The sequence below is a fragment of the Pyrus communis genome, chromosome 4 (assembly GCF_041283825.1).
Source record: "Pyrus communis isolate YQ-2024b chromosome 4, ASM4128382v1, whole genome shotgun sequence".
NCBI classification, from domain to species: domain Eukaryota; kingdom Viridiplantae; phylum Streptophyta; class Magnoliopsida; order Rosales; family Rosaceae; genus Pyrus; species Pyrus communis.
Genome location: NC_142568.1, coordinates 5,596,986 through 5,713,834, shown reverse-complemented (window position 1 = coordinate 5,713,834; position 116,849 = coordinate 5,596,986). Strand labels below are relative to the sequence as shown.

At 37.0% G+C, this 116,849-nt stretch overlaps 6 protein-coding genes, 4 long non-coding RNA genes and 4 pseudogenes across 11 annotated transcripts; 11 read left to right on the top strand and 3 right to left on the bottom strand.

The window, feature by feature from the left end:
• Nucleotides 1–15,824: 15,824 nt before the first annotated feature.
• LOC137722890 (thaumatin-like protein pseudogene) lies at nt 15,825–16,883 on the top strand (annotated as a pseudogene). Its single transcript, XR_015961520.1, has one exon. The product of XR_015961520.1 is annotated as a thaumatin-like protein pseudogene (transcript).
• Nucleotides 16,884–17,347: 464 nt separating this feature from the next.
• LOC137723807 (thaumatin-like protein) lies at nt 17,348–30,414 on the top strand (annotated as a pseudogene).
• A 12,930-nt stretch (nt 30,415–43,344) lies between these two features.
• LOC148697359 (uncharacterized) lies at nt 43,345–44,141 on the top strand. The gene is made up of 3 exons (XR_015961519.1): nt 43,345–43,686; nt 43,926–43,970; nt 44,068–44,141. It is a non-coding gene; the product is annotated as an uncharacterized LOC148697359 (long non-coding RNA).
• An 18-nt stretch (nt 44,142–44,159) lies between these two features.
• On the top strand, nt 44,160–47,269 carry LOC148697358 (uncharacterized). Its single transcript, XM_088692407.1, has 6 exons — nt 44,160–44,287; nt 45,158–45,221; nt 45,437–45,573; nt 45,737–45,860; nt 46,004–46,076; nt 47,120–47,269. The coding sequence occupies exons 1-5, from the start codon at nt 44,239–44,241 to the stop codon at nt 46,011–46,013; spliced, it is 384 nt and encodes a 127-aa protein (XP_088548533.1). The 5' UTR covers nt 44,160–44,238; the 3' UTR covers nt 46,014–46,076; nt 47,120–47,269.
• Nucleotides 47,270–51,301: 4,032 nt separating this feature from the next.
• LOC148697357 (uncharacterized) lies at nt 51,302–54,390 on the top strand. Its single transcript, XR_015961518.1, has 4 exons — nt 51,302–53,342; nt 53,527–53,641; nt 53,915–54,011; nt 54,162–54,390. It is a non-coding gene; the product is annotated as an uncharacterized LOC148697357 (long non-coding RNA).
• A 627-nt stretch (nt 54,391–55,017) lies between these two features.
• On the top strand, nt 55,018–68,012 carry LOC148697353 (replication protein A 70 kDa DNA-binding subunit B-like). Its single transcript, XM_088692406.1, has 12 exons — nt 55,018–55,776; nt 59,112–59,167; nt 64,568–64,715; nt 65,110–65,383; nt 65,480–65,579; nt 65,677–65,801; nt 65,874–65,955; nt 66,040–66,172; nt 66,526–66,683; nt 66,804–67,256; nt 67,366–67,518; nt 67,597–68,012. Exons 3-12 carry the CDS (start codon nt 64,572–64,574, stop codon nt 67,625–67,627), a joined length of 1,653 nt encoding a protein of 550 aa, XP_088548532.1. The 5' UTR covers nt 55,018–55,776; nt 59,112–59,167; nt 64,568–64,571; the 3' UTR covers nt 67,628–68,012.
• LOC148697356 (uncharacterized) lies at nt 60,321–63,797 on the top strand. Its single transcript, XM_088693216.1, has 4 exons — nt 60,321–61,446; nt 61,557–61,722; nt 62,098–63,026; nt 63,325–63,797. The coding sequence occupies exons 1-4, from the start codon at nt 60,321–60,323 to the stop codon at nt 63,795–63,797; spliced, it is 2,694 nt and encodes an 897-aa protein (XP_088549342.1).
• On the top strand, nt 63,837–64,572 carry LOC148697355 (uncharacterized). The gene is made up of 2 exons (XM_088693215.1): nt 63,837–64,428; nt 64,568–64,572. Exons 1-2 carry the CDS (start codon nt 63,837–63,839, stop codon nt 64,570–64,572), a joined length of 597 nt encoding a protein of 198 aa, XP_088549341.1.
• LOC148697354 (uncharacterized) lies at nt 67,225–67,680 on the bottom strand. Its single transcript, XR_015961517.1, has 2 exons — nt 67,572–67,680; nt 67,225–67,454 (listed from the first exon to the last, which is right to left on the bottom strand). It is a non-coding gene; the product is annotated as an uncharacterized LOC148697354 (long non-coding RNA).
• A 4,090-nt stretch (nt 68,013–72,102) lies between the features above and the next one.
• On the top strand, nt 72,103–72,681 carry LOC148697352 (thaumatin-like protein pseudogene; annotated as a pseudogene).
• Nucleotides 72,682–82,433: 9,752 nt separating this feature from the next.
• On the top strand, nt 82,434–97,449 carry LOC137721922 (thaumatin-like protein pseudogene; annotated as a pseudogene).
• A 169-nt stretch (nt 97,450–97,618) lies between these two features.
• LOC148697351 (uncharacterized) lies at nt 97,619–98,624 on the bottom strand. Its single transcript, XR_015961516.1, has 2 exons — nt 98,271–98,624; nt 97,619–97,761 (listed from the first exon to the last, which is right to left on the bottom strand). It is a non-coding gene; the product is annotated as an uncharacterized LOC148697351 (long non-coding RNA).
• Nucleotides 98,625–105,333: 6,709 nt separating this feature from the next.
• LOC148697350 (uncharacterized) lies at nt 105,334–106,751 on the top strand. Its single transcript, XM_088693214.1, has 2 exons — nt 105,334–105,608; nt 106,202–106,751. The coding sequence occupies exons 1-2, from the start codon at nt 105,334–105,336 to the stop codon at nt 106,749–106,751; spliced, it is 825 nt and encodes a 274-aa protein (XP_088549340.1).
• Nucleotides 106,752–112,370: 5,619 nt separating this feature from the next.
• Nucleotides 112,371–113,806, bottom strand: LOC137728110 (uncharacterized). The gene is made up of 2 exons (XM_088691982.1): nt 112,717–113,806; nt 112,371–112,408 (listed from the first exon to the last, which is right to left on the bottom strand). The coding sequence occupies exons 1-2, from the start codon at nt 113,804–113,806 to the stop codon at nt 112,371–112,373; spliced, it is 1,128 nt and encodes a 375-aa protein (XP_088548108.1).
• Nucleotides 113,807–116,849: the final 3,043 nt, after the last annotated feature.

Below are 116,849 nucleotides of genomic sequence, written 5' to 3'. Positions count from 1 at the left end.
ATACCAAACCAGCCTGAAGAAGACGGAGGAGAAATAAAGGGGAGTAGTTGTGCCTCTCACATGACTTGTGTTCGGGGCTATTGAGGTCATTTTAACATATTTTCACAAGTTTGTTTCTTTTCTTTAGTACAAGCGCCTAAATTTTTTACTTTTCTTTAGCGTATATGCATCTACAACTTAATTTATGGCACAAAACGTCAACTTATTTCTCATTTAAAGAGCTCGTATGAAATTATGTCTTCGTTACATGCTAAAATGCAAACTTTCACTTGTGTATCATTACATATTTGGAATATCCAGAAGAAACTTAATAAAATGGAAGTAAGGTTTTAAAATGACCGAAATAACCCTAAACACAAGTCATGTGTGAGGCACATGACTTATATTAGATGGAAAACTTAACAGAGTTAGAGAGAGATGACAAATTAATGATTTCAAAATGTTGGTATGACAAATTACTTAAAATTTTAGTTTATATGACAAATTAAAAAATTCGTACAAGTTCATATGACATTTCAAAAAATTTCCCTAATTAAAATTATCTACACCTGCTCAAACCGTAATTTTGGTAAGAACTAACGAGGGGTATGTGTAGGCCTGGCAAACGGATCGTGTCTGTCGTGTTCGTGTCGTTTTTGTGTAATACCTGTTATCTTAGCGGGTCGTGTCGTGTCACACCCGTTATCTTAACGGGTCCTTAACAGGTCGGGTCACTTTACCCAACAGGTAAAGTGACCCGACCCGTTATGACCCGTTAAGAAAAATGTTTTTTTTCTTAAATTTGCACATACCACACATTGCCACATAAATATTACTTCAAAACATTAAAACACATTTGTCGTTTAAGTACTACATCTACACTTGAAAATAAGAGCCTAATAAACAAACATCCATACACTACAAATCTATTACAAAATATTAAATGTGCAAGGATATGCAAAATGAAAAAGTTTTTGTTTTCAAGGTTGTGAAGCCTTTCTCAAAAGTTTATACCTTGCCAATGGAACTCAGAGCTTGCATGTTATTCCTTTTACAAAATCCTCAATTTTCATCGATCATCATGACATAAGATTTTGTGGTATCAATAGTGTAAATATTTTAAATTGAAGATCGAATTCATCTCTGAATGTTTGGTTTTTGCGATTTTTGGCGTATGCAATCTTGAAGCATATACAAACAAGTTTGACGGTTGGATCATTGAAATTATTTTCGTAGAATGCGTATCCCATCAAAACGATAGATTCACGAACACTTGGAGTTTATTTATACTTTAATTAAGTATAACATAAGATTTTGTGGTATCTATTAGGGTAAATATTTTAAATTGAAGATCGAATTCATTCATTGTATTCATATAGGGTCAAGGACTGTAGCTGTAAAAAATCATCAAAATCGGAGTTAAAATAACTGTTAAATCGTGATTTTTCGTTGATAACAGTCGAAAAGTTTTGTCCCATTACTTGATCTCTGAATGTTTGTTTTTTGAAAGTTTTGGCGTATGCGATCTCAAAGTATATACAAACATGTTTGACGGTTGGATCGTTGAAACTAGTTTCATAGAATGCGTATCCTATTAAAACAATAGATTCACTAACACTTAAGAATTTATTCATACTTTCATTAAGATAACATAAGATTTTGTGGTATTCACTTGTGTAAATATTTTAAATTGAAGATCGAGTTTAGTCATTGTATTTGTATAGGGTCAAGGAGTGTAGCTGTAAAAAAATCATCAAAATCGGAGTTAAAATAACCGTTAAATCGTGATTTTTCATTGATAATCGTCGAAAGGTTTTGTCCCTTTACTTGATCTCTGAATGTTTCTTTTTGCGATTTTTAGTGTATACGATCTTGAAGCATATACAAACAACTTTGATGGTTGGATCGTTGAAATTAATTTTGTAGAATGCATATCCCATCAAAATGATAGATTCACTAACACTTAAGAGTTTATTTTTATTTTCATTAAGTATAACATAAGATTTTATAGTATCCACTAGTATAAATATTTTAAATTGAAGATCGAATTCATTCATTGTATTCACATAGGGTCAAGGAGTGCGGCTGTAAAAAATCATCAAAATCGGAGTTAAAATATCCGTTAAATTATGATTTTTCAATGATAACCGTCGAAAACTTTTGTCCCTTTACTTGATATCTGAATATTTGTTTTTTTCAATTTTTGGTTTATGTGATCTCAAAATATATACAAACATATTTGACGGTTGGATCGTTGAAATTAGTTTCGTAGAATGCGTATCTCATTAAAATGATAAATTCACTAACACTTAAAAGTTTATTCATACGTTCATTAAGTATAATATAAGATTTTGTGGTATCCACTAGTTTAAATATTTTAAATTGAAGATCGAGTTCATTCATGATATTCATATAGGGTCAAGGAGTGTAGCTATAAAAAATCATTAAAATCGGAGTTAAAATAACCGTTAAATCGTGATTTTTCGTTGATAACCATCGAAAAGTTTTGTCTCGTTACTTGATCTCTGATGTTTGTTTTTTGAAATTTTTGGCGTATGCGATCTCGAAGTATATACAAACATGTTTGACAGTTAGATCGTTGAAACTAGTTTCGTAGAATGCGTATCCTATCAAAACAATATATTCACTAACACTTAGAGTTTATTTATACTTTATTAAACATAATATAAGATTTTGTGGTGTCCACTTGTGTAAATATTTTAAATTGAAGATCGAATTCATTCATTGTATTCATATAGGGTCAAGGAGTGTAGTTGTAAAAAAATCATCAAAATCGGAGTTAAAATAACCGTTTAATCGTGATTTTTCGTTGATAACCGTCGAAAAGTTTTGGCATGTTACTTCATCTCTGAATGTTTGTTTTTTGAAAATTTTGACGTATGCGATCTCGAAGCATATACAAACATGTTTGACGGTTGGATCGTTGAAACTAGTTTCATAGAATGCGTATCCTATCAAAACAATAGATTTACTAACACTTAGATTTTATTTATACTTTCATTAAGTATAACATAAAATTTTGTGGTATCCAGTAGTGTAAATATTTTAAATTGAAGATCGAGTTCATTTATTATATTCATATAGGGTCAAGGAGTGTAGTTGTAAAAAATCATCAAAATCGGAGTTAAAATAACCGTTAAATCGTGATTTTTAGTTTATAACTGTGGAAAAGTTTTGTCCCGTTACTTGATCTCTGAATGTTTGTTTTTTGTGATTTTTTGCTGATGTAATCTCGAAGCATATACAAACAAGTTTAACGGTTATGATCGTTGGAATTAGTTTCAGAGAATTTGTATCCCATCAAAATGATAGATTGACTAACACTTAGAGTTTATTTATACTTTCATTAAGTATAATATAAGATTTTGTGGTATCCACTAGTGTAAAAATTTTAAATTGAAGATCAAATTCATTCATTGTATTCATATAGGGTCAAGGAGTGTAGTTGTAAAAAATCATCAAAATCGGAGTTAAAATAACAGTTAAATCGTGATTTTTCGTTTATAACCACCGAAAAGCTTTGTCCTGTTACTTGATCTCTGAATGTTTGTTTTTTGTTATTTTTTGCTGATGTGATCTCGAAGCATATACAAACAAGTTTGATGGTTGGGATCGTTGAAATTAGTTTCGGATAATTCGTATCCCATCAAAACGATAGATTGACTAACACTTAGAGTTTATTTATACTTTCATTAAGTATAACATAAGATTTTGTGGTATTCACTTGTGTAAATATTTTAAATTGAAGATCGAATTTGTTCATTGTATTCATATAGGGTCAAGGAGTGTAGCTGTAAAAAATCATCAAAGTCGGAGTTAAAATAGCCGTTAAATCGTGATTTTTCGTTTATAACCGTCGAAAAGCTTTGTCCCGTTACTTGATCTCTGAATGTTTGTTTTTTGTGATTTTTTGCTGATGTGATCTCAAAGCATAGACAAACAAGTTTGACGTTTGGGATCATTGAAATTAGTTTCGGAGAATTCGTATCCCATAAAAACAATAGATTGACTAACAGTTAGAGTTTATTTATACTTTCATCAAGTATAACATAAGATTTTGTGGTATCTACTTGTGTAAATATTTTAAATTGAAGATCAAATTCATTCATTGTATTCATATAGGGTCAATGAGTGTAGCTGTAAAAAATCATCAAAATCGAAGTTAAAATAACCGTTAAATCGTGATTTTTCATTTCTAACCGTCGAAAAGTTTTGTCCCGTTACTTGATATCTGAATATTTGTTTTTTGCAATTTCTTGCGGATGTGATCTCGAAGCATATACAAACAAGTTTGACGGTTGGGATCGTTGAAATTAGTTTCGGAGAATTCGTATCCCATCAAGTTCAATGGTGTGTGTGTATATATATATATTTATTAAGTAGATTTAAATCTATTTATTTTGTACATATAATTGATTGGTATACGGAGTAATACATCACGTGAATCATTATAAAAATAGTGAGATATGTCATATATGTGATAAAAAGTTAATAACTTAAAAAAAAAAAAAAATCTCACCACTTCTATTAATTTTCATTTTTCCCTCTCTTTTTTGTTTCCTTTTCAACTTTTTTTATAATTTTCACTTTTCCCTCTGACAGCCTACGGTGCCTACCCATCTTTCCCTAATTCCCTCTCTTTTTTGTTTCCTTTTCAACTTTTCTTATCACTTTCATTTTCCTTCCCTTTTTCTTCAAAAAGAGCGGCACTGCAGGGAATGGAATGAAATTATCAATTATGAAATCAAATCAATGAATGCATATTAATTAATAATTATTATAGTTTTTATAAAATTTAATTCAAAATTTAATATATATATATATATATAGATATAATTATTATAGATAGTTAATAATTTGGGGGTATAATTATTATTGTAAATTTAATATATATATATATATTATAGTTTTTAGGGGTATAAAATTGTTAAATTAATATATATAATTATTACAGTATTTTTTTAGGGTTATAAAATTATAAAAATAATATTCTGCTTATTGTGTATTGTGTTACCCACGTGTATACCCGAATCAACCCGTTATCTTAACAGGTACTTATCGGGTCGTTTCAGGAATTGCCAGGCCTAGGTATGTGTACACCCACACAAACCCTATCTTCCTCTTCCATTTTAATTTTGAATTATGTGAAAAAACAAAAAAAGGAAATATCTCCACCCACACAAACCTTAATCTTTGCTAAAAATCAAAAACACTACCAATCATCTTCTTCTACCATAGAATTCTACCATTTGATTAGGCTATATGCCAAATTTCTACCGACAAACTTTTTCCTATGGCATTGATATATCACTTTGGACCAAATTAGGCTTTGACTTGGTAGTATTATAAGGCCTAGCAATAATGGTAGAGTAGACCAAATCTGTATCCACGTGAAGTGAAATAATATTGTGTGGCTAGTCTGATGCTTAGAGTTAATTTCTGCTCGTTGAGACTTTTCTGTGGCTATCCATCGTGGTACGGTGGTAGGGAAAAAGATTCTCGTCAAATTCTTTTTTTATGGATCCTTAATATCTATTAATCGTGTCCGTATATCGTGTGGTCAGTTTTCATTAGGTACTATTTATATTTGAATTTTAAATTTTAAATTTTAAATAATTTCTAACCGTATGATGTACGATAAATGAACACGATTACAGGATTCCTAAGAAAAGAATCCGGGGAAGATCCTTTTTCCGGTGGTAGTAACCATCACCAATGTTGTCTGCCTAGGTGAAAGGAGATCCACTCTAGATCTTTGTGGCCTGAGCTCGCCAATCGAGAGAACCGTATCACTCAATGTTGTATGCGTAGTAATGTATAACTAAACCCCATTACTCCAAGTCTAGAACTAATTAAGAAGAGGGTGACAGGATTTTCGGCGATGGCTGAAAGTTAAGAAACCCCAATTCTAATCATTTCCATCTTCAACAACTAGGAAAAGCTGACTCCCAAACACCTTCATATAAAAATATTGTAATTCAAACTAATAATTTGAACTTAGAACCCTATAATTAATAATTTAATTAAATTCTCTGTAATATGTAAAGAATAGGCGTATGTATTCCAAATGTTTACAAACTGGGTAGGTTTGTCTACATTTTACGCTTTGATTTTGGAAAAATCTGTTTCTAGTCATTCCTCATTACTGTAGTAGCATTTTCATCTAAGCAACTATTGCACAATTAAGTACTCGTGTTTCACTGATTTAGTTTACCAAAATAAAGGAAATATTTTTCGCACTGCTCTCAAGTGATGGTGATGGTCATAATTCTACCGTTATATGAATATAAATTTCGAAATTTATGTAATAAATAGATATAAGTCTAAATATTAAAACTCATCCAATAATTGTGAAATAGTGAGCAAAAATTCACCTTTTTTTTGGTACACATTTTTATAAATTTTTATACGTAACTTCTTCTTTGATTTATTCAATAAAAAGTAGTACTGAAAAGATGTAGTATAGAAAGAGAAAATCGGAGATATTTATCATTTATTGGAAAAGTCTCACACTTTTTCTTGTGGAAACTTGAAGCAGTGGGCCTGGGCGGAAATGTTGAGCTAATAAACTGACGTCATTTGATGACGAACATAAGTACTACTAATGCACTCCATATAACTTCATGAGCCACCTTAGAATTCAAAACACAACCATACAAAAAACCAATCTACAAATTTTGGTATCGCTTATCTCCCACAATGAGTCTCCTTAAAAGCCTCTTAGTTTTCTCCATCCTAAGTGTCATTCTCTTCTTTGCATCAACCAATGCAGCTCGATTTGACATCCAAAACAACTGTGCCTACACTGTATAGGCAGCTGCTGTGCCTGGAGGTGGCCGCCAGCTCGGCAAAGGCCAATCCTGGGCCTTAGATGTGTGTGCCGGTACCAAAGGGGGGCTCGCATTTGGGGCCGATAAGATGCGACTTCGGTAGAGCAGGATGTGGCAAATGCCAAACAGGTGATTGTGGGGTGTCCTCCAATGCCAAGGCTATGGTCAACCACCAAACACCCTAGCTGAATATGCCCTTAATCAATTTAACAACTTGGATTTCTTTGACATCTCTCTTGTTGATGGGTTTAATGTACCTATGGACTTTAGTCCCACGTCTGGTGGGTGCACTAGGGGGATTAGGTGTACAGCTGATATTAATGGGCAGTGTCCTATGAAATTATTAGTTTAACCATCTAATTAAAACAGAACATGAATAAGAAATATGGGGTAGAAATGTAATTTCACACAACCAAATTTTGCTGTTTTTTTTTTCAAAGCTTTTATCAACATGTAATCGTAACATATCTCTATTAAAAAAAAGAAAGAAAAAAAAAAGAAAAATAACTTCCCACTCTCACATTCTCTATCACTCTCTTCCTCTCTCCTTCTATTTCAAAAAAAAAAAAAAAAAAAAAAAAAAAATTCTCACACACTTTGTGTGTGCCCATATGCTAGTGATTATTAAAGAAAGAGTGAGTTACTATAATAATTTAGAAAAATGAAATTTTCGAACGTATGCGTGGAAATTCAATACCTTACCAATTAGGATACCAAACCACTTGCAATTGTAAATTTCCACAAACATAAATCCCATTTCACAAAACATAAAAGTTCAAATTAAATTCCATTTGAACTTGGATTCCCATTTTCAAACCATACTTAGGCACAACAAATTAGGAATTTCTCAAAGCAAAATTACCATTTGCAGAAGAAACTCAGAAAATTCTCAAAGCAAAATTGAAACATAGAGGTACAAACTCATATCCTTGTTGATTTCTTACTTTCAAATTACTATTAGGCCAAGGGCCATTTTAAATCCTCTATGCGTAGAGTCTTAATTAATTAGATTTTTTTAAAAATTGCACAAATGACACCTATATTTCTTTAACTTATATCATTTACCATCCTGGCTAATAAATTAACAATAACCACCCAAACTAAATATTTTAACAGTATTTCTACCTACTAGCTCCTGTATGGATATGTGGCATCATTTAACTAGAGGGGAACTCAAGTTCAGTCAATGTACTTGTCACCTAGAAAAATTTCTTGAGGAGTGGATGGACCACTTTTGAGATAATTAGGCTCGATTTTTACAAGGAAGATGGAATTCAACCCCAGACGCATTTTAGCAACCAGTCATGAGTAGTGTGAGTTATTTTGCTATAGTTTCAGAAATAGTATGAATTATTTTGGTTAGTTTTAGAAAGAATGTAGGTTATTTTACTTAAGTTTCAGAAATAGTGCGGTTATTTTGCTGTTTTTCCAAAAATAGTGTGGGTTATTTTGCTATAGTTCAGAAATAATGTGGATTATTTTGGTTAAGTTTAAAAAATAGTGCGGTTATTTGGCTATAATTCCAAAATTAGTGTGGTTAATTTGCTGTAGTTCCAGACATAGTGTGAGTTATTTTGGGTATGTAATACTTAAAAGACAAATGTTGTTTTTATATTTTGAAGTAAAATTTATGTGACAATGTGATACATATACAAATTTAGTATTATGTTTTCAATTTTTTGGGGGTAAAAGTATGTTTTTCATTTTCATTATTTATTGATTTAAAATGTATTTTCCTTAACGGGTAACGGGTCGGATCATATTACCTGATAAAATTAATGGATCGATTTCAGGTTGAATCTTATTACCCGTTTACTTTAACGGGTGTTACATGACACGACCCGTTAAGATATCAGGTAGGTCACGAAAACAATACGAACACGGAAACTACGACACGAGTGCCAGGTCTATGTATCGCACAACCATATAAGTAGTGTATGCTTGTCATGAACCAAAAGTTCATTGACCAAATCATCGCAGAATTATTCTTGGCCATTCTCTATTCACAATGAGGCGTATGATTATCTTTGATATATTTTGAGACCTTAACATAACACATTGTGCACGTCTTTGCAAGGATTGCACACATTTAATTGCCCCTCAGATCATCTAAGTCCAAATTGACCTTGGATCTCCATTTTCTTCTCGAGAATTTAAAAGCGTATTTGTACTAATTGAGGAATATTTGATTCCGATGTATCTATAAGATGGTCATAATACTATTTGTTTTCTATTACAATCGCAATTTTCCAAAATTGTAGGCTATTTCATGCCACTTGAGGTTACTTTTGAGCATACTACTTCTTCTCATGGCTTACCACAAACTTTAAGCATTTTATTTATTGCTAATTTCTTCTTGGGAGATGCATCTAATCACGTGCATCGTCATGATCAACTCAGTTAAGGTATATTTTCCAACCAATAAGTAACTGTGTACATAAAGATGATTTTCATTAGTTAAAATTGAGATTCAAGTCAATTTGTTTTAAGATGTGCTCATAGTTACCCTAGTTTTGCGGATTGTCACTTTGGTGAGACAATTTCTGACATTAAGGGGAGGAATGATAGTTTTCAAAGAACGTGGAGAATTAGCATTTAAACATTCGCATTTGTCTCCTCCAAACTATAAATGAGTGACTATATAATTATTAATCTATTGGATGCCTAAAGCATGACGGATATATAGGTTCTAAACTTTGAACTCCCCCATAAGTTGAGATTAATAAAATTCAAGTCAATTGAAAATAAATCTATATAGGAGGGTATGATCCAATTCTCTAAGTAATTCATCTTAAGATTTTTTGTTCTAGATGTGACAGTGGAAGACTTGAAAAGGCTTGTAGCAATGAAATAATTATAAATTAAGCATGTGCATGCGCATGATATTGTTGGGTAATAAATTATTGATAATTGATAATTTTTATTATAGTGGCTACTTATATCATCAATGACTATTCAGTCACATTTTCCCAATAATGTCAACAAAGTGAAGGGGTTGGCCAAAAGTAAAAAGAGGCAACTCCATTTTGCACCATTGAAAAACGTGAAATTGATATAATTTAAATCCCAAAGGTTATTCTGAGGTGTGTGTAATGAAATGATATAAAATCACTAATATGGCATAAGAACCACATCAAGTGGTCTGGTGGTAACGGCGCAGACTGTAGCTCTCCAATAAGCAAAAAAAATATGGTAGGTCTTGGGCTTGATGCTCCGAGCTAGAGAGTCTACTTGACTATAGTCACAGGCAGGGTGAAATTCCCCATAGCCTATCTGGGCTCGGAAGGGGTGGATATCCATGGTTTGCCACTAGTTGTCCCCATTTTTTAAATATACATACATACATACATACATACATACAGATATATATGTATGGCATAAGACTTTGTAATATATTCTCATTGTAGATGCAACCACATTTCTATAAATTTAGCGTTACTTTAGATGTGAGAATATGGCATGTGGAGATTGTATACTAGCAGTTTGAGATTTTATATTTCGAAGTAATTCTTAGGGTATGAAAATGCCATGAAATTCTTTATCAAAGTTTTCAAATGAATATCCTCAACACCAAAGAATACAAAAAGCTATTGTCAACTCCAAACTCCCACACTTCCCCGGATGAAGTTCTACTCAAGTTCAATTTCTTGAAAACTGAAATCACATTACTTCAAACTTGACAATTATGACAAGTCGAATGAAGGCTTACTGTCATAAGGGGGAATCACTTATCTAGAGGAGTTATTAATCAGGGTGAGTTTTTAACAATATGCTATGATGAACATATAAGCGCATTGTGCTTTTTTCCCTTCAACCAAGTTTTTATCCCACTAGGTTTTTCTTGGTAAGGTTTTAGCAAGGCAACATTATGCGCGTCCAACACCTAATCAATATCTTCTAAAAATTGTGCATTGTTTTCCTCCTTCACTTTGGTGTTGTCCCACTGACTTTTTCAAGTAAGGTTTTATCGAGCTCAATAGGTGGACATCCAAGGAGAAGTATTGTAAACATCATTTACTATGTGGCTATCCATTTCTAAACCAATATCTAATATGTTAATAGTTTAGTTCCTCATTTATGTAATAGTGAAAACCCTACGCCTATATATAGGGATTCTAATAAATGAAATAAGACACTCACACTTCTCCTCCAAATCCCTATATTCTATCTTTCTATGTATTTTAAATTCGAACCTAAAATAAGTTTTGATTTTTATTTTGGTTTTTTATTTTGATTTTGTGTGCCTTTTATTGTAATATCTCTTCTATATCTCTCCCACCATCCTTCATCAACTCTTCTTCTTTCCTTTATTTCTTCCATGCATTTTCATCTCTGCCACTAACACAAAAAGGAAAACCCAAACAGGGCCGCCTTAAACTATATAATGTTTATACCATATGGGGAGAACCCAGAAATTCTGTGAAACTACAAGGACGACTAATATCCTACGCCCTAAGTAGGAAGGCGCATGTTAGTGGCACACTTTGCTCTCTTGTGCGGTAATTGGAGCAAACACTATGCAGTGTGTTGAAAACTCACTTGTCATAATAATTGATGGAAGAAATTCTCACTTTAAACGCAACGGGGTTTGCTCGATGGCCTAAATTTATGGTCCCTCCAACATGTAATCAACGCCAGTTGCTAGAGAAATATGAGGTGGTTGATCCCTCTAATAATGGAGAAAAGTCTAAGCGCAGCCTCCATCAAGTTTAACCATGCATGCATGCACTATACGAGTCTAGGACTATTGAAGTTTGAAGCCTATAAATTTATTATGTAGTTAAATTATTTTGTATGTATTATTAGATATGTTAGGCGTGTTTTAATATTATTATATAGAATTTTTATCACAAATGATCTTTGAAATTGACCTACTCCATCAATATGGTCTTTGAAATTGAAAATCAATTAATGTAGTTCCTGAAATTAGACGTTTCAAATCAATATGATCCTTTCACCACAATTCCGTCATAAACTTTGTTATGTGCTGATGTGGCACATCAAGTGGTTTGGTGGTAACGGCGCGAACTGTAGCCACAGGCAGGGTGAAATTCCCTATAGCCTATCTAGACTTGAAAGGGGTGGATATCCGTGGTTTGCTACTAGTTGTCCCCATTTTTTAAATATACATACATACATACATACAAATATATATATGTATGGCATAAGACTTTGTAATATATTCTCATTGTAGATGCAACCACATTTCTATAAATTTAGCGTTACTTTAGATTTGAGAATATGGCATATGGAGATTGTATACTAACAGTTTGAGATTTTATATTTCGAAGTAATTCTTAGGGTATGAAAATGCCATGAAATTCTTTATCAAAGTTTTCAAATGAATATCCTAAACACCAAAGAATACAAAAAGCTATTGTCAACTCGAAACTCCCACACTTCCCAGGATGAAGTTCTACTCAAGTTCAATTTCTTGAAAACTGAAGTCACATTACTTCAAACTTGACAATTATGATAAGTCGAATGAAGGCTTACTGTCATAAGGGGGAATCACTTATCTAGCGGGGTTATTAATCAGGGTGAGTTTTTAACAATATGCTACGATGGACATATGAGCGCATTGTGCTCTTTTCCCTTCAACCAAGTTTTTCTCCCACTAGTTTTTTCTTGTTAAGGTTTTAGCAAGGCAACATTATGCGCGTCCAACACCTAATCAATATCTTCTAAAAATTGTGCATTGTTTTCCTCCTTCACTTTGGTTTTGTCCCACTGGCTTTTTCAAGTAAGGTTTTATTGAGCTCAATTGGTTGACATCCAAGGAGCAGTATTGTAAATATCATTTACTATGTGGCTATCCATTTCTAGACCAATATCTAATATGTTAATAGTTTAGTTCCTGATTGATGTAATAGTGAAAACCCTACGCCTATATATAGGGATTCTAATAAATGAAATAAGACACTCACACTTCTCCTCCAAATCCTTATATTCTATCTTTCTATGTATTTTAAATTCGAACCTAAAATAAGTTTTGATTTTTATTTTGATTTTGTGTGCCTTTTATTGTAATATTTCTTCTATATCTCTCCCACCGCCCTTCATCAACTCTTCTTCGTCCTTTATTTCTTCCATGCATTTTCACCTCTGCCACTAACACAAAAAGGAAAACCCAAACAGGGCCGCCTTAAACTATATAACGTTTATACCATATGGGGAGAACCCAAAAATTCTGTGAAACTACAAGGACGACTAATATCCTATGCCCTAAGTAGGAAGGCGCATGTAAGTGGCACACTTTGCTCTCTTGTGCGATAATTGGAGCAAACACTATGCAGTGTGTTGAAAACTCACTTGTCATAATAATTGATGGAAGAAATTCTCACTTTAAACGCAATGAGGTTCGCTCGATGGCCTAAATTTATGGTCCCTCCAACATGTAATCAACGCCAGTTGCTAGAGAAATATGAGGTGGTCGATCCCTCTAATAATGGAGAAAAGTCTAAGCGCAGCCTCCATCAAGTTTAACCATGCATGCATGCACTATACGAGTCTAGGACTATTGAAGTTTGAAGCCTATAAATTTATTATGTAGTTAAATTATTTTGTATGTATTATTAGATATGTTAGGCATGTTTTAATGTTATTATGTAGAATTTTTATCACAAATGGTCTTTGAAATTGACCTACTCCATCAATATGGTATTTGAAATTGAAAATCAATCAATGTAGTCTCTGAAATTAGACGTCGCAAATCAATATTATCCTTCCACCCCAATTCCGTCATAAACTTTGTTATGTGCTGATGTGGCACGTAACTGGGTCACAAAAATCTAATTAAATATTGATATGTAGATTTAAAATATTTAGATAATAAAAAAATTATTTATATAATTAAAAACTTCAAAAACTAGAAAGAAAAAAAATGACTGTTCATCATCTTTTTCCTTCCCATCCGAGTAATCACCCGAGCATACCCGTCGCTTACGCCTCTACGAGCATGGCCTTCGAGGTCGACCAAGCTCTAACTTCCGCCACTCCGTGTCCTATCTGTTGCCTTTTCGCGTCGGGCACGGGTTTGACCTGCACAAGTTGGAGCCCAAGTACCCTCTGATCATCGGCGGCATCGACATAGCTCATGACAGAGGTTGGGCTGCGCATTCCGACAGTACTTCCTCCATTAATCTACTTTTTCTTCCGTAATTTCACACTTTCGAATTTGTTTTATTATATTTTCGATTTAATGTTTGAATTTTGGGGATGTGTTGCTTCATTGTGTGGGTGGAGGCGATATTGGGGGCTTTAAGGCTTCTGGATATCAGGTAGGTGATTAAAACCGTCCTTCATCAACTCTTCTTCATCCTTTATTTCGTCCATGTATTTTCACCTCTGCCACTAACACAAAAAGGAAAACCCAACCCAAACAGGGCCGCCTTAAACTATATAACGTTTATACCATATGGGGAGAACCCAGAAATTCTGTGAAACTACAAGGACGACTAATATCCTACGCCCTAAGTAGGAAGGCGCATGTTCGTGGCACACTTTGCTCTCTTGTGCGATAATTGGAGCAAACACTATGCAGTGTGTTGAAAACTCACTTGTCATAATAATTGATGGAAGAAATTCTCACTTTAAACGCAACGGGGTTCGCTCGATGGCCTAAATTTATGGTCCCTCCAACATGTAATCAACGCCAGTTGCTAGAGAAATATGAGGTGGTCGATCCCTCTAATAATGGAGAAAAGTCTAAGCGCAGCCTCCATCAATTATAACCATGCATGCATGCACTATACGAGTATAGGACTATTGAAGTTCGAAGCCTATAAATTTATTATGTAGTTAAATTATTTTGTATGTATTATTAGATATGTTAGGCATGTTTTAATATTATTACATAGAATTTTATTACAAATGATCTTTGAAATTGACCTACTCCATCAATATGGTCCTTGAAATTGAAAATCAATCAATGTAGTCCCTGAAATTAGATGTCGCAAATCAATATGATCCTTCCACCACATTTCCGCCATAAACTTTGTTATGTGCTGATGTGGCATATAATTGGGTCCTACAAATCTAATTAAATATTGATATGTGGATTTAAAATATTTAGACAATAAAAAAATTATTTATATAATTAAAAACTTCAAAAAATAGAAAGAAACAAAAGATGACTGTTCATCATCTTTTTCCTTCCCATCCGAGTAATCACCCGAGCATACCCGTCGCTTACGCCTCTACAAGCATGGCCTTCGAGGTCGACCAAGCTCTAACTTCGGCCACTCCGTGTCCTATCTCTTGCCTTTCCGGGTCGAGCACGGGTGTGACCTGCACAGTTGGAGCCCAATTACCCTCTGATCATCGGCGGCATCGACATAGCTCATGACAGAGGTGGGGTGCCCATTCCGACAGTACTTCCTCCATCAATCTGCTTTTTCTTCCGTAATTTCACACTTTGTAATTTGTTTTATTATATTTATTTGAATTTTGGGGATGTGTTGCTTCATTGTGTGGGTGGAGGCGATATTGGGGGCTTTGAGGCTTCTGGATATCAGGCAGGTGTTTCCCGATTTAGAGCCAAAGCTGAAGGGTGCAGCTTCCTTGGGTGGGATAAGTAGATGACTCGTCATCTTTTTTTTTTTTAATTATCCAAAAATTAAAATTGTTTTTAATTATTTTAAGTACTTCTAATCCACGTGGCAATATTAATTAGACTTGTGGGATCCAGTCATGTGCCACATTAGCACATAACTGATTTTTTTTTATGGAATTGTGATGGAAGGACCACATTAATTTGCGATACTGAATTTCAGGGACTACACTGATCAAATTTTAATTCCAAGGACCATCTTGATAAGTTGGGTCAATTTTAGGGATCATTTGTGATAAAAACCTTATTATATTTGGAAAAGTCTCTCACTTTTTTCTTGTGGAAACTTAAAGCAGTGGGCCTGGGCGGAAATGCTGACCTAATAAACCGACGTCACATAAGTACTACTAATGCACTATATAACTTCATGAGCCACCTTAGAATTCAAAACACAACCATACAAAAAACCAATCTACAAATTTTGGTATCGCTTAGCTCCCACAATGAGCCTCCTAAAAAGCCTCTTAATTTTCTCCATCCTATGTGCCATTCTCTTCTTTGCATCAACCAATGCAGCTCGATTTGACATCCAAAACAACTGTGCCTACACTGTATGGGCAGCTGCTGTGCCAGGCGGTGGCCGCCAGCTTGGCAAAGGCCAATCCTGGGCGTTAGATGTGAGTGCCGGACAGGATGCAACTTCGATGGAGCAGGACGTGGCAAATGCCAAACAGGTGATTGTGGGGGTGTCCTCCAATGCCAAGGCTACGGTCAACCACCAAACACCCTAGCTGAATATGCCCTTAATCAATTTAACAACTTGGATTTCTTTGACATCTCTCTTGTTGATGGGTTTAATGTACCTATGGACTTTAGTCCCACGTCTGGTGGGTGCACTAGAGGGATTAGGTGCACGGCTGATATTAATGGGCAGTGTCCTAACCAACTGAAGGCTCCAGGAGGGTGCAACAACCCTTGCACTGTGTTTAAGACTGATCAATATTGTTGCAATTCTGGAAATTGTGGCCCTACAGACTTCTCTAAATTTTTTAAGAGTCGGTGCCCGGATGCTTATAGTTATCCTAAGGATGACCAAACCAGTACATTTACATGTCCTGGTGGAACTAACTACAAGGTTGTCTTCTGCCCATGATTGAAGCATGTATGTGCTTCCTTGCTACAAGGCATATATATCTGCTAGTGTTTACAATACGACATACGACACAATAAGGTCGTGGCACATCAGTTGACCAAGTTGTCAGTTTATTTCAGTTTTTATTTTCTCCTTGTTTGATCAGCTACCAGATATCATATGGGCTGTTTTGTATTGTATTGCTTGATCATCGATAAAGAGCTATGGTTTTGCTTTTAAAAAAAGCACGTCTTTGGCAGCACATGTAACGGTGTGCATTATGTAACAAAGTACTTGTAACAAGTTAATAACTAATCATCCAAGCAACTATAGCTTCACAATTTCCCTAATTAAGAAAGCTATATTTTTACATGCTTTCCTTTTATGTAGTTAAGCGGAAAAGTAGACGTTTAAGGACTAATCATCCAAGCAACACTAGCTGCACAATTTCCCTAGTTAAGAAAGTCCAAAGGAGGATACTTAGCAAGTCATTTAACCTACAAATAAAGATCTGTTGAGATATTGTTGACCCTAAAAACTACCAAGCCTACGTGGTGCGCAGTCTGAGTAACTAATGAGCTAACTATGTCATTCGGTTGATACGGGGTGTGCCAACTCGTCGGCTGAGGAGTAAAATTTTTTGATAATGCGTTGTGCGCGCTGCTGACTTCTTGATCTTGCAACTGCGGCCGAGGAAGGAACACGCCTCGGCCTTCGGGTTCTAGAGCCTAAAGATAAGGCTGCTAGTTCTGCGAAGTTCAATATCAAATTCAGCTTTCAATGTGCCGAATGCAGTAACCTGTAGCACCTCACTTCGCCTAGATTGTTATTGAGATGACCTCTGCCAATAAGGATTCGAAAATCCTTCTCGACGGAGACTTGGATAGAGAACCAGTTGTACTCGACGCAGTGCTGTTTATCCAAACTGAAGGTGTTCCGGGAACTGCTGATTCTACGACAACAGTGCTGTTTATCCAAGCTGAAGATGTCACCGGTTGCCTTTTATTGTAATATTTCTTCTATATCTCTCCCACCGTCCTTCATCAACTCTTTTTCGTCCTTTATTTCTTCCATGCATTTTCACCTTTGCCACTAACACAAAAAGGAAAACCCAAACAGGGCCGCCTTAAACTATATAACGTTTATACCATATGGGGAGAACCCAGAAATTCTGTGAAACTACAAGGACGACTAATATCCTACGCCCTAAGTAGGAAGGCGCATGTGAGTGGCACGCTTTGCTCTCTTGTGCGATAATTGGAGCAAACACTATGCAGTGTGTTGAAAACTCACTTGTCATAATAATTGATGGAAGAAATTCTCACTTTTAACGCAACGGGGTTCGCTCGATGGCCTAGATTTATGGTCCCTCCAACATGTAATCAACGCCAGTTGCTAGAGAAATATGAGGTGGTCGATCCCTCTAATAATGGAGAAAAGTCTAAGTGCAGCCTCCATCAATTAGAACCATGCATGCATGCACTATACGAGTCTAGGACTATTGAAGTTTGAAGCCTATAAATTTATTATGTAGTTAAATTATTATGTATGTATTATTAGATATGTTAGGTATGTTTTGATATTATTATATAGAATTTTTATCACAAATGGTCTTTGAAATTGACCTACTCCATCAATATGGTTCTTGAAATTGAAAATCGATCAATATAGTCCCTGAAACTAGATATCGCAAATCAATATGATCATTCCATCACAATTCCGTCATAAACTCTGTTATGTGTTGATGTGCCACAAATCTAATTAAATATTGATATGTGGATTTAAAATATTTAAATAATAAGAAAATTATTTATATAATTAAAAACTTCAAAAAAAAGAAATAAAAATAGAGGACTGTTAATTATCTTCTTCCTTCCCTTCCGAGTAATCACCCGAGCAGACCCGTCGCTTACGCCTCTACAAGCATGGCCTTCGAGGTCGAGGAAGCTCTAACTTCCGCCACTCCGTGTCCTATCTCTTGCCTTTCCGGGTCGGGCATCGACATAACTCGTGACCGAGGTGGGGTGCCCATTCCGACAGTACTTCCTCCATCAATCTGCTTTTTCTTCCGTAATTTCACACTTTCTAATTTGTTTTATTATATTTTCGATTTAATTTTTGAATTTTGGGGATGTGTTGCTTCATTGTGTGGGTGGAGGCGATATTGGGGGCTTTGAGGCTTCTGGATATCAGGCAGGTGTTTACCGATTTAGAGCCAAAGCGGAAGGGTGCAGCTTCTTTGGGTGGGATAAGATGATGACACCTCATCTTTTTTTTTTTTTTTTTTCTTTCTTTTTTGTTTTTTAAATTATCCAAAAATTAAAATTGTTTTTAATTATTTTAAGTATTGTAATCCACATGGCAATATTAATTAGACTTGTCGGACTCAGTCATGTACCACATTAGCACATAATTGATATTTTTTTTTTTTAATGGAATTGTGACGGAAGGGCAACATATATTTGCGATACCAAATTTTAGGGACTACACTGATCAATTTTTAAGGACCATCTTGATGAGTTGGGTTAATTTTAGGGATCATTTGTGGTAAAAACCTTATTCTATATGCGTATGCAAATAACTTACTATAATTTAATTAACTTTTGAATCAAACAATATTTATTTAATTATGTGTAGGTAAATTATTTTGTATGTATTTGTTGACCCTAAAAACTACCAAGCCTACGTGGCGCGTAGGCCGAGTAATTAATAAGCTAACTACGTTATTTGGTTGATGCTGGGCGTGCCAACTCGTCGGCCGAGCTTGGCTGAGGAGTAAAATGTGTTGATGTTGCGTTGAGCGCGCTACTGACTTTCTTGATCTTGCAACTGCGGTCGAGGAAGGAATACGTCTCGTCCTTCGGGTTCTGGAGCCTGAAGACAAGGTTGCTAGTTTTGCGAAGTTCACGGATTGTCGGCGTTAGGTTCGGTCACGGTGATTATATTTGTAAGAGTATAAGCACGTCGAGTCGATACTTAGCTATACGGACACAAGTACTCAAAAGAGATGTATGTCTTGATAGTGAATTTGGTTCGGCCATCAGAATGCCGAGCTCTAAAACTCACTTATGAGTATCCAATCATAAAACAACTTGGCATTCAATGTGCCGGGCCTAGTAATCTGCAACACCTCACTTCGTTGAGAAGGCTAATGAGATGACTTCTGCTAATAAGGATTAGAAAATCCTTCTCAACTGAGACTTGGATAGGTAATCAGTCGGCTTCGACGCAGTGCTGTTTATCCAAACTGAAGGTGCTCCGTGGACGGCTGATTTTACGGCAGCAGTGCTGTTTATCCAAACTAAAGGTGTCACTGGTTGTCTTCACAATGCTATTTATCCAAACTGAAGATGTGTTGGCGAAAAAGAAAATAAAAATCTCAAGGTGTTTGAGAAGCTTCGAGTGGAGCGATGGTTTGCACAGGGCAGTATGTGTGTTGAATTAGAGAGCTTAGAATGATGCACCCCCATCTTATTTATAGCAGCCAACCTTGTCATGGCCGAACCAGAACTATACTTGGGTTAGGATTCCTCATCCTAATCTAAACAGATCTTGGCCAATTTTTCCTCCATTAGGACTTTGAACCAACCTCATTATTCGGCCATATTCACTTCTCAAACCTTAGCATCCTTATTCCATTGAGACTCCTTATATTACTAGGATTTGACTCATTCGCTCCTACCCAGATTCATCCTTCTTGTAATAAGACTCGGCCGACCTGACTGGGCGGCTTATGACCACTAGACGACCTATAGTATTTTTGGAAGAGCTTTGGACCAAACATAAACCTAAGCTCGGCATAATAATATTATTTTGGGCCCAAACATTGCCCCTTCACTTTTGAGGTTTTCCGCCTAAAATTCTTTAGCTGAGTTTCAACCTTGAAGAAGTGAAATCAAACCCTCGACGTATCTCTGGAAGACAACGAAAAGTCCCGAATATCTCATCCATTCAGGTGCATTTATGAAGCACGATTGCAAGATGGAAATTTTGTCAAACACCCTACCACATGGCATCCTCTAAGTATGTTTTCCTTGCTTGACACTGAAACGCCCACGCCATCATTATAACCTTGATCCGTGAATTTTCGGTCTCTTTGAGACGTGCAGATACTCAAACGTCTCTTCCTAATTAAACTTACCGTCAAACGCCGTTATGCAATCTTGATTTGCTAGTTTCTCGATCCCTTCACCTGGATTCTTTGAATATTCATCATGAATACTAAATCCCGATTGGTCTTATCCTTTATTTGAAACTTTAAATTGTTAGATCTTCCCCCAAAACGCCTACATATACTCACATCTCTTCATTCAAACCTTTACGCTTTTAGAAATCTCAAATCCCTTTGTCATCAAATCTCTTCGCCATTTCCTCTCGAAACCCAGAAAACCAATCTTCAATACCTAGAAAACCTTCTCCAATGGCTGCCAATGCTTTCATCAACAAGTTGGTCGAGGAGTGCAACAAATGTCAAAACATCATCGACCGAAACATTATCAAAACCATCCGGTTTGAAGATGAACCAAACGCCTTCCACTAAAACTTAGGCCCATTGTTTAAGGACAATGTTCCAGTAGCAATCATTGAAATGCTTAAGAAGCACTGCCTAAAACCCTTATTCCAAGGGTACGACTAGTTGAAATGGGAATCGGCCAGACTCCAAGGTGTTTGGCCCTCGACCACTGCAGTCTGGGCTGCTTGGGTCACTAGGATGGAGAAATGTTTTAGCGACGAGTGAAAGGCTCTCGGCATTTTTAATGCTATCAAACTCTCGACTATTGAGATAAGCTTGGATCGAGAGCTTGTGATGGCTGCATTAAGCGTTTGGTGCTAGGCCAGCAACACGATGGTTCTCCCTCTAGGCCCCTTTAGCCCAACAGTTCTAGACATGACTGCCATACTCGAGACCTCTCCAACTAACCTTACAGTCGATATTTCTCTCATCGGGTACAAGTTTGACTTGGACCTGAAAACGGTTTTTGAGGAACACACCGTCGAAGTTCTGATGAAGGGAGATCAAAGGCCGTCAAAAGAGGAAGTGCAGAAATTGCACAAAAACTTTTTAATTATAACACTTTAATCACCCACTTCGTCGGCTTAAAAGGGGAAGAACTCAAGAAAGGGGAACACGAAGCCTTCTTGTTCTATTGGTACAACAAGTACTTCTTTTGTGCCAAGTCATATAAGTGCTTGGCCGAAAACATGCCTGTCACCGATGCCTTGGCTAATGGTCACACATTGGCCCTAAGGTCGGCTGTCTTTGCCTACCTTACCTGGTGTTTGGCCAAAGCGACTTTGGGGAAAATTGACCCCCATCAAAACGGCCGACTCTGGGTCTTCCAGCTCTAGTTATAAGTCTACTTCTCATCTGCAACCTGAAATCCCAAACTTTAGTTCCATCGCGGCTATGGGTCTGAAGTTAGCTTCGCACCCTATTCTTACTCACACGACCGAAGAAATTTTCAAATATTTCTTCAACCTAGAAGATTTGTCCGACGACGAATTCCAGATCTGCTGTCACCGGACATACCTGTCTTCCATCATCTTCCTGCAGTCGTCATGGGAATCGGCTGAGGATGCCGATCATCGGGAGTCCTGGGGGTTATTCGTCATGATTACGACCTGCTTTACAGCTGCGAAGCTTGGCGAAGTAGTTGGGAGGTCTACCACTCCAATTTCCTGGCTCGCCAATTAGGCTATCTCCAAGGGTGCCCTCTGTCATTCCTTTCATCTCGTTCCTTTTTAAGCCGAGAACGCATTTCTGGCTCATCATAAAAGGAATACGAGATAGTCAAAAAGGAATATGCCGAACGGCAGGCCAAATTCCACCTTCGGCCAAGAAACCTAGGATCCCGATGTGCCAACACCTACGCTGAGTGGTAGGAGGCTTACACCAAAGACTTCTTTCACACTAATCTTGAAAAAACTTTTTGACGGTCGCCCAAAGAAGGTCCTTGCTCCAAATCCAAAGAAACGGCCTAAGGTATATACCCTCTATTTCCCTCGTTCATTTATTCTCCTTCGAGTTTTAACTTAACCTAGGTTTAATGTTTCTAGGTAGCCGTATTATCAAGAAGGCCAAGGTGGTGGCGATGGCCGCGGTTAAGAAGAAACTTGCCCCTCCTCCAAAAAGGGTAGCAACTGTTGTGCCGATTCCGTCGAGTAAACATCCTTGCTCGAAAGTCGAAACGGCCGGAGACGCTCTTCTGCCCAAAAAACAAGTCAAGAACTTGGCTAAGAAAGGAGAGTGGGTGATTCACGTTATCTCCAGTCAAATTACGGGGGCAACTGCTCCTAGCGTTTCTCCCCCTCCTCCTGTCGTCAAGGCTTCGTTCGCGATATAGCTAGACCCGACAATTAAGCTGGCCGTTAATCCAGTTGCTAAATGGCTTGCGATTTTAGCATCGGCAGCTGCTTATGCTGAAATCGGCCCGGTAACTACCACCACGAAGAAAACGACTCCCTCGACCAAGAAGAACTCCATCCCTGACCCAAAGACAGCTACGACGATCATTCTGGAGGAAAAGGTATAATCATGTTGTTGGCAACTTTTTCTTTGACTAGATTCCGAATACTAACAACTCTCATTTCAGGATGAAGACAATGAAGAAATCCCACTAACGATTTGCCCTTGACCAACTAAACCCCCCCCATTAATAACCCTTCAGCTGTGCTTGAGGCGGATAACCAGGTCGATCCTTCTGCAGCCGATCGTGGTAAAAGGCCTCTTGTCGAGCCTAACCATCACCAATGTTGTCTGCCTAGGTGGAAGACGATCCACTCCAGACCTTTGTGGCCGGAGCACACCAATCTAGAGATTCACACCACTCAATGTTGTATGCCTAGTAATGTATAACTAAACCCCATTACTCCAGGTCTAGAACTAATTAAGAAGAGGGTGACTGGATTCTCAACGATGGCTGAAAGTTAAGAAACCACCAATTCTAATAAATACAATCTTTAACAACTAGGTAAAGCTGATCCCAAACACCTTTATATAAAAATATTGTAATTCAAACTAATACTTTGAACTTACAACCCTATAATTAATAATAAGTTAAGAAACCACAAATTCTAATTAGTACAATCTTCAACAACTAGGTAAAGCTGATTCCCAAACACCTTCATATAAAAATATTGTAATTCAAATTAGTACTTTGAACTTACAACCCTATAATTAATAATTTTAATTAAATTCTCTGTAATATGTAAAGAATAGGCGTATATATTCCAACTGATTACAAACTGGGTAAGTTTGGCTACATTTTACGATTTGATTTTGGAAAAATCTGTTTCTAGTCATTCCTCATTACTGTAGAAGCATTTTCATCTAAGCAACTATTGCACAATTAAGAACTCGTGTTTCACTGATTTAGTTTACCAAAACAAAAGAAATATTTTTCGCACTGCCCTTAAGTGATGGTCATGGTCACAATTTTACCGTTATATGAATATAAATTTCAAAATTTATGTAATAAATAGATATAAGTCTAAATATTAAAACTCATCCAATAATAATAAGCACGATGGAAACAATTACCACCACTTGTGAAATAGTGAGCAAAAATTCACCTTTTTTTTTTTTTTTAATACACATTTTTATAAATTTTTATACATAACTTCTACTTTAATTTATTCAATAAAAAGTAATACTGAAAAGATATAGTATAGAAAGAGAAAATTTGAGATATTTATCATTTATTGGAAAAGTCTCACATTTTTCTTGTGGACTACTAATGCACATATGTACTACTAATGCACTCTATATAAAAGTAATACTGACGTCACATATGTACTACTAATGACTCTATATAACTTCATGAGCCACCTTAGAATTCAAAACACAACCATACAAAAAACCAATCTACAAATTTTGGTATCGCTTAGCACCCACAATAAGCCTCCTTAAAAGCCTCTTAGTTTTCTTGATCCTATGTGCCATTCTCTTCTTTGCATCAACCAATGCAGCTCGATTTGACATCCAAAAAAATTGTGCCTACACTGTATGGGCAGCTGTTGTGCCAGGCGGTGGCCGCCAACTCGACAAAGGCCGATCCTAGGCCTTAGATGTGAGTGCTGGTACCAAAGGGGCTCACATTTAGTGTCGGACATGATGCAACTTCGATGGAGCAGGACATGGCAAATGCCAAACTGGTGATTGTGGGGGTCTCCTCCAATGCCAAGGCTACAGTTAGCCACCAAACACCATTCCCCCACACTTAGATTTTGCTAGTCCTCGAGCAAAACGAAATAAATAAAACAAACAAAACACATTCTAAACCTTCCAACATTTACCTCAGGGATTTCCAATGCAACATGAATTGTTAAAAATCACTACTCCCATAGATTTTAGCCATCTCTACCGTTTAGCATATACTTAACCATAGTCACCACTCACTAGCTCGCATTTAATCAATTAAAACATGATTTTGAATGTAGTAACATGCCTTAGAGAATTCCCTCAATTCCTCACTAGATATACTCTCTATTTTCACATAGATTTTCTGATTACACTCCCTACACTAGGTATACGAGAGAAGATTGATGTAAACATGTAGACTAATACTCACATATGTATAATCAAAGAAGACACTTTCTGGAATTATAAACATGTATATGTATATGATCTCATGAACGGAATGCCACTACTTAGACGCGAGAACCAGGGATACCATATGCTCAAACGAATTTTAAACTCCATATATTGAAACACATAACAATCAAGATCGAAGTCAAAGGGTTGTAACGGGGCTAAGGTATTGGCTAACAAAGAAAGGTAAGGATAAACAAAAGTTCTTAAAGCAATAGTAAGTAAAGTAATGAAATAAACACTTAGAATTCACTTTTGAATGCAGAAATCAACTTTGAACACCAAGGGACGATTCACATAAAACTTAGGGTCAAATTCAAACTTTTGGACCCTTTCTTCAACAATCAACACTTGTGTGTTCATTCTCATGTATTTTCAACTCTTTTTTTCTTTTCTTTTTTTTCAACTTCCTTTTGTCTTTTTCACGTTTTTTTTCTTCTTCTTTTTTTTTTTTTTTTTTTTTTTCTTTCGTGCCCTATTCTTTTCTTTGGCACATAAATCATCCATCCCCCTAGATTCCCATGAAAATCCTTCCCCCACACTTGTTTTTCTGCAAATTGTAGAACAAAAGGAATTCCCTCTAAGTCATGCTTTACTACACTTTAAGAATAAGGGTATGGATAGTCCTATTCTAGGCTAGGTAAGGATAATGTGGTTAACAAAGAAAATAGGCTAACTAAGGCTCAACGGGGTTAAACCTTAAAATACATATGCAAAGGGTAAGGCTTTTTGGCTATGGTTTTAACTAAAACAAGTTCATCTTGTTTTATGTTATGCACTCAATTTTATGCTTTGAATGAAATGGGCATGAGTTGTAGTATTTGGAACTATAGTGATAAAACGCATTCTAAGTAGCAACCAAGCAAAGAAATAATGAGATCATGCAACGACTTTAGAAAATAAAAACATCAAGATTAATAACTCTCCAAACAAAGTTTAGGCTCAAGTCTCTCAGGGTTGTAGCGTTAATTTGAGTTCCTTCCTTCAAGCATGTTACAAAAACTGATTTTTTTTCCTTTGTGATTATATGTGAATTTGTAAATGTCAACTACAACTAAGCATAAACCAAAGAGCATATCGAACTTCCATCCATGTTTGTAACTTTCTTTAATAGTCATGCAATTAAAAACCAAATCCTCATCATTGTGTTGGAAGGTATCCTAAGACACAAACAAACATAAAAACAAAAACGACTCTAAAAACAACTCTTTTTGGGTTTTTAAAACACTCTTTTTCGATTTTTTTTTTTCAAATTTTTGGATTTTCTGTTTAAGACACATACAAACACACACACTAAAAACACTAAAAGCAGTGAGAAACAACTTTAGAAGTGATAGGTGATAAAATCCCACGAAAATCATGCAAAAACACTTTATTTACCCCCCACACTTAAACCAAACATTGTCCTCAATGTTTTAAGCATAGACTCACAAATAAACAACCAAATAACACAACTAACAAACACGACAATCATGGCAAAGTAAAAGCAATAAAGAGTAGGGTTTGGGAACGCAAATCTGGTTATGGAGTGTTGAAGATTCCTAGGTCTTCTTTATTTGCATGCATGGGTTGCCTCCCAAAAAGCGCTTGCTTTAACGTCTTCCAGCCAGACAATACCTCTCTTTAAACTTCATTGGAGTCCACGGCATGGAATTGATCTTTGAATGGAAAGTGATACTTGAAATGATCCAGTAATGGTTTAAATTCTAGAGTGGGTGCCTGAATCATTAACAACATATTAGTATAAAACAAAATTGAAATTCGGGGAGGTGGCTTAGCTGTGTGCTCCGACATGAACTCAAGAATAAACACCCCTTCGAAAGTTGTAGGACTAGAAAATTCAGCTAGATTTGGTGATTTGAGAGTTATGACTTGTCCCGTGTCATAAAATCCAATTTCTTTGCGAATTGTTGTCTCAAGTATATCCTCTTTGATGAATTCTAGACATTCCCCAGCCACATCTTGCTCTTGATTCTTTGGAAAGGATTCAAAGATGCCTTTCTCACCCTCTTCTTCCTTGGTGTGCATGATCCTGCAAGGAATAGGGACATTTGGTGGAACGGGGTTAGAAATAATTAAATTTGGAACAACCTTACCTGAATTGGATGGCGTAGGAGCAATAGGTGCCTGCGGCAAAGGTGTTTCCGCCCTTTCCGTGGGTTGAGTGTGTTCCTCTCCCTCAAATTGCAATCTTTCATCTTCCTTGTAATTTGATTTTGATGGTTTAGGGTCTGTTCCAACCTCCTTGCTACTTCTCAAGATGATTCCTTGGCAGTTTCAAATCCTCCATTCGGATTTGCAATGGTTGAAATAGGGAGTTTGCCTTGGTCTTGAAATTATCCTACGAACTCCGTTATCTGCCCAATTTTCTTTTCCAAGTGGTCCAACCTTTTGTCTTGATTTTGTATTGCTTTGTTTTGATTTTCTTGCCCCTGAGACAAATTGGTGAGTAACTTAATAAGCGTATCATTATACAAAGACGTACCTGAATTTGTTTGGGCAGGTTGCGGTGGCTGCATAGGTGTTGTATAGAACTCCTCATATGGCTGCCAATATTCTCTTTGTTGATCCTCCTTGACTTGATTTTGTGAGCCCTGCACCAAAGAAATTAATTCATTAAGAATTTGATTATAATCTATTGACGAACCTGAGTTTGGTTGGGCATATTGTATATGAGGTTGTGCTGGCTGCATAGGCGTTGAATAAAACTCCTCATATGGCTGCCAATATCCTTTGTGTTCAACTTATTGAAATTCCCACCACATAGAATTTGAATGATCACTCCAATCTCTTTGTGCACATTGATTTGCTTGATATTCTTGCCTATAAGAAGCACCAAATGTAGGGACACTTTGCATTGTGGATCCTTTGGCATACTGTGATAACTGACAAGTAAGATTCGCTATTTGAGCTTGAAGATTAGCAATTGCCATGTCTTGCTTCTCTAGTACCTGAAATCAAAGAAATAAAACTAAATCAAATATCAAAAGAAAAATAAACAAACAAACAGAGGGATTAGCAATTTTACTAATCCCCGGCAACAGCTCCAAAATTTGATGTGAAAATTAACTTGACACACTCAAATTAAAACCCTGTGATTGTAGTATATGAAAGTAGGGATCGTTTTAGGCCGGGGATTAGAAGGGATGCTAATCAACACAATTAAGACTCAAAAACACTAAACTAGACTCTATAGACTCTAAACTAACTTAAAACACTCAAAACAGCAACAAACACTAAAAAAGACTCAATTTTAGACCTAACAAGTGTTTTGGACGAAAATAAACCTTAACTTGACTCAAAAAACTAAAAGAAAACAGATTTTGACTCAAATAACAAGACTAAATGAAAGGGGGATTGTTTTTGACGAATTTAAAACTTAAAACAAAAATTTTGTAGAAAACACTTTGTAAAAAATGAAATTAGGTGAATTAAATGGGTGAAAGGCTAGTTAGAGGGTTTATCTCCACACATGACACACATGCATACAAATTGATTTCCAGTTATTATTCCTTTAAACCATGAATGACAACACCCCAAGTTAGTTGCATCGCACAACTAACCATTAGATTTTCCTTATTTCATTGAATTAGATGGAATACACATCTAAACCAAATTATCTTTCTCAAGTTCCCTATATGAAACGCATGATAGAGATACATGTCAAAAGTCATTAAGTTCTATGAAAATCATAAGCATTGACAAGGCATTCATTACTATGAAACGCATGAGACTCATACCAAGGATTTACTTAACACGATTGTGACTAGCAACCTCCACTACTTGTGAATATAAGTGAATAACTCTTACGTGAAACCCCCTTATACTTTAGCATCAAATTCATGCATGCAAATTAAGTGTCGACCCCCAACCCACATACATAAACAAGTTTTAATAACTTAGATAAGCAAATCACATTCATGCCTTAAGAAACAATAACTGGACGTAATCAATTCATATAAAACATATAATCATGGCTTCAAATTCACCTCTAACTAAAAAGAAATTAGTTCCACATGTTCGCAAAACAAAGATAATTAAACTTAAACATCAAAAACAAAGATAGAATACACCTAGAAACACTCTAGGTGGCTCCTCCTTCCTTCCTTGCTGCCAACAATGGGGATTTATGTGAATTTAGGCTCTTGAGGTGTGGTGGATGGTGTGGTGTGAATTTGTGGTAAAGGGTGGTGGTTTTTGAGTGTTGTGGCATCATGTATTTATAGGGTGAAGGGAAGACACAAATTTGGGCTGAAAATGAGAGGAATTAGGACTCCAAATCATCAAAGAACAAGGATACTTTCAATCAGATTCCAAGGAGGACAAGGAATGATCCTTGTGGCAGATTCTAGAACTTCTAGAAGGGTTACATGTGGCATAAACTTAATGCACGAAAATAGGGCTTCTAGAAATTGATATTTAGGTGATTTAATGTGAAAATGAGTCCTCTTTGAAGTTGGAATTAAGGTAGGAAAAGATTAGGATAGGATAAGATAAGATAAGGTTGGATAAGGTTTGGATAAGATAAGAAAATTTGGATAAGGTTCCTTATTTCTTGCTATTTCCTTATCTTCTTTGCATTTGGACTTCTTTCTCCAGATTTGTAGCCTTTCCTAGCCCTTCTTGACTTCAATTTCATCGATCCTCTTTGCTCCATGGTTAAGCTATCCAATCCATGCCCAAAACTGCTCCATTTAACCTCAAAATGCACTTTCTTGCTCCGTTTGCCATTAGGACCTAAAAACATACGAAAATAGCTTAAAAGACTAAAATAGATAGTAATTAAGTAACTAAATGCAAGGAAACAACATAACTAAGTAGCATAAATATGCTCCTATCACAAGACATGGCAAATGCCAAACTGGTGATTGTGGGGGTCTCCTCCAATGCCAAGGCTACAGTCAACCACCAAACACCCTAGCTAAATATGCCCTTAATCAATTTAACAACTTGGATTTCTTTGACATCTCTCTTGTTGATGGGTTTAATGTACCTATGGACTTGAGTCCCACGTCTGGTGGGTGCACTAGGGGGATTAGGTGCACGGCTGATATTAATGGGCAGTGCCCTAACCAACTAAGGGCTCCAGAAGGGTGCAACAACCCTTGCACTGTGTTCAAGACTGATCAATATTGTTGCAATTCTGGAAATTATGGCCCTACAAACTTCTCCAAGTTTTTAAGAGTCGGTGCCCGGATGCTTATAGTTATCCTAAGGATGACCAAACCAGTACATTTACATGTCCTGGTGGAACTAACTACAAGGTTGTCTTCTGCCCATGATTGAAACATGTATGTACCTCCTTGCTACAAGGCATATATATTTGCTAGTGTTTACAATAAGACTTACGATGCAATAAGGTCATGGCACATCAGTTGACCAAGTTTTCAATTTATTTGAGTTCTTATTTTCTTCTTGTTTGATCAGCTACCGGATATCATCTAGGCTGTTTTGTAATATATTACTTGATCATCGATAAAAAGTTAGTTTTTGCTTTAAAAAAATCACGTCTTTGGCAGCATATGTAATGGTGTACATTATGTAACAAAGTACTTGTAACAAGTTAATAACTAATCATCCAAGCAACTATAGCTTCACAATTTCCCTAATTAAGAAAGCTATATTTTTACATACTTTCCTTATGTGTTAAGCGGAAAAGTGAACGTTTAAGGACTAATCATCCATGCAACACTAGCTACACAATTTCCCTAGTTAAGAAAGTCCAAAGGAGGATACTCAGCAAGTCATTTAACCTACAAAAAAGATCTGTTGAGATATATATAAACATTATCACAGTTACCACTTGGATATCACATCATTTTTCATTTAGATTCTTCAACTAGAATTTGTTTTATCATCTAAGCCTGATGAATCAACATCATTTCCTCTTTAGGCTTTTATATGTTGATTCAAGTATATGTTCATCGTTCATCTTACAGTTTAAATTATACTGCATTCTAAAACAAAGCATGCACAATGAATCAGTGATTTAGGTATCTTACCTTTTTTGTTATATGTTTGAATATCAACTATCCTAGTTAATTAATAGGGAGCTTTAATAAAAAAAAATTTTGGACCAACTTTTTCTTAACAAAAAACCATCATAAACTTTTATTTAATCAAAAGGGCTTGATATTTAATCACTAAAAAAAAAAAAAAAAAAAAAAAAAAACTAATCATAAAATAGCTCTACGAACATTAAAAACATGGGCCGAAGTGAAGCCCAATATGCAATAAAATTGTTTTTTTTTCTTCATAATTACCCCTAATAGAGCCTAAACCAATCCCTTAGCCAATTCATAAATATTGAGATGTACCATATATATCTCACCACCATTAAGGCGAAGCACCAGCCGCTTTCATCAAACAGTAACTTTGAAGTAGTACAATTTCTTTAACTGCAATTAAGGCAGAGCATTCAAGTCATACAACCGTTTTCATAACCACCATTAAGGCACAGAGCATGCAAGTCGTGCAATTTTTTTTTTTTTTTTTAAAATTATGATTATTAAAGAAAGGGTGTGAGTTACTATAATAATTTAGAAAAATGAAATTTTCGAACGTATGCGTGGAAATTCAACACCTTATCAATTAGGATATTAGACCACTTGCAATTGTACAATTCCACAATCACAAATCCCATTTCACAAAACTTAAAAGGTCAAATTAAATTCCATTTGAATTTGGATTCTCATTTTCAAACCATACATTGGCACAACAAATGAGGAATTTCTCAAAGCAAAATTGCCATTTGCAGAAGAAACACAAAAAATTCTCAAAGCAAAACTGAAACATAGAGGTACGAATCTCATATCCTTATTGATTTCTTACTTTCAAATTACTATTAGGCCAAGGGCCATTTTAAATCCTCTATGCGTAGGGTCTTATTTAATTAGATTTTTTTAAAAATTGCACAAATGACACCTATATGTCTTTAACTTACCATCCTCGCTAATAAAGTAACAATAACCACCCAAACTAAATATTTTAGCAATATTTCTACATACTAGCTCCTGTATAGATATGTGGCATCATTTAACTAGAGGGGAACTCAAGCTCAGTAAATGTACCCGTCACCTAGAAAAATTTCTTGAGGATTGGATGGACCACTTTCGAGATAATTGGGCCCGATTTCACAAGCAAGATGGAATTCAACCCCTCACGCATTTTAGTGACCGATCATAAGTAATGTGATTTATTTTGCTGTAGTTTCAGAAATATTATGAATTATTTTGGTTTAGTTTTAGAAATAATGTGGGTTATTTTGCTTAAGTTTCAGAAATAGTGCGGTTATTTTGTTGTTTTTCCAAAAATAGTGTGGGTTATTTTATTGTAGTTCCAGAAATAATGTGGATTATTTTGGTTAAGTTTAAAAAATAGTGTGGTTATTTTTCTGTAGTTCCAGACATAGTCTGAGTTATTTTGTTTAAGTTCCAGAAATAATGTGGATTATTTTGGTTAAGTTTCAGAAATAGTGTTGTTATTTTGCTGTAATTCCAGAATTTATGTGGATTATTTTGGTTATGTTTCAGAAATAGTGTGGTTATTTTGTAATAGTTTTAGAAATAGTGTGGGTTATTTTGTTGTAGTTCCAGAAATAATGTGGATTATTTTGGTTAAGTTTCAAAGATAGTGTGAGTTAGCTTCAGAAATAGTATGTCGTTATTTTGTTGTAGTTCCAGAAATCGTGTGTGATATTTTAGTTCAATTTCAGAAATAGTGTGGGTTATTCTCTGTAGTTCTAGAAATAATGTGTTGATTTTGATTCAGTTTCACAAATAATGTGAAATTTTTGTTGTAGATTCATAAATAGTGTTTATTTTTCACTTCAAATATAATATAAATTATTTTGGTTCAATTCAGAAATAGTGTGAATTATTTTGTTACTGTCATGCTTGTTAAGCCCTTTTCTGATTTGGAATTAGTTGATAAAGATCCAAAGGGGATTTTTTTTTCCTTCCTCCTCCCCCAATTTTCCTACTTCATTTTATCTCTTTTTTCTATGGTCAAAAGTCAAAACTGAGAAGCCCCACCTTCCTTCTTCTCCGCCTCCACCACCACCACAAAACCCATCATTTTCTCATCACCAAATCAAGCAAAATCATCAACTTGTAGCAGTAGTAATCTTCCTTCTCCAATACCAAATCTATGTCTCTCCTCACTCAATCACTCACACACTTCCTCTTAAAGCTCTACAAAAGTATGAATGATAAATAAAGCCCCCAGATCAGGGAAAGAAGTAATTAAAGGTACAAAATTACTCATGCCACTCAACCCAAGTGACCCAAAAAAAAAAAATCATAAGTCAAATTCCCAGAAAGAATTGAAATTTACAAGAAAAAATTTCTGAAGTGTACCATTGATAGCAAGTAAGGAAATTTTTTAGAAGCATACCATCTCTTTAACTTTGCATGCGTGTGTACGAGTGTAGGCGCGCTGAGTATGGAAGGATTTGAGGTTATGGAGGTAGAGAATAGCAGAGAGATCTTAAAAGAAAGAGAAATGCTAAATGGGGTTGGGCGCACCAAGTGTTGAAGGATTTAAGGGTAAAATTGGAAATTCAGTGTTTGGGCCATTTTAATTGGACTGAGTTAATATTGGGCTTTGTCCTAACCATTAAATAAAGTTATTACATAGTTTTTGTTTAACATTCAAAGTTTTCAAACCCTTATCATTAGTTTTCCCTAATTAATATTGCATTGCAAGTGTGTCCTTTTAATTAGTTGTTGCTAGAATCAGCAAGTTTAAGCTGTAATATAGTGGTTTGCAAGTTCTAAGTCCTGATAAGACCTCAATCGACCTTGACTCTAATTGCAAGGAAAGCTTAGACCTGGCATTTGTGTCATGTTTTTAATGTTCATGTCGTTTTTGTAACATACCCGATATGTTAATGGTTCGTGCCGTGTAACACCCGTTGAAGTAAACGGATAATTTGACCCGACTCGAAATTGACCCGTTAATATTATTAGGTAATATGACCCGACCCGTTATCCGTTAAGGAAATCAATAAATAATATAATTGAAAAACATAATTTGACCCCCAAAAATTTAAAAACATAATAATTTGTCACATAAATATTACTTTAAAACATAAAAACAACATTTGTCTTTTAAGTATTACATACCCCAAAATAAGAGTCTAATAAAAAAACATTAGTACATTACTACAAAATATCAAATGTTTAAAGATATGCAAAATCAAAGGAGTTGGGTTTCAAGGTTGAGGAAACCTTACGTGTTTTTGACAATAAAACCCTTCAACTTTCACTAATCACTAAGGAATATTGGTTTATTTTGAACTCGCTTAAAAATACTATTCATGAGGGTTTGTATGGCTTTAAAAATTCAAAAGACGATGTACCCATCCTCAAAGTGTAGAGGATGATGCGATCACGAGCGTTTGCATATTTTTTCACATTTTTCGCACTTGTAAATTAATTATTATATTCTTTTTAATGTGTCCAGTATTTTTAAATTGCTTGTTATTTTTAGTTTTGATGTTTTATAATTTTTTAATCTCACTCTTTGCCTATAGTATACTATAAAAATAAATCAAAATTAAATTTTTTATATTTATATAGAATAATAATACAATAATGTTGCAGTCCTATAAGATTAGGATTGTGATTGTGTAAATCCTACTATAATTGGGATATCTTTAGAAGATTCTCTAGAGTTAGATATTAGGGAACTTTCATGAAAAGGGCTTGAACTAAGTTTATTTTAATAAAAAAACCATGCTATAACTTTATTAATTAAAAAGACTTAAATTTTAATGAAAACCCTTAAATTTTAATAAAAAGGACAAAAGAAATTAAATTTTAATGAAAATGACATAATTATAATATTAAAAAAAAATTTGACGTGAGGACCCATGCAAATCCCCACACAAACTGTTTATGAAACTTTCTCCACTATTTATGAAACTTAAGACACTATTTATGAACTTACTACACTGTTTATGAAAACTTACGATACTGTTTATGAAACTTTCTACATTGTTTGTAAAATTTAACGACACTGTTTATAAAAATATGCACATATATTTATCCTTTTGTCGCAAATATAAGCGTGATGATGTATTTGTACTGTGTACACAAATTTCTGCTCTTCACCTGTCCATGTCCAATGCATAAAAAATCATAGCCAAGAATTGAGGCATTGAAATGAAAAACAAACAAAAATTTGTCTGCCATATAAGAAAAAACAGAGGCAATTTGCTGATAGTTGGTTAGGAGTAGTTGGGCCCACCACCAATGCAAAATTTCAAATTTTCACCATTAATAATATCAAATCTGCCACCAGAAGATGAAGAAGACGGAGGAGAAAGAAAGGGGACTTATGGTGCAACAGCCGTGCCGGAGACAAACGCCCAGCGGAGGGAGCAAAATTGCAATTAGAATCTCACAGCGACTCGGCATCTTTGTTTCTCAGATTTTTTTTTTTCCTAGAGAGAGAGAGAGAGAGAGTTGAGCTGTTGAAATAGAATGAGAGAGATGAGGTTTTTGGGTGGGGGGGGGGGGGGGGGGGGGGGTGGGGTGGGGTGGAGGATGGTTTTGGGGATGTGAAGTTGTTTGATGGGAGTTTTGGGGCATTTTGGGTGGAGGGTGAGGGACGTGCGCTCAGCCGTCAGCACGATTTGGATTTTTTTTTATGTTTTTTTATTTTTTTTTATTTTTTTTTGTCCTTATCATTAAATAAATTTAGTATATGATTTTTCATTAAAATATAAAGATTTTAAACTCTTTTCATTAGTTTTCTTTAGATATTATCCTATTAAAGTTGTAATCCTATTAGGGTAAGGAATTTACCTTCCATACTACTATAAATAAAGGCCCAATGGAGCGAGATAGTACACCTCACAATTGCACTTATCTCCTTCTTTCTCTTTACTGTGTTGCACCCCCTTTCTCTCTATCCTTATTATAGTTTAGTAAATTAGGCCTACAATACGTTATCAGCACGCTCTTGCCAAAAGTTAAGGAACTGAATGATCGTGGAGGAGGCTCTTCTACACAATTAAAGGCTCAATTATTTTCTGTCAATCAAGGTGTTTTAAAATAAATTAAGATATTTGAATCAACCTTGAAGTATGAAAACATTCTCCATGATATATGAATCCCCTATATTTATATTTTCCTTTCAATTATATATATTGCATATGTGTTCATATATTTGTCAATATATATATATATATATATATATGTATGTATGTATGTATGCAAGATTCTAAAAGACGATAGGCGCTAGCCGGGTGGTGGGCTAGGCCTTAGTACTTAGGCGGCTAGGCGGGCACCTAGGTGGACTAGGCGGATTTAAGTAAACCTATTGTTTATACTTAAAATATATATAATTTCATCATAAACTACAAAATAGAATGACATATATATTATGAAATATTGGAACATAATGAAAACATGAGGATGTGTTCACTTAACTATTCAGCAATTCTCTTACAATTTGTTGAAAAAAATAAAATACAAAATGAAAGTTATCTATTTTCTGTCTAAGTGAATCGCAACCTAAGCGAGTGCTTAGGCGGGTGCCTCATCAGGTCTAGGCACCATTTTTTAATTTTCAAACGCCTAGGCATTAATCGGGGCGGTGACCAGCCGTCTAGTGCCTAGGTGGGGATTTTTAGAACAGTGTATGTATGTGTGTGTGTGTGTGTGTGTATTATATATTTGTTCATGCAATACACAATTATGCTATGTGGAATTTGTGAGTCAAAGCACTGAAACTAATTTAAAAGCAATTAGGGTTTTTAACACTAGAATTTAGAAAAAAAAAGAAGAATAAGGGAAATTTGGGATTTTTTGCATTTATATTCAGCTCGCAACCAGCTTGGTGTTGGGCTGTTGTCTGTTACAACCCAAAAATTATTATTGGGTTATTTCCTTGCCTCATCCCGCAACCCAACTTTATTTGGGTTTGTTATTCATTCAACCCGAGCCCAATTTGGGCCTTATTTTTCTTGTGTGGCCTATAGCCAACATTAAATCATATATGGGCCTAGACAAATTTTATTTGTGTTTCTACGATCGACCCCAAATGGTCTCGATCTATTGAATTAATTAAAAGTGACCAGCAGTCTATTAATCTGACTAGACTTCCAAAATTATTAGCTTGAAGCCCACTTTTGGACATTAACGATTCAATATTTTATTTCTTTTCTTTGAACGCTGACTTCTTTTCGTAGTCCCGAAGCACTCACACTTGAGTTCCTAAAGCAACCTACACTTAGTTGTATATTGTATTATGTGTTCTTACAGGTGCCTCCTTTTTATGAATTGGAAGTTCATAACTAAACTCGAACTTGTAGTTTCGAATTTAGTGCCTTTGGAACCCAAAGTTTTCATAAAACAATACACCCATGAAAACTCAAATTTTTCTTGTAAACCAACCCAAATGTTCTAACTTTGATGCTTATGGATATCTTATTTTCGTAGCACCAATCACAATCTTGTTCCTTCCAATAAGTGAATTGTCGAACCAAAACAAATTCGATTTCACTGATTTGGATGTTTCTTGATCGAAACCGTACAAGACATGAATCTCCACTTGACTATCAAGAAGCTAAGAAACAATTGAAGCCAACAATGGCATGGAAAAGTTAAATAAGCCTCCACCATAATCTTCATTCGAAGACTTATGCTTGAAGCATTACAAATAGAAATACCTCCCAAATGAGGATTCCATGGCTCTTTGGATTTCCTAAAGCACACCATGATTACGTCCATGAATGAGTACGATTCTAAAGTTTATAAATCTGATTGAATTTTGACTGAAGAATACTTTTCTCGTCTTTCCATGATTCTAACTCGCTCCTGAAGTAGTAGTGTAGAAAGCAAAAGTTTACCAAATTCTCAAATCTGATTACTACCACACTTGTGAGAGAAAGGTACCCCCAGTAATACGGCTGAGAAATACCAAACGGTATAGATCTCGTTTCGGCTAGTCCAACGAATGGTGGTGCCCTGCTTCGACAAGGATAAAATGGAAGCAATGTTCTCCTTTGATAGAGGTGCACCGAAAGGTATTCCTCTACTTCGTCAAAGGCCTATTGAATAGACCCTTCCAGCTTCGACTGGAGCCTACTGAACCTAAGTTTGGGTCTGTCTCTCTCACAATTCAATTTCAAGTTTGTTTTTACAACATATGGTAGAATTAGGGCCTGCCAAGTTGTGACATCATACCCGAAGCGTAATCCTTGGCATCTAAGACCTAAAACTTCAAAAATAAGGGACATTATTCCCTAAGATAGAAGTATCATTGGTTATACACCTACTCGTGCCCCTGCCAATGTCTTTGAAGAGTACCATTCTCATAGTCAACTTGTGAGACTAATTTTGCTCCACCAAAAACCATTGGAAGAACATAATTTTGACATGAATAGCCATGTTGGCCAAATCCCCTTAGTAAACCATTTACTTTGTGAACATTTTTCTATGTTCTTGGATTCTAGTTTGGTGTTTGTTTTAGTTATGGATAATCTTATCGATATTGTCTTCGAATATGATTTAATTGAATCATGTTTCTTAATACATGTGACCAAATTCAATTAAAGATGTGATGGTACGAATGTGAGAAAGTTAGTTGTCTGGATGAATGCAATACTACAGACACTAACTTTATACCTAAATCACGTCTCTAGCAACGATTTCAGGTTTATCCAACCTGATTAAGAGCATTGGCATGCTCATCGTTGTATGAATGAGACTACATTACCATGTAAGATACTTTATATTCTCCTCATTCCGGAAGAACGTCGTTGAGTTTTAAGGATATTCGAGATGACAATGACCATGAATGAAACTACTGAAGAAAATAGAGTGAAATATCTTTGCACCACCTCAAAAATTGAGCCTAAAGCTTCATATTAGGGTCAATGGGCTACTTCTTGATTGGGATACACCACGTGTGGCCAGCCTAGATCCGGGTGATTCGAGCAGTTTACTTGCTATAACACGACCTTTTGGGACACTTAGGTCGAACAACGATGCCACGACGCATCTCTTTGCCTGAAGTAATGATGTTGTGCTTATAAGCACACTTTGCCAAAGCTGCTCGTTGGGGAAATTGATTTTCTACATCATCTCTAGCAAACATACCAAAGGACCCTTTTTTCACAGTGGATTCAAGGGAATATATGTGGACTAAACTAACCAAAATGAAGACCATATAAATACTTATGGTTTTGGTTAATGACTCGACAAACTGGTCACATGTTTATCCACACATATCACGAGTAAACCCCTTGGCCAATTTTAAGGGTTCACCACCCTAATTATCCCATAAAATCAGAAAGACTAGATAATGCCGAAGAGTTTATATCGAAGGTTTTTGATAAGTATTGCATTTCTTTTGGGTTTATAATTGAACATCAAATTCTCATGTTCACCCTAGCCTCGCAAAGTGATCATAAAGCACAATTTAAACGATCACCCATACCTTGGTAAACGCACCAAGCTTTTGATTTCTACCTCAGGCTATGCAATCTTGTATGCAATTATGTTGGTCCATCTTGAGGCCCATTGCCACCCAATCCTATTAAATGTTGCAGTTGGTTATTGGGTACGAACTCGACGTTTCGTACTTACACATTTGGGTATGCATTCCATGTGCTAAGTTGCTCCGCCGCGACGTACCAATATGGGTCATCCAAGAGGGATGTGAATCTTTTTCGATTACAATTCTCCACACTAACTCTCTTAGAGTCCATGCATGCGGTCTCTTTACTGCTTATTTTTACGGATTGTCACTACGATGAAATAGTCTTCCCTCCATTATAGGGAGATATGAACGTCAACATTCCTGTAGAACAATGCGAATTTGTGGGGACGGTGCCCACTATGTCTCATCTCGATCCCCATACCACACAAGTGTGATAAGCAAGTGTGAGTATTCTAGCTTTCAGGATGTTGCTCCAAACGCATTCCTCTGATCTAGCTAAAGTGACGAGATCATATACTAGCTGAAAATATGCCTGCAAGGATAGACATACTTAATGAACATCGAGTCAACATCCCCGAAGGGTGTGCTGCCCTTATTCGGTTTGGCTGCCCTTGTTGGATGACCTGGTACCCTAACAGATAGCCAATCAATTTGTTTTGACCTGAAGCACGACAAATCACTCAGTTCATAGGATTCACTTCCTTAGAAGAAGAAGGTCATGTCACAATATGAATCCATACTCAATCATTATCTCAGATCATTTCCATCTTATGAGATTGATCCAGATTACTTTCGAGACTTGAAGTTCTTGGTCTAGTATACTAGTTTGGATGAGATAATGGAATTGGAATGAGATTATCATCGATGATGTTTTCACTTATTTGGTAGCCACCGACATAAATGAAAAACGACGATTTTGAACTGTGTTCAGTTTATTAGTGACAACATAAATCAAATCCAGGTTAAATTCTTTACCAAAGTGTGTTTGGACTTGTAATTCCTACACTGCCTAAGGTAACCCTATTGTGTTACAAGTGGATAAGGAAGCGTAATGAGATGAATGAAATAGTATGATGTAATGCACACTTTACGATGCAAGGTTTATCTCAAACGCCCTGTGATTGATTGCATCATTGCGAATGTGGTTAGTGTTTCTCCATGGGGATATTAATATGGTGATTTACATGTATATTCTTGAATAATAACATGGACTGGGTCAAATAGTTCTAAACCACAAAACACCCTCTCATCTCGTTTGAGGCGTTCACTTACTGTAACATCTCGATATTTCTGATTCGGAAGCTAAATCCTGGAATAGGCCAAAATAAAGTCATGGTTAATCTCTACGCTATTAACCATAACAAATTTCTTTCGTTAAAAGAAATCCAGCAAAATATTAAATTTGGGTTTATTTTTATGGCTGCATCTAACCGTCTCGTTAAACTACCTACGTACCTTGCGAAGGGATCAAGCCATTCGTAGTTTGTCATTATGCATTCTAGAACAACATCTCTCCATCTTAAGTAACATCTACAATAGAATGTCCTTTCCACTGAACCAACAATTCTGGCACTAGTGCACTTCCATGCTTCATCACTCTTTTATTCAAAATAGCCAATGGGGTTGCCTCTACCAACTCTTCATCTTCAACTACTGGTAAAGGCACAATAGGAACCACAAATTTCTCAATTGCTTTTTAAGGCAAGATACATAGAAAACTGGATGAATCTTTGAATTGGAAGGTAATTTCAACCTGTAAGCAACATAACCAACTGTTGCAAGTATTTCAAAAGGGTGATAATACCTTGGATGCAATTTATTAAAAGGGTGGGAAGCTAAAGATCATTGTTGATAAGGCACCAACCTATTCATTTTGGATTGTGCAACTTCAATTTGACTTTAAGAGACACAACACTCGATTTCTGTCTTGCAAGCTTTTATCAACCAAATCAACTTTAGTTGTCCTCGCTTCATAAACTAGAATATGTGGTGGTGATTGCCCATAAACAACTTCATCAGGAGTCATCTTAGAGGCAGAGTAATAGGCTGTGTTATAGCTCTACTCATCGCAAGAAAGCAATTCAACCATTGTTTTGGCTGTAAACTGCAGAAACATCTCAAATAAGTCTCTACACATCTATTTACAACTTCAGTCTGCCCATCTGTCTAAAGATGATAGCCAAAACTATAACAAAGATTGGATTCTTGTACTTTGAAAAACTCCTTCCAAAAAGCACTGAGAAAAAAGGATCTCTATCACTTATTATTCAAGTAGGCATTCCATGTAGTTTGAAGACATTGTCCGCAAAAGTTTGAGCCACTGCCGATGTTGTGTAAGGGTGAGAAAGATGCATAAAATGGGCATATTTCAAAAGCATATCAACCACCACAAATATGATAGTCTTGCCTTTACAAGGGAGCAACCCTACAATAAAATCCATATAGATGTCTGGGATAGCAGAAAAAACGGATTCTTGAAAAAGCATTTGCCCCTTGATTTTTAGATCTTTTTTGTACACAATCTCATAATCAAAACCCAGCAACGTGGACACCCACTTTTGTTGAAAAGGTGTATGGGCTCTATTTTAAAGGAAAGACTTCAAACTGTGATGACCTATTTTGATTATGAAATGGTTTCTAGCCAAATATGATTGTCATTTCTTCACAGCATGTAAAACAACCATCATTACATGTGTTTTCACAATTTGGCTTGGCTAAAGAAACGTTTTTGGATTTTCAATTTTTTTTTTTTTATGTATTTTCATTTTTTAGTTAGATAATTAATTAAATGACAAATGCAACAAACATAAAAAAATAAATAAACCGAAGATAGAAAAAAATTAATTCAACCTGAAATAATTTCAGACTCCAATGATTGAAAACACATGCCATGCCAAATTGAATCAGGCAAAAAAGAAAAAAAAGAAAAAAGAAAAAGTATGGGCTTAAAACTCGGAAGCATTTCACAATTTCAAAATGTTTGATGTTGCTCCTCTTTGTGACTCCGTAAAACACAACAAAATATTCACTCCCAAATAAAATCACGTATTGTTCTCAATGGCAGGAGACGCAAACGACAAACAATACAAAAAAGAAAAAAAGTTAAAACTCAAGGACAATGGTACTTCCCGGGTTTAAAGGAGACAGGCAAGCGAAGATATAGATAGCAATCCACCTCCAAACTTGAAATTTGTATTGGCAACAAGGTAAAGTGGCTCTCCACTTATGTTAAAAAACACAAAACAATGAGTAAGCTAAACAAGAGACTTAGGAAATGATTTATTATTAAAAAAAAAAAAAAAAAAAAAAAAAAAAAAAAAACTAAGAATTGACATTATCTATTCTAAAACTAGGAAGCAATTGACTGTTTATTGGGCTACAGTCAATTGTTTGCCCCTCGATTTCACGCTATTTACAACAAAAACCATCAGATCTGGGCTGGGTTGGAAAGGTAATTCCCAAAAGTTAGGGGGTAATTTTGTCCGTAGGATTGAGCCGAATTTCACTTTATTTACAAAATTGCCACCACCTTTTCTTTCCCTCTTTCTCTCTCCCTGCTCTCTCGATAACCATCCATCAAATCCCCCGTTCTTCCCTTTTCTCACTCTGTAACCCTAGCACCGTTTCTCTCTTATTTCTCTCAAATTCGAGACTTCTCTCTCCATTCTCTCAACCTAGCCCTAGCGCTGCTCACCCTATTCCTCTTCATAATCTCAGTTAAATCCATCGTCATGGGACCTTCTTCCTCAGACCTTCATGTGTACGTTACCTTTTCATCTAAATTTGGATCAGGGTTCTGAAATTAATTTCCCCCCAATTTTCCCTCTCTCTTTGCAATGGAAGAACATCCATCGTCTTCCTCATCTTCTTCTTCTGCTGCTGCTTCGACCAGTAGGAATACTTCAGGCGGTGCTGCTGTTGATGCCACTGCCGCTATGACGTTTGAGAGCTTCGCAGCCTGCACTCCTGAGGCCGGCTACCAGAGAGAAGGACACATGAGAGGAGAGAAAGAGAGAAAGAGAGAGAGAGAGCGCACAGAGACAGGAAGGCCTGAGATTGAGGCCAAAGGCCATGGTTGCACAGAATGACTGAGATTTGAAGCCCATGACAGCCTTAGCTGATTGAAAAGGTGAGGAGTCGTTTTCAAATCTTTTGTGCTTTAGGATTAGGTTTACAAACTCTATTCATATCATGCAGCTTTAGATTCGAAATTGTGATTTTGTTCAGCAAGAATTCTAGGGTTTGTGACGTTTGTGAGGTTTATACATTTTAAATCTCCTTTTGTCTTCAAATTCTCTCTAATTTATTGCTATGTGATGTAACTCTTATTCTGTATATTTTACTGATCAATTGAACATGCAAAGGTAGTGATTGAAGCCTTTTGTTGCTGAGAATCTATTAGATCGTTTAGAGGTAAAAACCCAGCTTTTTTTTTAAATTTAATTTTTCTTCTTCGTTTAAATCTATTAGTTCTACTTAAGGAATGAATTATGATCAGAATTTGTTTCAGGGAATGGGAGAGCGAAATTCGAGAGAGAATGTCGAAATCGGCTAAGATCGAAGATAAAGACGGAGATTTTGACGGGTCTGCTCGGCTGCTGATATTGACAACATGTAAATCAGAGCTGGTGAGAATGGCGGCAGAGAAGCTCAGCTCGACCCAGAGTTAGGTTTCTGAAAAATGAGAACGGTTTCTGTAACATGCTCTTCATCTTCCTCTTCATCTTCTGGTATGCATTTTTCCCTCCAACTTTGCAAATATTTTTGTTTAAATGCTAATTGTTTGCTTGGTTTGTTGGGATCTTTTTATATTATTTTGATATGGGTTGTTGATTTTTCTTTTCTTGCATTTTAGTTTGATTATATTGTGAATCAATGAGTATTTTCCATTGGGACTGTAAGAAAAAAGAGTAATTTAATTCTCAGTACCCAGATTCTGATTAGTTGCTTCTAATTTGTCATAAAATTTTTAGGTGTTTTGTGTTCGACATATAAAGTAATAAATGTCCGTTGATACCTAAAAAGAAGATGAATGTAAAAGAATAGAATCTCTAGAGGGTTGCTTTAGGACCAACTGATGAAAAGGACCAGAGAAAAGGTTGTCAGATACACTCTTGGTCATGCATCTGTGATGTTGTAAGAGCTCTAAGACTATCGCTGTAACATGGAGAAAGGGATGTATGGGTATGGGTAGGGGATGAAAAACCTTTTCATTTTCCATTTGCTTCCTGAAAACCAAGGGATTTATGCGACTGCAGAGAGAGATGGGGGTGTCCTTTAGGTGCCTTTAATTGTCACTTTTGTGATTTGTCCACCCTTGATTGTTGTGTGATTCATTCTCATGAGCGTTCTATGCACAAGGTTTCATGTTATTCCTTCCTTTTAATTTTGATATTATTGTGCTTAATTTCTGTTCTATTTTATTGGGTGATTAGATTACAATTTACAATCCCCAATTTTTTATTTTTACTTTTTATGCCTCACTGCTATTGCTTTTATTGTGTCGTATAGAGTAAAGACTTTTTTGAATGTTATTACCACTGTGGTTTCTATGTGTTCGATACTGATATTGGTCTTTCCCACATGCGCTCTTTTCACAGGACCCGCTCACCCTATGGGCACCCGCGCCGGTGGGCTTGGCCCTTCCATCTCCTCCAACCGCAGGTGCATATATGTGTATATATCTGTCAAATCTACTTATTTGCATATGTGTCTTTGTAGGGTTTGTTCCTGATCAGTTTTCCATCATTTTTAACAATCTATGCACTTATATTGCTTTGGATTAGGATTTCAAATTGAGGTTTTTAATACGTTTGTTTTGGAATTTTTGAGATTGTTGGAAATTTTAGGGTTTGATGATTTTTATTTCAAATATTCAGTTTTAAGAAGCATATTACCAATGCACAAGGAGGAGCCAAGGCAAGTGTAGCCACTGTAAACACGAAGGATTCCAGTATTGCTTCTGCGCAACACGACGTTGTACAAAATGGAGCCCGTGTACATCCCCAATTACATGGTACATATTTCTAAGTATCAGTTCTCTTTTAGTCTAGAAAATGTATGTGTTTGAAGGAGTTCGGGAATATTAGATAATTGTGTTCTTTTTTAACATCTGAGTTGCCCATTTTGTTTGATTTTCATTTCTTGGCAATGTTTTTCCTTCTACTGATTTAATGTAGGAGGTTCTGATACGCCCATTGCAAGCACGCTTCCCGGACAGCTGAAGCTTCAGCCTTTCAGAAAAGCTCCCGAACTTTTCCAAAGGCTCCGACTTCTCAGAGAAGCTCCGGAACTGTTCCAAAGGTTCCAAAGGCTCTGACTTCTCAAGAACACCACCTCTCTTTCATCAACAAAGCTTGATAATTTGTTTTATTTATTTTTTTTGGAAAAATTCCCGATTTTGATTTTTTTCAATTTTTTTTTTGTTTTGTTTTTGTTAATTGCAGCTGCCAGTAGCAATTTTCCCAGTACACATGCCCTTGATACAGCTCACGCTACTGTTCCCTGTACCGCTACAAGGTATGCATGCTGATTTGTCCATATTCTTATTTATTTTATTTTGTAATATTTAGCAAAATCAAACATTTGATCACCTTCTTTTGATTTTGGGTTTGGTGGGTTTGATGCGTACTGATAAATTTATTTGGTTTTGGTTGATCTGATATTGGTGATTGCATAACACGTTGGAATGTGAATTTTCATGCGTTTTGTAATTCTGAGTCTGTGTTTGGATGCTGTAATATGTTGGATTACCTAGATACTGGCCTTCCATGACTCCCTTGATTTATGCATGATGGAACTAAGTTACTTTAGAATAGATAATTTTTCTGGTCTTCTTACTTTTGTTGGAATGTTGTTAATGTAATTTGTTAATTTTGGATATTTGTTTGTCATGGGTTCGGTAGAATTAGACTCCAATTGTGTCCTCTGGTTTTCTGATTTTTTTTCTCAATTAGGATTAGTTCTTACCAATTTCCTATGAGATTTGTGCATGTTTGTTTGTTAATGCTCATTGCTCGGTGAGGGTTTCAGGGATGGGAGGTCATAGAGATAGAGATAGAGATAGAGATAGAGATAGAGATATAGATAGAGATAGAGATAGAGATAGATAGAGGGAGACAGAAAGGGAGAAGGAGAGGGAGATGGATAGAGAGGGAGAGGGAGATGGATAGAGAGGGAGAGGGAGAGAGGGAGACAGATAGAGAAATAGTGATAGAGAGAGAGGGAGAGGGAGGAGTGGGGATCTCATCACCATTGCTGCAGATCCTCGATTTCATGAGTGGGAGAGGGGGGACAGTCAGAGAAAAGCACGGGGGCCATCGGGATTTGAGGGAGAGGGGTAGGGATCGTGGCTAGGGGTTTGGGTTTATCCTATCTCTCTCATTGCTTTCAGAATTCTATATATATATATATATATATATGCCAATGGAAGTTAATAATTTTATTGTTCTTTGGGGTTGGTTTTGTTCATGAATAAAGTACTGTGTTTTCGCTGTATTTTGGTTTCAAGAAGTTGATGGTTTTGGGTTATGTTCTTTTTTCCCTTTTTTCTCAATTCTCAGTGAGTGACACTTTTTCTCAATGGAAGATGATAGTTCAAATGTGTCAATGGTTCTGGAAATACGATTACAAGTTTACGTACATTCAGTCTACCAACAGCATTTTGGTACGTAGATTATACGCACACAAACTAAACCCTATTTGTGACAATTGTAGTAATGATGTAAGTAGGGATCGTTCTAACCGGGGATTAACTAGGGGTGCTAAACACTTGATTCAAATAAATAAAACTAATTTTTAAAACACTTAACTTACTTAACAAGAACTCAAAACAAGTACACAAGACTTCAAATACTTGAAAACACAAAAATAAAACAAATACGAATGATTAAGACTTAACAAAAGATGGGGGGGATTGTGTTTGGACGAGATTAAATTAAATGCACAAATTGTAATTAAAGGCAAAACGTAAATATGAATGTGATGAAAATATGGATGATGGAATAGCCAAGGGGTTCTTCTCCACACATGTTACACTTGCATACAAGATTGATTCTCAGTTGGTCTTTCGATAAATTATGAAACTCAACACTCCGGGTTAATTAGGTCCGCTTAAATTAACCGTCAAGTTCTCCTTAAGTTAATGAATTGGATGGGTTAGCGCAACGCAATTCACCACATTCTCCAAAAGTCCTTTACGTGAAAAGCACAATAAAGATACAATCAAAGATCATTAAGCATTATGAAAACTATAAGTGTTGACGAGGCATTCGTTACTATGATGAGCATGAAACTCGTGCCAAGAATTCATTTAACGCGATTGTTTATAAGCAACCTCCACTACTTGTGAATATAAGTTCATAACGATTAGGTGAAATTCACTTATATTCTAGCGTCATATTCATGCATGAAAATTAAGCGCGCATTCTTAATAAACATTCATAAATAAGTTATCAATCAAACGGTTAAACAAATTGAATCCACAACTTATGAAATTCCAACGAAAGTTAATCAATTCATATTGCAAATATAAACATAGTTTCGAATCACCCCCTAGCTAAAGGGGGTTTAGTTCCTCATAACTTTGAAATCAAAGAAACCCCTAAACATTCCAACAACTCAAACTTGAATTGTATGAACGTTTAGGCACTCTTCTCTTCCATTCTCATACGTACAAAACAAAGAGAATTAAATTTAAACTTTGAAATCAAAGAAACCCCTAAACATTCCAACAACTCAAACTTGAATTGTATGAACGTTTAGGCACTCTTCTCTTCCTCGTTGTTGTAGCACAAGGTCTAAGGTGAGCTTTGGGGATTATGTGAAGTGTTTTGGAGGGATGGGAAGTGGTTGGATAGTGGCTGCAATGGAGGAGAAAAACTGCACAGAAATGGAAGGGGATTTGCGGCACAAGGGTTGTGTTTGTGTTGTGAATGGAAATGAGATGTGTTTAGGTAATGGGAATGCAAGGGTATTTATAGGAGGAATGGAGGTGTATATGGCTGTTTGTTTAGGATGCAAGTGGCTAATTAATGATGGAAAAACAGCTAGGAAAACATGTGAAAGCTGGAATTGCATGTGAAAGCTGGAAATGGGAATGAAGGCCACGACATGGAATGTTTTTTCTGGAATGATGGCAGGTTGTGTATGTGTTTGTGAAGAGAATAAATGTATGATGGTGGCTGAATGATTAAAGGGAATGAATGGGAGTGACACTAGGTTGGTTATGCATGTGGAATGTGGCTGAATTGTTGGTGAAATGATGAATGGGAAAGCTGGAATTTCAAAGGGGGAGCCACGGCATGGATGTTGTTTGTTGTTGGTGAAAATGTGGCTGAATGGATGGATGGAATGGTGTGATTGAATGATTAAAGTGCATGTGTAATGAATTGGAGTGACAACTAGGTTATGAGGGGAATGCATGTGGCTGAAATTGCATGTGGAAAGGTAATGAATTATGCACGGCAATGATGTTGAGAAAGAATGTGTTGGCTGCATGGTTTGTGAATGAATGGGGTGTAAATTATGGTTGCACATGGAAGAGGATTGGATGGTGCGTGTTTATTAATGAAACTAGGGTGATAGAATAGAGTGGTTGGTTACGGTTTAGAGAAAAGTTAGGTTGAATTAGAGTGAATGGCTGAATGGTGCATGTGACATTGTTTTGTGACATAGAATGGATAGGGTGAATGATTATGTGGCTGCATGTTTTAATGAAGTTGCATTTGGAAGGGTTGGAAAGTGGAAGGGAAAGGCACGGCAAAGAAGAATGTTTGGTGCTTGAAATGCATGTGAATGCATGTGAGTGCATGTGTGTGTAAATGGGTGAAAATGTGGGTTAAAGTGATGCATGGCTAGGAAATGTGAGTGAATGATGTGCATGTGTGTGAATGCATGTGGAATAAAGAAGAGTATGGAAGTGAATAAATCATAATATGGCTAGTTTAAAGGGCTAGGGTTTAAGTACATAGAATGGGCCTAAAATAGGTTGGTTTGCATGGCATAGAATGTTTGATTTGGGCTAGAGGTTTTCCATGGCTCAAAGGATTTGTTTGATTGGGCTAGGCCCTTTGTTTTATGTCCCCAAAGAGCATACAAGGCTTCAATTTCGTCCATCCTCTTTGCTCCATGATTAAGCTATCCAATCCATGCCCAAAAGTGCCCCAAATAGCCTCAAAATGCACTTTCTTGCTCCCTAAGCCCTTAGAACCTGAAAACACACAAAAGAAGCATAAAGGACTAAAATAACTAGAGAAACATAACGTAAATGCACGAGAACAAGCCATTTAAGTCGCATGAATATGCTCTTATCACATTTCTATGCACACAACTCAAGACACATGGATATGTTCCAATCTCAGCGACAAGCACTACTATGAGGCCACTACCATATGCGAATATCTTCATACATGTCGGTTCCCTTTCTCACCCTCTTCATGTTTTATCCAATATTATGTTTTTTTATCTGATTTCATGTGTTTTCTTGACGCTTTTCCATTCTTTGATATGGGTAATTTGTTGTTATGTTTTCATGATCTGGGTCTTTTTTCAATTTGCATTTTGGTTGTCCAAGATTTCTAAGTTTTTTTATTTATAAAAATATAAGAACAAATTGAACTGAACATCAAGGAGTTTATTATGATCAACTTTTTGAAGTGTCGGTAACACTTCGCTTTAGGAATATGTAAAACTACCAATCATTGTTTGATAATTCCTCATGTAATGAACGACTTGGACTTTACCATAAATTAATTTAATTTCTATTACAGCAAATCTGGTCATTTTCTATGTAAGTTTCCCTTCATGGTTCAGTTCTGGCATTCCCCTCAAAACATCATTTGTGTCATTTCCTCTTTTTCTGTGTTCAGCTTACATACCTTACATATATATTGGAGACTACAACGACAAAAGATGTCAGTTCAATGTATATAAAAGCCAAGCTGCTTATCTTATCGACCTCATTCACTCATGTGTCCCTCTGTTCATTCATGATTGTTTTAAATTTATTCAGGTTAAATGTGTTTTATTCATGCAGTTACGTCTAAAATAGTTGATTCCTGCCGCAACACACGGGCATATTTTCTATATAGACTAAGATTTGGTAATATATGGAGGTGAGATGAGCTATTTCATTCCGAACTAAGACCTAAGAATCTTCGCAATTCTTATCCTTTAAATTTTGCATTTTTTTTAAATATTTATTAATTTTTTGGTGATGCAGGTAGATGAACATGTTCGAAGGGAAATCATGAGCCATAGATCACTGAAGCATCCGAATATCATTCGATCCAAAGAGGTTAGTGATCATAAACTATTTTCATTTTGTATTTTTTTAAAATATTTATTTATTTTTGGTGATGCAGATGCAGATGGATGAACATGTTCAAAGGGAAATCACAAACCATAAATCACTGAAGAATCTGAATATCATTCGATTCAAAGAGGTCAGTGATCACTATTCAATCCTTTTTTAGGTTTCAAACGATACTATTAAATGGTTTTCAACATTGGATTTAATAAACCTCTAATACAGGTTTAGAGTTTTGGTTTGGCTTTGATGTTTTCCACCATCACAGATTTTCCCTGATTCTTTCTATTTTTATTATACTTATAAATGAAATTGTTCCCTGGATTGCAGTTACTTTTCAACATCCGACAACACTGATATAGCATTTGATGTACACTTCACTTTTGAAACCCAATCGGAATTATGTTCCGGTCAATATTGAGGATCCAGGTAGTTCTAGGTCTCTCTTTTCTCTCTTTCCCCCTCCCTATATGTAGTTTAATCTAATTGAACAACTCTATTTATTTAAGATTTAGTTGCGTTCGTCATTACTGAAATTTGTTGCAAGAAATTGGGGGATGAATTTGGTTTCAGGGGAATGTTATCCTTTTTTATTCTTATACTGCACAGAAAAAAAAAAGCAATGCATTGGGTGCAAGTATGTGTTTTTTATCATTTATTTCTGTAGTTTGAAAGTCAATTGTGTTTTTGTTGCCGCATCATATAATTATTCAAAATGCCCTTTTTAGCATTTCAATACCATTTGCACGTCATTGTTAGCACTTCGAATACCTTATCCCCAATTTGAAGATCATGCAAAACAATGTGACATTGCCTCTCTGTTTATCTTAACATTGCCTCTCTGTTTTTGGTATCTTTGTTTATCTCTCTGACAGACGAGTGCATGGTTGTCACATAATCACATTACGTGTTTCTTTATCAAACTGTATACGATTTCTGATTCTTTCACGTATCAGACAATATAACGAACTTGAACCCAAAGAAGACAATAAATGTCAGGCAGCTATGTACAAGTGACATACAAGCATCTGTATTTCATTCGAAAATCAGGTGAAATACAGGTGTTTTTATCTGCAAAAAATTCGGATATGGTGTCCTAATAACTTTCTCATGCTATTCTATTTGATTCTTTAATAAAAGTTTTGTAGTTTTTAGATTGGTGGATCTTAGTAAATTAGGTAGTAAAAAGTACTCTTTTGCTTATTCTCAATGTAGTCAAATTTTCTCAAGACAATTTGAGCGGGGAAAAACAATGTCAAACATATGTCGTATATATAAACGTTTCTTTTGGTTGTGAAGATACACTATGGAGTGTGCATATTTGAATTGTCAGTTTCCTCAAGTGTATTCAATCTCCCATTTCATTATATAGACCTCATGTGGTACTTAATTGTTCTCCACTAAGATGCATGCTTCAGTACAATCGAATGAAAAAAAAAAAAAAAAGACCATTGCAATGTTGGTATTTCGTATATCTTATTTATAACTATGTTTTCTATTGCAAATTATTGCCACAACAATTTATATACGTGAGGTCCATGTGGCTATTATGCGTGCATTATTTTCTTCTAAGTGAGGATACGGGAAGTTTTCCTCATTATGCTCCTATGCCCAGTTGGTCGGGTGTATATGACTTGCAGTGAGCTCACGGACACAGATTGGTTAGTTCATCCATGATGCTGAGTCCTATCTTGAATGGTATCTTGGCCGCCGCGTTTTAGATGCTTAGGTCCGTGATTGAAGTGTTATTTGTAGTTTTTTCTTCTTTTCAGAATTCATAATGTTTGCAACTATAAAAAACAATATACTTTTATACCTATGTTTCTCTTTTCTTTGTTTTCATGAGAAAGTAATTGTCATTGGCAGCACTATAAAAAACAATCTCTCTGCATTATTCTCTGCTTCATACATAATTACATGATTTTAGGTTTAATATCTAGCTTTTTAGTTGTAGATTACTTATATGGGTCTTTAACTGCAATATCAAATTTCTTACTTTTTTCATGTTTTTACTTTTGATTTGCTGATATCTATTTTAGAATGTGGAATTATATCTAATATTTGTTTATTTTCTGACTGTCTTAATGCCTCACTGTCTGTAGATTTTAAATTTTGGTAAGAACCATGAAAATGATTGAAAAGCATGATGTTGTTTTCGAAATATATATTAGCATCCCCTTCTCACCCAACTGCCAAAATCAGGTGGCTTGACTTGAGGTGTTTTCAGATATTGTAATTGAATGAACAATTAGGTTACACTTTAACAAAAATGTGTAAAAAGGGTTGATAACCGCATTTTTAAGAGAGAAGTACTATTTTGTCTAACCCTTTTGAGTTCCCATATATCTTCATTGTTTCATTTATACATCTGTTGGAGGATTGGAGGGGATTGGGAGGCAGATGAGTGAGACTTCTGATGGTTACACAGAAATAAATGGTCTCTCACATCTTGAACCAGATTATTATTGGTTTGGCAGGTATGAATGATTCTAGCCTTTTTTTTAGAGGAACTATGCTTTCCATTTCAAACAGAATATTCTGTTATTAGAAGCAATTACATAGAGTTTGGCCAACTAAAATGGCTGGACAGAAAAAATGGTCCTAATTGTTCACTCTCTAATGATGTTGGCAAGTAACGTTGATTGTTCTAAACGCTGGCAGTGCTTCTGTTTTCCACAATGTAAGCCCAAGATTATGCGATGGTGCTCAATTTGGATTTGTTGCATAGCTAGAAGGATTATCTTGCAGTAATTGTTGAAGACCGTTATATGCCAAGGTATTGATTCTTTCGAATCCCAGTTAAAAAAAAAAAGTCAGATTTACATATATTTTGCATCATTATAATTAGTCTACTTGGGTTAGCTTAAGATTACAGAGAACAGCCTACTACATGGGGGAATAAATCTTTCTTATAGCATGCATATCCATATATAGCAAGCAAAGTTTCACTTGGTTCTTAGGCACTAGACCGTCTTTCCTTTAGCTTATAATTAGCTGCTCATGAATTCTTGGCATCTTATTTTATTCTTCTTATTGGGGTGTTTTACAGCACCGTATATTTTTTCAAGGAGCTTCCTCAGTTTGTTGTCAAGGCTGGTTCAATTTTAAGTAATATTTATGGTGTAGATTGGGAAAACAAACTTGAGGTATTAATTTTTCAGAGATAGTTTATGCTTGAAATTAGCCCTGTTTTTATATCTTCCAACATTCTGTTTTCTTGGAGTTACTGTGTGCTTGAAAACATGCTGAAACAACAATGGAACAGTTATTTTGTTTTTTGTTAACTGCTGAAACAGGTGCTAGGCCTACAGGCCATATATTTTGCTACCTTAACTGCAGGGTAAAATATGTCTGGACTGCATCTTGCTTTTGTTTCTTACGGAAATAGGCATCCTGCATTTTTTTTCTTTGAACATTAGTGCTTGAAAGCTTAGCTGCTGAAACAAAAACAGAACACTTTTAATGTTTTTTGTTAACTGCTGAAACAGGCCGTTGGCCTACAGGACATATATTTTGCCATCTTAACTTCAGAGGCAATATATGTGTGAACTGTATGTTGTTTCTGTTTCTTATAGAAGGGCAATTTTGTCCTCTCGGTTTTGAGTGAATTAAGGCGTTGCCGTGTAAGGGTTGCACTTGTTGTTTTCATTTATGGTTTCGGGGAAATTAAGCTCTCACAGAGAGCGGAAGAAACGGAGAGACAGAGAGACAGACAGAGAGAGAAAGAGAGAGAGAGAGGCAGAGAGAGAGAGATGCCGAGGGGAAGACAGCAGGGAGAGGTATGGCTGTTGTCTGCAGTTTCATTTGCTGTCCTTCAAGGAGGGTTTCGGGGGGATGGACTGTGACAGAGAGCAGAGAAATTAAGCTCTCACAGAGAGCGGAAAAAACGAAGAGACAGAGAGACAGACAGAGAGAGAAAGAGAGAGAGAGAGACAGAGAGAGAGATGCCGAGGGGAAGACAGCAGGGAGAGGTATGGCTGTTGTCTGCAGTTTCATTTGCTGTCCTTCAAGGAGGGTTTCGGGGGGATGGACTATGACAGAGAGCCGAAGAAAGAGAGAGAGAGAGAGAGAGAGAGAGAGAGAGAGAGATGACGATGGAAAGAGAACGAAGAGGAAAGGGGAAGCTGCATGCCTGAATAATATTTTAATCACTCACAATCGTCTATGCTCTGTTGTACCTTCAGATTAGTCACTTCTTGCTTTTGATTTTGGACTCAAATAATATTTTATTATTTCTTGCATTTATATCTGCTTGCATGATCAGATGAGTCACCTTGCCCTTTTGATTTTGTACTCAAATCTTAATATTTTATTATTTCTTGCATTTATATCTGCTTGCATAGTCACTTTGTCCTTTTGAATTTGTGCTCAAATCTTAATATTTTATTATTTCTTGCATATATATCTGCTTGCAGGTTCGGTTTGTCATTTTGATTTCGTACTCAAATATTTATATTTTATTATTACTTGCATTTATATCTGCTTGCATGTTGTGATTGAGAGGCCAGAATTAGTTTACAAATCTTTCTGCACTGTTTGGTTGGTTAGGTAGCATGCTTTTGTCTTTTTTTTAATCGATTTGGGGATTTTCTGCCCCTCTATTTATTCATTTGCTCTCAGTTTTGTTTCTCAGGTTCCTGTGTTTTTCTGTTAACTGTTCAAAGGTCCATTTTTTTCTGTTTTGTAGTTTAAATTTTGTCTATTATTCTGTCTGGCCTACCATTTCAATTCCAATGCTCTTAAATTGTATGCATCTGTGTCTCTGTGTGTGTATATGAGGTTGTGCATCGACTTCTCTGCTGCCTAATTTTAATGCAATTTTTTTTATTTCAATTGTTTCAAGACGAGAAAACTCATTATTCTCTTATTTTTATGGATTGCAGGAAACGTCCTGCTGACTTGGGATTTCAGGTTTCATTTGCTAACCCTAACTTTTTAATGTTGTGAAACAATTACTGTTTGTACGTTCATTTGTTGTGTTGTTGTATTGAATATTTTTGTATTGTTCTACAAAATGTTTTTCATTCCGTCTTTGTTTTTGGACAACAAAGTGATTAATTACGAGTCTTTGTAGATTAATCTCTGTTTCATTTCCCCTGTCTGTCTATCTTTTACCGATTGGTTTTAGATATGTATATGTGTGACTGTTTTGAGAAGGGTATTATGTTGCAGTGTATGTTTTGCATCTTCCACTTTGGTTTGACAATTAAAAAAAAGAGGTCACATATGTTATTAGGCAGTTTAGATGTCAAAAATTGTTTCCATACCAAACTTGAGCCGTAAATATGTGTTACCCGCTGCTTAGTATTTATATATAGAGTTGCTTAGTATTTGTATATAGCACCAAAACACATTAGCTGCTACAAGTTGCAAACGACTAAAAAATGACAATTCAAAACTCCAACGAATTATCGTGCCTATTCGATAATGACACGGAGTTTTTCGCAATGAGTTGCAGACCCCATTCTGTCCACATAGGTAGAGAAACCAGCACCAACAAAAAACTTAAATTCAACAACGTCAAATACATGTTCAGTAATGGCTGCCACTCCTCGGTTTCTTCAATATTTTTTTAAGGCTTGGCTGTAGACTCCTTAAAATTGCTTTTGCAAAATTTTAACGCATTTACATTACAAGCTAAAGTGAATTTTTTCAAATCGGAGTAATGAGCAGAATTAAGAAGTTCTGTCAAACTTTCTTGGGATATTCGATTGGATCTGCAACTTTCTTGGGATGTTGTTCCTTTAGCTCATCGCCACCGTAGTGGTCTTTTGGTTTTTAAATATGTACGGATGGGTGGGATTTTAATTTTAAAAAAGGGTCATGTAGGCCATTTTTGTTGGGTCATAAATCCAATGATGTAAATAATTAACTTTTTATCCTTTTAAGAATTAAGTGTTGTTACTACTTATTTGGCCACCTTTTTATCTTTAATTAATTAAATTTACATTAATGCAAATTTTTTCTAATCAATTTCATTACACACACACACACATCTGCTGCCTGCTGCGGTTCATGCATGCAAGACATGCTATTTGGATCATGGATCCACCCGTTTTGCATTTTTATATTTTGCTAATAAATATTCAAAATGTTAAAAACCCAAAGACTTCCGTAGAACGTAGAGTTCGCTTAGAGTTACAGTAGGTTAACTCATTGAGTTTAGGGGGTGAGTTCAGAAAAACAAAAATAAAAAAAAAACAAACAAATACCGAAATAAATTGAACCAAATTTTATTCATTTGGTTCGGTTTTAGAAGTTCGCAAGTTGAACTAAACCGAACCAAACCGAATTCTAAACCGACTTAAACGAATTTTCTGATACATAAAGAAAAACTGATATTCGACTGTGGGCATGCGCAGTTAACTTTGGGATTTGTTATTGATTATTACCAACTGCTCAGGATTAAATTAATTTGACATAACTTTGCTTGACTATTGCACGGTATGAAATGGATTCTATGTTAATTTCCCATTGCATGCGATCGTTAAAATTATTTGATGTTAATGCCGTATATGACCGTGCATTATAATTATTTGACGTCAGTGCCTTACATTTGAGCAAGGCGTTTGCCCCGGTTAATTTATTTGGTTGTCCATGTAAGCATGGCTTATACGATTATTAGTGTCGTTTTTTTATTAAATTGTTTTATCATTTTGGGTGATAGGAATATGTATGCATCTCGCCTCCCTTTGAAGTATCTTTATTTCTCAATTCTTCTAGGCGGAGGACAATAGTCCATAAACTCTTTTTCTAATTATGCTATATATGGACTCTATTATTAATCAAATTTTTTCTCATGTGCATAATAGCTCACATGCATGGTAATAAAAACAAATGTCATTGCATAAATATTTTTGCCTTTGCATACGTTGCTTTTCTTCAACTTTGGCTTTGACCATCGTAAAACCTAAAAAAACTGGCCTTATTCCTGATGCCTAATTTGACATAAATGACAACCGGGGGGATGAATGAGAGAACGAAAGGGACTCATCCTTCTTTAAGTGCTTCAATAATTGCTATTGATAACTGGTCTCTCTCAACAAACTACAAATTATTCAGAAATTTTTTTTTTCTTAATTTACATACTTAATAAAATGAGTATAAATAATCTTATAACAAACACAAATTGGTTATTCAAACAGATTTATAAATATTTCTATTCATGTATTCTTTACTTATAAAAAAATAATTAATGTATTTTCTTTGTTGTTTCAGATTTTTTAGAATTTAAACAATGTTGCTCAAGTCTACAAAATTTTATCTTTTTAAAAACATTTATTGACATTATATTTAATTTTTGATTCAGAGAAAAAAAAATGGTGAAAGAGATCGATCGAAAAGAACAACAAATTCTAGGAGGGGTTTTGGTAAAAGATTTAAGAAGATTGGTAAAAGCTCGAAAAGAAGAACAGCTTCGAGGGACAAAATTGTTTTATTCAGAGACTGCTCCAGGACCCAGCACATCAAGAGCACAAAAAATAGAAAAAACAAGAATGGGTTTACGTGTTTATGGAAAAGGTGTCAATCGAAACAAGTTGGTCGTCCACACTATGTATTCACCTACAAATCGTAGTAATCCACCAAAAGAAAATGTTCAAAAAAACTGTTTTGGGTTGTACAATTGGATTTGCAAGTTTAAACGTCCGAAGAAGATTGGGATGCTCCTTCTTTGGTTCATCTCCACTGTAGTGGTTTTCTGGATTTTAAAAAATATGTAAGGATCAACTAGATTTTCAATTTTGAAAAAGGTTGTGAACCTTTTTTGTTGTCTGATAAGTATAACGATGTAAACAATGAAATAGTTTTTTGAATTGTGTATATGTAAGGATGGTTGACGTATTAGTGTAATGATGTAAACAATGAACTCCCTTATCAGTTTGATAATTAAGTGCTATTACTACTCATTTACACACTTTTTTAGTTCTCATTATTTCATTGCTGCCTTTAAACAAAAAAAATAAATAAATCATTTCTACCTTAATGCAATTTTTTCCCTAATTTTGCGACTTCATATAATTGATGTTCATATTCCATTTACTATATAACAAAGATAATCACAATATTCAGAAATAATTCATGTTTTGCTTCAACTTTAATTTACCTTTATTTTTATATTGTTTATGTTTATTCGCTGGTTGATCTATTGTTTACCTAGAGTTGTTTTTCTTTTTGTTTATTTCATTGTGTCGTGTATGTCCTTACATTTATAGTTTTGTTTGGTTGTTTATCTTTCTATTATCCAGGTTTTTGCAATTAATTCCTCACACTTGCCAGTGATTCCTTTTGCAACTACAAACTGGTTAGCTTTCTCGCTTTTTACATATAAATTGGTTTTCAAATTAAACTTTGATCTTATTTACTTTCTTTGTTTTCGTTTTAGAGAATTAAAAAATTGTTAATTTTGGTAGATGTGGAGAAATGTTTAGGGTCTTAACATAATTTATATGTGGTTTCTTCGATTTTGCTATTTTGTGCCTAAAACCTTTACAATCTTTGACAAGATTACTAAAATTAAGTGCTCTTTATATCTGGTGTTAGTCAAATTTAAGTAGACTTTTACTTATGCGATTATATTTTGGGTGCATTTGTGTTTTTAATGCACCCTTTTTTACGTGTGGCGATTTAATTAGTGAGTAAGGTGTAGTCATTCGTATGTTTTTTTTTTTTTGTATTTGCGTAGTGTTATGCCTAGGAAACTCAGAATACCTGGGAAGGTTGCTGAAATTCAGCATGCCAATTTGCGCATCTTTAATGGTGATGTTTATCCAGATGATGTGGTTTTGCAAGATGTCCCAACTTCTTACGATCAAGAATATAACAATGTTTCAAACTCTTTACTATCACATGACAATACAACCAATCCTGTTCAACCATATACATCTATTTTGAAACAAAATGCATCTATTAGCGATGAATTCAACTCATCTTCGTCTGTTGCTAGCACTTCACATGAAATCACCGTCCCTATTTTTCTTGCGAATGATGCCACTTTGCGTGGTATATTGGTCACTGATACTGAAGCTGGTCATTCTGTTAGAAGCTCACATGTGATTGGTCAAGCCGCTTATAAAAAAAAAAGAAAACGTATGTGCTCTTACAATATATTTATCTTTGCATTTTTTTTGGCTTATTTAAAAACTTAACTTTTGCTCGCTGCTTTGGGGATGATTTTGTCGCTCTTTCTTTTCATAGGTGGTGTTCCAGATTATATTGATTTTGGCCCTAGAAATTTTCAATGTCAATATTGTGGCGCTTTATTTTGGTCTACAGAGCGATTAAAAACAAACGCTTCTTATACTAGAAGGCCACAATTCACTGCATGCTGTATGAGTCAAAAAGTAAAATTCCCACCTGTTAAGCCTGCCCCTGCTTATTTGGACCATCTACTAAATCCAACAAATTCTCAAGAAAATTCACATTTCAAAAAAAATGTTAGATTGTATAATTCAATGATGGCATTCACTTCAATGGGGGCTAAAGTTGATGCATCAATAAACAAGGGTCAAGGTCCTTATGTTTTTAAGATTAATGGTCAGGTGCATCATTTAATGGGTTCTTTGTTGCCTCTTGAAGGCGAGAGCCCTAAATTTGCCCAACTCTACATTTATGACACTCAAAATGAAGTCAACAATCGTATGAGTTGTTTTCCTCATTTTGAAGCATCTTCAAAACTTGACGAACAAATTGTTGGTGGGCTCATTAAAATGTTAGATGAGTGTAATGAGTTGGTTCAATTATTTAGACTTGCAAGGGATAGAATTAATCAACAGTCAGCAAGTTCTTTGCGCTTGCGTTTGTACGGCACAGTGAACAACCATGATGCGCAATATAATCAACCAACATGCGACGGCATAGGAGGGTTAATTGTTGGGGATATCGGTCAATTTCACACCGAAAGAGATATTATTATTGAACACAAGGCCACTGGTCTACAAAGGATAACAAAGTTGCATCCTAAATATATGGCTCTTCAATATCCTATTCTTTTCCCGTATGGTGGAGATGGATACACCAAAGGTCTTCCTTGGAATCCTGCTTTTAAGGGGAAAAAACCCAAGACTGGTGGGGTGTCTATGAGAGCATTTCTAGGTTACCAAATTCAAGATAGACCAGGACAGGATAGCACCCTGTTGAAGGGTGGCAGATTGTTTCAACAATATTTAGTAGATGCATATGCCACACTTGAAGAAGATAGACTTGATTTCATTAGGACAAATCAAAGTTCTTTGAGAATTGAGCGTCTTAAAGGAATTCATAAGGCGTTAAAAAACGGAAATGCAAGTGGTTCAGACATTGGTAAGAGGATTATCTTGCCAACTTCATTTACTGGCAGTGCTAGGTATATGATAAATAATTATCAAGATGCCATGGCTATATGTCGTCACTTAGGAAATCCTGACTTATTCATCACCTTTACATGCAATGCTAAGTGGTCAGAAATTATTGAAGATCTACGTGAAAGACCTGGTTGTAAGGCTGAAGACAGACCAGACATCATATCCAGAATTTTCAAAGCAAAACTTGATCATATGATTAAGTATATAAAATCAGGAAAACCTTTTGGCAAAATTGAATCTGGTTAGTTATTCACTTTTCCCAATTCTCAAGATTATTTGTTTGTTTTCTCTTATGAGCATAAACCTTAGGCGCTTCGTTTTCATGTTTTTGTCTTATTTTTCTCCGAACAGTTATTTACACAGTTGAATTCCAAAAAAGAGGTCTCCCGCATTGTCACATCTTGGTTTGGGTCAGTAAAGACTATAAATGTCATTCTCCTTCTGATGTGGATTCAATCATTTCGGCTGAAATTCCTAGCGAAGTATTTGACAAAGATGGGTATGATGTTGTTGCACAGTATATGATTCATGGTCCATGCGGTCTTGCAAATGAAAAATCTCCTTGCATGAAAGAAAAAAAATGTTTCAAGAAATTCCCAAAACGTTTTGCAAATGAAACTACTTTTGAATCTGATGGTTTTGTCACATACAAACGTAGGGAAATGGAGAATTGTTTTGTTGTTAAAAGTGGAGTTAAGCTTAATAATGCATTTGTTGTCCCTTATAATCGTGAATTATTATTAAAGTATCAAGCTCATATAAATATTGAATCGTGTTGCCAATCAATGCTTATTAAATATCTTTTCAAGTATATAACCAAGGGTGTTGATAGAGCTAGAGCTGTTTTTGAAGATCAAGAGTTTAATGAGATTCTAGCTTATCTAAATTGCAGATATTTATGTCCTTATGAAGCAGTTTGGAGATTGTTACAATTTCATATTCATTTTAGAGAACCAGCTGTTCAAAGATTATGTGTGCATCTACCCTCTGACCAAAATGTTGTCTTTAAAGACAATGATAGTTTAAACTATGTTGTTAACCAACCTGATCTTCAAAACACAATGTTAACAAAATGGTTTGAAATGAATACTCAAGATCCTAATGCACGCCAGTTGTCTTATGTTGAATTTCCTTCGAAATATGTTTGGAATAGTGAGAATAAAGAGTGGACTCGAAGGAAAAATGGTAAATCTCTAGGTAGAGTTGCATATGTTCACCCTGCTGCCGGTGAATTATACTATTTGAGATTATTGCTTAATTATCAAAAAGGTGGCTTTTGTTTTGATGATTTAAGAACAATTAGAGGTGTTTTTCAACCCACATTTCAGGCTGCGTGCAACTCGCTTGGCCTATTAGGAGATGACAAGGAGTGGAACAATGCAATGTTAGAAGCGATGGTTACCGCATCATCGCATCAATTGCGACAATTGTTTGTTACATTAGTTTTGTTTTGTGATGTTGCTGATTCAGCAACTTTGTTTGAGGCACATTGGAAAATGATGTGTGATGACATCTCGATAAAGATGATTAATGCTTTTGGCTTGCAAGATATGTCTAAGTATGAGGATGAACTTAAAAATTCTCTTTTGTATGAGTTAGAAAAGTTGTTTGTTGCTTCAAATAGTTCTCTATCTAAGCATCATCTCCCAATTCCAAGCAATGATGTCATAGATAGACTTAAGAATAGAAGTTTAAGAGAGGAGTTAAACTACGACACTGAATCATTGAAAGAGCAACATTCACAGTTGGTTGCACAATTGAATAGAGAACAAAAAATAGTTTATGATAGTGTCATAAAGGTAGTTGATCATAATAAGCCTGGTATGTTTTTTGTTCATGGACATGGTGGGACTGGTAAAACTTTTGTGGACTACTATCATAGCTAAGATTAGATCAGAAAACCATATTGTTTTGGCAGTAGCTTCATCTGGAATTGCCTCCCTTTTGCTTCCTGGAGGAAGAACTGCACACTCTCGATTTAAAATCCCTATTAGCATTACAGATTGTTCACTTTGTGAAATAAAAAAAGGAACTCATCTAGCACAATTAATTAGTGATGCAGCTCTTATTGTTTGGGATGAAGCACCAATGAATCATAAACAATGTTTTGAAACTTTAGATAGATCTCTTCGTGATGTTCTCAAAGGTTCAAAACCAGGTTTTGACGATTTGCCATTTGGAGGAAAGCCAATTCTCTTTGGAGGTGATTTTAGACAAATTTTACCTATTGTCCCAAATGGAACTAAGGCTGACATTGTTGAAGCTTCGTTGACAAGCTCTTATCTTTGGCCTTCTTTAACCATTTTTTTTCTCAAAGAAAACATGAGACTTTCAAAAACAGGTTTGAATGAAAAGGAAAAACAAGAGTTGGCTGATTTTGCTAATTGGATATTACAAATTGGAAACGGTAGTGTCACTAATTATATATTGTCAACTGATGAAGAAAATTCTTGGGTTGAAATATCAAAAGACTTTCTCATTGATTTTGAAGACAATCCCATTGAAAACATGGTTTCAGCAGTGTACACAGATTTTCAAAGAAATTTTCATGATGTGTCATATTTGAAAGAAAGAGCTATTGTTACACCGTGAAACGACACAGTGACTGAAATAAATGATTTTATGTTAACTATGGTGCCTGGTGAAAATCGCACATATCTTAGTTTTGATTATGTGTCTTCTTCAACAGAAAATGTTGAAAATCTTGATATACTATACCCATTAGAATTTTTGAACCAACTTGACTTACCTGGTTTGCCACACCACAAGCTGGCATTAAAAGTCGGTATGCCAGTAATGTTGCTTAGGAATTTAAATCAAAGTTCTGGATTGTGTAATGGCACAAGATTGATGGTGATGCAATTAACTGATAGAATTGTGGAAGCAAAGATCATAACGGGTAGCAACATTGGTGAAAGAGTTTACATTCCAAGAATCATTACTGAGTCATCACAAAATAAATATCCGTTTACTTTGCGAAGAAGACAATTTCCTCTCAGAATTTGCTATGCAATGACAATTAATAAGAGTCAAGAACAATCTTTGAAGATTGTTGGGCTATTTCTATCTCAAACAGTTTTTTCTCATGGACAGCTCTACGTTGCATTATCTAGGGTCACCTCAAAAAAGGGTCTTAAAATTGTGATTGCTCATGATTGTGATATGCCTTACGGATACACAAAGAACATTGTTTATAAAGATGTTTTGAATCGTTTACATGAAGGTGTGTTGGTTTGTGTTTATCCATTCATTTTTCTTTTTCTCTTTTTACCTATTTTTTTGAATTCTAATGTATTCTTTGTTTCATCTGTGTGTTGTATGATTTTAAAGTTTTTATTTGCTTTTAAATTTACTTTGTATAGATTGATGGAGCATATGCCAATTCGTCTTTTGTTACCATACAACCCAATAAGCAAACTACAAGTTAGGATATGCAGAATTTGGGTGACAAAAAATATTGGAGCTGATCGTCAACCTGCAAGTTTGGACTGTGTCTTTGTTGACAAAGAGGTTAAATCTTTACACTTTTTTTTCATTATTAAATAGGTACAAATTTATATATGTCGAAATGCATTTATCATACAATTAGTATTAATTCAATTTTTCCTTCTCATTTATTCACATTCCATTTGGTTTTGTATTACAATTTCAATCTTTAATGCATATGAGAAAATATTTAAAATCTACATCATTTTATGCATATTTTTGTATAAATGTCAATCTTTAAATTTTCAAATCTATAAAATAGTAACTTTGTTACTTTGTATGATTTGCTTTTATGCATATGTTACTCTATGCTATAGCCATACAAAACATGCTTTATACATTATTTGATATGTGATTTAATGCATTTTTTGCTCATTTAAAAACTAATCGATCTAATTTTGTTTTTCCCATCCAAAAGGGACATGCAATTCAGGCAACCATGAAACCCTGGGACATCCAATTCTTTTTGGAGCATCTAAAAGTTGGGATCGTGTATGAAATAGATAAATTTCGTGTTATCCGCAACAGAACGTCAAGCAAAATTGTCCCTCACGATGCTATGCTTGAGTTAAACAAAAACACTAGCATAGTCCCTGTTGAGAAACCAAATCAAGTGATACCAATGCATTGGTTTAATTTGATTGAATTTGATAACCTTGACCAAAGAGTTGATAAAGATGTACACCTCACAGGTAAATCGTCTAATTTTGACGATTGTCGCTATTCTAAAATCATTGTTCTTAGTTTTTAATTTAATAAGCTGGTTCTTATAACTGTATCGTATGTAGATGTTTTTGGTTGTCTAATGGCTTTACAACCAATTGAAAACATCACTGTGCAAAATATTAGACTTGAAAAAAAGCGAGACCTCCAACTTCAAAATACTAGGTAAACCATACTTCTCTTAAACTATAATTACATGTTTATACATATATACCCATATAAAAATTACATAAATAGTTTTGACTCCGTTTTGCAATTGTAGAGGTGAACAAGTTACAGTTACCCTGTGGGCAGAAACTGCAACAAACTTTCAAGAAGATGCATTAAAATCGCTTTCACCTCCTGTCTTCATTGTTTTGACTTCACTCAAAGTGAAGAAATATAAAGGTTATATCTTAACAAAATCTAAATGTTATCGTTTTTCTTTTGTATTTATAATTGTTTTCTTTGTATTTATAGGAAAACCTGTTCTGGGAACCACAGGCTCAACAGTTTGTATTTTCAATCCTGATATCCCACTACTTTCAGAATATGAACAAAAGTGAGTGCACAAATCTTATTTAATATTTATTTTCGTTTTTAATTTTATAGTCTATATTCTTGGACCTAAAAATTTGAAACTCAGGTTTGAATACCTCAAAACACCCATTGAAACTCTACCAACTTCTGCTGAAAAGTATGGGAAAAGTACTACTAACGTTGATTCAGAACAAAAGACAATTGCAGAATTGCTTCTTCTTGATCCGACATTAAACAAGGTCAATCCACCATCACTAAATTATCTCATATTTTGTCAATTGTATTATGCAACTACTTTGCAATTGATTGGTTGTTGTAATTTGGAAATCACATTGTTTCTTAGTCTATACTGTGTTGTGTATACAAAGTGTCATGTTGTTTGTTTGTTTCTTCATTTATAAGCTTCAACACAAAAAATTAAACAATTTATATTTTGTGATTCAATATACATTTTCCAAATGTCATTTCATGACCAAAATCTGTATTCTACTTTATATTTTGTGTGTAAATGCATTTTATAGGGTGCAAATGTCATGTTTGTGATTTTGTTCTCAAAATGTCATTTGTATTTGAAAATTTTATATCATACCAGAATACAAGTTTCATGTGTCAAGCAACAATTGTCGATTACGATCTGACAAATGGATGGTGGTACAAGTCGTGCCCGTATTGCCACAAAAGTGTGAGAAATACAAATGGAACCTTTCAATGCTTTGAGCATGGGCTGCTCAAAAAAATGCCTGAACCATGGTAATTTCCTAATTTCTTCTTTCTACGTTGTTTACATCTCTTTGCAATCAAAATTTTGTTTTTATTGCAAATTTTTTAAACTGCAAAACACATCTCATGACATCTTCATCTCTTATTTAGGTTTAAGATGAATTTTATTGTGGATGATGCCACAAATCAACTCAACTTTTTAGTGATTGGAAGGACTGCTGAAAAACTTTTAGGTATTTCTTGCCACTCTTTGGTCATAGAAGAAGGCTATGATGACTCTTCTGTCTTGCCACCACAGCTCCAAAAATTGGTTCACAGCACAAAAAAATTCCTGCTCCGTTTTGGAAATCAAAACAATGAGTTTGGCAACACCGACTTTGTTGTTCATGGAATAATTGAGGAACAAACATCAGTTGAACCAAAACTTAGTTCAATTGTACCACGTACACCTGCTAAGAACATTGGAAAACAAGTTATTGATGCAACAACCCCTCTCCCTTTTACTACCCTTGAATCCCAGACTCAACAAATCCAATCAGCTGCAACAAACAAGGGTGTAAAAAGAACACTATTTGTTGAAAATGAACCTTCAAAAGCTCACAGGTTAATTTTTCCTTTTCAAGTAATGTTGGTATTTCATTAAACAAAAACATCATGTATGCACTTTATAATGCTCATTTCCATATTTTTTAAATTTGACATGTATTCACAGCAAACATGATGAGGGGAGCCAACCACTGTCTACTAATTCAACCAGAATCTCAGCAGAATTCTCTAACTTGGTTGTCCCAAAAGTTGAACCTGCAGACAAAAGTCCGATCAGTGCTTTAAGAAGTAGATCACAGGCAAAGAAAATCAAAGACAGGTATAATGACATATTGTTTACAATAATCTATGCCAACTTGGACAATTACTTACTTTTTTGTTCTATTTTGCTGCTCAGTATTGGAGATGTTCATTCGCCAAAGAAATGAACTATGGAAGACATCGTGATGGACTACTGCAAAGGATCAAACATATATATTTTTTGCTCATCCCACTAACATGGACATATACTTTTTGCGAATTCGACTGCTAAAGTCAACTAATGTACATGCCATAAAAACATGTTTATTATGTTTTGCAACTGTTGGAATGATACAAACCCCTGCAGAACATGTATTTTGTCATGTTGTATGAACAAACAAAATATGTGTAAACTGCATGGTACTTCAGTCTCTAATGCAAAGACACTATATTTCGTCCTTGCAACTATTGTCAACGTAAACTTTCATTCAAGTAATTTTGATTGCATACTGACTCTCAATATTGACTTAATACATAAGCAATGTAAATGAAATTACTTTTTCTATAGATCAATTCACCCATATCTTGCTTTTTCTTTCATTTGGAGCTAATTGTATAAATATGTGGTTTTGTAAACGTTACTCATGTTAAACATACGTTCTCTAACTTGCTACATTTATGAATGCAATTATATTACTAAAGCATTTTCAATCAATTTTCTATGAATATTATTCATCATCTAAAAACCCGCAGCAAAGCGCGGGCATTCATCCTAGTTAAAGCTAAACCAACAGAAAAATGTAACTATCCAATAAGTGAGTAATAGAATCAAACTCGATCCCCGACAACGGCACCATAAACTCATGGCGAAAATTAGATGCCCAAAATTAACTTCATCAAGTCTCAAATTTTAGTGCTTGCAAGTATACGAATCATATGATAATATAGCAAATAAGCACAGATATCATCCCAAAGAGATTGAATTGATTCTAAAAATCTTATTAACGAAATTGAAACAAATTATTATGAAGAACCTTTAATGGAAAATATATGATATTTTGAAATAAACTGAAATTAAATAAAACTAAAAAGTAAAATGTAGTAATAATAAATGGAAAACATAAGAAAAGAAGACCTAGGCATCCGAATTCACCAAAACCAATTTTACTTAATTCCCTTAATATCTTATACTCAAACAATTTCCCAATATTGATGATCGATTTTCCCTAAATTATTCAACGGCCATGACATCTGGTTGTATCAAAACTATCCTCCCTCTATGGCATCTAGATGAATCTAAACAAGTAAGAACTCATTAAGCTCTATGGAAATTGTTGGAAAATCACATAAACCCTAATTGCATGGCATCTACAAATAGGTGTGTATGGTATCAATTGCAAGAAGCTAAACCCAAATTAAGTATGGCATCTACCCTAACTTACATCAACTCAACTTAACTAAAACTTAGATGGTGATCAAGTACCGAATAAAAATCAAGCACAATACTAATAGCAAAAGATACTCAATAAAGAAGAGAAACATGATAATAACAATGCCATAAGACTATTAAGAATTCATGATCAGGCTACATCGTAGCCCTAGAAAAGAAAAAAGAATCGAGCTTTCTTCCTCCTTCCCGCAACCTTCTCCTCCAATATATGATGATTTTTGGTTTTGGTGGCTGACTAACTCCCATAAATCAAACATAAGAAAACCTTACAACCCACGGCAAGGCTTAGAAATCCAACCAAAACCTACTAAATTCCAATGAAAAATCCATTAAAAGACTAACACATGGACTTTAAGTCCTTATTAAATAAAAGAATAATAAACGAAAATAATAAAAGCTAGAAATTAAGTTCTCTCTTAAAATCCATTGAATAGAATTCCCATGTCACTTTAATATCCAAAACTATTGCAATCTCAAATTCTTGTTGTAATGCACATGTATTGGCACATTTAGTTAGACTCTAGCTCCACTGGAATTACTCTAGCACCCGAAAAGCTCGTTTTCCATTTATTTTTCATGTAACTCTGATATTGAATGCCTATAAAATAAAACAATATAATTTAGCATTTAACCCTTTTGAATATACAAAATTCAAAGAAAATATATGAATATATGACCACATCAAAGTGCCTAAGGGAGGAGTTTAATCATGTTTTGATCTCTGAGGAAATTATTTGGGCTCAAAGAGCTAGGGTAAATTGGCTTCAGCTTGGATACAAAACTCTTGCTTCTTTCAAACTATGGCATCTATTCGAAAGAAAAGGAATAAAATTTCAAGGGTTAAAGACGGGAATGGCTTTTGGTGGTCTGTTGGAGAGGGGCTACGGGAGCTTTTTGTGTTTGATTTAAAAAACGGTTCTCCTGCGATAGCCCCCTTCCACTGATGAGCACTGTGACCTAGCAGATATTATACAACCTTGTATTTCTAGTGATCAAAATGCTAGTCTGGTGAGCCCTGTTTCAGATGATGTAATCTGGGAGGCTGTTAATGGTATTGGTGCTCTTAAAGCTCCGGGTCCTGACGGCCTCAATGCTAGTTTCTTCCGAGAGTGTTGGGAATTACTTAAGGATTTAGTTATGTGCATAATTAAAAAGAAATTTCCAAAATGAATCTACGTTACGTCTAATAAATCATACTAATATAGCCTTAGTTCCAAAGATCTACGTTATGTCTTATAAATCATACTAATATAGCCTTTATTCCAAAAATTGATAACCCGGAACTGGTTTGTAATTATAGACCTATTAGTTTGTATAATGTTAGTTATAAAATTATTACTAAGATCATCATTAAATGGTTAAAACCTTTGTTGGATTTTTGCATTTCTCAAAACCAAGGGGCTTTTGCTCCTTGTAGAGCTATAAGGACAACATTCTTATTGCTCATGAAATGATTACAAGGTTTAACAAAATGAAAGGACGCACTGGAGCTATGGGGGTCAAACTGGATTTGGAGAAAGTGTATGATTTTCTAAATTGGGATTATATTAGGTACATCATTCTTGGATTTGGCTTTGATAACAAGTGGGTCTCTTTAATTATGGAATGCATCATCTCTACCTCTTTTTTCGATTTTAATTAATGGATATGCTCATGATTATTTTTCCCCCAAAAGAGGTATTAGGCAAGGAGATCTCTCTCGCCTTACATTTTCATCATTTGCATGAAACCTTAATTACGCATCTTAATGTGATGGCTAATAGCACTAAATCCCACGTTGGTAACTTATCGTCTCCCTGGGGCCCGAGATTCTGTCTATTCTGAACCTTTTTGCTTAGGCGGTTGGACAAAATATTAACTTTCACAAGTCATCCCTATATTTTTCCAATAATACTAACTCACAAAACAGAAATAATATTGTTAATATTTTACAAATCCAACACAAAACTAATGTTGGTAAGTACCTTGGTATTCATAACATTGTACTTTGGAAAGATCAAATTAATGGGAATAAGCTGTTAAAAGGGTCAAGCAAGGAAAAGACTAAGTCGTTTTCTGTCTAATAATGAAAGTGTGTGTCCTCTTTGCAATATGGATGAGGAAAACTAAATGCATTTATTTGTTAAATGTAGTGTTTCTGTCTCGTTTGGAACTTGGTTTCCGATGCTCCTAATGTTGTTACTAACTTTGCTTCTGTTGTTGAGTGGATTGATTCTCTAAATCATGTGAATAAGGAAGGTCTTGAGCGCAATTTGCTTTTATTGTTATGTTGGCAAATTTGGAATGATAGAAATAATAAGGTTTTCAGAGGAGTTATGCCTACTACGTGGAGATCTAAATTCTTGGCTCTATCTTTGTATGAAAGATTTTTTAATTACAACAAGAAGTTTACTAAGAAGAGTTCTTATGATGAATCGACAATTATTAAATGGCATCCGCCGGATAAAGATTTTGTTAAGTTAAATTTTGATAGTTCCGTTGCAAGGGCAATACAGCGGCTGGCTTTGCCATCAAGGTCCATAATGGAATTCTTATTGCTGGTGGGGCTTTAAATCTTTATGGATCCACTATCTCCAAAGTCAAAGCTAAAAGTCCAAGAGAGGTCTAATGTTTGCCTTAGAAAGTGTGTGTTGAAGATCATGGTGGAAGATGATTCCAAGCTGGTCATCTAGGCTGTGCAAGGAGTGTGATCGATGTCGTGGAATCTGGAGCATACCATTGAAGATATTAAATGGACGGCGACCAAATTTAGCATTATCTCTTGGAACCATATCTTTAGAGAGGCAAACTTTGTTGCTGATGTCTTTGCTCGTCAAGGTCTTTTAATAACTGGTTGCCATTTGTGGAGCATCATGTTCCTCCTTTTGCTTTAGATGCTCTTCGTTTTGATTATGTTGGGAATCGTTGTATTAGAAGGTTCTCTCTTTTAATATATGTTTATTTGGGCTCATAAAAAAGAAGATATTATGTGGAAAGAGAAATTGGAGATATTTATCATTTCTTGGAAATGTCTCTATCACTTTTTTACTATGGAAATTAGAAGCTTTGTTCCCTCACTAATATAGCCAGAAATGTTGAATAAATAAACTAATGTCATTTGATGGCGAATATAAGTACTACATATGCTCTATATAACTTCACGAACCACCTTAGAATTCAAAACCCAACCACACAAAACCAGTCTACAAATTTTGGTATTGCTTAGCACCCGTAATGAGCCTCCTTAAAAGCCTTCTAGTTTTCTCCATCCTATGTGCCATTCTCTTCTTTGCATCAACCAATGCAGCCCGATTCCACATTTAAACGATTGTGCCTACACTGTTTGGGCATCTGTTGTACCAGGCGGTGGCCGCCAACTCGATGAGCAAATCCTGAGCCTTAAATGTGAGTGCCAATACCACAAGGGCTCGCACTAGGGGCTGGACGAGATGCAGCTTCGATGGAGCAGGACGCGGCAAATGTCAAAAGGTGATTGTCGATGTGTCCTCCAATGCCAAAGCTATGGTCAACTACCAAGCACCCCTAGCTGAATATGCCCAACACAGCGACATAGATTTCTTTGAAATCTCTCTTGTTGATGGGTTTAATGTACGTATGCACTTTACGTCTAGTGTGTGTACTAGGGAGATTAGGTGCACAACTAATATTAACGGGCAGTGTCCTGACCAACTAAGGGTTCCAAGAGGGTGCAACAACCATTGCATCGTGTTCAAAACTGATCAATATTGTGGATGCAAATTTCTGCCGTCTTCTCCTTTAACTAAAATGCACCTGCAAAATAATAACACCTAAGATTAAGACCAAAAGCCTCACACGCCCACAGTGAATGGGGGGCTTAGGCCGAAGAATCTTTGATGCCAAAGTTAGAATTCTGAAAAGAATGTGTTTAGGAGTTTGTGGGTAGCAAATGGCTTAAATTTTTTTAGTAGGATAATAGGGCTATTTATAGGGGAGTGGCCGACCCTATTTGAAGAATAGTGGCCGACCATATATGGTGTAATTGGGTGAATAATTGCAATATAATATGTGAAATAATATCTTGCAATTAACATGACAATTAATCTTAAATTAAATATGAAATTTGGAAGTTACCTTTTGAATAAGGATTTTATGAGAAGTGATGAGAGGGATTTGAATAAATACCATTTTGATCACCTTTGAATCTTCCTTAATTGAGCCGTTCTTGTCTGTTGCATGCGTATGGGAATCCAGTGTGCCTCGAGGGTAATTTTGTCCTTTTCATCCAAAAGTTCACGTGTCACCTCCATAATTTTCTTGATTATTTTTTGCTCCATAAATGCCCCCACACCTATTGGGCTACTCGCAGGAAAGGGCAGTAGGTGTAGAGATCTTCCCTTGCTTTAGGAAATATAGGATTGTTTCCTATTTTGATGTAGATTCCCGCTTTAATTGGAAATTAGATCCTTCTAGGAAAGGTAAGTAAATTACTTCCAAAGTTTATTTTAAATCTACCTTGAGCAGATGATTAAATCAACTTCAGAGACCAATTTATTTTGATGTTGATTCCCACTTTAATTGGAAATTAGATCATTCTAGGAAAGGTAAGTAAATTACTTCCAAAGTTTATTTTAAGTCTACCTTAAGTAGATGATTAAATCAACTTCAGACAGCAATTTATTCTACCCTATAGCAGAGAGAAAGTTAGATGATATTTGTTCCCCCTATCTTCCTATGCTGCTCATGAGGGTTTGTCTGATACCGAGAGGCTTGTAATTGACTTGACTTCTTTCAAGGGAAAGAAAGATGAGGTTGCTAGATTTAAGCCTGTGACCTCTGCCATGTCGAAGATAGATAGTACGATTGTTGACAGGATTGCTCAACGTAGAGGTTCTATCATGCTCATAGTGCCGAAGTTTGTGCTAAGACGTCAGTTTGGAGCTAACTCCGGTTCACCTTTGGAGAGGCTTGCTACTATGAGGAGCGATAAGGTGGACTTTGCTGTTAAAATGGCGCCAAGGCCTATTCTTCTTGCTGTTGAAACTGGTTCGCCTGCTGAGAAAAAGGAAACTGCTCGCGTAAGCAGTTGTGAGAAATCCACCAAGTCTGTTTCTAAATAGTCTGCTGAGATCTATGTGCTTTTGAAACCAAATCTGCTTGAAGACATGAGCGCGTGTGCCAAACTTGTTGATGGCATTAGAGGGGTTGTTTGCCCAAGTTCTTTTGCGAAACATACGACCCAATATAGGGTAACTTCTTTGCTTGCCATGATGCAGAAAACAACGATTATGGTAGCTGAGTCTATGCTTCTTAACCAAGAGGATACCATGGCTGCCAAGGAGATGGCAACGACTATGGCAACTGAGGCTTATTCTTCTGCTTAGAAGATAAAAAAGTTGGAGTCTAAGCTTGTCGCTTTGAAGGGGTCTAATATATCTACACTCCAAGTGATCCACTTCAAGAAGATCGTCGATAAGCTTGAACCCTAAGTGTTCGAACTCTAAGGTGCGCTAAAGATCAATGAAAATCTGAAGTTAATGAATTGCAACGCGTCCATGTTGGTTTGCTCGAGGAGAACAAGCAGCTGAAGGGTAAGAAGGTTGGACTTGAGGCTTCGCTTATTCAGAGTCAGGCCAATTTCTACAAGCTGGGTTATGTAGATAATATCTTTAGTAGGTCGTTTGACTTTGAGTTTCCTAGGAAAGGCTTCGAGACCTTTTGTATTTCTTCGGAAGACTTTCTTGCCGTTACTTTCGAAGGTTCCATTAGTGAAATGGTCGGAGAAGTTAGTGCCCAAGCTAGGGTAGCCAGGGATGAAGCGATAGATGATGCCGCTGTTGATAATGTGGTGGTTATTGAAGGTGTGGCGACCGAGTAGGCATGGGATGTCCAAGCTCCTGAAGAGTAGTCTTCTAGATAGCCTTTAATGATTTTCTTTCTTTTCCTTGTTGCTTTTTTTCTTTTCTTGAACTTCATCTGCCTTCACTATTTGTTTATCAATTTTGCTAGAAAATTTAATAAACTTGCTTCCTTTGCTTTTTTTCATCTTCCTTTCTTTTGTTTATACCCAACCTTTGACCTTTAGACCAGCAGTATACATGATTCTTTTCTATAAGAAAACAGGCCCACGTAGCCTATATAGTCGTAGGTTTTAGTGTAGAGCATTTGCAAAGTTGTTAGCCATAGGGTCGGGAGCCAGATGCCTTACTTGCAGAAGCAGACGAGTCCGCGTAGCCACTTGGCTGTTAACTTCGACCTTTTTCAATCCTTTGAGTTGTGTGGCCTGCATCACAACATACCAAAAATTTCTGGGGCATGAAATTCATGAACCTTTCGAATCAAAAGTATGCGGTTGTATGAAATTTCGTAGGCAAAGGTCTGAGATAACTCTTTGCTCTTTATGTAACCAATCCCATGGGTTGCATAGCAAGTGTCACAACACTTCAGGAATTAGTGAAGATCAGAACAATCATTCCACGATTGGCATAGATGAAGTTTATCGACTGCGTGCATTTCGACAGTGGATAAAGCCTTGTATATGCACGCTAACTGTTTAACATTTCACAAAAATGTGTGATTGTATAAGTTTAACATGGTTTACTGCTCGAAGGCAAGCTGTTGGCTACCTTAATGTACTCGGTAGCAACTTTAAGATTCCAGGGCAGCCGTCCATAGGGCGTGTTAGATCCCACATCGCCCAAGGGAGTGGATCCTCTATGCCTTATATGTACATGCCCACCTCCATATAGCACAAGGCCTTTTAGGAGTTCATTGGCTTCGGGTTCCATAGGAACTCTGAAGTTAAGCGAGTTTGGTTAGAGCATTCCTAGGATGGGTGACCCCTGGGAAGTTCTCGTGTGAGTTCCCAGAAACAAAACCATAAGGGCGGGCGTGGCCCAACACGGATAATATCTTGCTTTGCCAGGATTGGGATGTGACAGGGCGTACTGCATAATGTGCGTCCTTCATCACTGAGGCCCGGTTCCTCATGAATTAGGCCAAAGATCAAAAATCCTTCAATTGGCTAAGCCTTGAAAATGACCATTATGACTACTTCTAGGAATCCCAGTGCAAGCCATCATGTACCTAGTTACACCAAGGCAGCCTGACTCATCCACTTTTGGATATTTAGAGTGTATAGTTTATCCTCTCGTATCGGAGAGTAGACCCATGTGGGTGTCGGGGGATTAGTTTACCCTTTCACACTGGAGAGCATAGTTGGTCCCCATAGGGGTGCAATTCACACGATAAGTCTCTAAAAAAGGCACGATCTTCTTTTGTAGTGCATGAGTGATTAATTGTTGTAAGCATGCAGCCGAGCCAAGTTGTGAATAACTTCTGAATTCCTCATTGAAAAACAAGCAAAACGAATGAGAACTTAGCTGTAAGGTATGAACTACATAACAACTGGATAGTCTTTGGCTTGCGAGGTGGTGCCTGTTGAGCTACTTGAGTTTTTGGTCTTTAATGTAGCGAGAGGTCACGAATGGTACTTCCTCATATTATAGGCGTTCCACTACTTTCCGATCTCTTTGTCTTTCATGGTAGTGAGGGTGTAACTACCCTTGTCGCCTACTTTGTTGATCTTGTACGTACCTTCCCAGATGAGATCCATTTTTTGGAGCTTTCTCTGCAGGCAGTGATGAAGGCTTTTCTTAGGACTAGATCTCCGAGTTGCAACTGCTGGATTTTGGCTCATTTGTTATAGTTGGAGATGAGCTGCTGCTGGTAGGCAGCGATGTGGGTGATGACCTTCTCGCGTTCTTCCTCTACCAGATGTAAGTTTGTGGCCATCTCATTTCTGTTCTGCTCAATGCTTGGCAGTAGAGTATTGATACTTGGTATGATGGCATTGGGATGAATGATTGCTTATAAAAAATGTAAGTAACTAATTGGGTTTTGAATATGCAATCAGGGTGTATAATTATATACCTCAAAATGCCAAGAAGCCAACTTCTTTTTGCCACAATCAGAATTTCTGAAATTTCCAAAGTAAATCCATTAGCAATTAAGAGACTTTCAGATTCAAGGACCAAATCTAACGAAACTTTTGTTAAATAACCAAAGCTATGCTAAAAAAATGACGTGTCAAAAATATTTTGAATCTAGCCACTCAATACTACGGTGTGGTGGTATTAGTTAGATGTCTTAGGTTCGAATCTCGTGGATGGTGAATTCAATGCCAAATTAGGGTGTCTATTGTGTAGCTTAGTCGAACTCCCCCTCCCCCTAGTGTAAAAATATCGATGTACTACAAAAAAAAAAAAAAAACATTTCGAATAGAGGACTCCTAAGACGAAATGTGTTTATTGAATTTTGTCAGGTTTTCACCAGATTAACTGTAGCATGTGATTTTTAAGGGAATATCAAATGTATGCATTCAAATTATGCCAAATTTCCAAAATGGACAAGGGGCACAATCAAGATTTCAATGTGCAATCGAGATTAACAGTCTTGTGACGTAACAACATAGATTAATAGCGAGAGAACATTTGCACAAATTAGGCAATTTACTTATCTTTGTAACAATACTCTCTACTTAACAAGTTATAAAACTTTGGTATTTACCTGTGTGTTTAATTTTGATGATACAGATTCGATGGAAGTAGTTTCTTGTCGACGTATAAAGGGCACAACATCCTGTTTGTCGGGGACTCGTTGAGTTTGAACCAGTGACAGTCACTTACTTGCATGCTTTATATAGTTGTTCCATGAACCAAATACACATTAGTCACGAAAGGACTACTCTTGCGGTTTATTGCTTGAAGACATAAAAAGAGAAAGAAGACTATCCAATTTCCTTTAGGACTGGATTAAACCTTGTGGAGCAGGATTTTACTACTCTATTTTGGATTAGGATTTCTTTCCTAGGATAAGTTTATTTTCCTATTTAGATTGAGTGTTGATATCCCCACCCTTGTGTCTTATTTTTTCACCCAGATCTTAAAAAAAAAAAATATTTACAAGTTTACCTCTTAACAAAATGACAAATAAGGACAAGAAGTTGTTCAAAGTGCAATATTTGATTTTTACTGTTCTTACTTTGCTCTCTCAGCTCCTTTTCATCTCCTTTTCCTCACAATATTATCCTCTTTTTGTCTTTTTTCCCCATCTGATTTTTTTTTTCTTTCTAAATGTTTTCCCCATCTGGGTTGTTTTGTGAAAGCCAAATGAAGCTACTTATGTTAGTGTGCCTTCTTCCTGTGCTAATTTGGATGGGTTGGGATCTATTTATTGGAGAAAGACTGGTTATTTGGATAGCTGGATACGTGTTCCAACAAATGGTAGTTAAAAAAAATGTGTACTTGGAATGCAATGATTTCTGTACTTTCTTTGAAAATGGGGCTTTGGACTTGTTTGAAAAAATGAAGATCGAGAGGTTGCCGTCTAGTTGCGTTGTGTTGTGTTGTAAGGGGTTGGTTGGTAGTTGGGTTGAGTGCTTTTTTTAGTTTATTTCTTTCGATTTCTGCAAAATAGAAGAATATGTAAAGGATATTTTAGGAATATAGATGGGTGGAGTAAGAGTGTTTTAATTTTTTTTACTTTTTTGAGGGGTGGTAATATAAGGTGGGGTGGGGAAATAGGGTTCTGAGGTGGGTCTAGTAGCTCTCTTTAGATTTAAGGCTCTATAAAAACCCCTCCTTGTACCTCATAGTGGACAAATGAGTTTATGAATAAAAGTTGAGTTAAATTGGCTGCGATAGGAGCTTATTTGGAGTGATTCCATATTCCAATTCTTGGTGCGAGGCCAAGAACGGGTGAGAGGCGCCTGGAGTGATTCCAGTTATCCTTTATTGTTGTTTCAATTTAAGTTTTATGTGTTTACGCTTCCGCTAATACAATCTAATTTCCGCTTCCCCACTCTATTATCCTACATCACAGAAGAAGAAAAAAATGAAGGTTACCTAAGGATTCATGCATTCATCTTCTACAACATGCAACAGAAAAACACTCATGCATAGAAAAAGGTAGAAAAGGGTGTATGGAAAATAAATAGATCAACTTAAGTGCTTAACAATCAATCAACATATTGAACATAATTTGAAGTTTTAGTAGAATGAGTTAAGAAAAGAAAAGTTTGGTTCGCTTCAAAGAAAAGATCCACTTGAAATGGTAGTCTTTCAAGATGTTTTATGGTATTTATGCGAGTTCTAAAATGCTATAAATGTAAAAGTTGCCTCAAGCGCCTTTTTTGCGTTGGTAAGAGCCTAACCCCTTAAAAGTTATCTCAAACAATAAATCATTATTAACAGTCTAACCCCTTAATTTCAACAATAAATCTTTATTAAGAGTCTAAGACCAAGTTGTATCCCGTGTGCTTAATTAACAACAAACATAGAAAACACTTATCATATATCATAAAAATCAAAGTCTTAACTTGTAATGTTTCAAGTGCTCAACAAATTTCAAACAATAAATTTCTATTAAGAGTCTAAGACCTAGTTGTAATTGTAATTACCTCCTTGTATCTTCGATTTAGCAGTTAGTTTTAGACAGCAATGCATGCATTATTTTTTAAATTTGCTTGCATTAAGGAACTGTTTATCCGAAAGTCAACCTAAAACGGCACGAAAAGGTAAATTAACAGTGGAAAGTTGCAAGATGATGAACTAAATAGACTGGAAGCTGAAAGAGCTTCAACTAAAGCTAGGGGGTAATTTGATTGCCTCTTACTTCTTCTAAGTTTGGATTCTGTCTTTTTAAAACAACCAAAAACAAATTGGTAAGTCAGTAATTAATTCTCAAATCACAACCATACGAACTCTGAACTGTATCTCTAAGGGTTATTATACAAAATGGTCCCTAAGATTTGCATGATCAATAGAAATTGTCCTTGAGATTGAAAATCAATAGAAATGGTCCCTGAGATTGTCCACCATCCATGATTTTGGTCCTTTCATTAAAAACGATTTTGGGCAATTTTCAAAGCTTTGTAACTCAATATATCAAAATGAAGATAGGAAAGTGTAGATTAAGATTATACCTATTTTGAAGCCCAATAATTGCTGGAGATAGCCGAAAAATAGCTTGAAAGTTGACTGGTCCATGGGAAAATTGGAAAACTCGACGGAAACTGGGTAAATTTAACCGTTCATAACTTTTTTAATACTCAACCAAATCGAGTGATTCCAAAAAAAAAAAAAATAATACTTGTTGACGAGACAAAGAGAATGGTGCCTTTTTCGAAGGCTAACTCGCCGTGGTTTGGTCGGACAACGGCTCGAAAGTGGCTAACCATTTTCGAGTTAGTCACTTTTGAGCATTTTTCCGGCCAAAAAACGGAGCGTTAGCAGTAAAGAAAGATACCATTCTCTTCGTCTCATCAAGAAGTATGATTTTCATTTTTGAATCACTCGATTTCGTTGAGTATTGAAAAAGTTATGAACGTTTAAAGTTTACCCAGTTTCCGGCGAGTTTTCCAGTTTTCCCGCGGAACAGTCACCTTTCAGGCTATTTGCCGGCCATCATTGGGCTTCCAAATAGGTATAATCTTGTTCTAAACTTTCTTATCTTCATTTTGATATATTATGGGTCGAATTTGGTTAAGAATCGATTGAGTTACGAAACTTTGAAAATTACCCAAAGAGTTTTTAATTGAATGACTAAAATCATGGATGGTGGACAATCTCAGGGATAATTTCTATTGATTTTTAATCTTAAGGATCATTTCTATTGATCATGCAAATCTCAGGGACCATTTTGTATAATAACCCTATCTCTAATAGTGTAAGTCATGATTAGAAACATGCATGCAAAAGTGTATCTCTAATTCCCTATATCGCTAGAGAGATTATATTCGTACTCCAAATTACTTCTCCCACACTTTTTAATTTTTTTAATATTTTCTACAGATCTCTAACACTTGATAAAAAATATTAAAAAATTAAAAGAATTTGGAGGAAGTAATTTGAGATGTGTGAATATAATCTCCTTATCGCTAAACAGTAAAACAAAACCAGAATCTAAAGGAAAAATTTTAAACGCCAAATAAGCAATAGCTTTGTTAACTTTTCTCAAAAGTAGAAATCTGATACGACCCAATTCTCAATTCCCTTAATTAACCTGCAAGTAGCACAAGAAAGCTATGGAAGAAAAGGGAATGAGAGATGAAGGAGCAGAGCTCCAAATATTTTTGTATTTAATTTCTTTCTTGTAAATTCTGATCTGTTTTCAAACAAAAGAGCAAGTGCTCTTATACACAAAGTGTGACTATTGTCAGTTGGCACTTCTAATAAATTCCCCTAATAACAAGTAAAACCCTCAATTACAACTAACTTGACTCTTAATTTGTGATTAAGGGGGGTGTATTCAATTGGGATTTTGAGAGATTTTAATTCTTTTAATGAATCTAGGGATATTCAATCAGTATTTTAATTGATTATCTGAAATTCAAAGTGTATTCAATTAGAATTTTAAGATAGTTTATTAAAATCCTTAGAAATTCTGGTGTACTCAATTAGGATTTTAAATAAATTTATAACATTCCAGATATATTTAATTAGAAATTGATTTTAAAGAATTTGTGAAAGTTGAGGAATTAGAGGGAATTGGAGAGATTTCGTAGTGTATTTTAAGTATCCACAAATCTCACATCTTCCCATGAGATTTCGAGTGAATTGAATCAAAATTTTATATGGAATTTCTACAATCAATTAAACCCCATAAAAATTCATGGATTTATAAATCCATTAAAATCTCTCAAATTCTCAATAATCACAATCCTAAGATCATAACAAAAATCGAAGAAAGCAAGCCAGAGATAAAAACAAAACAGAATCCTAATCCCTCTTCCACTGCAGGATCTCCTCACCTCACCCAAACTGAATCCCTCGTACACATCGAACAAACAACTCCCAACATACCAAAGTTCAAAATTACAAAACGGTCACAATGGTGGCCGTTGGATTTGGAGATAAGAGGGCATATTAGTCATTTGCTCCATTTCGTTGAACTCCAGGCTAAAAGCCTGATGGCAGACCTCAGGCCCAAAAACGATAGCCAATTCGCCCACACACGCACACACGCACACACGCACACACCCACACACAATGTCATCACTAATACAAAATTTTCCACACAAAAAACCAATGACAGATGGTACAAGTCTGATGCTTACAACTTCTCTTCTGCTCGTTGATACCATTGTTCTGTAACTAGTTAGATAGTGTTTCCATCAAAAATGTTATCTGCCCTTTTTTTGGTCAATGCCCAATGCCCTTTTAGTCAGTCAACATTTAGGTTTTCTTTGGCACAAATCAGGGCTGGCAATTTAATTCAACCCTCAAAGTTTTACCATTTAGTAGAAAAGTTTGTCTCATTTATCTTGTGGACAATAGTGGAAAGAAGAAATATTGGTCCTCCTATTGCCATAGGTGGAAATGAACAAGCTTAGAAAATGGTGTCATTTGGTGACCATGTGTAAGTTCATGTACAACAAAATATAACCTCATGAACCTCCTCAGGATTTAAAATTCACAGCCACACCAAAAAACCAATATATTAAATCTAGTGTTGCTTAGCTTCCACAATGAGACTCCTCAGTGTTTTCTCCATCCTAAGTGCCGCTCTCTTCTTTGTATCAACCAATGCAGCTCGATTCAACACAAAAAAATAATTGTCCCAATACATCGTTTGGTCTCCAGCTCAGCAAAGGTCAAACTTGGGTCTTAGATGTGCGTCCCGACACCAAAGGGGCTCGTATATGGGCTTGGACTGGATACAACTTTGATAGAGCAGGACATGGCCAATGTCAAACAGGTGATTGTGGGGGCGTCCTCTGATGCCAAGGATATGGTCGTCCTCCAAACACATTGGCTGAGTATGCCCTTAATCAATATAATAATTTGGATTGTTGTGGCATCTCTCTTGTAGATGGGTTTAATGTACGTATGGACTTTAGTCCAACGTCTAAGGGGTTCACTAGGGGAATCAAGTTCGTGGCTGATATTAGTGGGTAGTGCCCTAACCAATTGAGGGCTCCAAGAGGGCACAACAACCTCTTGTACTATTGTTTAAGACTGATCAACTTCGATGAAAATTTTGGCCATCTTTAGCTTTGACGAAAATGCACGTGCAAAACAACCAACTCCTTTGATCAAGGACCTAAGCCTCATGCACCCATGAGGTTTGTTGGGGGGAGGGGGGGGGGTTACGCCAATGGATCTCCAATGCCTAAGTTAGTTTCTCTAAGAAGAGTAAAATGTTTAGGGCTTTTAAGGGTAGCAAAAGCTTACCAAAAATTGGTACAATTGGGGAATATATAGGGGAATGGCCGGCCATGGTGTTAGGGTTTTACCCTACACATGGCGGCATCCTATTGGCCAAGGTTTATGGAGAAATATTCTCAAGATATTAAATAGGAAATAATATCTTGAGATAACGTAGTAATTATCCCTAATTGATTTAAATTGGGTTTACTTACTTGAATGGAGTAAATCTTCAATTGGGAATGTATTAAAGATAGGATTTGGGTAATTAATCCTTATCTTTAATGGTTTGACTTTTCTTTGCCAAGGGTAGGTCAATTGTCGGTAGTCGTATTCAGCTGATGGGACCTTCAGGGGTTGAGCTGCGCGTGGGAGTATCTGAGGAGCCTGCCCATTTATTGAGGACAATCTTGTCTTTCTTGGGAAAAAGTCCACGTGTCGCCTCCAAAATTTTTGGGATTATTTTAGGCTCTAAAAATGCCTCCACACTTGGGCTGCACGTAGGAAAAAGGCAATAGGTGTAGAAATCCTAGGCTGCATGGGCCTATAAAGTTGTTTCCCAATTTGAACTTGATCTCCTTCTTTGATTTAAAGATAGACTTCTTCCAGGAAAGGAAACCAATTTCCCTCAATACCTATTTAATTCTGCCTTAAGCAGGGGATTAAATAAATTTGGAGAACAGTGATCATTCCAACAAAGAAGAGAGAAACCAGAAGAAAATTGTTCCCCTTCCTCTAGCTTTCTTATTCTCTTACCCTTGATAAGAGTCGTCTTTTCTTGTTGTTGTTCGTCTCTGTGCCGCACCAAGGTAAGAAAAATTTGAAGTTTTTTCTTCTTGATTTTTTGGGCATCTTGGAACTTGAAAAATTGGCTCAACAAGGCCGAGGTGGCTTGAAGAACGTGGCAAGGGTGCCACAAGGCTGCTGTGCACAGGTGATGTGGAGGCAGAGCTCGGCTGGCGTGGGCTAGGTGCTCGGCTTGGCTTGGGCCTAGGTGATAGGAGCGCTAGGGCTTGGAGCTGGGTGAACCGTAAAGCTTTAGCCCATCTAGTTGGGCTTGGCGCGGGGCAAACATCATGTAGCAGTCTCAAGCCTACTATGGAAGAAAAGAAAGAGATCGGCATAGGCCGGGTCTTTTTTGTTGGCAGATTAGGCCGAGGGGCCTTAGGCCTTGTTGAGCGTAAGAGAGAGAATAGGAGGGAGGCGTGGGCCTCCTTTTGTGTTGGGCTGGAGCGGTTTGGGCTGCATGTAAGAGAGAGAGAGTGTGAGCTGGGCCATTGTGGCCTGGTCGAGCTTAGCAAGTTAGGCCGTGGGGCCTACCGTTGCGGCGTTAGGCTCTACTATCCTTCTTTTATTTTTTTATTTTTTTTGTATTATTCTTTTATCACGAACTGCCTTCTAAATATTTTTCTTCATACTTTTTGCAGGGATTTTGAGATATCTTCCTATGATCGCAAAAGTGATGAATAGCATCCACCTTTGTGTCGTCAAGGTGGTTCTTCCGGCAAGGTAGGCTACTTCAAGACAGCACATGTCAAGATTAATTCCAATGAGCTGTTTTGGGATTTTCTTAACACATACAAGCGTGCAATTTTGTCAGGGGTTCGTGTCAAGCAGGTGAATGATGATAGCAGTCATGAACCGTGCGGCGAGGGTGCCACTACTAGGAAGATGGCTATTAAATTCCATCTGTATTACTTTGAGTTGGGATTTACTTTTCTCATGCCGCATCTTTTTCAGGAGGTGATCTGCTCCATGAAATGCGCGCCTGCTCAGTGCTCCCCGAATGTAGTTCGTGTAATGGTGGGGTTCTCGAACTTGAGCAGGTTCTTTGATATTGGCTTGTCCATAAATGAGTTTTAGTACCAAAAGGAAGGCGTGGGGCAGCTGAGGTCTCTCCATATGCTGCTTAATGCTTCCTGCAAAGGTGATAACGAGTTGGTGAGAGATATCTTGGAGGTAAGTAGAGAGTAGGAATCTGACTCCTCTCCTAAGTTGTATGTTCCGACTGTCTTTATCAATGGTAAGTGAACTGCTTCATTCTTGGTCAGCTTGAATTTTTGTTGAGCTGCTCCATGACTTCAGTTTATAGATCATCCTTCTTACTTTGTGTTGATTCGAAATTTGGTTAAACTCTAAGAATTTCGACGGATACGAAGAAAGTGCACATCACCTTGGTTATTCTTGCTAAGTACCATGAGTGGTGTTGGCTGCTCAGTCCTTTTCATCTGGAGAAAAGAGGGCTGCTTCCTAAGGAAGAGAAAAAGTGGATAAAGGATAAGGAGTTTGCTTATCTGATCGCTGTTGCAGAGCCTACTGCCAATGAGGGTGGAAAAAAAAGATCTTTTTCACCTACTTATGAGCCTTCGGCTAAGAATAAGCCAAGGAGACGAAAAAGACTGTTGAGTCAAAGCCTGTGAAACTTGTTGCTTCGAAGGTAACCATGACCATTGCTAGGAAAATTGCCCAACGGAAAGGTTCGATGGTGCCTCAGGTATCTGGGTTTGTGTCGAATCATGCATCAGGAGCTAAGTCTGAATCGGCTTCTTAGAGGTTCGCTGCTATGAAGAGCGGGAAAGTGGATTCTACTGCTAAGGTGGCGCTTGGGCATGTTCCTCCTTTCTTTGCGACTGATTCGCCTTCTGAGAAAGGGAAGTTTACACACATGGGCAGTTGTGAGAGATCCACCGAGTCTGAGGATGGGGAGTTTCCCGAGGTTTGTGCGATGCTGAAGGCTATCCTGCTTGAGGACCTTGATGCTTTCTCCAAGTTTATTGATAGTAGGGTTGGGCATGGGTCGGGCTGGGTCCAATTTTGAAGGAACCGGACCAGACCGAAGTTTAAAAGAAATGGGCCGGTCTAGTACAGATACAACATATTTTAAAACAGGAACTGAACCAAACCTGGACAGTTTGAAATGGGCCGATTTGGTCCGGGTACATGGGTCTCCTCTTTTTTTAGGATAAAAAACACTTAATTTTTACAAATTTTAGTGTTTTACAATTTGCATTCACATATTTAAATACAGATTTTACAGTTTGCACAACACATCCAAACATTACAAAGTCCAACATCCAACTCTATGGGCAACATTACATCCAAAAAAGTGTCACACAGACATTGCACAATGCAACAATAGACTCACGTGTAAGAATATAAATATTACTTTCTGTTGTAAAAGCATAATAAAAAGAATGGTCAGAAGACATTATAAACCCAAAATTTCTTATAAATCTGAACCTTCAACAATAATTGTAGCACCTAAATGAATTAGTCAATGGGGCACCCTTCTCATAATATCACTGTAATCAACATAAACTTATGGTACTATTAAGATGGCACCTTGTTCTATCTTTTTTTGAACTTTTTTATTTTATTTTTTATTAAAGTTGCACATTTGTCTATGAAATAATATTGTTGATGCCCCAAGGCATCATCAACCGAGACTAATAAACTACCATAGAAGGATGAAAAGAAGCAGCACAGTTAGCACTTTAAACTTCTTGCACTCCCCACCCTAGACACATGAAACTAATACAAGGACATTGAATGACAAGAAGTTGCTAGACTTCATTGTTTGAATAGGAATGGCAAAGACAGACTCAACTCTCAAGTCTCAATAAAAAAACAATGACCTCCCTATATCCTAACAACACCAAGAAAAGAAAGAACGAAAAAGACTAGAAAAAGTAAATTTCGACACCAATTCATTTTACTCTACTAAATAATCAATAAGACATTCTTACAATATGCATGACTTGGATATTAGTTATTAAATTTTAGAGAAGCAAAAATGCACAATTGCACCCATCCATAAGAGAAATAACACTAAATTGTAAACTTAATTGAGAAGAAAGAACAAAGTTTCTAGGTCTATCAACGTGTATGACAAACACAATCAGACAAACACACTCTCATACAACCTGTTAGAACCAACCTTCGTTGGTCTGGGCTGAGTAACCACTGCATGACACATTACTTGAAAGTCTTATCTGTGTAGATAGCCCCACAACATGCATCAGAAAACCCAGACTTTTACTATCAATTTCACCTTTACTCATTCATCATCAGCTCCACAGTGGCATCGAAGGCGAACACAGCTAATAATTACTAGTATTAGATCCATTAAAGAAACAAATTAGTTCAATCCATTCAAGAACTTAGCTTTTTGCTTCACTAAAGTACATATATGCCAGTTTAAAGCGAAGGATACTAAGAAATATCTGAAACAAAAAAACCCAATACTCAAAACCCTTTGAATTCTTATTACCCCATAACAATTCCACATATCCATCACATCTCGCATGAACAAATACATGTTTAATTCAATTAATTTTAAAAAAAAATTTGATAAAAAATAAAAAAGAAAAAAAGAAAAAATGGATTACAGAGTAAAGCATATCTCATTAAAATTTGTAACAAAAATTGAAAAACTATGATAAATCAAGGTATCCAAAAACAAGTAGAAAGGAAATGGGGGTTTGGTTTTTACCTATGAGACTGAGTGCACCATAAGACTACGATGCGGAAGTTGCGAGAGATATGACAAATTGAGAAGATGAGTGGTGGGGTGCCTAGGTTCTCTAAGTCAGGGATGTCATCAAGGACTCGAGGAGGACAATCGAGGTTGTTGGGCCATTGTGGTGGTCACCAAAGCCTTTGTGGTGGTCACCAAAGCCTTTGTGGTGGTCGTTAAGGCTATCGTGATGTCAGGGTGGTGAAGGAGATGATGTCGGGTGGTGAAGGAGACAACGAGGCGAGACGGTGAGACTCGAGAAAGAATTGAGTCAAGTTTAATGGTAGGGTCGAGCTTGAGGAGGAGAGGTACTGGGGTAAAACTAATAGTTTAGATTGGATGGTAAGTTCCCCTTCAATCTCATCCATTCATTGCAATTACAAACGGGTCGGTCCGGGTACCTGTTTTTCTATACTTTTGGAACCAGCCCGAACCTAAAATTTCAAAGCCCAGCCCCGCCCCGTTTCTCTTTTTAAAAATTAGGAACCAGCCCGTATCTACCCTGAACCTTCATTACTCGTCCCGACCTGCGATTCCTATACCCGTTTGCCCACCCCTAATTGATAGTGTTTGGAAAGTTGTTGTTTGCTTAGACTCTTTTGTGAAGCGTCCTACCTATTCAAGAAGGTCCTCCCTGATTGCTACAATGCATAAGACTTTGTTACTGGTAGCTAAGTCTATGCGCATCGATCAGGATGCTATCGAGTGTGCTAAAGAGGCCAAAGTTACGCTGATGGCTTAACTTCGCTCAGCTGCTGAAAAGATTGAAAAACTCAATTCTAAACTCGCCGTTTTGAAGGGGTCTGATGTTTTTACCCTAACTTCTATGCAGCTAAAGACTGTTCATCAGGAGGTCATCCATCTGAAGGCTGAGCTTAATGTGACTCTAGCGATGTTAGAAGCTGCACAGAAGAAAGTCAATCGTGTTGCATCGGTGATCAATGACCTTGAGTGTATCAATTCAAAGCTACAATCTGCTTATTTCACCAAGGACGATGAGTTTGTCTTCATTCTTTCTGAAATGTCTTGTCTCAAGGATGTTGCCAGTAAGCTTAAGTCAAATGAAATGGATCTGCAAAGTGCGCTGTCTGCTAACGAGAACCCGAAAATGAATTGGATAAGCTACAAGATGCTCACATTAGGCTTGTTGAGGAGAATGTGCATCTAAAGAATGAGAAAGTCGGTCATGAAGTAGCGCTTCTTGTCAGGCCAATTTCTATAAGCATGGCTATGTAAACCATCTTCAGGACAGGCCGTCGAATTATGATTTTTCCGAGAAAGACTTCAAAACTTTCTTCATTTTTCCAGTTGATCTGCTTGACTCCTCATTTGAGGCTGCCTTTGGTAGAGCAACTAAAGGTCATGTAGTTTAGGCAAGGGCAGCTGAGGATGAGCAGATAAAAGCTTTAGCTATTGAGAGCGGTGTGACTGCTGAAGGTGTGGCAGTCGAGAGACCAGTGGTTGCGCATGCTGCTAATAAGTAGTCTTTTTGCTTAGACTTAGGAATTTTCTTCTTTTCCTTTTTGTTTTGCTTTATTTGAACTTTGATGGCCTTCGAGCCAGTTTATCAATTTGCTAGAAATTTAATAAATAGCTTTCCTTGCTTTGCTTTATCCTTCTATTTCACCATGTCTTTTGCAAAACTTCACTGTAGGGCAGGCGGCTGGGTGAGCTGCTTTAATAAAGTAGTCGATTCCACGTCATCACTTAGGTTTTAGTTTCAGCATTGATGTTCAAGAAGCTTTACCTGCATAAGGAAAAAATGCAAGATTTATAACTTATAGAGTCGGCGACCAAGCTCGTAACCTTAAAAAAAAAACAGGCAAGTCCATGTAGCTGCTATAGTCGTGAATCTCGTCTTTGGCTACTGCACAAGCATTGGCCCACGTGGGGCATATTGCAAAATTTTTAACTTGTAGAGCCGATGGCCTGACATGTGCTTCTCGTAGAAAGCAGATGAGTTAGTGTAGCTGCTATAATAGTACATTTCGGCTTTAGCGGTTGCATAAGCCTTGGCCCTCCCGGGGCATATGGCGAAATTTTTTAACTTATAAAGCTGGCAGCTGGACACATGCTTCTCATAGAAAGCAAAGGAGTTCGCGTAGCTATTATAATCATACATTTCCACTTTAGCGGTTGCACGAGCCTAGGGCATGCTGCGAAATTTTTAACTTATAGAGCCGGCGGCCGGACACGTGCTTCTTGTAGAAAATAAAGGAGTTCACGTAGCTACTAGAGTCGTACATTTCGGCTTTAGCGGTTGCACAAGCCTTAGCCTTCTTGGGACATGTTGCGAAAATTTTAAATTATAGAGTTGACAGCCAAACATGTGTCTCTCGTAGAAAGCAGAAGAGTTCATGTAGCTACTATAGTCGTACATTTCAGCTTTAGCGGCTACACAAGCCTTGGCCCTCCCGGGGCATGTTGTAAAATTTTTAACTTATAGAGCCGACGGCCGAACATGTGTTTCTTGTAGAAAGCAAAAGAGTCCACGTAGCTACTACAATCGTACATTTTGGCTTTAGCAGCTGCACGAGCCTTGGCCTTCCCGAGGCATATTGCGAAATTTTTAACTTATAGAGCTGGCGGCCAGACACATGCTTCTTGTAGAAAGCAGAAGAGTCCGCGTAAATGGTATAGTCATATATTTCGACTTTAGCTCTTGCAAGACTTAAACCCTAGACCATCAGTCGAAGGCGTTGCTTTTAAATAAACATATGGGTTTACGTAGTCATAATAGGTGTAAGTCTTGGCTTACAAATTGCCTAGGGCTGCCAACCATTGGGTCATCGGCCGGGTGTCTCGCTTACAGAAACAGATGACTCGCGTGACCACTTTAGGTGTCATCTTTAGCTCTCAAAGGTGTTTTAGGCTTAAGGTAATGAAATTGCGCGTCAGAGACCATATCATTCCAAGTTGCTAATCTATAAATCTTCTAAGTTGCACATAGCTCAATATGGATCTCTTGAGCAACAATTCTAACTTGATTCCGCAAGTCACTTAACTAGTATTGCAACACTTTAGAATCGAGTTATGTTCATGAAGGCTTGGACGTTGAGAACAAACCATCTAGTCATGCAAATTCTTTCATGGGCAAGGATCCTGCACTTAGCATCTCTTCTGGTTAGAGACCTGGGCTCTAGCGGAATTAAATCATTCAGTCGGCTAAGTCTTTTAAGAAAAAATCTATTATAGCCAATTATGGGACCAGTCCAACGTAGGTAGTCCATGCATTCCGGGGAAACTGAGCAGTCGTAAAACCCATCCACGTCTGGATATCCTGGATCAGTTTACCCTCTCCTGATGGGAGAACAAAATGCCATGTCTGCAAGGGCAGAGGTGTCTTCTGCTTTCGTAAGGGTGGTCAGTTTGTTTATGCATTCGGCCCAGGCTTGTGAATAATTCCTTCAATCTTCATTAAAAATAGAGAAATGTATGGACTTTACTTGTAGGCAATAATAGCATAACAACTAATAGTCCTCAGCATGTGAAGTCTTGTTCGTCAAGCTGCTTGAGTCTTTGAACTTTATTTATCTTAAACATGGTCTAAGGAATGGCGGAAGGTCACACGTAGTACTATCTTAGGTTTAGGCATTCCACTATTTTTCAATCTCTTTATCGCTCATAGTGGTGATGATCTAGCTGCCATTTCCGCTTACTCGGTTGATTTTGTAAGAACCTTTCCAGATGGAAGCCATCTTTTTGAAGCCTTACCGAAGGGCAATTATGAAGGCTTTTCTGACGACTAAGTTTCATGGCTCGAATTACCGGATATTCGTCCTTTTGTTGTAGCTAGAAATGATCTGCTGCTGATAGGTTGCAATGTGGGTGATAACCTTTTCAAGCTCTTTCTCTTCCAAGTCTAAGTTTGTGGCCATTTCTTTCTCGTTGTGCTCAAATTTTGGCAATACAGTGATGATGCTTGGCACCATGATGTTGGGAGGAAAGATCACCTTATAGCCAAATGCTAGGGAGAATGGATTTTCGCCGGTTGGTCGTCTTTTGGTGGTGCGATACGCCCACAGAACATCGGGGAACTCATCTGGCCACTTGCCCTTCTTATCTAAGAAGGACTTCTTAAGGCAATCGAGAATGGTCTTGTTGGACGCCTCGACCTTCCCATTACCTTGCGGATACCGGGGCATGGACATGTGTTGTATGATACCATATCTTTTGAAGAACTTAACCAAGTTTTGCCCACGAACTACAAACCATTGTATGTGATGATGAAGTAAGGGATGCCGAAGTGGAAAATGAGGTTCTTCCATATAAAGCTCTCTATGTCCGTCTGGGTAGTTGTAGTCATAGGTTCAGTTTCGACCCATTTTGTGAAATAGTCGATTGATACGATCGTCATGCCTTTGCCTCTAGTGGCAGGCAACATTGGTCCCACGAAGTCAATTGCCCACTGTATTAATGGTCAATAGCTCGTTTATGGGTCAAGTTCGCTAGCAGGTTATGCGAACACAAGCTTGAAGCGCTGGCAGTTGTCGCATCTTTGTACATACTTCTTGGGGTCTGATGTATGGTTGGCTAGTAGTAGCCTGCATCAAGAGCCTTTTGCACTAAGGAGTGGCCATAAGAGTGGTTTCCATAAACGTCTTCATTGATTGAGCTTAGAATCTTCAGGTCGTCAAAAGGCAATAAGCTGCAGAGATGTGGTCCTAAGAAAGATTTGTGAACGAGCATGTCGTCCCATATGTAATAGTGTGCTACCTTTATTTGGAGCTTCTTGGACTCCAATTTGTCTACAATGAGCATTCCGTTGGCTATGTAGTCGATGACGGGATCTTGCCAACTTGGAGTTATATTAATCTGTGCCACCTCGACTACTAGTTCCTCATCTTTGCTTGGCTTTTCCAAGTGCACCAGGGATGGAGCACTTGAGCTAATGGTCTAAGGCAAAGCCTAAGCCTACTAGTGCTTCTGCATGGGCATTTTCTGCTCATGGAACTTGAGTAAGTGTGTATGCCTAGAACGTCGCTAGTTATTCTCGTACCTTCTTGAGGTATCATGCCATCCTTGGATGCTTTGTTGTGTACACCCTTAAGGTTTAGTTGGTGATCAGCTAGGAATTGGAATAGATCATGAACTTCTTCATCGCTAGGTTTTTCTTCAATCTGAAACCTGCTAGTAGGGCTTCATACTCTGCTTCGTAGTTTGACTCTTTGAAGCTTAGAGTAACTGCCTGTTCGAGCATCGAACCATCTAGGGTAGTGAGAACTAGGCCTGCTCCCGATCCCAGGTAGTTAGATGATCCGTCGACGTGCAAACGCTAGATATCTCATACAGGTGGGGCTAGTGCAACTACGATATGCACGGCCGCCTCTAGGGCATTTCTAGGCTGAGTTGCTAGGCTTGTTGGAACGTCCATCAATTTTTACGCATTTAACGCCGTGCTTCTGGATTGTGCAAAATATTGCATTATGATGATAACTACGTATGCCTAAAAGTACAGCTTGAGCTTTCGGGTTGCAACAACTAGTGCTAAAATCAAAGTTTTGATTTTTGGGTATCTGGCTTTCACATCGATGAGAGTTTTTGAACTGTGGAGTACAGGTGGTTAAGCCCACAGCTCCTCTCGTATGAAGGTAGAGCTCATTGTTGCTTCAGATACCTCCTTTAATGCATAGGTTTTCCGCTGTTTCTGACTTGGACATTATGGGAGATGATGTCAGGTACTTTTTCAAGTCCTAGATTGCTTTCTCACACTTCTCATCTCATTTATCTCTCTGTGCCCTATTGATTGCTTTAAAAAAAGGCTTGCATTGGTCGGCAGATCGAGAGGAAAAACGATTGAGTCCAGCTGCTTGCCAAGTTAGACCTTGGATCTCTTTTAGAGTAGTGGGGGACTTCATATCCAAGATTGCTCAAATATTCTTTAGATGTGCATTCGGCGTGGTCCAACTGCTGCATAAGGTCAAAGAAGATGTGCTCGACGTATTCTTCGGGGGTCCATCCTGATTCATCTGCTAGGACATTGTCCACCTTGACGCCAAATTCCTGACCAGTTTGGCATGATTACTATTTGGTGGATGTAGAATTATCTTTGTGTACTTCAGCTGCTACTGCTGGGATGAAAAACTTATTCTTTGTCTTATTGAGACCTTGTACAGTGCATCGCCTAGACATGGCCCGGTCACCTTTGATCTCTCCGACTACTTCTCCCAAGATGCGAAATCAGATCTTATGATACTCAATCGAGGTCACAGCTGCAATCTTCACTTGCCAAGGTCGGTCCAATATCCCATTATAGAGAGATATGTTGCTGACAACCATGAAGGTCTGTGATGAGACAATTAAAGGACTAGTTACGTCAAACGTGATTGTGCCAATAACAGTAGAGGTAAGTCCGTTGAATCCGGTCAAGGTCTCTGTTTTGTGTTTGATCGTGCTTTCCAAGCCCATTTTCTAGATGATCGACAGTTGTAGGATATTGACTGAGTTGTCGTTGTTCACCATAATTCTGTCAACAATGGAGTGGGCCAGTTGAGCAGAAATCACCAAGGCATCGTCGTGAGGAAAGTCTACACCCTCAGCGTCCTTTTCGGTGAAGTCGATGATTGGTCCAGGTACAACATCTATGGCTTGAACCTGAAAGACCGATCTCGTATACTGGATTATCTTCTTCTTGTAACTATTGGTGGCCCCCAGATGCTCGGATTCGGCAAAGATGTTGTTAATTAAGATCGTCTTTAACGGGGGGTTGGGCATCGGCGTCTACTTTTCGCCTTAGTTGGGTAGCTGACTTGTCGACATATTGGTCGCACTTGCTTTCCTTCATAAGCTTCTCAAGGTACTTCATCCATGTGAAGCAGTTGTTGGTTGCGTGCCCCGGACCTCAGTGGAATGAGTAATACTTTGTCTGATCCATCTTGGAGGTGTTTCCCTTCATAGATTGCAACATCTTAAACCACAGTTTGTCCTTAAGGTCGCGAATGATCTGGTTGATTGGGACTGAGAACTTGATGTACGTCTTGGGCGCTGAGCCTCCATTTTCCGGGGATCGATCCCTGCATCTGCTTCCTAGATTGTTTTTGTCATTGAGTGATTTATCGTCCGCCTTCTTCTGAGTTGGCTCTGCATCTTTATGCGGCTACTCAAGCAGCTCTTGTGAGCGCTTAGCCTTATCCTAGAGGGAGTGCTTTTCTACCAAAGCATAAGAATTGGTTAAATACTCGCCCATGATCAGCTCTCCGAAAATTAGGTGATTCGCTGGGAACCACTTCCTAAAGGCTAAGCTTGCAATACTGTCATCGCATCCAATGATCTTTGCCTTCTCCACCTTAAACCTCTTGACGTATATACGGAGTGATTTCTTCGGGTTCTTCTTCATGTTAAAGAGGTGTTCAGACTTTTTGATTGAGCTATAGGACGAATATTCCTTAGTGAAAACCAAGTAAAGTTCGCTGACGTGGCGGCAGGGTATAGAACCAGTCTTATGCCTTGCCTTGGAGCATCGTGGCAAAGATTTTGCACATGAAAGCATCGTTGTTATCGTAGAGGGTCATGGCGCTTCGGTAGTGCATCAAGTGTCTATCCGGATTTTCATCTCATTTGAACGAGGTGAAATGTGGCGGGCTAAACTTTCACGGTGGCTCCGTCTGGTCGATCTCATCTGTAAATGGTGACCTACTTATGTTAGCCACGCCTCTATGAAGGGTATTGTCGGTTGTCTCAATGCGTTGGAATCTATGCAACTGCTCTACTACGAGCTTTTGTACTTCCTCTCGGATTTGTGCCTGGTAGGGCAACGATGCCTTCAGCTGCCCCTGGTGTTGACCTGTTAGTCCATGTTGCTCTTCGGCATGTACCACTCGTCTGCACCACGGTCGCGGTGCACGTGGTTTATTATGTGCTGCTTGCCGTCGCGCTTGGCGAGGGTTGCCAGTGGAACTTGAGCTGGATTACTCTTGTATTCTCCTTAATTCATCATATGGCTTCCTACTACAATGCCTCGTAAGAGGATCTCCTTGTAGGTCTAGCATTGTGTGGACGCTTCGCCTGGAATTTCCCGAATGCTCATCGGAGTGTTGACCCAACCTCGAATGCACACTAACTCGTGAACCAAGTTGGGAATGAACGCTTCTCTACGCACTGAGGAAGGAGAAAATGTTTTTCTGAATGCCTAAACAAAAGTGCACACTACCTGAATGCACAGTTAGTGACGGGCTGAGCGACTCTTTACCGGGACATTTGGATTGGAAGAGTCTAGATAATAGGTGTCTCCATGTGTGGTGGAAGTGTAGTGGATTGTAGGTACAAAGCTTGAGCCTAGAGCAGGCATTCTTGTAGAAAAGTGGGGTGAAAATAACCCTGGGTCGATCGTGGAATCAATGGTCGGGATCTGGATAGCCAAAGGTGGCCTTAGATTTGACTAGGCCGCGTGCCGGGTCACCGAAGCAAGTCATGAGGCGAGCCAACTGGGTTGGGTGGTCGGAGCGTACGCAGAGGCGTGCTAAGCCGCGGCTTGTTCCTCACGAGCTTGGGCTCGGCTTGTAGTGGGCTACGCTCAGCTGGTATCGAGTTGGGCCTGGGCCATCTACCATTGGGCTTGCAGTGCAGTTAAGCTTACTACTGCAGTGGGCTGGGCCTCCTGCCCAAGGCCTCCTGTGACTGCTGCTAAGCTTTTGGCCGCTTGCCCGTGGGCCAAGAAGTGGACATGGGCCTCCTGCCAAGGGTTTTGAGGGTTGTTGAGCTACAAAGGCAGCAATGCTGGTACTTGGGTCATGGCCTGGCAACCTTGCCGTGGCTGCTAGGTCAAGGAGACGGTGGTGGCTTGGCTCCGCGGTGGTGGGGCTCCTCCCATCGTACTGTTGAGCCTTAAAGATCGTTATCTCGTGGCTATGTCCTCGTCTCCACTCTCCGGTCCAAATCCTTGTACGTACGGGGTTTCATTCATCGTGGTTTCTGAATTTCCTACCATTGTATCCTTTCTCCAGGGTTTGATCAAGAAACTTTTCTAGAAAAAATTAATTGATACAACGTGTGAGAAATTCAACGCAACAGAAAATTCAAGAAACCAAATGCAAGAGGCTTCTTCGAGTACTTGAATTAGCTCTGAATGAAAGTACCAATTTGTCGATGCAAATTTCCATCGTCTCTAGCTTTGACGAAAATGCACCTGCAAAACAATACACCTTTGATCAAGAACCTAATCCTCACGCGCCCACGAGGTGGTGGGGGTTAGGACAATGGATCTCCGGTGCCTACGTTAGTTTCTCTGAGAAGAAGTGTTTAAGACTTTTAGGAGGTAGCAAAAGCTTACCGAAAATTGGTAGAATTGGGGTATATATAGAGGAGTGGCCGGCCATGGTGTTAGGGTTTTACCCTACACATGGCGGCATCCTATTGACCAAGGTTTATAGAGAAATAGTCTCAAGATATTAAATAGGAAATAATATCTTGAGATAATGGAGTAATTATCCCTAATTGATTTAAATTGGGATTACTTACTTGAATGAAGTCAATGTTCAATTGGGAATGTATTAAAGATAGGATTTGGGTAATTAATCATTTTCTTTAATGCTTTGACTTTTCCTTGCCAAAGGCAAGTGAGCTGTTGGTAGTCGTATTCAGCTGTTGCGACCTTCAGGGGTGTGAGCTGCGCATGAGAGTATTTGAGGAGCCTGCCCATTTATTGAGGGTAATCTTGTCTTGCTTAGGAAAAAATCCACGTATCGCCTCTAGAATTTTTGAGATTATTTTAGGCTCCACAAGCAACATTGTTGCAATTCTGGGAGTTGTGGCCCTGCAGACTTGTCTAGGTTTTTTAAGAGTCAGAGCGGGGATGCTTATAGTTACCCTAAGGATGACCCAAGCAGCACATTTACATGCCCTGGCGGGACTAACTATAGGGCTGCTTCTGCCCTGATTTAACCATATATATCTGCTAGTTTATGGTATGGTCTGAACAATAAGCTTGTGATGAAATAAAATTAGATTGAGGGTTTTGCCAGCACACGTAATTTGCATTATATATGTAACACAACAAAGTACTTGTAATCTTATCCAAGCAACTACGTAATGTCATCCAAGCAACTATGGCTTCGCAAAGTTGTAATCGTTTTCTTAATTACTTGTTTAATTGGCTTTTAGCTAGATTAGCTATTAGCAGATCGAGCCAGCACTCCTCTCAAACCAAAAACCTTCCCAGAATTGAAAACTGATAGGATCCACTTCGACCTTAACCTGTAGCACAGATAGCAACGGAGTTGGAAGTTTGGGGAAGGAGGAGAAGTATTCTTTAATAAAAAAGATAATGTTAGGAAGACTAAATTCTTTAAACCAAATGATGTAGTTGTAAATTATTAGATTATTGACTAAGTATCGATTAACGTGCTTTTTCTTATTGATGACATGTCTTTTTTTTTTTTTTTTTTTTTTTTTTACTACAAATTTAGTTTAAAATTTCAATCTTCCTAACATAACCATTAATAAAATGACCGTTGGCCAACATAACATAACAACTCCAAACAATCTGTAAGCTGGCAATTACAACTACTTTCCTAAACACCACCAACAAACTCATTATTTAACTAAGTAATAAACTCCTACTGCGATTATGCTAAACTCAATTCATAACATTGCTGGCTTTCCTAAACACTAGCATCGATCTCTCTCATTGCTTCCAGCCCATTGATAACACGCGTAAACAGATGACGACTAGATTCTTTCACAACGAAGAGAAAGGCACTCACAGCAGTGGACTCACAACGGAGAGGACTCTCGCAACCGTATTTGACCGCACCACATTATATCTCACACGAAGGGGGCATCTCCAACCAATATTTATAAACACGACTCTTCACACTGTTTTTAGTTTCTCACATTCCTCTTTATATCAGAAAATCATATTGAATAAGTCAAACCAAAAGAACATACAAAATTAAACACGTGAGAGGCTTGAAAAAGTGTGTATCATTTGCCTTAATTCAATTCATCTGCGCTAAATTAGTAAACATGCCATTAAACGGGAACAATCCTTTTTTATTTTTGCTATTCCTTTGATTAAAATCTTATTCCTTTTTAATTTTTTATCAAGGTCCTTGGGTACTAATAATATCATTAATTATTTCAATAATAATTTTTTTTTTATTTCTAAATATATTCATTTAATGTTAAAAATGTTACAATTAGTATATTTATATTTATGACTAAATTTTTTATCATATATTTTTAGTTTTAGTTTGTACCCATTTTTAATTTATACCAATTTTATTTTCAGTTTTAATTTGTACCCATATATTAATTTCTTTTTGTGCCCATATTTTTTAAAGTTTATTTGTATTTGTACCCATATATTTTTTTATTTGCACTTTTTTTTGCTAAATGTACCCATGTAACATCCCACATCGTCCAGGGGAGTGATCCTTAAATGTATATTCCCATCCCTACCTAGCATGAGGCCTTTTGGGAACTCATTGGCTTCGGGTTCCGTAGGAACTCCGAAGTTAAGCGAGAAGGGGGCTAGAGCAATCCCATGATGGGTGACCCACTGGGAAGTTGCTCGTGAGTTCCCAAAAAACAAAACCGTGAGGGAATGGTAAGCCCAAAGTGGACAATATCGTGCTACGGTGGTGGAGCGGGCCGGGGAAGTGATCCGCCCCGGGCCGGGATATGACAATTGGTATCAGAGCCTAACCCTGGCCGTGGTGTGCCGACGAGGACGTCGGGCCCCTAAGGGGGGTGGATTGTAATATCCCACATTGCCCAGGGGAGTGTTCCTTAAATGTATATTCTCATCCCTACCTAGCACGAGACCTTTTGGGAGCTCACTGCTTCGGGTTCCGTAGGAACTCTAAAGTTAAGCGAGTAGCGCGTGAGAGCATTCCTAGGATGGGTGACCCATCGGGAAGTTCTAGTGTGAGTTCCCAAAAACAAAACCGTGAGGGCGTGGTCGGGACCCAAAGCGAACAATATTGTGCTACGGTGGTGGAGCGGGACCGAGATGTGACAACCCATGCTAATTATATGCACCCATTCATGCAAAACTTTTTAATCTTAAAATGTACTCATTCTTAAATATATCAATTTCTTATATGTAAAATGTACCTTTTTTTTTTTTTTAATACAAAATCTATTCAATTTTTTTCTAATCCATTTTTAAACTTGAATGGGTACATTATTTTGTTTTTGATTTTAAAATGTATCCATGTCAAGTTTAATTGAAGAAATTTACTAATGTTATTAAGCCTAATATTTTTTTTTTCTTCTGATTTTGAAGAATGTACCCATGTTCTGATACAATAATTTTTTTGGTTAATTTTGATGAATGTACCCATGTTTATATACACACACACACACAATAGTATATTTATATTTTAATATTTTTAATCCCACAAATTATGGTTTTTTATTTAAAATCTTATTTATATAAACAACTATAATTTTTAATTTTTAATTTAAAAAATATAGTAACGTACATAGAAATAAATTATCACATTAATTTCAGGGACCTCGATTAAAAATTAAAAACCAACAAGGTTTCAATCAAAGAATATTAATACCTAAGGACCACATCCAAAGTCCCTCTTTTAATATATTGATCGAGTAAAAAAAATCAAGGAACAACTTTAAACATGTTTTGCAAGAGAAAAAGGTGTGCAAGAATTATTTCTCTTTCACAATTATACAATGGAAACTCTTGCCACACGAGCCGGAGAGTAAAATTCAACCAGCCAGTTTAAAGCATCTTAATCATAATTAACAGTTTAGATCGACATTTCCATATATTAAATTTGGTAACAAACCAAAAGTTAAAATATAAGTAAAAACCATTCACCGAATCCCAGTAAAATGAAAAGAAAAGGTAAAAAAAAACGCAGTAACATAGTAATTCGTAGATTCTCACCCACATGAAGCTCAAAGTGCAACCATGGCGAGGGCATGCATGCTCTGCTCATCCAACTCCAAGGCCGGTAACTGTCTTTCTTGAGTCACAGTGTGTCGCAGCAGCCTCAGAGCTCGTTGCAACCTAGTAACTAGCTGCCGATGATGATGATTTGCATCGTCATCCAAACCAGCAGCTGCAATCTGATTGAGCTGGAAAAAGAAGAGCCTCGATGCATGGCTGAATTCGGAGTAGGTTTGACGAAGAAGACTGAAGCTGAAAGAGAGTTTGAGGACAAACGGCCAGATCAACCCAGTCAGCACAGCGCTGCTGTGAGAGGCGGACATGGTGACGACTTTGAGTTTGATGACTGCTACAACTGCCATGTGAAAACCCATCTATATATGTAGAGAGAGAGAGAGAGAGAGACTCTTAATGAGCAAGCTAAGTTGAATCAGAGTGATGAGCTTGAAAAATATTAAAAGGTTTGGGATTATATGGAAAATTAGGTTTTGGTTTTGTTGTCAGCAGCTAGAAGGAGATGAGGAAAGGTTGGTGTCTTTATCAGCATATGTGTCAAATTCCTAAGCACGATGTGTCTTTTCTCTGGGCACCATGTTTGCGCAACTACTCTATCATGGATGATGGTAAAAGAACAAAAGATAAGAGTTTAATTAACTTGTATTTTTATATTTTTTATTCTTGGTGGAGTTGCATTGTGTTTAGAATATCTCCAATTTACTGCGTTTAGTTCAATCCTCTTTTTCCTTTAGAATATTGCTTGGACTAAACTAGCATTGGGAAATTTTCTCTTGTAAATGTTGTTGTCCTACATTTTTATATGGACAATAATTTTTACACTCCCTTTTCACTACTCGCACTCTTTTGTTTCAAACATTAAATTAATAAATTAAAAGAGAATCATTGGCCAAAATTAAGAGTTGTATTATATAAGGTTAAAATGTAGTGTGAAAATCACTTGCGTTATACATAGTTGTTTTGCCACAAATTTTCCAAAGATATTTTTGAGAAACCCTATCCTGAACAATAATATAATCTCAACACACATAAAAAAAGGAAGAAAAACGAAGTCTTTTTTTTTTTTTTTTTTTTTTTAAGTGCAACGATATATCTTACATTAAGAAGAGGGAGAAATTCGGCTAAACCATATAGTGGACAACCTAATTTAGTACCGAATTCGTCATTTACGAGATTCAAACATAAGACCTCTTACTTATAAGTGAAGAGAAATATCACCAGGCCGTAGTACTGAGTGACTTTTAGAGTTATACTTATACTATTATTTAAGTAGGGATTTTATTTGTTTTTTGGGTCGTATACTTTTCTAGTTGGATTTTATGAGCCACTTTGCATGCAGGATGACAACCGTTGAATCATCATAATGCACATGAAGTTACGAACTGAGGGGACCTACATGGCTGTGCATAGGAAATTTCCAGGAACTTTCTCTCCATCATTATGGCCTCGTGATCTGTGGAGATATTGTATAGAATTCTTGGGCAGCAATGCATACATTGAAATCTTTGGGAGCATTATGTTATATATATATATATATATATATTATATTATATTTTTCTCATAAATTCGGGACACAATCTTATATACAAATTAAGATATGATCAACTATTTGGGTTCAACATTCAACATTGTACACTACTTATACCACTGATATTGTTTCAACTCACATCTTATTAGTTGTAGGGTTTTGTGGAGCCAAAAATAATTTCAAAAAAATCCTAGAGCTAACACATAGATTTTTTTTTTTTTTTTTTCCAATTGACGGAATTGCCTTTATTAAAGACATATTCTTTTACTCAAGGAAGCACAATCAAGGATTCTAATATTTAGGATATTATTAATTAACTTTAATAATATCAACAAGGATTGCCATTGAGTACTACAATCTGGTGGTATTTCTCTTCAATTGAAAGAAAGAGATCTTAGGTTCGAGTCTCGTGGATGGCGAATTAAATACCAAATTAGGCTACCCATTATGTAATTTAGCCGAACTCTCCCTCCCTTTAGATCCTTGATACTACAATGCTCCATATAAATACCTTATTCTACACACTTCTCAAGTAAGTTAAAGTGAACTCTATACAACTCAATCCTAAATCTCTCCTTTTTTTTTTATAGAGAAACTGACTTAGGCATCGTAGGTTCATTGGCTAAAACTCCCCTTTTATTGGGCGCATGGCTTTGGCTGTAACTAAATGTGTCTAATTTGTTTGTAGGTACAATTTCATCTAATCCGTGATGACGAAATTTTGCTACAGCAAATGGGTGCTTCATTAAGAAATTGATTCAAATCTCAAAGAAGTTCTTGCAATTCTCTTCAAATTTCTATCTTTTTGAATTTTTGTAATATACCCAATCTTCGAATTTTTTAATTCCTTGATTCATGTGCCCTAGAGAAAGGAAAGCTTGGTTAGGAATTTCGAAACTATGACGAACAACACTCCCGACATGCCTAGATTTGGACCAAACAATTAAAACCATGGTGTGGCCCCAACCCCATGCCACTGTTCTTCATGGTTGAGCACAGAGGCTGGGCTGGGCAGCCTCTGCCACCAACAACATTAGCAATTGCAGCAATAGCAACCCAGAATAGGGCTTAAACGCTGGGTTTGTTTCCTAGCCCACGGCCACGTTGCGTCACCATCTGCTACAAACCAAAAGTCAGGATCGAACCAAACAAGCTGTTGAAAAGTAAATTGCTTACTAATTTCTTGTTAGTAAATGATTTACCTACTAGATTTTCTATTTTGTCATTTTGTGAAACTGTTTTCTATTGAGATAGCTTGAGCTCTTATGCCAAAGTGTAGGACATAGATCAGTTTTCATTTTCAATGGCTCATATGCCTTGTAATTGCCATGTGTCATAATCACAATGGCTTATGTATTTGAATGGTGATGATAACTGATGTAAGGGATGAATGAATATATGAAAGTGGAGCATCATTCTGCAACAGTTAGAATGTTGCAGCTGCGAAATATTCTCTCTGACTCTCTATCTAGCTTCTTCTTTTTCATTCTTCTTGCTCCATTCGAAATCCAAGTGATCAGATCAATGGTAAATTACTAAAATCTCAACATGGTATCGCGAGCCTAGGTTTTATCTAGAATCGGGGCGCTAGATCTGTGAGTGATATGCTCGGAAATCCAACGTGAAATTTTCGACTAAGTTCATCGATTCAGGTCTCAAATGCTGGGTCAGGTAGTAATGATCTTTAGGATCCAATATTCAATGGTGACAACAATGAATTTTGGAAGATCCAAATGAGAACTATTTTCAAATCGCATGGAATCTGGGATTTAGTCGAAAAGGGTCTTCAAATACCAGAATCGAAGGCTAAAAAGGTTGAAGATGAAGGCTCATCAGATTTAGATAAAGCTTCCCTGAGTGATAAGCTAATAAAGAATGCTAAGGCGCTGGGTATCATCCAATAAGCTGTTTCGGAGGATATTTTTCCCAAAATCTTGAATGAGAATACCTTAAATGGCGTTTGGGATATTTTACACCACGAATTTCATGGTGATAAACTAGTGAGATCCATCAAACTACAGGTCTACGCCGAGATTTCGAGTACACGAGGATGAAGGATGATGAAACCTTGTCTGTGTATCTTACTCATCTTCTCGCTCAAGATGGTGAACCAAATGAAAGGGTATGGAGAAGATTTACCAAGAGAGCGTTTGGTTCAAAAATTGCTCATAAGCTTGACCAAAGAATTTGATCTTGTTTGTTATGTGATCAAACAAACTAAGGATATTGAAACTATTGAGGTACAATAGGTTATTGCTACATTGAGAGGATTTGCACAGCGCCTTGATAGGTATGCTAAGAGTACCACTGAGAAAGTTTTCAGTAGTATGAGTGTAAATCCAAGGGGGACTCAGTCAAATCCCTCTTTTGGTAACTCTAAACCAAAGAAGAACTGGAAATCGAAGGGAAAGAAATGGAACCCTAAACCTTAGAATCTTGCTAATCAAGGTGGCAAGTATGATAATCTGATCAGGCTAAGGGAAAATACAAGCATTGTGATAAGCTACACTATGGTGAATGTTGGTTTAAAGGGAAGCCAAAATGCCATGGATGCAATCGTTTTGGTCATCTCATCAAGGACCATGATCAACCAAACAAGGCTGGAAAGCTTAAACTTTGCAAATTAGGTAACAGAATCTGCAACCATGTTTTATGCCTATCATTCTGCTACTATTGGAAAAAATATGAACATATGGTATGTAGACACTGCATGTAGTAATCATATGACCTCTCATGAATCCTTGCTTATTGATGTTGATAAAAATGTGAAGTGTAGAGTTAAAATAGGCACGGGAGATTTAGTGCAGTCAATAGGAAAATGTACCTTGGTTATAGAAATGAAGGGTGTGACTAGATATATTAAAGAGGTTATGATTGTACTTGGATTGGATGAGAATTTGTTAAGGGTAGGGCAGATGGTAGAGCATGGTTATTGGCTTGTGTTTGGTGATTACATGGTTGATATATATGGAGATAGACATATGGAAGATTTGATTGCAAGTGTTCCAATGAAAGGAAATAGATGATTTCCGTTAAGTTTGGAATATGTCAATCCTTACATGGCTAATAAAGCAACTGTTGAATAGTCATCTTGGTTGTGGCATATAAGATATGGACATCTAATGAGGTAGTGCAATTCTCTATTCCTTGGAATGATAATGGAAGATCAAGGATATCTGAGCTTGATTAAGAATAAAGTGACTCACCTCAGTCTATGCAATCTCCTCTAAGATCACAAACAACTAAAGACATCCAAGCATCTCAGGAATCTAGTTCACTTGGTTCTTCAGTCTCAATCTCAAAAACCTATGATCATACTCCACAGAAATGGAATAATTTGAGTGATGTATATGCTCAATGTAAGATGAGCATTATTGAACCTAAAGATTTCAGTGAGGCAATCAAAGATGAAGCTTGGAAAAAGGCTTTGATAGAAGAGATGTTGATGATAGAAAAGAACTCTACTTGGGAGTTAGTTGATAGGCCATGCAACAAACCAATTATGGGAGTGAAGTGGGTCTACAAAACAAAGCTGAATCTTAATGGTTCCATTCAAAAACACAAAGCTGGACTTGTAGCCAAGGGCTACACACAAAAACCTAGGGTTGACTTCAATGAAACCTTTGCTTCTGTGGTAAGGTTAGATACCATCAGGACACTCATTGCACTAACTACACATAAAGGTTGGAAACTATGACAATTGGATGTTAAATCATCTTTTCTGAATATTATTCTCGAGGAAGAGGTATATGTGGACCAACCTGATGGTTTTGTGATTAAAAGGACAAAGTGTATAGGCTGAGAAATGCCCTCTATGGTCTAAAACAGGCACCAAGGGCCTGGTATAGTGAAATTGACACATACTTAATTCACTGTGGCTTTCATAGAAGCTCAAGTGAAGCAACAAGGAAGGTGTTGGTACTTTGATTGTGTCAATCTATGTTGATGATATAATGTACACAGGGAGTAGTGCAGAAATGATGCAAGAATTCAAGGCTAAGATGATGTGCAAATATGAGATGTCAGATTTGGGTTTACTTCATCATTTCCTTGGAATGGGGGTAACTCAAACTGAAGGGAGTATATTTATACACTAGAAAAAAAAAATATGCTCTGACTCTCTTAGATAAATTTAGGCTCAAAGACTGCAAGCCAGTGAGCACTTCATTGGTTGCAACTGATAAACTGAGAAGAAAGGATGGAAGTTAACCTGTAGATGAGTGTTTATACAGGAAAATTGTTGGGAGCCTTTTGTACTTAACAGCAACTAGGCCAGATATTATGTTCTTTGCTAGTTTGCTTGCACGATTTATGCACAAGCGTTCTAAGAAGCACTATGGAGCTGCTAAAAGAGTCCTAAGGTATATCCAAGGAACAATTGACTTTAGGATTGAATATGTGGTTGGAAAGTCTGCTCTATTAATTGGTTATTGTAATAATGACTGGAGTGGATCTGAGAAGGATATGAAAAGCACCTCAGGGTATGCTTTTTCATTTAGGAGTGGAGCATTCTCATGGGCTTCGGTTAAGCAGCACAGTGTAGCACTTTCAACTGCACAAGCTGAGTATGTTAGTGCAGCTGAAGCACCTCTCAGGTCATTTGGCTTAGGTTTGTGCTCAAGAACTTTGGAGAAGAGCAAGCCGCTGCAACTTCCCTATTCTGTGACAATACATCAGCTATTGCCATGTCTAAGAATCCAGTGTTTCATCAAAGGACCAAGCACATTGGCAGGAAGTTTCATTTCATTAGAGATGCAATTCAAGAAGGAGTGGTCAATTTGATTTACTGCAAGAGTGAAGAACATATTGCAGACATTTTTACCAAGGTTCTTCCCAAGGATAGATTCAACTATTTGAAAAGCTTGATTGGTGTGAAATCAGTTAGCAATTTAGAAGGGAGCGTTGAAAAGTAAATTGCTTACTAATTTCTTGTTAGTAAATGATTTACCTAGTAGATTTTCTATTTTGTCATTTTGTGAAATTGTTTTTTGTTGAGATAGCTTGAGCTCATATGCCAAGTGTAGGACTTAGATCAGTTTTCATTTTCAATGGCTCACATGCCTTGTAATTGCCATGTGTCATAATCACAATGGCTTATGTATTTGAATGGTAATGATAACTGATGTAAGGGATGAATGAATAAATGAAAGTGGAGCATCATTCTGCAACGGTTAGAATGTTACAACTGTGAAATATTCTCTTTGACTCTCTCTTTCTAGCTTCTTCTCTTTCATTCTTCTTGCTCCCTTCAAAATCCAAGTGATCATATCAATGGTAAATTACTAAAATCTCAACACAGGCCCAGGTGTCTCAATTCCCAGGAGTCCAACATGTAGTGCCCCAAGACCACGAAGGTTGACTCGTGTCCGAACTCGGATCCGCGCCCCAGTGACCGACCTGGTCAAGTAAACCAGTCCAACACCAGGTAGTTGAACCAAAGTTTTCACGCCATTTTTCTGTGGATTTAAGCCAACCCTGCTGAAGTTTCGTGTCTGATGTCCACTACACTTCCACCACTCGCGGAGATGCCTATTAACCTAGCTCCTCCACTCCAAATGGCAATCCAAATCTAAATCATGTCTGATGTCCACTACACTTCCACCACTCGCGCATTCTTGACAAGGTATCCTGAAGAAGGACAATAGTGAATGATGATATTTCTTCAAAGGCATTTCAACTTGATCAATGCTGTAGATGAAATGCTTGTTTTCAGATAAAAGATATTGCTGCAAAAAACTTTCAGAGGATATGCTAAGCGTATGAAATATTGTCGGATGAGAATAAAAGGAAGATATATGACATTTATGGGATATAAGTGTTGACTTCTGGTTTGGAACTGTTAAAGAACTAGAACTTCGGATGCTAAAGAGTGCAAAAGTTTGAGAGAATGTTCATACAAGAAACAAGTAATCAGAAAAATAAGCAACAAAATATTCCACGTCTAACAACCCTAGACTGTTGGGGTTCTCCTAAAGGTTAGGTCAAACGCTAACTATATTCCCTGACAAATAGGGATTATACGAACATAAGCAAATTAACTAGATAAATCAAATAAAACTAATGGATAATTATCCAACTGGACTTGGGACAAAACTGAATGAAGCAGAAGAGTTAAAGGAAGAACTGGAGAGGCTGCGGAAAATGAAAGAACAAGAGAAGGTCGCAGCACATTTCCGACCTGGTACAATATTGGCCTATATGTCTTCGCCGCACTTTCTACATGGCCATGGACTCATGAGGGTATAGCTCAGTTCCAGTCTATTTATTATCTTTTTCTCCCTTCATTTAATCAATCGTCTTCAATATAATATATCATTACTTTAGCTAGTAAGACTTTTGATGCCTAGGGAGAAATTTAAATTGAATTTAGAGAGAGACAAGGGATTCAAGAACAAGTTTGAAGTTTCAATGTTTTGGAGAGACAAGGGAAGCAAGAATTAAGGGAAAGGAAAACATGGAACATTTTATGTAGGAAAAATTAGACAATTGATGCGCACTTGGTTCATTCGGTTTCAACACATTTTTAAAACCTTTGAATTGCATACCTATCCGAGACCTATGTTTATACATCTCTAAAACCAAGTTTGCGCCTTATAGTTGAAGGGATCATATTTAACAAGCTGGTTTTGGTCAGCTTCTTGGTCCATCTGTTTTATTCTATTTTATTCTTTTCAACAGACTCAACGGGAAATTGATGTTTTCTGGGTTTGATAATTTGATTCTTTAGCCCAAAGTTTTATGGCGATACAATTATAGCTTTGGTGGATGACTTCAAAATTACGCCAATTCCATATTCCCTCCTATGTTTTTTCAGAATAAATATAAAATCTTTGATATTATTCATACTAGCCTTGCAAATATTAAAATTTGTTTACTAATTGCCTGTTGTTTAGAGTTCACTTAAGATATAATATTTTTTTCTTTTATACAGTATCTTTTGGAAATTTGAGTTGCATCGCGGGGGCCAAAAGTTAATTATTCCTGTAAGTATTATCTGTTTTGATTATGTTATTCTTCTTTACATCTCTTTCTATTCATAATTTGTTAGAATGTGAATTATATTTAGACTCGGGAGCATACATTAAACGAACGAGTTTCTATTTGGTCTTGTGCTTGTAACTTGAAAGTAGTCATTAAAAGAATGAGAACTGTATGTTCCATGCTCGACTGTTTTTATCTGGATCCTAAAGTAACTACGGAAAAGTGATTTTGTACATCCATCTGGTGGCCAAGTTTTCAAATTTCTGTCCTCCTCCCACTATTTATTTTTTCATGGCGTAAGAGATTGATATGCAATTGATTTTTATTTACTCAAGAGGTGGAGCCACCAATTTATAGTTACAGAAGTATCCTAATATGGTTCCTACAATCAAGCTAAGTCAACTACAAATAAGGAAACAAGTCATTTACAATATTGATAGATACTACATTCCATTCTTAGCTCGATCTCCTTCAACACTCCCCCTCAAGTTGGAGTGTATGTTTATAACACTCAACTTGCCAAGGAGAACTTCAAACTGTGTCGAGCTTAATGGCTTAGTGAACAAATCAGCCGGCTGGTTTTCAGTTCGAATATGAGCTGTCCTAATCATCCCTTGTTGAATCTTCTCTCGAACCAGGTGGCAATCTATCTCTATGTGTTTGGTTCTCTCATGAAACACCGGATTCGATGCTATGTGTATAGCCGCCTGATTGTCACAGAATAAAGTTACGGGCTGTGTGTGATCAACTCCCAAATCCTTCAAAATATTCTTCAACCATGTGATCTCGCAGCAAGTGGTAGCCATCGAACGATACTCAGCTTCTGCACTTGAACGCGATACTGTCGTCTGTTTCTTAGTCTTCCAAGAAACCGGTGCTTGCCCAAGTAAAATGCAGTATCCCGTGATTGATCTCCTTGTGTCTTTGCAACGTGCCCAATCTGCATCACAAAATGCCCGCAATTGAAGTGATCCTGTAGATGGGAGCATAATACCTTGACCCGGTGTATGCTTAATATACTTAAGCACTTTATGGGCTGCTTCCAAATGCGGTTGCCGTGGCTTGTCCATAAACTGGCTTAGCACATGCACGGCGTAAGTCAGGTCCGGCCTAGTTATGGTCAAATATATCAATCTTCCAACCATTCTGCTGTATGCCGAAGCATCATCTAATAACCTTCCATTGGATTGTGTGAGTGATAAATATTGTTCCATAGGGAACCGAGAAGGTTTGACCCCTAAGAATCCAGCATCATCCAAAATCTCCAAGGCATATTTACGTTGTGACAAGCTGATTCCATGCCGTAACCTGGCAACTTCGATGCCAAGGAAATACTTCAGCTGTCCCAAATCCTTAAGCTTGAATTGGTTGGCTAAGAATAATTTCGTGTTCTCTATATCCTCCAAATTGTTCCCTGCCAATATAACATCATCAACATATACGAGTAATACCAGGAGGTTGCCTTGACGACTTCGGACGAACAGAGAGTAGTCGGATCGTGACTGTTGGAATCCCGCAGCTTTGAGGGCAGTAGACAACTTGATAAACCACTGCCTAGATGCCTATTTTAAACCGTACAATGACTTGTGCAATTTACAGACTCGATGCTCCCCCTTTCGTCCGAAACCGGGAGGCAAAGATATGAACACCTCCTCATTAAGATCACCATTCAAAAACGCGTTGTTCACATCCAATTGGTGGAGATGCCAGCCACGCAGAAAGGCCACACTAAGCAGGACACGGACTGTCACCAGTTTGGCAACGGGAGCAAAAGTCTCCCAGTAATCAATTCCTTCAACTTGACTGTATCCCTTTGCCACTAAGCGGGCTTTGTAGCGTTCGACCGTACCATCAGCCTTCAATTTCACCTTATACACCCACTTACAGCCGATCGGCCGTTTATGAGGTGGCAACGACACCAAGCTCCAAGTCTCATTGGCCTGCAAGGCATCAATCTCAGATGTCATGGCGGCACGCCACTGTGAGTGTTGGACGGCCTGAGAGAAACTGGTAGGTTCTTTAAGAAGGGTAAGTGTAGCAAGATATGTTTTGTGGGTGTGAGATATATGATCATAAGACAAGGAATGAGAAAGTGGGTGAGCCGTACCTGAACAAGCGACCAAGTTCGTTGATGACGATGGTGCGGTCCTTGAAGGGAGGCTAGTCTCGAGTTGAAAGTCCTGCAAATAGGCAGGCGGCCGAGTGGAGCGACCGCCGCGGCGCGGAACTGGGGTGAAAGGTTGGGGGGACGGAGCAGGGAGGTCGACAATGGGGGAAAGGGGTAAAGGGGACGTGGGTGGAGAGGTGGGTGTGGTGGGTGTGGTGGGGGAAGAGACAGGGGAAGGTAAGGGTAAATCCGTAGGTGGGTTGAGTGAAGGGGACTCGGGTGGGCCAGTGGGTAGAGGTGGCCCAGCAAGAGGGGAAGGCAGGTCCATGTCGAAATGGAAAGTGGGTAAAGTGGGCGGATTAGTGGACGCAGCGGAGGAGTGAGGAAGTAAGAAAGGAAAGGTATTTTCAAAGAAACTCACATCACGAGAAATAAGGACCTTTTGTTGACTAAGATCGAAAACGCGATATCCTTTTTGACCATGGGGATATCCCAGAAAAATGCACCGAGAGGCTCTTGGATCAAATTTAGAACGATTTTGGGTATGGGTAGAAGTAAAATATAAGCAACCAAAAACACATAAATGGGAATAATTTGGGGAGCGGTTAAATAATTTCTCATATGGGGTTTTGCCACCAAGGAGAGGAGTAGGGGTTCGATTTATGAGATAGGCGGATGTGAGAATGGCGTCCCCCCAAAAACGAGGTGGAAGTCCAGCCTGAATAAGCAAGGCACGCGCCATATTTAACAGGTGTCTATGTTTTCTTTCAGCAACCCCATTTTGTTGTGGAGTGTTGACACAACTAGTTTGATGGATTATCCCTTTATCCGCATAGAAGTTCCCAAGTTTGAATTCAGGGCCATTGTCACTATGTATGATCTTAATTAGAGAATCAAATTGGGTGGCAATCAAATTGATGAAATTAACTAGAAGAGTCCTAGCATCAGACTTGTGTTTCATAAGGTAAATCCAAGTGCATCGAGTGTAGTCGTCAACAATAGTAAGAAAATATTTGGCACCCGAAATGGAAGCAATTTTATAACCACCCTATATATCAATATGAATTAAATCAAAACAAGAATGAGTAGTAATTGAACTTGAAGGAAAAGGAAGTTTGGTTTGTTTAGCCAAAGGACAAATTGCACACTTGTCAGTATCACAAGAGGCTTGTTTAAAATTGGAAAAAGAGAATAATGGAAGAACTCTGGAAGATGGGTGTCCAAGACGTTGGTGCCAAAGGGTTGGGTTGGATTTTTGTGCCTGATTGCATGTTCCTTTCTTGGTGTGATCGAGATAGTAGAGGCCCTCCCGTTCAATTCCCGTCCCAATCATCATTCCCGAACGTAGGTCCTGTATAATACAAAATTGGTTCAAAAAGATGGTTATACAAGATGAATCGGCTAACTTGCTAATTGAAATTAAATTCAATTTGAAATATGGGACACACAAAACGTTCTCAAGGATGAGATTGGGGGACAAGATGACTTTGCCAATGTGGGTCACTTAGGCCACAGACCCATTTGGCATTTCTACAGTGTGATTAGTGACCGGCCTTGAAGTAGAAAACAGGTTGGGATCATAGATCATATGGTCCGTGCAGCCACTGTCTAAAATCCATGTACCCTGTTTGCCATTAGAGTTGAGTGAAAAAGCTTTACCTGAAAGTTCTTCATGGGTTGTGGAATTACCAACATGATTAGCGGAGGAAGACTTGCTTTGCAGCACACTCAATATTTGTTTGCATTCTTCAGCAGTGAATGGAAATTTCATCTCCTTCCTCTCCGTCAGACATGTTGCTGCTTGGTTCCCTTTGGAAATCACGATACCATGATCAGCCTCAGCCTCAGCCGCTACCTTCTTCTTGCGGCAATAGTCGGCCGTATGACCCTTCCATCCGCAAAATGCACATTTTAGGTGTGCACGGCAATTCTTGGCAGTGTGGTTTGTTTTGTTGCACTTGGTGCACTTCAACTCACCCTTTTCTCCTTCGGTTTCACGGCTGGATCTCCTCACGGCAAACACGGCCGCATCTGGTTGTGCCTGAGCTTTATTCGCTGTTACTTCCGATTGTTTTTCATGTCGTAGTACAAGAGAGTATGCTTTGTTCACGGTTGGTAAAGGATCTTGCAGTAAAGTGTTGCTACGAACACTTGCATATGATTCACTGAGACCCATAAGAAACTTCATGGTCTTCTGCGTGTCCAAGTATGCAGCCACTTCCTTGACCGATCCACAGGTGCAGATCGGGAAGGTGCACAAAGCATCACGTTCGTCCCATAATCCCTTCAATTTCGTGAAGTAAGATCCCACAGACATACTTCCCTGCACACAATCATGAATCTCATTCTCGATATTGAACAGTTGAACCACGTTCACATGTGAGAATCTCTCCTGCAATTCCAGCCACATCTGCCTAGCATTCTTGCAATTAATCACGCTGCTGGCGATGTCTTTCGACATCGACCCTAGCAGCCAAGTTTGGACCAAGTTATTGCAGTGATTCCACTGCTGCCATTCAGTTGGATCCTGTCCATTCGGCTCCACGATCGAACCGTCCACGAGTCCGATTTTGTTCTTGACCGTTAAGGCCATAGTCATGGATTGTCTCCATGTGCTGTAATTATCTTCGACCAAGGGCTGCGGCACAAGGATAGCACCGGGTTGGTCTGAATGATGAAGGTATAGTTGGTGATTGGGATTATCCCACTTGGTTCCCGAAGCCGTGCCTGATGGTTTGTTCTCTGCCATGGAGGTCGGCTAGGGTTTTGTTGTGTTGCCCAGATCAATGCTCTAGTACCATGTAAGAGATTGATATGCAATTGATTTGTATTTACTCAAGAGGTGGAGCCACCAATTTATAGTTACAGAAGTATCCTAATATGGTTCCTACAATCAAGCTAAGTCAACTACAAACAAGGAAACAAGTCATTTACAATATTGATAGATACTACATTCCATTCTTAGCTCGATCTCCTTCAACACATGGTCATTTGATGTTGTGTTTCCATGGTCTTGTGTGATTTAGCATCTAAGATCGGTGGCATCATTAGTTGATAGTATATTAGTTTATCTGCATAGTTCCGCTGCGAACACTTTGCATTTTTAATCCAAAACTTCTTGGCGATAGATCAACTATTAGTAGGAAGAAAGAGTCTTTGCTTCTCTTTGAAAGCGGACTTCTTGAATATAAAAGGGACGTACGAAAGAAAAGATTGAAGCTCATGATCTAGGAGGATCTCAACAGATTATTAAGTTATAATAAATAATTTAATAATTAAATTAATTATTAAAATAACCTAAAGATTTGGGGTTTTCACTTTGTCCGTTCAAAACCGTTCTAAACTAAGGGCTTTTATTTGTTCGACATTTAAATCCATACAAAATGTTTGGCTTAAAAAAAAATTCCTTATTTATTTAGTTATTTTAGCAATCAAACCTTGTATAACCTAGTTATTTATTGAAATGAATCAAGCAGAATTCTTTCCTTTGTTTCTCCAAAAGTTCAAGTTTCCCTCTCATATTAAACAAGTCTCATTCAAAGAGAAGTGCGACTCTTTACTCCTAAAGATTAGGAATTAATAGTTCTATCATCAACAAGTTTTGGATCAAGTGGTATCTGAGCACAAAATCCGAAAAAGGTGACGGTGGTTAATGGTCTTGACACACGACCGACTAAAAGCTTTGGCTGAAGATCTTGGTGGTCCTTTGCCTTTGCATTGAAAGCCAAGATCAAAGAAGGGAAAAGACAAACATGAAACATCTGGCGGAGAGGAACGAATCACCAGACTTGAACAAGAAGTCCAAACTTTGACATAGTGAGTTGCTAAACTTGTTAATGGCTTTAAGTCTAGAAAGCCCGTTGGTGCATCCACTTCACATGAGATTCATTGGAAGCTTAAGAAGAGGATGTATAAGGAGACAGAAGACGATGATGACAACAATCCTGAAACAGAGGATAAATAAGAAGAATCATCGAGTAAGAATAAAACTCCCATAGATACCTTAAAATTTGATTTTAAGGTTGATATCCATGTTTAAAGAGAGGATGTTGATGTAGAAAAGTTAGACAATTGGATTGATATCTTATAAATTTACTTCACTATGTACCAATACTCCAACTCTCAGGGGATCAAATTTGCAAGCTTAAAACTAACAAGTCATGCCCTTACATACCGAAAATAGTATGATATATCTTATTTGAATTGGAAGGAATTTAGGTTGATTTTGAGAAAACAATGCCATTCAATTGGCTACGAAGAAGAAAGATGGTACAAGTGGCACCACTTCCGACAAAGGTTCGGGCAAACTGTCCAAGAGTATACTACTGAGTTTCATAACCTAGCTATGGTCTTGGACATCAATGTTGATGACTACGATGTGTTCATTAAGTATACTGGAGGTCTTGCCAAATGCCAAGTACATACGGAAAGAAATAAAATTGTTCACCGTAGAAACTATTGAAGAAGCTACTGTAAGGTCATCGCCATCAAGGGCTAAAACAAAAGAGCTGACATGAAAGATGACAAACAAAAACTTGGCAGTAATTTGATTGGAGGAAAAAGGGGAAGGAAAACAAGGAAAGTCCAACGCGACAGAACTATTGTCATCATTGTCAAACAAGTAGACACACCACAGACAAGTGTTGGATACCTCACCCTGAGTTGCGATCGAAGCAGGTGAAAAACAACCAGGGGAGATGAAAAAAAAGGCTGCCTTGATTATGCATCAGGCAAAAGAGTTTCCAGAGCTGAGGCAGCCTGATGCTACTCTTGACCTTATGACCAAACCAACAGATGTTGTAGATTCCCATAGCCGTTAAGAGTGGTTTCATTTGACTATCCAAGTCAAACAAATTCTTGTGCATGCCATTATTGATCTAGGAAATCAAAAGAATCTCGGAGGCCTTAGTAAGGAAGATTGGGCTTAAAGACAACAGCTCACCGAAAACTTTACCCATTGATATGGAAATTACAAAGCAATGTACCTTCAAGTTTGCAATCTCTAATTATATCGATGAAGTGACATGCGAAGTGGTTCTTTGGACGTATGCCAAGTCATATTGGGTGGTCTATATTTATAAAACTGTGCTGCAGTTCACTACAAGAAGCTTCGTAATTATTGCTTAGTGAAGGATATATGGGAAGGAGTTCCACATTAATACTTCCAAGCCTTAATCTACAGATAATCTCTTTACCGCTAACCAAGCCAAGAGATTACTTAATTCATCATTTTGCTAATGTTTCGACCTCAAAACCAGAATTCAAAAGATGTTACTTTGACTACATTTTTATCTCCCACAAAAATTTTCAAAATTGAGAATGAGATCCATTTGGTTAGAGATTCACCTCTACCAAACTTGGGTTTGTATTGCACTTCTCTAACGGAATCAGAAGAGATCAAGAAGCAGATCCAAGAACTTCTTCAGCAAGGAGTTATGAAACCTAGTTATTCACCAAGTGGTTCGCCAGTGTCATTTGTGCCCAAGAAGGATGGAGGCTGGCAAATGTGTATTGAATTAGGGCACTTAACAAAATAACCATCAAGAATCAGTATCCATTATCGAGGATTGATGAACTTTTAGATCAACTACATGGTGCTCGTTACTTTATGAAGCTAGATCTCAAATCAGGTTATCACCAGGTGCACAACAATGAAAAAGACACTTGGAAAACTACATTCAAGACGAAGAAGGGATTCTTCAAGTGGTTAGTTATCCCATTCGATTCATGTTATGTTCCAGCTACTTTCATGCAATTGATAAATGAGATACTCCACCCTTTCATTGACAATT

Bases quoted from the DNA above. Each gene is read 5' to 3' on its own strand.
- LOC148697356 (XM_088693216.1), top strand. From the start codon at position 60,321: ATGGCATTCACTTCAATGGGGGCTAAAGTTGATGCATCAATAAACAAG. The intron at 61,723-62,097 runs GTATATGATTCA...TCTAAATTGCAG, and splicing joins GGGTATGATGTTGTTGCACA to ATATTTATGTCCTTATGAAG. The intron at 63,027-63,324 runs GTATGTTTTTTG...TTGAAACTTTAG, and splicing joins AGTTGATCATAATAAGCCTG to ATAGATCTCTTCGTGATGTT.
- LOC148697358 (XM_088692407.1), top strand. From the start codon at position 44,239: ATGAGAACGGTTTCTGTAACATGCTCTTCATCTTCCTCTTCATCTTCT. The intron at 45,222-45,436 runs GTGCATATATGT...TCAAATATTCAG, and splicing joins TCCATCTCCTCCAACCGCAG to TTTTAAGAAGCATATTACCA. The intron at 45,574-45,736 runs GTACATATTTCT...GATTTAATGTAG, and splicing joins TGTACATCCCCAATTACATG to GAGGTTCTGATACGCCCATT.
- LOC148697350 (XM_088693214.1), top strand. From the start codon at position 105,334: ATGAGCATTATTGAACCTAAAGATTTCAGTGAGGCAATCAAAGATGAA. The intron at 105,609-106,201 runs GTTAGATACCAT...GTGTTTATACAG, and splicing joins ACCTTTGCTTCTGTGGTAAG to GAAAATTGTTGGGAGCCTTT.
- LOC137728110 (XM_088691982.1), bottom strand. From the start codon at position 113,806: ATGGCAGAGAACAAACCATCAGGCACGGCTTCGGGAACCAAGTGGGAT. The intron at 112,409-112,716 runs GTAAAGCTTTTT...TGTATTATACAG, and splicing joins AACCCATGAAGAACTTTCAG to GACCTACGTTCGGGAATGAT.
- LOC148697355 (XM_088693215.1), top strand. From the start codon at position 63,837: ATGGTGCCTGGTGAAAATCGCACATATCTTAGTTTTGATTATGTGTCT.
- LOC148697353 (XM_088692406.1), top strand. From the start codon at position 64,572: ATGGAGCATATGCCAATTCGTCTTTTGTTACCATACAACCCAATAAGC. The intron at 66,173-66,525 runs GTCAATCCACCA...ATATCATACCAG, and splicing joins TTGATCCGACATTAAACAAG to AATACAAGTTTCATGTGTCA. The intron at 67,257-67,365 runs GTTAATTTTTCC...ATGTATTCACAG, and splicing joins GAACCTTCAAAAGCTCACAG to CAAACATGATGAGGGGAGCC.